This window comes from Mastigoproctus giganteus, chromosome 10 (genome assembly GCF_048544385.1).
Source record: "Mastigoproctus giganteus isolate SK-2022 chromosome 10, ASM4854438v1, whole genome shotgun sequence".
Lineage (NCBI taxonomy): Eukaryota > Metazoa > Arthropoda > Arachnida > Uropygi > Thelyphonidae > Mastigoproctus > Mastigoproctus giganteus.
Window position 1 is genome coordinate 196,643,868 of NC_143584.1, and position 116,408 is coordinate 196,760,275.

General features: G+C 39.7%; 1 protein-coding gene across 1 annotated transcript; it reads right to left on the minus strand.

Moving 5' to 3' along the window:
* Window positions 1-29,804: 29,804 nt before the first annotated feature.
* Window positions 29,805-95,896, minus strand: LOC150079731 (uncharacterized). Its single transcript, XM_090383199.1, has 5 exons — window positions 95,745-95,896; window positions 74,180-75,479; window positions 72,535-73,304; window positions 71,992-72,465; window positions 29,805-30,204 (listed from the first exon to the last, which is right to left on the minus strand). The coding sequence occupies exons 1-5, from the start codon at window positions 95,894-95,896 to the stop codon at window positions 29,805-29,807; spliced, it is 3,096 nt and encodes a 1,031-aa protein (XP_090239325.1).
* Between the last annotated feature and the right edge of the window lie 20,512 nt (window positions 95,897-116,408).

Here is a 116,408-nt window from a genome sequence, read left to right on the forward strand (position 1 = left end):
ATCCTAATTTTTCTTTTTAATTCGAAAGAAAAGTTTACGATTTGCTTGTCGCTTTAAAATTGACCTCTCAATTACGGACCAACCCTCAATAGAATGAAGAGGATGTTGAGTGATTTTCAAATAAATGAGTAACACGAGCAAGGCCGTGCAATAGGGGATGCTTCGCCTTCACTGAAGGTGAAATTTCCGAATAGGGGGTTATCCCGGGTTATGAATAACAAACAAAACTATCGGGTGGGAACCGGAATGTAATATTTCCTCACGATCTCCAGTTGATTTTGTGCGATTATGATCAAGAAGGAAACATTATAAGGGAAAGTGGAGGTTGTAATGAAATTATTATTTACTTTCTCTCTTCAAGTAGGACTATCGCAGGACAGGATGATGAAACGTTCACTGAATGAGACATAAACAAAAGTGAAAGCAGCAAACCAGAATTGTTAATGACGATTTGAAACTTAGCAACAAAAACAGTTTAAAATGTGAGAATGTCTTATGGAGCTGCCCAACAAAGAGTACGCCGTCAAAATTTCCACAGTGTCTGTATCGAAACATCTTGTGAAATGAGAAGTGATGTCACAAATAAAAAAAGAAATCTTTTGTTTTTGGGTAATATGAAATGGAAAGCAGATCTTAGCATTAGCATTAAAATTAATAATGAAATATGATGAAAAAATCAATCTAAAATACAGAACCAGGTAAAAAAAACAAAACATCAGGTGTCCCTTGTTCATTAGCATCTAAATTTTGTCCATTTATTGAAATTATTTAAGATATCAACTAGCAAAAGGACATTACATTTATTAAAACTACACTTAGAGGCCCCCTGAGCCGTAGCTCATCTGTCACTTACATCATAATTGTTATTCTTATTCAAACCTTACATTGGTCAATTTATCAACACAACAATTACATAGTCTAGTTTGACTTAAACAAAATCTAAAACTAGATAGTACAAACTGATGGATTAGGATGAGAATTAGGAATATTATTCTCTAGCTATGCAGAGAATTCAGCAGATCGAGAATTAGTTGGTAACTTTTCACTAGAGTTGTTGACCGATCTTCCAATAGCTCCATAAAATGGCATGACGAGTAGACCATTTGGCCAGATATCAGGATTTAGATAGTGTTGAAGGTCACAATCCTTTAGCTCAATTCTAAATGATGAATACGTGGGATGTTTCGTTCTTATTTTGAACGCTCTACCTGAAATTTCTAGTTCTAATAGTAGCTAATCCATCTTTCGCCTCAAAGGTGTTACTTGTGCCTATGTCCATTTTGATATTCTCTGTCAGAGACTTGGCAATTTGGATTCTCCTCTCTTTCATCTTCTCTGGCTTAAAATCTCTCTACCTCATTGTGTCAAATTCATCTGTTGACTCTACCGTTCTCCCAAATCCACTAATCACTTGGAGCTCTTTGATTTCCTTTCTTTGCAACTTGACTTTCTCCAGTCCAACTTTCCTAACAGTGAGGTAATTTTCCTTGGTGATTTTAATGTTAACAACTTCAGCTTGCTTCCGTTTTCTAGTCACATCGACCCAGCTGGTCGAGATGCTGGGGCTTTTGCAATTGCTAACGACGTTGCACAGGTTTTTCATTTACCTACAAGAATAACGGACAATCCTAATCATACAGCCAATAAACTTGATATTTTTCTCACAAACAACACTTCTAAGTACACGGTCGCAGTGAGAGGTCCTTTAGGCTCCTCAGATCATACTTGGTGATTGTCTCTTCTCCAATGGAACATTTATCTCATGGCATTTCACAACGTCGTGTTGTTTGGCCTTACAAAAATGCAAAATGGGATAACCTGCGAGACTTCTTTTCTTCTTTTCCTTGGTTGGATTATTATTTCAAAACTTTTGATGTCAACGTTTGCTCAGATCGTGTCAGTGAAATTATTCTTGCAGGAATGGAATCCTTTATCCCACATTCCACTTTAAAATCTCGTTCTTTATCTAAACCTTGGTTTTCCAATAAATGTGCTAAGGCTGTTCAAGAGAAGAATATTGAATTTCGTAATTGGCTTGTTTCTAATTCTCCACTTTCATTTTCTGCGTACACCAAAGCTCGCAACAATTGTAAAGCAGTTATTAATCAATCCAAACCAGAGTTTGAACAGGCTAAGAGTAGAAAACTTGCTTCTTGCCCTAATGGTAGCCGAGCATTCTGGTCTCTTGCCAAAGCTATTGGCCGCAACTTTTGCCCATCTCTGCTCCCACCTCTGTCCAAACCAGATGGTTCTGTTGTCACTTCAGCCGAGGATAAAACTGACATACTAGCATCCCATTTTTCTTCCAACTCATGTATTAATGATCTCGGTAAAACACCTCCCACCATTCCCAAAACGCTCCATTCAATGCCCCCTGTGGTCTTCCGTCAAAAGGATGTCAGAAGGATTTTTAGGAATCTCGATGTTAAGAAAGCTCCAGGTGCCGATGGTATTTCTCCACTAGTTCTCAAAACCTGTGCTCCAGAACTTACTCCTGTTCTTTGCCGCCTTTTTTCACTTTCTTATTCCAAAGGTGTTTTTCCCTCTGCTTGGAAATTTGCTCATATCAAGCCAGTTCCTAAAAAGGGAGGATGACAAACCCCTCCCATCCAATTATCGTCCCATTGCAATTACTTCTACTCTTTCTAAAGTAATGGAGAAATCAATAACCGCCTACTCAAAAACTACCTACAAACCTTCCGTCTGATCAACGATCGCCGGTGTGGATTCCGCCAGTGTCGATCCACTGGTGAAATTCTGGCTTATGTTACCCATTTATGGACTAATTCAATGGAAAGGTTCGGTGAAACACAAGCAGTTGCTCTTGACATCTCAAAGGCTTTCCATCGTGTTTGGCATAAATTTCTTCTAAACAAGCTTCCATCTTATGGTTTCTCAACTGTTTTTAGTAATTGGTTATCCAGTTTTCTCTCTGATGGCTCACTGAGAGTGGTGGTTGATGGCTCTCTGTCTTCTAACTTCACCATTAATGCTGGTCCGCCCCCACAAGCTTCAGTTCTTTTCGCCACTCTTTTCCTCTTGTATATTAATGACCTTCTCCCATTGACTGGAAATCCTATCCATAGTTTTGCCGATGAAAGCACATTGCATTCCACTTTCCATTTTGTAAAACCTTGCATTGCTCAATCAGCTTTAACTTCTAGAAAGTTTGCTACCAATTCCTTAAATGCCGATCTTCAGATAAAGGGGCAAAGACAACTTAGTTGATTTCAAACCTTCTAAAACTCAGTCTTGCCTTATATCTCTCAAAAAGAATCCTTCTGCTCCTATGCTTATCATTAGTGACACTCCGATTTCTAGACAAAAATGATACATCTCTTTTGGGAATTACCCTGACTTCTAATCACTGTTGGCACAAGCCCATTACAAACATTGCTTCCTCTGCATCTAAAAAACTTGGTTTTCTCTTTCGCTCTCGGCGTTACTTTTTTTTCCAAACAGCTGCTCACTCTGTATAAATCGCAAATCCGCCCACCCTAGATGTTCCCACATCTAGGGTGGTGCCTCCAAAACCTCTCTCAGGCTTCTTGATTCCATTCAGAAGAAGGCAGTTAGGTTAATTAATGATTCATCTTTAACAAAGTCCCTCCACTCGCTGTCTCATAGACGTACTGTTTCTGCTGCATGTCTCTTCTACAGATACTTCCATGGGCACTGTTCTTCTGAATTGGCTTCTATAATTCCCTCTCTCTCTCTTTGAAAACAGTGCGAACACGGGCCGCCACCAGCCAACATCAATTTACCGTCCAACTCCAAACTCACAGAACCAACTTTTCATCTTCCTCGTTTATTCATTCAACTGCCGTTTTCTGGAACAACCTTCCTTCATACGTATTTCCTGAAAATTACAGTCTACTGAAGTTCAAGTCCAATGTCAACAAATAACTTCTTTCGTCTTCCCAACCTCCAACCCAAGCACGGTACTGAGTACTATAGGTTCTAGTACCTGTCGTGTTTGGGGTTTACATAAAAAAAAAAAAAAAAAAAAACTCTAGAAGAAATCAGATTGGTCCACTTGATATCGATGGGTCAACTGTTGATGATCCTGCGCAGGTAGCTAACAAACTAAATGAATATTTTGCATCGACATTCACACATGAGTTGTTATCAGCGAGGGGAATGCCAGAGGTGTGTTCAACTCTGGCAGTAAGCTAGAGAATCTTGTAATAACTGAGAGTAAAGTGGAGGAGAAATTGTTGAAGTTAAACAGAAGAACGGCACCTGGGGTGAATGGGATCTATACAGTTAAATAAAAGGAGGCAGAAAAGGAAGTAAGCAAACCCTTAGCCATAACTATGAGAGCTTCCTTGGACTCAGGGGAGGTACCCACAGACTGGAGATGTGCAAATGTGACTCCAATTTACAAAAGAGGATCAAAGGCTGACAAAAGTAATTATAGACCTGTGAGTTTAACTTCTGTTCCAGGATAATTAATGGAGGCACTGGTTAAAGAAGCACTGCAGGATCATCTAGACAAAACTTCAGTTATAGCTCGGACACAGCATGGTTTTATTAAGGCGAAGTCTTGCCTGACCAATATGATTGGATACTATGATGCAGTCACAAAAGGAATGGATGCAAGGAATAACTTTGATATTATATACTTGGACTTTAAAAAGGCTTTTCATACTGTTGCACATGGAACACTGCTGCACAAATTGGAGCAGTGTGGCTTTGGAGGCAAATTGCTGCTATGGATAAACGGTTGGTTGAACGGCAGAAGGCAGAGAGTGGTAATCAATGGACACTGCTCATCGTGGACTAATATTATGAGTGGAGTCCCTCAGGGTTCAGTGTTGGGTCCATTATTGTTTTCTGTACTTATAAATGATATTGATGTCCAAGTTTCCAGACGATACAAAGGTTGGCTGGGTTCTCAAGGACACTGCTGACACTATTCTGCTGCAATAGGATCTGGAAAGGTTGAGCAGATGGGCTAAGAGGTGGCAAATGAAGTTTAACATTGACAAATGTAAAGTACTACGTATGGGAAACAGCAACCCCAGAGCAACGTATCAACTCTGAGGTACTACACTGATAGTGGTAGAGAATGGAAAGGACCCGGGGGTAATTGTGCAGGCAGATATGAAGTTCTCTGAGCAGTGTAGACGGGCAAAAATGTAGGTCATGGTGTCTTGTCAATGATATACAGTAATATTCTAGCAGGGATAAGAAGGTGGTTATTCCCTTGTATAAGGCAATGGTCAGGCCACACCTAGAGTACTGTATACAAGTCTGGATGCCTCATTTCAAGAAGGATGTAGAGCTGCTGGAACGAGTACAGAGAAGGGCAACAAGATTAGTGAATGGAACAAAGGGGTGCTCTTACGAAGAAAGGCTTAAATTTTGGAAATTACAGTGTCTGGAGACTAGGCACCGGCGAGGAGATCTGATAGAGGTGTATAAATCGTTGAATGGTTTGAGCATGCTCAATGCTGATAGGATTCTTCCTCTTGCTCAGAATAATCACCAGAGAGGGCATAAATTCAAACTGAGGAAAGACGGATGTAGGATAGACGTACGGAAATTTACCTTTAGCCAGCGGGTGGTTGGTTGGTGGAACAGACTTCCATCCTTGTCGTGGAAGTTGAGAGCCTAAATAGATTTTAAGGCTCAGCTGGACAGGTATTTCGAAAGAACACAGGGATGAAGTGTGTTTTTTTTTTTTTTTTTTTGGCTGATGCTCCATAAGCTTGCTTTCTTGCATCATATGCCTCTACTAATGCTAATATAAAGTGCTGAGGCGCTTGTAATCCTCTTTATCAGTAATATTATAGTCAATACTAAACTGGTCAAAGTCAGCAGGTATTCCAAGGACGTCTCCGATGTCTCAGGAAAGAATGTACCATTTCATATTTAATGGGCAACTTGCCACAGATAGTAAAGAGGGCTGCAGTAGAAATCGTCCGACAGGCCCTGGACGAAGCAAGTAAATAGATTCTTTGCGCTTGTTGAAAAAGTCTGCTAACAACACAATGACGAATGCAAGGAGCCGAAGCCCCAGCAGCGTAACATACTCTGGGGAGAAAAAGGCATTTATAATAAATTATAATAAATTAATAGAGTAGAAAATTTAATACTCCAATTTTTCCTTACAACTCTTTGGAGTTTACCTGTTAGCACTCTAATCTTGTCTCGGACCTATCTGGCGTGTTGAATGTGCAACGCTCTTCAATCTATTAAAGATCCAATGTTTTATGTCCACGGATGCGATGTGGAAAGGGTTGTTTGTGTTCTGTTAGGCACAGTATTTTAACTTATGATCAAATTTTGGAGAAAAGTAAACAGTAGATGTGACTTACAATGAGAATCTGTTGCCTTTGAACAATAATAAGTGATTTGGTTGAATTGTTCAGTTAACAATGGTTGTATATTTGACATAATACGTACGTCACTGCTCTAAATGTATATATACTGTGGGTGTAGGGCGTATCCTTGCATTGCTATCCGATATTCTGATTAGAATATCGAGGCTGCAAGTGATATCCAGTGGAGTGAAAGAGGTGACGCGAGAAACTTCAATGGGCTTTTTTCATACCGTGGCTGAGTTAGTCGGTCTCGGGGATAGATAGCAACGTTTTACCCCCACAGAAACTGGTGTTTTTCGTCCAGCGAAACAGAGAAATCGACCATAGAACACACTCATTTCACAGACATAAGACACAGAGCGCGGCGGACAAATTTAATTATTTCGGTTGGCCCAAAAATAAGTTTTTTTTTTTTTTTGGAGTTAAACAGGTGATGAAATTTGGTCGAATAATGTAAATCTGCTTGTTTTTCATACTACATCGGTGTACGAAACTTAAGGACCAACACTATTTCTAAAGGTTACAACCACAAAATCTTTACTTAAAATACTGTTTGCTGGTGAGGGTGCATTCAGTCTCAGCAGCGATTCTGAACGGCAGCTAATCTGGAGAGAGGTTGGCACACGGTATCACCCCGCAAACATCACTGAAAGGGATCGATATGGCGGTTCTTGTCTGGGGCGGCGTTATCTTGGATGGACGTACACACTCGCAGATACTGGAAGCCGGTACTGTAACCGGTGCACGCTATTGTACTGAGGTAAGCCTTCCCGACGTGCGTGTGTTCCGAGTTGCCACGGTAATCTGATCGGTCCTTAAGATTTGTGTATCGCTGTATTTGTAAGCGTACATTCAAAATTAGAAGTTTTATGAGTGGAATCACCTTCTAATCTTAGTACGTTTCATTTGATTTATTATAACAATATCATGGGGGAGGGTGGAGCAGAACTCCGTTGAGGAATTGGCCGACGAAACTCTGCAGTTTGGCTTCAGCTGTTCAATTTTGTCGACTGTGGTTGGGCGAGGTATATTGGAGTAGGAGGAGCGGCGAGGGTTTCTGCAGTGGTAATTAGTGGCGAGGAAGCGGTGGGCAGTTAATTTGCGTACATTTCAAATTTCACAACTCTTTCTTTGTCAGTCTTTCATCTGCAGGATATTTGTATAGGACGAAGATGTATTTGAATGTGTACAGTACTTGCGAATAAGCGGTTCTTCGAAATCACCTGTGCTGTGCACGTTTGCTAGCAACCATCGCGATTCTTGAATGGAGTGCTGGATTTCTCAGCACGATAGTAGTACAATCCCATTTCCGTTACACAGTCGAATGTCGTTAATACAAAGTTCAGGGATCTAAATTTTCGCGTTTTGTAATAACGAGGTTTGTAGTAAGGAGCTCTCCCAAAAGTGGAAAGACAAAAAAAAATGATTTTTATTATTTTTTTTTTATTTGTGGTACATACTGTATATCTAAGAATAACAAAATCGAAAATTAATTTAGATTAAAAACTAAAACGATGAAAATAAAATAAATAAAATTATGTACCAAGTAGAATAGTACACTGGTGTGCAAAATATTAGGACCAGTCACGTTTTCACCTGTAACTTCTCATAGCAATGATCTCGATATGGGAAAAGCATACCAAAGGAGCCTCGCGAGGTACGGAAACGATGAAGGAAACAAAGACGGAAACAAAACGTTACAGAGGGCCTTTGTTCAAAAATGGCAACATAGCACTGGCTGCCATGATAGAGATGAATCTCTGGCAAAGATGGAACAAACGGAAGCGGTGGTCCTCAGTAGGAGTTGTGGCCACCCCTAATGTCGATGCAAGCTTTGCACCGCCCGTTAATACTTAGAACAATGCTGTCGAGAAGTCCTTGCGACATCATCGTCCATTCCTCTGTCAGCGTTCGCGCACAGCAGGCTTGTCCAACCCGCGGCCCAGGACGGCTATGGATGCGGACCAACAAAAAATTGTAAACTTACAAACTTTGCGACTTTGTAGTATTATTAATAAACTTTGTAGTATTATTAATGGTATTTTTACCATTAATAATATTACAAATACAATTTTAACACGCTATTAATTTATGAGCGATGAATTTTTGAATTTAACACGGTCTTTAGCAATGAGAGATTCATATAATCATTCTGAAATAATTGTATTTATTCAAAATTTTATCTCTTTATAAAAATTTTATTTAAATAATATTCTGGATGCTTTGGCGATAGACGAAAGTATTGATGCTACTAATACAGCTCAATTGGAAATTTTTATTAGAGGTATTCATGACGAATATAACATCACTGAAGAAACGGCTTCTTTCGTGCCATTAAAAGACACAACTAAATACGAATACCTTAAAGCGATTTTCTTATCTGGTATAGTTACTGACGGTGCCCCGGCGAGCGATGATAGGTAAAAGAGATGGACTTGTAAAATTAATAGAAGACGATGCAATTGCCTCCCAAAATTTATGTATGATGAAATATCACTGCATTGTACACCAAGAAAATTTATGCGCAAAAGCTTTAAAGATGGATAACGGCTCATGCAGATTGTCATCATCAAAACTGTAAATTTTATAATGGCCAAGGGATTGAATCATCGCCAATTCCAGGAATTACTTAAATTTATGAATGCTGACCATGGGGACATCATTTACTTTTCAGAAGTAAGATGGTTAAGTCGAGGTAAGTTGGTTAAGTCGATGATGGAAAGATTTTACGATTTGCGAAATGAAATCAGGTCGTTTATGGAATCAAAAACAAAATTTGTTCCAGAACTGATCAGAGAGAAAACTGGATAGCCAATTACTAAAAACAGTAGACAAACCATAAGATGGAAGCTTGTTTAGAAGACCTTTATGTCAAACACGATCGAAAGCCTTTGAGATGTCAAGAGCAACTACTTGTGTTTCACCGAACCTTTCCCTTAGTCCCCAAATGGATAACATAAGCCAGGATATCACCAATGGATCGACACTGACGGAATCTATACTGGCGATCGTTGGTTAGACGGAAGGTTTCTAGGTAGTTTAAGAGTTGGCGGTTAATTGATTTCTCCATTACTTTAGAAAGAGTTGAAGTAATTGCAATGGGACGATAACTGGATGGGAGAGATTTGTCATCCTTTTTAGGAACTGGCTGGATATGAGCAAATTTCCCAGCAGAAGGAAAAACACCTTTGGAATATGAAAGTGAAAAAAGGCGGCAAAGAATAGGAGTAAGTTCCGGAGCACAGGTTTCGAGAACAAGTGGAGAAATACCATCGGAACCTGGAGCTTTCGAAACATCAAGATTCGTCAAAAGACTTTCGACATCCTTTTCACGGAAGACCACAGGAGACATTGAATGGAGTGTGTTTGGGAATGGTGGGGGGTGTTTTACCAAGATCATTAATACATGAGTTGGAGGAAAAATGGGATGCTAGCAGGTCAGCTTTATCCTTGGCTGAAGTGACAACAGAACCATTTGGTTTGGACAGAGGTGGGAGCAGAGATCGGCAAAAGTTGCGGCGAATAGCTATGGCAAAGGACCAGAATGCTCGGCTACCATTAGGGCAAGAAGCAAATTTTCTACTCTTTGCCTGTTCAAACTCCAGTTTTTTACTGATCAATAACTGCTTTATAATTGTTGCGAGCTTTGGTTTAGGCAGAAAATGAAACTGAAGAATTAGAAACAAGCCAATTACGATATGCAACATTTTTCTCCTGAACAGCCTTAGCGCATTTATTGGAAAACCAAGGTTTAGATAAAGGACGAGATTTTAAAGTGTAGTGTGGGATAAAGCAGTGTTTCTCAAAGGGTGTGCCGCGTCACATTAGTGTGCCGCAAAATTTTCCAAGTGTGCCGCGAAATTTAGAAATTTCTTCTTCTATGACTACGTAGGTGTGCCGCGAAATTTTTCTTCTTTGGAAAATGTGCCACGAGAGTAAAAAGATTGAGAAACACTGGGATAAAGGATTCTATTCCTGCAAGAAAAATTTCACTGACACGATCTGAGCAAAGGTTGACATCAGAAGTTTTGAAACAGTAATCCGACCAAGGAAAAGAAGAAAAGAAATCTCGCAGGTCATCCCATTTTTCATTCTTGTAATGCCAAACAACACGAGGTTGGGAATAGCCGTGAGATAAATGTTCCATTGGAGAAGAGACAATCACAAAGTTGTGATCTGAAGTGCCTAAAGGACCTTTCACTTCAACGGTGTACTTAGAAGGGTTGTTTGTGAGAAAAAGATCAAGCATATGGGCTGTATGATTAGAATTGTCCGGTATTCTTGTAGGTAAATGAACAATCTGGGCGAGGTCATTATTAATTGCAAAAGCCTCAGCATCTCGACCAGCTGGGTCGGTATGGTAAGATGGTTAAGTCGATGATGGAAAGATTTTATGATTTGCGAAATGAAATCAGGTCGTTTATGGAATCAAAAACAAAATTTGTGCCAGAATTTGACGTGAAAATTGGCTCACAGATTTGGCATTTTTGGTAGACTTGACCGCCGACTTAAACGAGTTAAACATTCCTCTTCAAAGTAGAAACCAACTAATCAATAGAATGTTTCAAACTATAACAGCGTTCGAAACGAAACCGAACTTATGGCAATCTCAATTAAGGCAAACAATTTTATGTATTTCGACACGTTGGCTAAACACGGTCCTGTGAACAACAAAAAATATGCAGCCTTGCTTTTCGATTTGATACAGGAATTTGCGAACAGGTTTCAAGATTTCCAGAAAAATCATCAATCTTTTGGTATATTTGCGACCCCCTAAACATATTACCTGCAATTTTAAATAGAATGCAGAGCTCTACAGTCTGACATTCAACCTAGAGAAAATTTTGATCATGACTCTTCACTGGACTTGTATAAAATATATCTTCCGAGAGAAAAATATCCCTCGCTTTACAATCATGCCTCATTCATGTCATCGCTATTTGGAAGCACCTACATTTGCGAGCAGCTATTTTCATGGATGAAGCGCACGAAGAATAAAACTAGATCCAAAAATATCTGATGAGCACTTTGAGAACTTGCTGAGAATTGCAACTCCTTATGTCGAAGCATTAGTGTCTCAAAAACAATGTCAAACATCTCACTAATTTCATGTTGCTTTCCTGTCTTTTACTTTTATAATAAAAAGTTCACGAAATAATGAAGTTAGATGTTCACTATATATTCCCAAAACAACTGGTCGTCTTCCAATGTGGCCCAGGGAAACTAAAAGGTTGGATGGATACCCCTACCGTAGATATTTAATAAATAAATAAATAAATAGTGGCAAATGGGCCTGGAGTACTGGGGTCCATAGTCCGCAAACCCATGTGGTGCGGTCAATTCACCAACTACGGGTCCGGCCACGCTCCAAGCCATCTCAATAGCACTGCCCGCACCCTGTTCTCCAGGGCCTGGAGCCATTCCAGCACCGACACAATTAGACGTAACGAGATCTCCCGTGTGAAGGCGGACCTAACCAGATGCGGTTATCCATCCCATGTACTAAACAGATGCTTGTTACAGGCACAAGAACTTACTTCCAACCCAAGACCTCCGAAGCAAGTCGGCATATCATCCGCCTACATTCCGTACTATCCAGGAGTGTCAGGACGTATCTCGAAGATCCTAAGAAGTTACAACATCAAATGTGTGCAGTTACCAGGTAGGAACCTACGTTCACTTGTCTCCAGTGTGAAGACCCCTGTCACACCTGTCTTACGCAGCAATGTAGTGTACCGTATCACCTGTAGGGCCTGTAACAGTTGCTACGTAGGTGAGACATCGAGACGTCTCCAGGATCGCCTCACGGAACACGACAGAGCAATCCGGCTTGCCGAAACTGACCAGTCCGCGCTTGCAGAACATTTTTGGGCTACCAACCACGATCTTGACCCCAAGCGCGACTTTGAGATAGTGGACCACGCGCGACACTTTCGCCACCGCCTATGGCTAGAGTCACTAAACATAATGAACAACCCTAAGGCATTAAATCGCCAGAAAGGCATGCGTATACATCCAATCCTGGAGACAACCGTTTTATTGATGGATGATCACTGGCGCAAGGCAGCACACGTCCGTGCTACAACAATGACGAATGAGTAACGTGCCACACTTTGCTTGTAGCGTATTTAAAATTTTATCAGTTGATAAAGGGACACGAGTTCCGAAAGCTACTGAACTGAAATATTTCATTTTATACTGGGTATACAATAAATATCTATTTGTTAAACTATGGACCCCAGTACTCCAGGCCCATTTGTCACTATTCGATCACTTTATGGCCATAATACCTACAACGATTGTGCACAGTTGCAAAAGTGCTTCCTCTCAATAGCTCGCTACAGGCAACATTTACGCTTCGCCCACAGATGCAAAAGCAATCGAATTATACCTAAAGGGTTTCGATACAAAGCCCCGTTCCACAACTCTCATATGGATCGTGCCTGCTTTAACTTCAGCCTACGCACATTAAATTTATGGATATCCCATCTCCACCGTGAAATCAGGAACGCTGACTACAACAAGTCCAGACTGTTACAACATCTACAAGGTAAGGTCTCGCCTATTGTATTTACAAACCTTATACATACCATCTGCCATCGGGCTAGTCAGACCTAGGATACCTACCGTTTACGCCAACAGCGCAAGTTCATAAACTTGAGCATAGAAACTAACTCCTTAAAGACGAACACTCGTTCAGACGACACGACTTCTTTCGTCTTGAATCTAAGTAACAAACAACTGTCCAACGAGCAGCTGAGTGTTTTATCAAACGGTATGAAATTCGCCGTTATACCATCGAAACCTCCCATCACACAGCTCGCTATGGGTATAGAAGCCAGTATTACCAACCTTCCCGAAGAAACTGCCAACGAGATCCGATTCAAGACTGCCGCAGTCCTCCGCAACACTCGAAAAACGTGCTCAAACCTCAACCACCGCCAACGTGCCGCCCTGTCATCTATAAGAAAAGACAACTCCATCGTTGTACTTCCTGCGGATAAAGGGCGCCGGACTGTTGTGCTGGACCGATCAGCCTACCGAGAGAAAGCCTTGGCCCTATTACTCGATCCTAACGTATATGAACCTCTACCTGATCCTCCCGTTAAAGTCTTGAAACGTCTGGAAGCAAATGTTAATAAACTTGTCCACGCATGGCTTAAAGATAAGAAGATCCCGACCGCGACTCACCATCTTCTGCGTGCTACTGGCTGCCAACTACCGCAATTCTACGGATTACCAAAGATCCATAAACCGGGTATTCCTCTCAGACCTATAGTGTCTTGCTGCAGTGCCCCAACGTATGAACTGTCCAAACACATCGCGAGCCTCCTCTCGCCTCTTATAGGTAATACATCTCACACCGTTAAAAACAGCAGTGAATTCATTAACACCATTAAGAACATTTCAATCCCTGATAACTCTATCATGGCATCATTTGACGTGGTTTCTTTATTCACCTCGATTCCCGTCCAACAGGCCGTGCACTGCGCCAGAAGGCTCCTTGAGAGCGACTTAAGCCTCCAATCCAGGACGTCACTATCCACTGATGACATCTGTACCGCCCTCAACCTATGCCTCTCTAGCAGCATCTTCACCTTTGAAGACTCACTCTACAAACAAGTACATGGCACTGCTATGGGTGCCCCTGTCAGTTCCGTAGTAGCTAACATCGCCATGGAAGATCTGGAGAAGCAGATACACCAGAACCCACCTACACCTATTACAACGTGGTGTAGATACGTCGACGATATTTTTACCATAATACCACGTGGTTCTGAAACGGTACTACTAGAATACCTCAACTCTCTATCCAATTTCATCAAGTTTACCGTAGAATCAGAGGTGGACGGTTCGCTCCCGTTTCTGGACGTGCTAGTGCATCGCGTAGGCCCACATCTAGAGACCTCAATATACCGCAAACCCATGTGGTGCGGTCAATTCACCAACTACGGGTCCGGCCACGCTCCAAGCCATCTCAATAGCACTGCCCGCACCCTGTTCTCCAGGGCCTGGAGCCATTCCAGCACCGACACAATTAGACGTAACGAGATCTCCTGTGTGAAGGCGGACCTAACCAGATGCGGTTATCCATCCCATGTACTAAACAGATGCTTGTTACAGGCACAAGAACTTACTTCCAACCCAAGACCTCCGAAGCAAGTCGGCATATCATCCGCCTACATTCCGTACTATCCAGGAGTGTCAGGACGTATCTCGAAGATCCTAAGAAGTTACAACATCAAATGTGTGCAATTACCAGGTAGGAACCTACGTTCACTTGTCTCCAGTGTGAAGACCCCTGTCACACCTGTCTTACGCAGCAATGTAGTGTACCGTATCACCTGTAGGGCCTGTAACAGTTGCTACGTAGGTGAGACATCGAGACGTCTCCAGGATCGCCTCACGGAACACGACAGAGCAATCCGGCTTGCCGAAACTGACCAGTCCGCGCTTGCAGAACATTTTTGGGCTACCAACCACGATCTTGACCCCAAGCGCGACTTTGAGATAGTGGACCACGCGCGACACTTCCGCCACCGCCTATGGCTAGAGTCACTAAACATAATAAACAACCCTAAGGCATTAAATCGCCAGAAAGGCATGCGTATACATCCAATCCTGGAGACAACCGTTTTATTGATGGATGATCACTGGCGCAAGGCAGCACACGTCCGTGCTACAACAATGACGAATGAGTAACGTGCCACACTTTGCTTGTAATGTATTCAAATTTGTCAGTTGATAAAGGGACACGAGTTCCGAAAGCTACTGAACTGAAATTGTACTTATATTTCATTTTATACTGGGTATACAATAAATATCTATTTGTTAAATAAATAAATATTCATTTATTGCAAATACAGCAAGCCCATCACTGCACATGGCTAGGGGCAGATAAGAATACAAAGGAAATGATATAAAGTATATGTACATAGCAAATTTTATATAGATATTAACAATGGCTAGGAATTTTAGTTATGAATTTAAAAAAATTGCAGAACAGGGCATTTAGCTTTCAGTTGCAATTACTGGGTTGGATTATTTTTCTTCATTTCATTGATCTGACTCCTGTAGGCTACAGAGTTGATTAACGTGTTGCAATCAATGTTGTGATGATTTATGAGATGAAGAGATGCATTGGGGTACATTCTGTCCATTTGTGTGAGCCTGGAGAGATTGGATTTGAATCGCTGGTTCCTTGCATCAATTCTCTGCCAGATCTGTCCATGCAAATTCGTCAAGTTGCACGCTGAGCTACTACACTTTGAAACAAAGAAGTGAAAAGAAATAATAATGGTGTGACCCGTAAACTTCACTGGTTAACCACTAAAGACCTCGCGCTTATTAAAGATGTTTGGTCTCCACCATCGCAATCAGACAAGTGGATTTTCAAACTGGTAAAACGTGATATTGACGAGTTACTTGTACAACTTTGTCTTCTGCAGTAGACGAAGAAAGATGGCTAATTCGTCTGCAATTAGTTTAATTCTCAAACAATCTAATATAATGAATAAATATGTTAACATGTTGATTACCAAGGACATAAATTTTTTCGCTTGCGGTAATTATTGTTTTTCTCAAAATGCAAAATATGCATAGCTGTTAGTTGGTATTTCACTTAAATTAATTAGGGTTGGGCGCGTACCCAAGAGATTTTAGTGAGGGGGGGGGTGCTGGGGATCACGGCCAGTGCTTTAACCTAGAAAAAAAAATTCTGACAATGCTACTCCGTTAATTGTATTTAGGATTTCAACCACGTTGCAATCAAAGGAAATGTGCACTACTGCATTCTCTAGTTTGTCAACTTCGGCCTACCCGTGGTTATTCAGTTTCCTAGTGCTGTCTGCTTCTTTTGAACGAAGCATGTGCAATGCGTAGGAGTAACCCGCATATGACGCTACAAACATTCGATCAGGGAAGATGTTATCAAATTTTCCCCTGAAATATGACAATTATTTGTAATTATCCGTTTATTTACTGATATAAATTTAATAAAACGGACTGAACGCAAAATATTTCGAGTATAGGAAGGATTCTGTCTGTAAATATGAGATTTACACTTCATATCCACAAACAAAACGAATTTGGCTTATTACAAATAAGAAGGTCAATATGTATTTGCATTTCAGTAAGAAACAGGTGATACGAACTTACATCTTCATATCGTGTCTCACTTATATTCGTAAATAACATCATTCAGGACGTATCCTGAACTTATATGAACCGAACTAGATTATAATCCTGCTTACTATTTAAGCGACACTTTTCATAAATTAACGACAACAGAATTATGGATATAAAACCTGCAATTAAAATTAATACAGACAGATATTATAGACAAATAACAGAAAACTGTAACTGCATTTCATTCTACTATTAACACGTACCTCTTTACCGCCGTCTTCCTTTCCACTTTATGGCAAGCAAAGTTCGTGCGAGGAAATTTCGAATTCTGTTCTTTCTTCAAAGACTTGCAAAAACACGCAACAGTTCACACGGCAACTTGATTTAGACGAAAACACTAACTGGGCCAGTTTCTCTAAGATTTAGTGAAATTAAGAAGTCTACACGCTTTTTTGTCTTAATTAAATTCACACAAACAAAGAAAATACACCGAAAGCATAAACACAGTTTTCTACGAAACACAAGAGACAACGCTAACATTACCGTGCACCTGTGAAGAGAAAAAAATTATAAGCAAGAGCCCACTAATGGAAGTAATCAGTAATTTCAAAGTTAAAAAAAGAAAACTGACAATGAAAATAAAAGCATCTATAGAACTACAAATTTGTAAATGTACAGTTCATTTCAAATTCGCAATTTCAAAATTTTGCATACGATCTTGAAAATCATACGTAAAGTTCAGCCGTTGAGTTTTCTACGTCCTCTGACCAATCTGTAGGGAAATATAATCGATATCTGGGCTAATGAGAAATCAGATTATGAGATTATTCGTAATCTTATTATGATTATGATAAATAAAAATAGGATTATGAGAAATCGCTGGCAGAGAGCAAAGAGGGTGGAGATAAGGAATTTTTCACATATATAAATACAAAGAAGAGAAGAACAAACCAGATAGGACTCTTATGTAATGGACGTGGGATAGTATTATAGATGCCTATAATACTACAAAAATCCTTTATGTCAATGAGAAATTATGGCAGTGAAGTTGAAAAATATGTAATTAATGATATTGAAATTTCGCATGATTATTTAATGAAAAAACCTTCGAGTCTACGACCGAGTAAGACTCCTAAGGTTTGCGCCATACACCCTATAACTTTAAGGGAGGCGGCAAGTGAGTGCATTGAACCATTGAGGCTAATTATGAGAGGATTCGGGAGTGATTCCGTTGAATTGTAAAAGTGCCAATGTATCTCCCATACATAAGGGTGGCTCTAAGAGTTAAGTGGGAAATTATCGACCTGTCAGTCTGACTTCAGTGGTAGGGTAAATCATGGAGGCAATGATCAAGGGTAGAATTCCGGATCATTTAGATAGAAATGGAATTCCGAAAGATACACAGCATGGTTCTGTAAAGGGAAAATCATGTGTAAAAAATCTGGTCAGCTATTTTGACAGGGTCACTCAAGTGTTGAACCAGGGGAATAATTTCGACATCCTTTATTTGGATTTCAGGAAAGCATTAGACTCAGTCCTACATGAGCGGTTACTTTATAAGCTGGAACAGGTTGGAATCAGAGGGAAAATCTTTAGATTTTTTTTATGTGAACCCCAAACACGAGAGGTATTAGAACCTATAGTACTTAGTACCGTGCTTGGATTGGAGGTTGAGAAGACGGAATAAGATATTTGTTGACATTGGACTTCAACTTCTGAAGACTGTAATTTTCAGGAAATACGTATGAAGGAAGGTTATTCCAGAAAACGGCAGTTGAATGAATAAACGAGGAAGATGAAAAGTTGGTTCTGTAAGTTTGAAGTTGTACAGAAAATGGATGTTGGCTGGTGGTGGCACGTGTTCGGACTTATAGAAACCAATTCAGAACAGTGCCCATGGAAGTATCTGTAGAAGAGACATGCAGCAGAAACAGTACGTCTATGAGACAACGAGTGGAGAGACTCTGTTAGAGATGAATCATTAATTAACCTAACTGCCCTCTTCTGAATGGAATCAAGAAGCCTGAGAGAAGTTTTGGGGGCACCACCCCAGATGTGGGAACAATATTCCATGGCAGGGCGGATTTGCGATTAATACAGAGTCAACAACTGTTTGGAAGAAAAGTAACTCCGAGAGCAAAAGAGAAAACCCAGTTTATTAGATGCAGAGGAAGCAATATTTTTAATGTGCTTTATGCCAAGAGAAATTAGAAGTCAGGGTAATCCCCAAAAGAGATATATCATTTTTCCTAGAACTCGGAGTGTCACTAAAGATAAGCTTTAGGAGCAGAAGAATCCTTTTTGCGAGATATAAGACAAGACTGAGTTTTAGAATGCTCGAAATCAACTAAGTTGTTTTTGCCCCACTGGAGAATTACCTGAAAATCGGCATTTAAGGAATTGGTATCAGAATTTCGAGAAGTTGGAGCTGATTGAGCAGGGCATGGTTTCTCAAAATGGAAAGTAGAATGCAACGTGCTATCATCGGCAAAACTATGGATAGGATTTCCAGTCAAAGGAAGAAGGTCATTAATATATAAGAGGAAAAGAGTGGGTGAAAGAACTGAACCTTGGGAGGACACCGGCATTAGTGGAGGAGTTAGAAGACAGAGAGCCATCTACCGTCACCCTCAGTGAGCGATCAGAGAGAAAACTGGATAACTAATTACTAAAAACAGTTGACAAACCATAAGATGGAAGCTTGTTTAGAAGACCTTTATGCCAAACACGATCGAAAGCCTTTGAGATGTCAAGAGCAACTGCTTGTGTTTCACCGAACTTTTCCAATGAATTAGTCCATAAATGGGTAACATAAGCCAGAATATCACCAGTGGATCGATACTGATCCATACTGCCGATCGTTGATGAGATGGGAGGTTTCTAGGTAGTTTAAGAGTTGGCAGTTAATTGATTCCTCCATTACTTTAGAAAGAGTAGAAGTAATTGCAATGGGACGATAATTGGATGGAAGTTTTGTCACCCTTCTTAGGAACTGGCTGGATATGAGCTAATTTTCAAGCAGAAGGAAAAACACCTTTGGAATAAGAAAGTGAAAAAAGGCGGCAAAGAACAGGAGTAAGTTCAGGAACACAGGTTTTGAGAACAAGTGGAAAAATACCATAGGGACCTGGAGCTTTCTTAGCATCAAGATTGGTCAAAATCATTCTGACATCCTTTTGACGGAAGACCACAGGAGGCATTGAATGGAGAGTGTTGGGAATGGTGGGAGGTGTTTTACCAAGATCATTAATACATCGATAGCTGGATGGCTTCAGGGCAGGAGACAGAGGGTTGTGATAAATGGTTATGCCTCAGATTGGGTTAATGTAAAAAGTGGGGTTCCCCATGTATCAGTACTGGGAACACTGTTGTTTTTGATTTTCTTATATGATATCGATGAAGGGATAGAGAGCATGATGTCTAAATTTGCAGATGATGTAAAGATCAGGAGCGTAGTTAATGATTACCGCAGAACACAGCTTCTTCTTAGTGACTAGATAGATTCCAGTGATGGTCAAAAAGTGGCAAGTATGCTTTAATCCAGCAAAGTGCATGGTCTTACATGGAGAAACAGTAACCCCCTGGGAAACAGTAACCCCCAAATAACTTATACACTTAATGGAGTTGAACTAAAGCCAGTAGTACAGGAAAGGGACTTGGGAGTTATGATACGGTCAGACATGAAGTTCTCCGACCATTGTAGACAGGTTGCAATGAAGGCCCATGGTGTCCTATCAATGATTTATCGAACATTTGCTAGTAGAGATAAGGACGTCACAATCCCATTATACAAGCCTATTGTTAGACCACACTTGGAATACCGTGTTCAAATATGGAGATCGCACCGAAAAGAAGACATCGAGCTTCTTGAAAGGGTCTAAAGACGGATAATTCGCCTGGTGATATCGGCAAAAAGGCGTCCTTATGAGGAAAGACAGAAAATATCTGAGTTGCACAGCTTGGAAACTAAGCACCTTAGAGGAGACTTGATTAAGGTGTTTAAGGTTCTGAGCGGCAAAAGTAAAATGAATGAGGACGATATTTTCTCATTAGAATGATTCTACAACTAGGGTCCTTAAATTGAAGTTACCGGGGAAGAAGTTTAGATTGGATTGCAGGAAGTTTTATTTTAGCCAGCGAGTTATAAATTACAGGAAAAATTATCTACATGGGTGGTTGAGACTGACAGTTTGGGAAATTCAAAGGTCAGCTGGACAGTTACCTAAGGGAGGAGAGAAATGCATAAGTTGTTTATTTCCTTTTCTTTTATTATTATTTATTTTATTTTTTTGGCTGATGCAACTGAGAGCTGATGCACAGCTTGCAGCTGTGCCGTGAATTTCTATCAACTAAACAATAGGAAGGAGTACTGAAAATTATGTTGTGGTTATCACAATCGTTTGACTTAAACCCAATAGAGCTTTTGTGGGATCATCTAGAATGTCCAGTCACTGAAGTCTGCCCGTCTTCACAAAATTTATGGGAAACCTTGCAGATCACTTGAAATAAGACACTATTATACGGCAGTCGTTGTTGTTGGGTATTAAGGGCATCGACAACCATGGCCATGTTGCTCAGCGTATATTGTGTGTGTTCTGTGGTCGATTTTCTGTTTTGCTGGCAAAACACCAGAGGTTTCTGGGAGAAAAAAACATTTTACCCTCGCCTGAGACCGGCTAACTCAGCCAATTTGTGAAAAAGACCCATAAAAATTCCTCCTATCATCGATGGAATTCTAACTCATGTCTTTTCCACCCGGTGTGGGGAGGACGGCGATCCTTCGAACTGTTCTACTCACGAAGGCATTAAGCGGCAGAAAGCCACGTCTGTGTAAGGCAGTGATAAAATCTTGTGGAAGATATTTGAACGATAAATCAGTATAGTTGTTAATATTAATCATTTCAATGTTTTTTGTTGTAAATTTTTCAATGCTTAATAAAAAATCTTAAAATACTTTGTAGTGTATTATTTTTTATATTAAGCCTTACATTGGCATAGTTCACTTCAAAAAAATTATAGAAAATATTATCATACGCTGTGATTCCAAACTTTTAAGCGGAAGTGTATAAACAGCGTTCACTACTAAAATGAAACTGCTGCTTCCCCATTTTATCCATTTAAACAAGTACATTGCGATTCTATAAAACGGTTATATAAATAAATATTCTGCTATTCGACTGATACAGGACTCTGGCAAACCACCAACTCTCTGACCAGGGCGACAATGATGGCTGCGTGAGGAGAAAAGGAATTTGGATATAGCCAACTTTGAATTTACAGCCGCATATGGCACTACTTTGAAATAACCCTTATTTCTCTGTGGGTTAATATTTCACACAGTTTGATGAAGCAACTTACTGCGTTACTGGTCGCCTCTATCAATCTCCGAAAGAGTGTTCCGCGAGTCACCCCTAATAAAGAATGTCGTTAGTTTAGATTTCTCAGAGATTTCCTGAGAAATTTCTATGCCGAAGGTTTACGAGGGAGTAACTGAATAGCAGAGACCGTAAGGGAGGAACACAGCACCAAATGATCAAGAGAATTACTTTTGCCGGTATCTAAGTGCTACAGGATAACAGCAGACAAAGTGACAGAATTCCACCCGGTTCTTGCGGCTCGAGAAAATTCATCATAATTAACATGAGAATGAACAACCCGATTATGCTAAGGGATTACCATGTGGTAGAGTAATTATTAACGCCGGTAGTACGCGCGTAACCTAAAACTCTCGGTTCATACTAAAATTTATATCACGAGTACATTTTACACGATTTAATAAATTTACTATTCATTCTTTGGATTGTATCGACTTTATCCTCATTCTTTAGAATAAAATTGCCATAAAACCACCCTAAAAGAATTTACTAGTCTACATCCTGTGATAAATTCTGGAAGGCTGGTAACCTCCTTCCTCACCTCAAAACTATAACAGCACGTTGGTCTTATTTGGACAGCCAGGGTAGTCTGACAAACTATAATTTACGACCTACCACAGGTCGCGCACCTGTCACCTCTCCTTATACATGTCACACAGGTTGGTTGGTTGTTGTAGCGTTTTAGGAGCCTTACAACTTAGACCATATTGCGCTTATATAATATATCTGTAAATCGCGTGTGTTCTCTGGTCGATTTGCTGTTTTTCTATAAATTTAATAATCAAATCTGGACCGCTGCTGCTGGGCGAAATCTAACTCCAACATGACGTGGCATTGCTCAACAAAGTGTTTAAGTCCATGCCACTTCATGGACTTTTGCATATAGCCAAAACCTCCATGGTCCTAATAAACTGGCCAGGCAGGATATTAAATCTACCTTAAATGGTAGATTTAATATCCTTCCATAAAGTAAAAGGGAAGACGAAGAAAGATGGAGTATTTATGAATGTCAGATTAGGTTGCGTCTTATAGCTGTAGGTCGATTTGTCTGTTTTAAGGCCGTGAGGAAAAGCAAGAGCATCTATGAGGAGGAAGGAAGACTGTAGGTTCGTGATTGAATCTGTATTTTGCTATTTAGAATATTTTTCTTTTGTAAGTACGCAAATAAATAGAAATAATCTAATAAAAAGCGGGAAACCTACGTCTGGGACAAACTAACTTAATATCGCTTGAAAAGACCTTGAAATTTTGATTAGAACACGCCTCGTGGTTAGTTAAGTGAACAGCTTCACTGTTTTCTGACATCGTGTGGATAAAGTCTCTGTGGAGTTAGTGTCGCAGGTCGAAGTTGAAGGTTATGCACTTCCCGTCAGGACAAGAGGAATTTCATTTGCACTGAGACCAAGTTAGTTAGTCTCAGTCGATGGCGGGATTGCTTTTTTTAAGGGACACTTCGCATTTTCATAACACAAAACAGGCAGCCCAACCATAGAATGTCGTAATTCACAAACACAATCTACAGACACGACAAACAATATAAATCCATTCGAATGAAGGTCGATGGAGAAGTTGTATAAACAATAGGGAACCAAAATTGTTCAAAAAAGGAGTAGCGAGGGTACTCTTTTCTTGTTTAGCCTTGGTGGCAAGTAATTGCAACTGAAATTTACTCTGTCAGAAATTAACTCTAAAAAAAAAAAGAAAATGTCAGTCCACTAATTGCTTTGTCCTCGCGAGTAGCACAGTGATTAGAGTTACCGTTCTCCCAAACCGGGTGGAAAAGATTCAGGTTTGAATCCTCTCCATGGCTGAATTAGGCAGCTTCCTGGAAACAGAGGTTTTCATCCAGCAAAACAGGAAAACCCGCCAAAGAATAGGAGCAATTTTTATTTAATCGACCTTTAATAAAAATGCTAACATTAGAGAACAGCCACGCAGTTATGTGCACCACCGAGTTCTTCAATTTTTACTTGTGGTTTCATGAAAAACTACTTGCTCCTTCCACTGGAAAGCTCCTTGGACAAGAACTATCACCGCCTTAATTTGTCAGCTGCTAAAACAGCAAAATAATTAGTTTCTTCGCATTGCTTTCTTCACGAAACAAGGTGTGAACATCTAAAAACAGGTCCCAAAAATGTAAAAATAAACATAACCATTTAATACAGTCGTGTTGTTTTAATTAAATTTCTTGAAAGGGGCAATTTATTGATATTAACCAGATCAACAGTCTGGATCACAATTAAGAAGGCTTTCACAATTACCTAATGATATATGCCCGCTAATGACATCTACACTAATGAGTCTAACCTCTGTTACCTCCAATATTTATGGTTATTGCTCCGAGTTAATTAGGTTGGACCAACGAGAATTTGTTATCTAAATAACAATAACGAAACGCTTGAATTAAGAGCAGTCTCATCTTATTAATTTACGTGCCTTAGATGAAGAAAATGTTTTACAGGGGCACCAGTCATTGTTTTCCTATGTAAATATATCCTTAAAGTAATGACTCTGCTACAACACCGATCAGAGATCTCGTGACTGAGAATAATGGAGCAGCTTTTGTTCCTGGTAGCACGTAAGAGTGCAAGAAGTGGATTTTCTTCGATCTTAAACGCCATATTGCAGGCATTTAATAACCAAATCTGTGACGGCTGCTTATATCAGTCTTCTGAAACAAGTCTTCGACCGGACCTTGAGAATTGCACTTTAACAACAAAGAATAAAGTTGAAGAACAAAGTTAATGAGCAATATCCTCATGGGTCATTAATGATTACACTGTGAAAGTCTCGCGATAATTGCTGACCCATCAAAGAGAAAGCAATCAGTTCTGCAGTCTGTGAAAACAAAGTGCCAAAATGTGCATTTTCTTTTGATACTTCAACTTCGGAATTGATTAATAACTTTCGCATTGTGACACTCAAACATTGACAAACATGTTAAGCCCTCGTTCTTCAGTGAAAAAAAAAATAGTTTCTCAACACATTTGAGTAGACAAAAGTAGTCCCAAGTACTAACACAGCAATCTGAGAGGATGCAGATTTTCTTTTTTCCTCCACTTTAATATTTTCTCTGCTTTCATCTTTGTTTTTTCAATATACTGCCTGAGCATGGATCCAAGTAGTTCGTGCGAAGATTAATAAAAAAACGTACTTCAGCTGACCTTATTTCGTAGGTTTTTGCGAAAGAACATTTTTTTTTTTTTTTCACATGTAAATCGATTCTGTAGCTATCCCCTAAATTCCCTAAAAAAAAAGGTGTACAGGACAATCAAAAACCAATTGAAATTGGTTTTTGATTGTCCTGTACACCTTTTTTCCCCCTTACGTTTTCATTTTTTCGCTAATCCAAAGCTCGTGCTTTTTAATTAGACGCCTAAGTGCGTTTAACATTTGTGTTTAACATTGAAGCCATTACTTCTCCACCCATCGTGAATATTTTTGCGCCAAATCCTGAAGACTGAAGTAAGATGACAACTGCCAACATGTCTACAGCGCTCTCTAACTCATTAGATGTGGAAAGAGGTTTATATATTTAATTTGGAAAGAATATATGTGTGGCCTTACTCTGGTGCATAGGGTACACTATGCATAGGGTTAATAGTAAGGCTTTGGTGTTAAATTGAATGTACATAAACTTTGGGCTACCCTTTGCATCATCATACTGGCCTTGTATTTGTCCTACGGAGGTGTCACATGGTTGTTAGCCACCCCTAAAAAAATAGTTATTTTATGCATATGTTTGTAAAGTTTCTGGCTGCTGTTTCAAGATATAAATATCATTTTTGCAAATTTTATTGCTGCCCTCCAATTATGTCCCATCTTCAATAAGTTGGCCACAGCCATAAAGTTTTACTTATATCTTGTATAGATTTCCAGATAGGTTTTGGGTATAATTATTTTAATAATTGTAACAAGTTGAAGATTTAATATTGAATAAAGAAACCTTTATTTTACCTTATATGCATCTTTGTAGTCTTTCGTGATAACACATACACAAACATCAATATGGATACCAAAGCAGCTATGTCTTTCAAGCAAGACGATAAAGAGATGATAATTTTTTTCTCAGATGATCATGAGACTGGGATGGACGACTTTCCCTCCATTGGTGCCTGCATGCCCAATCAAACTTTTTTGTCAATAAAAATGTATGTATGCATACAACAGTCTATATTCACGATCACTTGCACCAGATTCTTCCAAAGATCTCCTCTGGACGGCTACAGCTTAATGAATTTGTCATTTTGTAACTGGAATTCGTTCGGGTTCATCTACATTTTCCTCCTTCTCCTCATTGGAGAAATTATCTTTAACAGACCAAGCAATTTCTTCGTCTGTTAAAGCTGTAGTAACTTGTAGATCACCATCTATGTCCACCAAATCATTAAACTCCTGTTCACCGTTGTCTTCAGGCTTTTCAACGTGATCAGTATCGTGACTTAGTCGCCCATCATGAATAATTAATCCACAGTTATATCCGCAATATGATATAACTTCCTTTTGGCATCTCTCATATTTCACACCCTTTTGGCATCTCTCATATTGTGGATATAACTTCGCAACTGTGATGACTTGTTGTATTACGTGGGTACCCGCCCACCCACTGATGATGAAGCCGCATAGCTTCGAAAGACAGACCTATCAGTTGTATCCCAACGATGTACAAGATTATAACCAAGCAAAAATCGCATCACTTGGACAGCCAGAACATAATAGCCAAACGCACTGTTTAGTGTTAATTATATGGTGCCAAAGACCCTAAAACACTAGGTCTGCCAGAGAACATATACAAGGAATTCCAGAAAGTGGCAATCCTGAATACCTGTAATATAGCCAAAGTTCCTGGATGTACAGTAACATGACACATAACAGCCACCCTGTGCACTTGGTAGTAAAACCTGTCGCAGTGTGGATACACCGGCTTACAAACTGGGATACCGGTTATTTTTTTCCGGTATTGATACAAAAAATACCGGTTTTCCGGTACTAATTTAAAATTAATAATTGTTCTAATTTAATCACATAAAGGTTATAAAATCACCTTTATGTGATTATGACGTCATTATCTCTACTTGCAAATGTTCGATAAATTATCGATAGGACACCATGCAACATTGCAACCTGTCTATAATTCTCTGTCAACTTCATGTCTCACCGAATCGGAACTCCCAAGTCCCGTTTCTCCCTTACTGACTTTAGTTCAGCTCCACCAAGTGTATAAATTATTTTTTGATGATTTGATTTTGAAGATGATTTGAGAATTTCTCCTGGTCACATTGGGGTGGTTGAAAGACTTTTTTGTAGTATGAACTCTGATATATCTTATGAAATATCCTTTGCATAAGAAACTCTTGTCACAAGTTAAGCAGCTCAAAGGCTTCCACCCAAAATGAACTTTGAGATGAATTTTAAGCCTCCCATTCGTTGAGAATTTCTGAGCACTGTTTGAAGAGCTGATTGGTTTCCCTTATTGTGTTATATGAGTTGTGTTTCAAGATAATTTATGAAGTTGCAGGTGTTTCTGAAGTTTTTCATTCTTTAAACCTTTTACGGCAAATTTTACAGGAAACGTACTTGTCCTTATTATGAATTCCCAGATATCTTGAGGGGAAATCTTCAGTGCGTAGTAACTGATGTATAATGCTAATATTTAGAAAGACTGGGTATCTGTTTTGACTAGTGATATTTGGTAAAACTCCTTCAGCAGTGTTAATTCGCTTGATTATCTTGTACGCGAATAGAAAAAATAAATAAATTGTCAGAGATTGAAGATTTCGCTTTACGAATATGTATGGAAATTTCACCTTTGGAAAAATGTATAGTATTACTTTTTTTACCATTTGAACCATGAATCTGTGTGAATAAATTCAAATTAATGTCCAGTTCAGGAAACGTCGCGAAAAAGTTCTTGATATCGTTGTCGAGGTATATGTTTTCTAGACATGTTTTTTTTAAATTTCATCATAATTCAAGTTGAATTCCATCTGAATGGTTTATAAGTGTTCCTTCTATAAATAAAAAAATACACGTCTCCTTTATTTGAAGTTTATAAGTCATTATTGGAGTACAGGTGTTATGTTGCGTTTATTCCTACTACAGCTGCATTCACCTTTCGCCTTCCATTCATCTGTATTCCTCTGAGATGGTTGGCTTTGAAACATCAATGAGTTCCTTTGATTTCACGATTGTGGCTCTTGTAAAAAGTACTCCAATAATCACAGCTTTCTGAAAATCGAAAAGTTGAAATGTTTCCCAAGACCGGATCGATTAGGAAGCCATGGGAAAGCGAATAGAAGGTATATGACAGCAAGAAAGTTCATGTTACCACGTATCAATTTATATTTGCATACCTCGCATTTAATTATCTGTTTACATCAATTACAAAAGGTTTTTAAATTTCTAGCCACTGAGTGTATAACAAAGTCACCATGGACCTCATGGAAAAAGACTTAACAGAAAAGGAAGTTAACCCAAAAGAAGAACCTTTAAATAATGTCACTTTTAAATTAAAAAAAAAAAAAAAAAACTAAACGATCCGAAATAATAAACGTTCCTCTATCATCACCTAATTCATAAAATTGTTCAACTAATCATTTTGTCAATTTTACAAACAATACCGTATTTTGTAGCTGTTACAGGTGTTTGCCGCATGGCAGATTCAAACGCGTGTGCTGTTGTAGTTTATTTAACCACTTGGGTAATAAATATTTGTTTTTAAAAAAAAGTGCTATATTTTAATACAAAAAATCAATTGAATTTAGTATGATAGTCCTTCTTGGCCGGATATTTTGACAGAGTTTTTGAGCTAAAAGGCATACGATAAGCAAAGGGCGCTTATAATCTTGCAAATTGAATTCCTTCTAATTGTGAATATCTTTATGATGACCAGAGAGGTAGAAACAACACATCTTGCAAAATGCAAGCTCTTCGTAATTCAGAGAGAGTGAATAAATATGGAGCTGGAGTAGATAAATTAGAATACTGAAGAATGAAAAATGGCAGAGGAAGGAAGCGATTTTAGATTATTATTCAGGCAGACAATGAGGTTGTCAATCCGGTAGGTGGCAACTAGGACCGCTGGTATTCTGTCATAATTCCACTATGTGATTGTATGGGAATATATATTGTTCGTTGGGACATAGCCATAGTGAGGTTACGAAAATTCAAAGGCAACCATTATTTTCTTTTAAATTTGATTAAAAGCAACAATTTTAATTTAATTAATTATCCAAATGAATAAAGTATTAAAACAAAAATGTAATGGAAGTTTGGTTTAAAGAGAAAATCAACAGAAATACAGTGGGATTTAATTTAATCATTCTACAGTTTATATTTATTTAAAGTATTAAAAAAAATTCATATCTACAGATTACATAAAGCATATTTCTGATTTTATTCACTATCTTTCATTTTTCCAAATGAATTCACTATCATACCGCTGTTTCCTGTACATCAATTTGACCGTACGTTATGAAGTGCTTGAAAATTAATATTCCTTTATTCTAGGATCGAATGCTTCTGTGTTCTATGAGAATCTTTTCTTTCTGAGATCATCTTAGCAATTCTCTGAGAACGTATTCTCAGAGTGTGAAGAGCTGAACGGTTTTTTTAAGATTGAGATGGTTTCCAAAGTTTCCGCTCCTGAAGAATTCTCCCCACAAATTTCGCATTTGAAAGATTTTCCTCCAACATTAATTTTGGCATGCCGTCTGAGGCTCGCTGAGTATGAGAACTTCTTCTGACATGATGGACAGCTGAAAGGGTTTTCACCAGTATGAACTCTGAGATGACTTTGCAGGTGGTGTTTTGGTGAGAATTTCTTCTGACAGATTGGACAACTAAACGGTTTTTCTCCACTATGAATTCTGACATGGCATCTGAGACTGGTTGAGTGTGAGAACTTCTTCTGACATGTTGGACAGCTGAAAGGTTTTTCTCCACTATGCATTCTGAGATGATACTGCAGGCCTCATATCTGAGGGAAATTCTTCTCGCAGATTGGGCAATTGAAAGGTTTTTCTCCACTATGAATTCTGAGATGACATTGCAGACCTGTTTTACATGAAAACTGCTTTTCACAGCTTGGACAGTTGAAACGTTTTTCTCCCCTATGATTTCTGAGATGATATTGCAGGTTGCTTTTATTTCGGAACTTCTTCTGACATGTTAGACAGCTAAAAGGTTTTTCTGCAGTATGAATTCTGAGATGATACTGCAGGCCTGATTTATGTGAGAACTTCTTCTCAGAGCATAGACAACTGAAAGATTTTTCTCCACTATGAATTCTGACATGGTATCTGAGGTACTTGGACACTGAGAACTTCTTCTCACATGTTGGACAGCTTAAAGGTTTTCCTCCAGTATGAATTCTGAGATGATATTGCAGGGCGTTTTACTTGAGAACTTCTTCTGACGACTTGGAGAACTGAGACGGTTCTTCTCCAGTATTAATTCTGACATGGCGTATGAGGTTCGCTGAAACTGATAACTTCTTATGACATGTTGGACAGGTGAAAGGTTTTTCTCCAGTATTAATTCTGAGATAATATTGCAGGCCGTTTTCATGTGAAAACCTCTCACAGGTACGACTGCTGAAAGGTTTTTCTCGATTATGAATTTTGAGATGTCTCTGAGTTTTCCTCTTTTGAGAACTTCATTTCACAGGTTGGGCAGATGAATGGTTTCTCGTTAATTTCATCCTCAGGTGAATTTTTGGAATTTTTTTTTTGTGAAAACTTCTCATTGCTTTAAAATCCAAACTGTTTTTCTCCATTATGAACTGAAATTTGCTATGGTAAATTGTTTGCACGCGAATAATGTTTAACAGAATTTAGACATATGAAGCGTTTTTCTGCAAAGTAACCTTTGCGATAACTTTTAGACTTCCTTTTACTGACAATTACAAGCACTGGTTGGTCAGGTGAGAATCTCATGAAATGTCATCTGAACTCAAAACTTCTTCCACATAACCTCACAAAAGAAATGTCTCTCCTTTCGGTCTGCATTTGATGTGTAAATTCCTTTTTTCATCCACAATCATTATCAAGTGATTTAATTATAATCTGATGGTAGTATGACATAAATTTTTGTTTTTTTTTTTTTTGCAATGTTCCCGTTTGATACTACGGACAATATTTCATTTATTCATTCTGTAAAGTTCTGCATTTGTGCCACTGTGCACAAAAAATCTGCACAGAATCCTTGTTAGAATAGGTAAAGCAGGTGTTAAGCATGTAGGTTCGGGTCTCTCACTTTAAATTATATGGAGCTTTTCGACTATCAGAAATTCACTCTTTTTAAAATATTTTCTAACTGAATCCTTTAAAATTGATAATTCAGTAGTGATTTAATTTCTTATGATATTTAGTTCTTTTCATTACCAGTATTCACCTTAACTCCTCTTTTCTATTTATATGGTACATGTAACCTAAAATAAACGGTAAAAATTCATATAAATACCATGTTCCATAATCAAATATACACTCAATGTCCAAAAATTTTGAAACCTTTATTCAACACCTAGGTGGACTCAGCTTTTTCTCAAAATACTGCACGTAAACCTTTTGCCATATATTGCACTAAATGTTTGTGGACGTGTAGCTCAAGATTTGCCCTTTCTTCCATTAGGATATTTGTCAGCTGGATATTAGGATAGGATATTTTTATTTTTTCTTCCACTCTTTTTACGCTTTTTACATAACTCCTTGAAACACTCTAGTGATTTCCTTTTTCTCAAATTCGACTCCTGCTAATTTAATCCAAGACCAACAACTTAATGAAAATTGAAATCACCGGTTACCGTCACGATTGGATCGCGTAAGGGGCACGAGGAAAAAGCTTACAGAACTTACCAGATAATAAGGACCTTTTGGTCATACCATGTGGAAATTTATGTTCCCTTAACTTAAGTTAGATATCTGTTCACAGTAAATGCAAAAGGTTTCTAATATTTTGGTCAGTGAGTGAAAATTTTCTGCATTACTTTTAATATGGATAACACAATACATCAATTTTTGTAAATTTAAAAGAATTTTTGTTTAACTTTTGTTTCTACCATCTCATAATGTTCTCTGTATTCATGCAACCTCAATAGTAAACTGATAAACAAGAAATACACAGTTGTCTCTTACGTCATCGAGAAAAGTATATCCATACCTGTTGTGTGGATTCATAGTGCTGTCAAAACTTATTAATGTACAAAAGTGATCTTACCAATGACTTCAAACAGATTTACATTAATATCTGCTAAATGAATCGATGAACTTATAGTATTTTGTGGTCTGTCAGGGCATTATTGGAGTGGGCTACGTTTCGGTATCACGATAGTATAAAATGGAAAAACGAAGAACCTATTTTTATGTTTTCAACTTTGGAGTTAGGGCTTACTGTTCACAGAAGATGAACAAAATAATTAAAATATAAAGAAAAAGGCAAACACAACAAGGTTTCGATTTCATAAGAGAAATTCCACGATATCCTGTCGTATAATGCAATCTCTGAAAATAAATAAATAAATAAATAATAATAATTCTTGATGTTCTGGATTCACTAACAGAGAAGGCATTAAATATTAAACTGAAATTTTCTCTATGCAAGATGGAAGAGGGTTCCTCCTCCGATTAATATCACGGATTATTGATGGCATGCGGAGCTGCAAATTGGAAAAGTTAACGTTTAAATTAAGAACTTGCATTTAAACGAGATAAAGACCACTGATAAAAGAAAACATCTCCTGACTAACAGATATTTATTTAAAGTATACCCAGTAAAATAAAATAAAATAAAATATTTCCAGAAGCTTTCGGAACTCGTGTCCCTTTCTCAACTGACAGAATTTTTAAATACATTACAAGCAAACTGTGGCACGTTACTCATTCGTCATTGTTGTAGCACGGACGTGTGCTGCCTTGCGCCAGTGATCATCCATCAATAAAACGGTTGTCTCCAGGATTGGATGTATACGCATGCCTTTCTGGCGATTTAATGCCTTAGGGTTGTTCATTATGTTTAGTGACTCTAGCCATAGGCGGTGGCGAAAGTGTCGCGCGTGGTCCACTATCTCAAAGTCGCGCTTGGGGTCAAGATCGTGGTTGGTAGCCCAAAAATGTTCTGCAAGCGCGGACTGGTCAGTTTCGGCAAGCCGGATTGCTCTGTCGTGTTCCGTGAGGCGATCCTGGAGACGTCTCGATGTCTCACCTACGTAGCAACTGTTACAGGCCCTACAGGTGATACGGTACACTACATTGCTGCGTAAGACAGGTGTGACAGGGGTCTTCACACTGGAGACAAGTGAACGTAGGTTCCTACCTGGTAATTGTACACATTTTATGTTGTAACTTCTCAGGATCTTCGAGATACGTCCTGACACTCCTGGATAGTACGGAATGTAGGCGGATGATATGCCGACTTGCTTCGGAGGTCTTGGGTTGGAAGTAAGCTCTTGTGCCTGTAACAAGCATCTGTTTAGTACATGGGATGGATAACCGCATCTGGTTAAGTCCGCCTTCACACGGGAGATCTCGTTACGTCTAATTGTGTCGGTGCTGGAATGGCTCCAGGCCCTGGAGAACAGGGTGCGGGCAGTGCTATTGAGATGGCTTGGAGCGTGGCCGGACCCGTAGTTGGTGAATTGACCGCACCACATGGGTTTGCGGTATACTGAGGTCTCTAGATGTGGGCCTACGCGATGCACTAGCACGTCCAGAAACGGGAGCGAACCGTCCACCTCTGATTCTACGGTAAACTTGATGAAATTGGATAGAGAGTTGAGGTATTCTAGTAGTACCGTTTCAGAACCACGTGGTATTATGGTAAAAATATCGTCGACATATCTACACCACGTTGTAATAGGTGTAGGTGGGTTCTGGTGTATCTGCTTCTCCAGATCTTCCATGGCGATGTTAGCTACTACGGAACTGACAGGGGCACCCATAGCAGTGCCATGTACTTGTTTGTAGAGTGAGTCTTCAAAGGTGAAGATGCTGCTAGAGAGGCATAGGTTGAGGGCGGTACAGATGTCATCAGTGGATAGTGACGTCCTGGATTGGAGGCTTAAGTCGCTCTCAAGGAGCCTTCTGGCGCAGTGCACGGCCTGTTGGACGGGAATCGAGGTGAATAAAGAAACCACGTCAAATGATGCCATGACAGAGTTATCAGGGATTGAAATGTCCTTAATGGTGTTAATGAATTCACTGCTGTTTTTAACGGTGTGAGATGTATTACCTATAAGAGGCGAGAGGAGGCTCGCGATGTGTTTGGACAGTTCATACGTTGGGGCACTGCAGCAAGACACTATAGGTCTGAGAGGAATACCCGGTTTATGGATCTTTGGTAATCCGTAGAATTGTGGTAGTTGACAGCCAGTACCACGCAGAAGATGGTGAGTCGCGGTCGGGATCTTCTTATCTTTAAGCCATGCGTGGACAAGTTTATTAACATTTGCTTCCAGACGTTTCAAGACTTTAACGGGAGGATCAGGTAGAGGTTCATATACGTTAGGATCGAGTAATAGGGCCAAGGCTTTCTCTCGGTAGGCTGATCGGTCCAGCACAACAGTCCGGCGCCCTTTATCCGCAGGAAGTACAACGATGGAGTTGTCTTTTCTTATAGATGACAGGGCGGCACGTTGGCGGTGGTTGAGGTTTGAGCACGTTTTTCGAGTGTTGCGGAGGACTGCGGCAGTCTTGAATCGGATCTCGTTGGCAGTTTCTTCGGGAAGGTTGGTAATACTGGCTTCTATGCCCATAGCGAGCTGTGTGATGGGAGGTTTCGATGGTATAACGGCGAATTTCATACCGTTTGATAAAACACTCAGCTGCTCGTTGGACAGTTGTTTGTTACTTAGATTCAAGACGAAAGAAGTCGTGTCGTCTGAACGAGTGTTCGTCTTTAAGGAGTTAGTTTCTATGCTCAAGTTTATGAACTTGCGCTGTTGGCGTAAACGGTAGGTATCCGAGGTCTGACTAGCCCGATGGCAGATGGTATGTATAAGGTTTGTAAATACAATAGGCGAGACCTTACCTTGTATATGTTGTAACAGTCTGGACTTGTTGTAGTCAGCGTTCCTGATTTCATGGTGGAGATGGGATATCCATAAATTTAACGTGCGCAGGCTGAAGTTAAAGCAGGCACGATCCATATGAGAGTTGTGGAACGGGGCTTTGTATCGGAACCCTTTAGGTATAATTCGATTGCTTTTGCATCTGTGGGCGAAGCGTAAATGTTGCCTGTAGCGAGCTATTGAGAGGAAGCATTTTTGCAACTGTGCACAATCGTTGTAGGTATTATGGCCATAAAGTGATCGAATAGTGACAAATGGGCCTGGAGTACTGGGGTCCATAGTTTAACAGATATTTATTTAAAGTATACCCAGTAAAATAAAATAAAATAAAATATTTCCAGAAGCTTTCGGAACTCGTGTCCCTTTCTCAACTGACAGAATTTTTAAATACATTACAAGCAAACTGTGGCACGTTACTCATTCGTCATTGTTGTAGCACGGACGTGTGCTGCCTTGCGCCAGTGATCATCCATCAATAAAACGGTTGTCTCCAGGATTGGATGTATACGCATGCCTTTCTGGCGATTTAATGCCTTAGGGTTGTTCATTATGTTTAGTGACTCTAGCCATAGGCGGTGGCGAAAGTGTCGCGCGTGGTCCACTATCTCAAAGTCGCGCTTGGGGTCAAGATCGTGGTTGGTAGCCCAAAAATGTTCTGCAAGCGCGGACTGGTCAGTTTCGGCAAGCCGGATTGCTCTGTCGTGTTCCGTGAGGCGATCCTGGAGACGTCTCGATGTCTCACCTACGTAGCAACTGTTACAGGCCCTACAGGTGATACGGTACACTACATTGCTGCGTAAGACAGGTGTGACAGGGGTCTTCACACTGGAGACAAGTGAACGTAGGTTCCTACCTGGTAATTGTACACATTTTATGTTGTAACTTCTCAGGATCTTCGAGATACGTCCTGACACTCCTGGATAGTACGGAATGTAGGCGGATGATATGCCGACTTGCTTCGGAGGTCTTGGGTTGGAAGTAAGCTCTTGTGCCTGTAACAAGCATCTGTTTAGTACATGGGATGGATAACCGCATCTGGTTAAGTCCGCCTTCACACGGGAGATCTCGTTACGTCTAATTGTGTCGGTGCTGGAATGGCTCCAGGCCCTGGAGAACAGGGTGCGGGCAGTGCTATTGAGATGGCTTGGAGCGTGGCCGGACCCGTAGTTGGTGAATTGACCGCACCACATGGGTTTGCGGTATACTGAGGTCTCTAGATGTGGGCCTACGCGATGCACTAGCACGTCCAGAAACGGGAGCGAACCGTCCACCTCTGATTCTACGGTAAACTTGATGAAATTGGATAGAGAGTTGAGGTATTCTAGTAGTACCGTTTCAGAACCACGTGGTATTATGGTAAAAATATCGTCGACATATCTACACCACGTTGTAATAGGTGTAGGTGGGTTCTGGTGTATCTGCTTCTCCAGATCTTCCATGGCGATGTTAGCTACTACGGAACTGACAGGGGCACCCATAGCAGTGCCATGTACTTGTTTGTAGAGTGAGTCTTCAAAGGTGAAGATGCTGCTAGAGAGGCATAGGTTGAGGGCGGTACAGATGTCATCAGTGGATAGTGACGTCCTGGATTGGAGGCTTAAGTCGCTCTCAAGGAGCCTTCTGGCGCAGTGCACGGCCTGTTGGACGGGAATCGAGGTGAATAAAGAAACCACGTCAAATGATGCCATGACAGAGTTATCAGGGATTGAAATGTCCTTAATGGTGTTAATGAATTCACTGCTGTTTTTAACGGTGTGAGATGTATTACCTATAAGAGGCGAGAGGAGGCTCGCGATGTGTTTGGACAGTTCATACGTTGGGGCACTGCAGCAAGACACTATAGGTCTGAGAGGAATACCCGGTTTATGGATCTTTGGTAATCCGTAGAATTGTGGTAGTTGACAGCCAGTACCACGCAGAAGATGGTGAGTCGCGGTCGGGATCTTCTTATCTTTAAGCCATGCGTGGACAAGTTTATTAACATTTGCTTCCAGACGTTTCAAGACTTTAACGGGAGGATCAGGTAGAGGTTCATATACGTTAGGATCGAGTAATAGGGCCAAGGCTTTCTCTCGGTAGGCTGATCGGTCCAGCACAACAGTCCGGCGCCCTTTATCTGCAGGAAGTACAACGATGGAGTTGTCTTTTCTTATAGATGACAGGGCGGCACGTTGGCGGTGGTTGAGGTTTGAGCACGTTTTTCGAGTGTTGCGGAGGACTGCGGCAGTCTTGAATCGGATCTCGTTGGCAGTTTCTTCGGGAAGGTTGGTAATACTGGCTTCTATGCCCATAGCGAGCTGTGTGATGGGAGGTTTCGATGGTATAACGGCGAATTTCATACCGTTTGATAAAACACTCAGCTGCTCGTTGGACAGTTGTTTGTTACTTAGATTCAAGACGAAAGAAGTCGTGTCGTCTGAACGAGTGTTCGTCTTTAAGGAGTTAGTTTCTATGCTCAAGTTTATGAACTTGCGCTGTTGGCGTAAACGGTAGGTATCCGAGGTCTGACTAGCCCGATGGCAGATGGTATGTATAAGGTTTGTAAATACAATAGGCGAGACCTTACCTTGTATATGTTGTAACAGTCTGGACTTGTTGTAGTCAGCGTTCCTGATTTCATGGTGGAGATGGGATATCCATAAATTTAACGTGCGCAGGCTGAAGTTAAAGCAGGCACGATCCATATGAGAGTTGTGGAACGGGGCTTTGTATCGGAACCCTTTAGGTATAATTCGATTGCTTTTGCATCTGTGGGCGAAGCGTAAATGTTGCCTGTAGCGAGCTATTGAGAGGAAGCATTTTTGCAACTGTGCACAATCGTTGTAGGTATTATGGCCATAAAGTGATCGAATAGTGACAAATGGGCCTGGAGTACTGGGGTCCATAGTTTAACAGATATTTATTTAAAGTATACCCAGTAAAATAAAATAAAATAAAATATTTCCAGAAGCTTTCGGAACTCGTGTCCCTTTCTCAACTGACAGAATTTTTAAATACATTACAAGCAAACTGTGGCACGTTACTCATTCGTCATTGTTGTAGCACGGACGTGTGCTGCCTTGCGCCAGTGATCATCCATCAATAAAACGGTTGTCTCCAGGATTGGATGTATACGCATGCCTTTCTGGCGATTTAATGCCTTAGGGTTGTTCATTATGTTTAGTGACTCTAGCCATAGGCGGTGGCGAAAGTGTCGCGCGTGGTCCACTATCTCAAAGTCGCGCTTGGGGTCAAGATCGTGGTTGGTAGCCCAAAAATGTTCTGCAAGCGCGGACTGGTCAGTTTCGGCAAGCCGGATTGCTCTGTCGTGTTCCGTGAGGCGATCCTGGAGACGTCTCGATGTCTCACCTACGTAGCAACTGTTACAGGCCCTACAGGTGATACGGTACACTACATTGCTGCGTAAGACAGGTGTGACAGGGGTCTTCACACTGGAGACAAGTGAACGTAGGTTCCTACCTGGTAATTGTACACATTTTATGTTGTAACTTCTCAGGATCTTCGAGATACGTCCTGACACTCCTGGATAGTACGGAATGTAGGCGGATGATATGCCGACTTGCTTCGGAGGTCTTGGGTTGGAAGTAAGCTCTTGTGCCTGTAACAAGCATCTGTTTAGTACATGGGATGGATAACCGCATCTGGTTAAGTCCGCCTTCACACGGGAGATCTCGTTACGTCTAATTGTGTCGGTGCTGGAATGGCTCCAGGCCCTGGAGAACAGGGTGCGGGCAGTGCTATTGAGATGGCTTGGAGCGTGGCCGGACCCGTAGTTGGTGAATTGACCGCACCACATGGGTTTGCGGTATACTGAGGTCTCTAGATGTGGGCCTACGCGATGCACTAGCACGTCCAGAAACGGGAGCGAACCGTCCACCTCTGATTCTACGGTAAACTTGATGAAATTGGATAGAGAGTTGAGGTATTCTAGTAGTACCGTTTCAGAACCACGTGGTATTATGGTAAAAATATCGTCGACATATCTACACCACGTTGTAATAGGTGTAGGTGGGTTCTGGTGTATCTGCTTCTCCAGATCTTCCATGGCGATGTTAGCTACTACGGAACTGACAGGGGCACCCATAGCAGTGCCATGTACTTGTTTGTAGAGTGAGTCTTCAAAGGTGAAGATGCTGCTAGAGAGGCATAGGTTGAGGGCGGTACAGATGTCATCAGTGGATAGTGACGTCCTGGATTGGAGGCTTAAGTCGCTCTCAAGGAGCCTTCTGGCGCAGTGCACGGCCTGTTGGACGGGAATCGAGGTGAATAAAGAAACCACGTCAAATGATGCCATGACAGAGTTATCAGGGATTGAAATGTCCTTAATGGTGTTAATGAATTCACTGCTGTTTTTAACGGTGTGAGATGTATTACCTATAAGAGGCGAGAGGAGGCTCGCGATGTGTTTGGACAGTTCATACGTTGGGGCACTGCAGCAAGACACTATAGGTCTGAGAGGAATACCCGGTTTATGGATCTTTGGTAATCCGTAGAATTGTGGTAGTTGACAGCCAGTACCACGCAGAAGATGGTGAGTCGCGGTCGGGATCTTCTTATCTTTAAGCCATGCGTGGACAAGTTTATTAACATTTGCTTCCAGACGTTTCAAGACTTTAACGGGAGGATCAGGTAGAGGTTCATATACGTTAGGATCGAGTAATAGGGCCAAGGCTTTCTCTCGGTAGGCTGATCGGTCCAGCACAACAGTCCGGCGCCCTTTATCCGCAGGAAGTACAACGATGGAGTTGTCTTTTCTTATAGATGACAGGGCGGCACGTTGGCGGTGGTTGAGGTTTGAGCACGTTTTTCGAGTGTTGCGGAGGACTGCGGCAGTCTTGAATCGGATCTCGTTGGCAGTTTCTTCGGGAAGGTTGGTAATACTGGCTTCTATGCCCATAGCGAGCTGTGTGATGGGAGGTTTCGATGGTATAACGGCGAATTTCATACCGTTTGATAAAACACTCAGCTGCTCGTTGGACAGTTGTTTGTTACTTAGATTCAAGACGAAAGAAGTCGTGTCGTCTGAACGAGTGTTCGTCTTTAAGGAGTTAGTTTCTATGCTCAAGTTTATGAACTTGCGCTGTTGGCGTAAACGGTAGGTATCCGAGGTCTGACTAGCCCGATGGCAGATGGTATGTATAAGGTTTGTAAATACAATAGGCGAGACCTTACCTTGTATATGTTGTAACAGTCTGGACTTGTTGTAGTCAGCGTTCCTGATTTCATGGTGGAGATGGGATATCCATAAATTTAACGTGCGCAGGCTGAAGTTAAAGCAGGCACGATCCATATGAGAGTTGTGGAACGGGGCTTTGTATCGGAACCCTTTAGGTATAATTCGATTGCTTTTGCATCTGTGGGCGAAGCGTAAATGTTGCCTGTAGCGAGCTATTGAGAGGAAGCATTTTTGCAACTGTGCACAATCGTTGTAGGTATTATGGCCATAAAGTGATCGAATAGTGACAAATGGGCCTGGAGTACTGGGGTCCATAGTTTAACAGATATTTATTTAAAGTATACCCAGTAAAATAAAATAAAATAAAATATTTCCAGAAGCTTTCGGAACTCGTGTCCCTTTCTCAACTGACAGAATTTCCAGAATTTTCCAGCACCGACACAATTAGACGTAACGAGATCTCCCGTGTGAAGGCGGACTTAACCAGATGCGGTTATCCATCCCATGTACTAAACAGATGCTTGTTACAGGCACAAGAGCTTACTTCCAACCCAAGACCTCCGAAGCAAGTCGGCATATCATCCGCCTACATTCCGTACTATCCAGGAGTGTCAGGACGTATCTCGAAGATCCTGAGAAGTTACAACATAAAATGTGTACAATTACCAGGTAGGAACCTACGTTCACTTGTCTCCAGTGTGAAGACCCCTGTCACACCTGTCTTACGCAGCAATGTAGTGTACCGTATCACCTGTAGGGCCTGTAACAGTTGCTACGTAGGTGAGACATCGAGACGTCTCCAGGATCGCCTCACGGAACACGACAGAGCAATCCGGCTTGCCGAAACTGACCAGTCCGCGCTTGCAGAACATTTTTGGGCTACCAACCACGATCTTGACCCCAAGCGCGACTTTGAGATAGTGGACCACGCGCGACACTTTCGCCACCGCCTATGGCTAGAGTCACTAAACATAATGAACAACCCTAAGGCATTAAATCGCCAGAAAGGCATGCGTATACATCCAATCCTGGAGACAACCGTTTTATTGATGGATGATCACTGGCGCAAGGCAGCACACGTCCGTGCTACAACAATGACGAATGAGTAACGTGCCACAGTTTGCTTGTAATGTAACAGGCCGTGCACTGCGCCAGAAGGCTCCTTGAGAGCGACTTAAGCCTCCAATCCAGGACGTCACTATCCACTGATGACATCTGTACCGCCCTCAACCTATGCCTCTCTAGCAGCATCTTCACCTTTGAAGACTCACTCTACAAACAAGTACATGGCACTGCTATGGGTGCCCCTGTCAGTTCCGTAGTAGCTAACATCGCCATGGAAGATCTGGAGAAGCAGATACACCAGAACCCACCTACACCTATTACAACGTGGTGTAGATATGTCGACGATATTTTTACCATAATACCACGTGGTTCTGAAACGGTACTACTAGAATACCTCAACTCTCTATCCAATTTCATCAAGTTTACCGTAGAATCAGAGGTGGACGGTTCGCTCCCGTTTCTGGACGTGCTAGTGCATCGCGTAGGCCCACATCTAGAGACCTCAGTATACCGCAAACCCATGTGGTGCGGTCAATTCACCAACTACGGGTCCGGCCACGCTCCAAGCCATCTCAATAGCACTGCCCGCACCCTGTTCTCCAGGGCCTGGAGCCATTCCAGCACCGACACAATTAGACGTAACGAGATCTCCCGTGTGAAGGCGGACTTAACCAGATGCGGTTATCCATCCCATGTACTAAACAGATGCTTGTTACAGGCACAAGAGCTTACTTCCAACCCAAGACCTCCGAAGCAAGTCGGCATATCATCCGCCTACATTCCGTACTATCCAGGAGTGTCAGGACGTATCTCGAAGATCCTGAGAAGTTACAACATAAAATGTGTACAATTACCAGGTAGGAACCTACGTTCACTTGTCTCCAGTGTGAAGACCCCTGTCACACCTGTCTTACGCAGCAATGTAGTGTACCGTATCACCTGTAGGGCCTGTAACAGTTGCTACGTAGGTGAGACATCGAGACGTCTCCAGGATCGCCTCACGGAACACGACAGAGCAATCCGGCTTGCCGAAACTGACCAGTCCGCGCTTGCAGAACATTTTTGGGCTACCAACCACGATCTTGACCCCAAGCGCGACTTTGAGATAGTGGACCACGCGCGACACTTTCGCCACCGCCTATGGCTAGAGTCACTAAACATAATGAACAACCCTAAGGCATTAAATCGCCAGAAAGGCATGCATATACATCCAATCCTGGAGACAACCGTTTTATTGATGGATGATCACTGGCGCAAGGCAGCACACGTCCGTGCTACAACAATGACGAATGAGTAACGTGCCACAGTTTGCTTGTAATGTAACAGGCCGTGCACTGCGCCAGAAGGCTCCTTGAGAGCGACTTAAGCCTCCAATCCAGGACGTCACTATCCACTGATGACATCTGTACCGCCCTCAACCTATGCGTCTCTAGCAGCATCTTCACCTTTGAAGACTCACTCTACAAACAAGTACATGGCACTGCTATGGGTGCCCCTGTCAGTTCCGTAGTAGCTAACATCGCCATGGAAGATCTGGAGAAGCAGATACACCAGAACCCACCTACACCTATTACAACGTGGTGTAGATATGTCGACGATATTTTTACCATAATACCACGTGGTTCTGAAACGGTACTACTAGAATACCTCAACTCTCTATCCAATTTCATCAAGTTTACCGTAGAATCAGAGGTGGACGGTTCGCTCCCGTTTCTGGACGTGCTAGTGCATCGCGTAGGCCCACATCTAGAGACCTCAGTATACCGCAAACCCATGTGGTGCGGTCAATTCACCAACTACGGGTCCGGCCACGCTCCAAGCCATCTCAATAGCACTGCCCGCACCCTGTTCTCCAGGGCCTGGAGCCATTCCAGCACCGACACAATTAGACGTAACGAGATCTCCCGTGTGAAGGCGGACTTAACCAGATGCGGTTATCCATCCCATGTACTAAACAGATGCTTGTTACAGGCACAAGAGCTTACTTCCAACCCAAGACCTCCGAAGCAAGTCGGCATATCATCCGCCTACATTCCGTACTATCCAGGAGTGTCAGGACGTATCTCGAAGATCCTGAGAAGTTACAACATAAAATGTGTACAATTACCAGGTAGGAACCTACGTTCACTTGTCTCCAGTGTGAAGACCCCTGTCACACCTGTCTTACGCAGCAATGTAGTGTACCGTATCACCTGTAGGGCCTGTAACAGTTGCTACGTAGGTGAGACATCGAGACGTCTCCAGGATCGCCTCACGGAACACGACAGAGCAATCCGGCTTGCCGAAACTGACCAGTCCGCGCTTGCAGAACATTTTTGGGCTACCAACCACGATCTTGACCCCAAGCGCGACTTTGAGATAGTGGACCACGCGCGACACTTTCGCCACCGCCTATGGCTAGAGTCACTAAACATAATGAACAACCCTAAGGCATTAAATCGCCAGAAAGGCATGCGTATACATCCAATCCTGGAGACAACCGTTTTATTGATGGATGATCACTGGCGCAAGGCAGCACACGTCCGTGCTACAACAATGACGAATGAGTAACGTGCCACAGTTTGCTTGTAATGTAACAGGCCGTGCACTGCGCCAGAAGGCTCCTTGAGAGCGACTTAAGCCTCCAATCCAGGACGTCACTATCCACTGATGACATCTGTACCGCCCTCAACCTATGCCTCTCTAGCAGCATCTTCACCTTTGAAGACTCACTCTACAAACAAGTACATGGCACTGCTATGGGTGCCCCTGTCAGTTCCGTAGTAGCTAACATCGCCATGGAAGATCTGGAGAAGCAGATACACCAGAACCCACCTACACCTATTACAACGTGGTGTAGATATGTCGACGATATTTTTACCATAATACCACGTGGTTCTGAAACGGTACTACTAGAATACCTCAACTCTCTATCCAATTTCATCAAGTTTACCGTAGAATCAGAGGTGGACGGTTCGCTCCCGTTTCTGGACGTGCTAGTGCATCGCGTAGGCCCACATCTAGAGACCTCAGTATACCGCAAACCCATGTGGTGCGGTCAATTCACCAACTACGGGTCCGGCCACGCTCCAAGCCATCTCAATAGCACTGCCCGCACCCTGTTCTCCAGGGCCTGGAGCCATTCCAGCACCGACACAATTAGACGTAACGAGATCTCCCGTGTGAAGGCGGACTTAACCAGATGCGGTTATCCATCCCATGTACTAAACAGATGCTTGTTACAGGCACAAGAGCTTACTTCCAACCCAAGACCTCCGAAGCAAGTCGGCATATCATCCGCCTACATTCCGTACTATCCAGGAGTGTCAGGACGTATCTCGAAGATCCTGAGAAGTTACAACATAAAATGTGTACAATTACCAGGTAGGAACCTACGTTCACTTGTCTCCAGTGTGAAGACCCCTGTCACACCTGTCTTACGCAGCAATGTAGTGTACCGTATCACCTGTAGGGCCTGTAACAGTTGCTACGTAGGTGAGACATCGAGACGTCTCCAGGATCGCCTCACGGAACACGACAGAGCAATCCGGCTTGCCGAAACTGACCAGTCCGCGCTTGCAGAACATTTTTGGGCTACCAACCACGATCTTGACCCCAAGCGCGACTTTGAGATAGTGGACCACGCGCGACACTTTCGCCACCGCCTATGGCTAGAGTCACTAAACATAATGAACAACCCTAAGGCATTAAATCGCCAGAAAGGCATGCGTATACATCCAATCCTGGAGACAACCGTTTTATTGATGGATGATCACTGGCGCAAGGCAGCACACGTCCGTGCTACAACAATGACGAATGAGTAACGTGCCACAGTTTGCTTGTAATGTAACAGGCCGTGCACTGCGCCAGAAGGCTCCTTGAGAGCGACTTAAGCCTCCAATCCAGGACGTCACTATCCACTGATGACATCTGTACCGCCCTCAACCTATGCCTCTCTAGCAGCATCTTCACCTTTGAAGACTCACTCTACAAACAAGTACATGGCACTGCTATGGGTGCCCCTGTCAGTTCCGTAGTAGCTAACATCGCCATGGAAGATCTGGAGAAGCAGATACACCAGAACCCACCTACACCTATTACAACGTGGTGTAGATATGTCGACGATATTTTTACCATAATACCACGTGGTTCTGAAACGGTACTACTAGAATACCTCAACTCTCTATCCAATTTCATCAAGTTTACCGTAGAATCAGAGGTGGACGGTTCGCTCCCGTTTCTGGACGTGCTAGTGCATCGCGTAGGCCCACATCTAGAGACCTCAGTATACCGCAAACCCATGTGGTGCGGTCAATTCACCAACTACGGGTCCGGCCACGCTCCAAGCCATCTCAATAGCACTGCCCGCACCCTGTTCTCCAGGGCCTGGAGCCATTCCAGCACCGACACAATTAGACGTAACGAGATCTCCCGTGTGAAGGCGGACTTAACCAGATGCGGTTATCCATCCCATGTACTAAACAGATGCTTGTTACAGGCACAAGAGCTTACTTCCAACCCAAGACCTCCGAAGCAAGTCGGCATATCATCCGCCTACATTCCGTACTATCCAGGAGTGTCAGGACGTATCTCGAAGATCCTGAGAAGTTACAACATAAAATGTGTACAATTACCAGGTAGGAACCTACGTTCACTTGTCTCCAGTGTGAAGACCCCTGTCACACCTGTCTTACGCAGCAATGTAGTGTACCGTATCACCTGTAGGGCCTGTAACAGTTGCTACGTAGGTGAGACATCGAGACGTCTCCAGGATCGCCTCACGGAACACGACAGAGCAATCCGGCTTGCCGAAACTGACCAGTCCGCGCTTGCAGAACATTTTTGGGCTACCAACCACGATCTTGACCCCAAGCGCGACTTTGAGATAGTGGACCACGCGCGACACTTTCGCCACCGCCTATGGCTAGAGTCACTAAACATAATGAACAACCCTAAGGCATTAAATCGCCAGAAAGGCATGCGTATACATCCAATCCTGGAGACAACCGTTTTATTGATGGATGATCACTGGCGCAAGGCAGCACACGTCCGTGCTACAACAATGACGAATGAGTAATGTGCCACAGTTTGCTTGTAATGTATTTAAAAATTCTGTCAGTTGAGAAAGGGACACGAGTTCCGAAAGCTTCTGGAAATATTTTATTTTATTTTATTTTACTGGGTATACTTTAAATAAATATCTGTTAAACTATGGACCCCAGTACTCCAGGCCCATTTGTCACTATTCGATCACTTTATGGCCATAATACCTACAACGATTGTGCACAGTTGCAAAAATGCTTCCTCTCAATAGCTCGCTACAGGCAACATTTACGCTTCGCCCACAGATGCAAAAGCAATCGAATTATACCTAAAGGGTTCCGATACAAAGCCCCGTTCCACAACTCTCATATGGATCGTGCCTGCTTTAACTTCAGCCTGCGCACGTTAAATTTATGGATATCCCATCTCCACCATGAAATCAGGAACGCTGACTACAACAAGTCCAGACTGTTACAACATATACAAGGTAAGGTCTCGCCTATTGTATTTACAAACCTTATACATACCATCTGCCATCGGGCTAGTCAGACCTCGGATACCTACCGTTTACGCCAACAGCGCAAGTTCATAAACTTGAGCATAGAAACTAACTCCTTAAAGACGAACACTCGTTCAGACGACACGACTTCTTTCGTCTTGAATCTAAGTAACAAACAACTGTCCAACGAGCAGCTGAGTGTTTTATCAAACGGTATGAAATTCGCCGTTATACCATCGAAACCTCCCATCACACAGCTCGCTATGGGCATAGAAGCCAGTATTACCAACCTTCCCGAAGAAACTGCCAACGAGATCCGATTCAAGACTGCCGCAGTCCTCCGCAACACTCGAAAAACGTGCTCAAACCTCAACCACCGCCAACGTGCCGCCCTGTCATCTATAAGAAAAGACAACTCCATCGTTGTACTTCCTGCGGATAAAGGGCGCCGGACTGTTGTGCTGGACCGATCAGCCTACCGAGAGAAAGCCTTGGCCCTATTACTCGATCCTAACGTATATGAACCTCTACCTGATCCTCCCGTTAAAGTCTTGAAACGTCTGGAAGCAAATGTTAATAAACTTGTCCACGCATGGCTTAAAGATAAGAAGATCCCGACCGCGACTCACCATCTTCTGCGTGGTACTGGCTGTCAACTACCACAATTCTACGGATTACCAAAGATCCATAAACCGGGTATTCCTCTCAGACCTATAGTGTCTTGCTGCAGTGCCCCAACGTATGAACTGTCCAAACACATCGCGAGCCTCCTCTCGCCTCTTATAGGTAATACATCTCACACCGTTAAAAACAGCAGTGAATTCATTAACACCATTAAGGACATTTCAATCCCTGATAACTCTGTCATGGCATCATTTGACGTGGTTTCTTTATTCACCTCGATTCCCGTCCAACAGGCCGTGCACTGCGCCAGAAGGCTCCTTGAGAGCGACTTAAGCCTCCAATCCAGGACGTCACTATCCACTGATGACATCTGTACCGCCCTCAACCTATGCCTCTCTAGCAGCATCTTCACCTTTGAAGACTCACTCTACAAACAAGTACATGGCACTGCTATGGGTGCCCCTGTCAGTTCCGTAGTAGCTAACATCGCCATGGAAGATCTGGAGAAGCAGATACACCAGAACCCACCTACACCTATTACAACGTGGTGTAGATATGTCGACGATATTTTTACCATAATACCACGTGGTTCTGAAACGGTACTACTAGAATACCTCAACTCTCTATCCAATTTCATCAAGTTTACCGTAGAATCAGAGGTGGACGGTTCGCTCCCGTTTCTGGACGTGCTAGTGCATCGCGTAGGCCCACATCTAGAGACCTCAGTATACCGCAAACCCATGTGGTGCGGTCAATTCACCAACTACGGGTCCGGCCACGCTCCAAGCCATCTCAATAGCACTGCCCGCACCCTGTTCTCCAGGGCCTGGAGCCATTCCAGCACCGACACAATTAGACGTAACGAGATCTCCCGTGTGAAGGCGGACTTAACCAGATGCGGTTATCCATCCCATGTACTAAACAGATGCTTGTTACAGGCACAAGAGCTTACTTCCAACCCAAGACCTCCGAAGCAAGTCGGCATATCATCCGCCTACATTCCGTACTATCCAGGAGTGTCAGGACGTATCTCGAAGATCCTGAGAAGTTACAACATAAAATGTGTACAATTACCAGGTAGGAACCTACGTTCACTTGTCTCCAGTGTGAAGACCCCTGTCACACCTGTCTTACGCAGCAATGTAGTGTACCGTATCACCTGTAGGGCCTGTAACAGTTGCTACGTAGGTGAGACATCGAGACGTCTCCAGGATCGCCTCACGGAACACGACAGAGCAATCCGGCTTGCCGAAACTGACCAGTCCGCGCTTGCAGAACATTTTTGGGCTACCAACCACGATCTTGACCCCAAGCGCGACTTTGAGATAGTGGACCACGCGCGACACTTTCGCCACCGCCTATGGCTAGAGTCACTAAACATAATGAACAACCCTAAGGCATTAAATCGCCAGAAAGGCATGCGTATACATCCAATCCTGGAGACAACCGTTTTATTGATGGATGATCACTGGCGCAAGGCAGCACACGTCCGTGCTACAACAATGACGAATGAGTAACGTGCCACAGTTTGCTTGTAATGTATTTAAAAATTCTGTCAGTTGAGAAAGGGACACGAGTTCCGAAAGCTTCTGGAAATATTTTATTTTATTTTATTTTACTGGGTATACTTTAAATAAATATCTGTTAAACTATGGACCCCAGTACTCCAGGCCCATTTGTCACTATCTCCTGACTCTTTCTGCGATATTCATATTTTTGGAAAACCAAAAGAGGTTTTGGCAGGATTCATCTTAGACAATGGTGAGATGAAAGCAGTCAAGCAATGGTGCGAACAGAAATAAGTTTTGCAAGGATAAATAATCACAGATCAGATAAGCAACGAAAACCAATGATTTTTTTTGGAAAATAAAATACCACTTACACTTATTGAAGTAAACAAATCTAGTACTTGCTTGACTCACGATGGTATAAAGATTTAATGATTATTATACAAATCTTCACCTTCACATAAATACAAATAACCAATAGATTAACATAGCTAGTTTTATGAAATCTGCATTGAAAACGTCATGACCGCCTTCATAATAATAGTAATATCTTCTTCTTGCCACCGGTAACCACCACACGAACTAAGACCGCTGAAAGTTCCACAAGGTACGCTGCATCACGTCTCCAGATTTGGGTCCTGCATGTCTGTGACAGCTCATTGCAGTGGATTCAATTTCAGAATCTGCCACTAAACGTAATCGAGTGGATATTCAGTGGGATTCATACCCTGCGGCGACCGTAGATCCTGGAAGTCGCTTTCGTGCTCGAAAAACAACACTCGAACAATATAGGCAACGTGTCACGGCGTATTATTCTGGTGGAAAGCATTTCTCTGCGCGGTAGAACAGTGGTATCGTCACCGGGTGGAAAAGGCCCCGTACGAATCCCGTCGATGAGGAGAGGAAATTTAGTGGGCTTATTTCACTCTGTGGCTGAGTTAGTCGGTCTTAGGCGTAGAGAGCAAAACCCCTCTCCCAGCCCCCCAGAAAAAGGTTTTTTTTTTTTCGTCCGGAAAATCGACCAGAAAACACACGCATGTTACAGACAAAAAAGTATGTGTAGACGTAATCATTTACAGTGGACCGTAGTATCATAATTTGGTTGGTGGAATGTATCTGATCCATGTGAGCAGAGAGATGGCCCAAATAAGCGGTGTACCTGATAACTCACAACAGACGTTAGATTTTAGCATTTAAAATGAAGTCTAACGGTATGTGTATTCAAAGGAATTTCGAGGAAAGGCAATCCCTTAATATTTTGCTAAATATTACAGCTAGTTACTTGTTTATGTCTGTTTCACCAGAAAATACAATGAAAGGACAAAATTCATTGGATGAAATCCTTGTTCCTGATCACCACGCCGCTGTGGACCGTCTCACTACTATACGAACGCACTGACTGTAGGTATATTGGTTCACTTCATTCACGAAAACGGAAATTCGCTGTGATAACGGATAATCGTAGTGAGTTAACCGATTTCGAAAGAGGGACGTTAGAGGATGACTGGAGCATGGGTCACTCTGAAAGTGTATCGAAACAAGAGTTTTTCGGAAATACGCCATTTCCGGAATAACACCTTATTGTGGACAGCGCTTTGGACGGAGAAAGGTGTGGTTGGATGAACGTTTCCGTCGACGTCTGTCTCGCAAAATTTTTGATAAATCCTTCTCTCAGCTCTCACCTAACAGTGCTTCCGGCATCATCCTCTGCACGCACACTCCGTCTTGTCTGAAAGATCAACTGTCAGAAATCTCCTTGAGACCCTTCTCCGGATGCAGAAAGCTCTCAACAATAAGAAATAGCTCGATATTATCTTTCTAGACATAACAGCAGCTTTTGACAATATCTCGATAACTGTGTTCTGAAACAAATTTTATGGTTTACTTTTAAATTGAAAATCAAGCCGATCTCCTGCAGATTTTTGTAAGATTCTGAAGGAAAGACGCCTCATAATCTGCATTGACGATTTTATGGCCCATTACTCCTTTTCGCATGGTGTGCCACAGGGAAGCGTTCTCTCCTCACTGTTATTTGCTGCAGTTCTGGAACCATATTTTGCATCCCATAAAGACAACTTTAAAGCACATACTGATGCCCCGAAATTCTTCGTCAAATCTAAAGATCTACGTCAAGTTAAGCAAACAAATCAACAAGAGAATAACACAATAAAAGAACTGGAGTATTACCTCGACTGTATTGGCCTACGTTCAAACACAAGCAAATCTGCCCAGATGACAATTACAAATTAAAAGATCAGGAACAATATCTTTATGATAGAAAGCGGTTAAATCGCATGTAGACCGTGGCCTAAAATGAGATGAGGGACTAACATTCTTCGAGCACTTTGATTACGTCAAAGCAAAAACATATGCAGCGTTCAAGACTGCCAAACAGGATTTAATTGGCATTAGAAACCCAGATCTTGTTAAAATATATATCTTGAAATGCATACTTCCCATCCTACTGCATGCTTCACAGATTTGGTCCTCTGCACCACCGAGCAACCTGAAAGCTCTCCTGAGTATTGAATACTGACTCTTGAGATGGCTGAACAGAATCTCGAATCACACATTTATTATCTGTAGAGCCATCCCACTTGCCAATTTCAGTATTCCTCCCTGGAAGGAGACATTTAACACAAGAAACATTGCCACATTAATCCAACTGCTAACAGGTAGATTAGATGCTCCCAGTATTGACGACTTGTTTCACTCTCGTCGAGAAGCCACCAGGTTTGTTGAAACAAGACATCCTCTTCAAATCAACTTAAAGAACCTGGCCAGTATAAGTCCCTTTTTTTCAGCAAACACAATAGAACTCTTCAGTCAACTAAGTATTGAACAGGAAAAGCTCTGAACGAAAAAGACTACGGATTGAGAGTCCTTGCCGACTCCTATTGTCTTGTCCAACTGCAGTGTCCAGTAAATCGAATTAAAAACTGCATTTAATTTTGTTCCCTTTTAACTATATATTCTCAGTATTCTAGATGTCAACTTAAGATGTCCAAAATTCTGCATTCAGCATTTCAGGGTGAATTTCCATGGATTTTGTAACCTTTTTCTGGTGGGTCCGCTTCACACCTTATAACGTAACTTTCACCCTTCTAGCCAATGGCTATCCCAGAGGTATCTCCTCAACAGAGAAATAAAATGATACCAATAATAATAACAATAATAATAAAATAATAGTGGGCACTGTTGGTACAAAAACACTCTGTCGTACTATTATTATATTAGGGTTACCCGTAAATGATTACATTAATCCGTATTTGCGTCTGTAAATTGCGTGTTCTCTGGTCGAGTTGCCTGTTTTGCTGGACGAAAAAAAAACCCAATTTCTGAGGGGAAAACCTTGCTGTCTACGCCTGAGATCGACCAACTCAGCCACGGAGTGAAAAAAAGCCCACTAAAGTTCCTCGCGTCATCGACGGGATTTGAACCCGGGCCTTTTCTACTCGGTGTGGGGAGGACAGTGACAATACCACTGTGCTACCCACGCAGGCGATCTGTCGTACCCTGCAAAGTGGTCTTGAAGGCGTCTCGAGGTCTACCGTATGTAGCATCTGTACAATCTTTGCAGGTTATGCGATATACTACACGGCTGCGCAAGAGTGGAGCGACTGGAGACCACACTGGAAACCAGAGAACACAAGTTTGTACCAGGTAGTTGTACGAATTATTTTATGTGGTATTCTCGAAGGATTTTTGAAATCTGGCCCAACATGCCCTGATAGTAGGCAATATAGACGATAGGTACATTTTCATGAGTTAATTGCGGTCTCGGGTGGATCGTGAGCTCCTGCGCTTGCAATAAGCACTTGACCAACATGTGGGTTGGATAGCCACAAATGACCAGGTCTGTCCTCACTCTGGAAATCTCGTTGCGCCTAGATTTATCTGTGCTGGAGTGGCTCCAAGCACTGGAGTATAGAATGCAGGCGGTGCTGATGAGATGGCTTGGAGCGTGGCCAGATCTGTAGTTGGTGAACTGACCGCACCACATTGGATTGGGGTATACTGATGTTTCCAGGTGTGGGCCCACGCGTTTTACCAGGACATTCAAGAATGGAAGGGATCCAACCACTTCTAACTCTAAAGTGAACTGGTCAGTGTTCAACCAGTTCACCTTAGAGTTAGAAGTGGTTGGATCCCTTCCATTATTGGATGTCCTGGTAAAACCATATCTTGGAAGCAACTGGAGGCATCATCTAGGGGTTGAATGGTCAAACTCTTCCCCAGGCACGCCTCATTGGGCGCAGAACGCTATCCATTAAAATTTAGTCTCTAACGTCACCATTCTGTTAGAATTTGCTGACGAAGCAGGCCCGTTGAGGTTTGAAGCTGCAAACCATTTGTAAACAAATGTTTATTAAAATATTTACTAGATATATATATTTATGTCGATTTTATTTTTAATATATTTTGAAAAATCATTCGTAATGCATGATAGCATGGACTGTCAGTTCATCAAAGCTTTAAAAATTTCCAAATGGACAATTTACAATCTAATCATATCAAACAATATGAAATTATAAACTTCAATCTATCAAATGAAAAAGTATAATTAACTCGTTCGACCTCGTCATAAGATTTTACGTGAACAACCCACTGCAGTTCACTAATTTATGCCATTCAATTATAAATTTCTTACCTTTTATATCGATTAATAGCAATGGCATCACTATCATAGGCAAATCGCGAAATTGTTCGACAAAAGTTCACTGAGCACTCTCAATAGACGCTATCATAAAGGCAGCAAAAGTGAAAACATCAGTTGTGAACTGCTTTTGTTCTTTCTTTGAAAACAAAACTGCTTTGCCAATGATACCCGTCTCCCCCACTGTGCTCTTTACACCCACTTACCATTTATTGATGTCATGGGACTATTTATGGCCTGAAGGCAATCTGCATACTGAAGGGTGGTGCTGTGATGGTAATTAGGATTGGACAATCATTTCAGAGAGCGCTCCAAGGAAATTTGTAGGTTCAGAGGATTAAGTGACAGTCACAGATTTCGCATACAGTTTTGTCCTGGTCAAGTGGTAGATCAGAACGTTATATACTCAACAAATACGAACCTTTTTATAAGGAGAGAAAAACAATTACAGTATAGACAGAAAAACCTCCAAATAAATGGGAATAGCAAATAGATGCAAAGGAAGCTGTGACGGGTGGTGATGGTGTGTAGCCTTTTTGAATATCAGGACTATATCATATTGGTGTAAATACACCATTGTTTACCTGTAATTTTACATAAGTAGTGTAAATTCATCATTTGATTTTATCTCATATTGTGGCTAGCTAGAAAACGAGACACCAGGTAAGGCAAACACGTCGAATAAATACCGTTTCTCTAATAGAGGAGACTGCTCGTATTTATTCTCAGTGGGCGCCACCACCACCCAGACTGCAGTTTCGGAGCCTGTTGTCTCACTAATCATTGGGCTGGCAGCTACTCTGGTAATGCAAATATGCCACCACGGTTCTGAAGTCAATTCCACAATATGAGAGACGCCAGATGGTGTGCAGCCGTAGGTTCTAATTTCTTCACTGTGTCGATCAGCTGATATTTGATGAGGCGAACTGAATTTAAGGAGCCTGTTGAAATCGGGTTGTTTGAGAATTCCATTGGTGTACTGGAGTCTTGTATAGAAGCGAATCGAGTTATAAGGTAGTCAACTGCCGAGACTGAGCGATTCAATGGCGTCATCTGATTGGTTCCCCTTATTAATGGTAGATTCTAGGCGGAGTTTAATCGCTGTGTCTAAAAACTGATCTAGCTCGGGAGAGGCAGATCGCCAGTATTGCCACCGTTAAGTGTGGACGCACGTTTTCCGCGCTCATGAATTTTGTTCATGAATTTGTGGTTACAATGCCTACTAGTTTTTGAAAAGTGTACTCTTTAGTAGAACTGCTACAGTGGATCTCAGGGTGAGAAACTTTTGTTTATTTACTGGGAACTTTGCAGGTTATTTACGTTTTTTATCTATATCCCTTGTTGCCAGACCGTACTGGTCACCATGCGGCTGACAGCAAGGCTATAGAGAGGCAATTATACTGTGGTTGCCATGCAATTACCCTGCACTTGACTTGGGAGGCTTGTGTGACAACGGAATGTGTAGTAACCCCCCCCCCCCCCGGTGTAGGGATTAGTGAGTTGACATCTACCGCTTCTGCTGTGACCTTGACATTTCACTATTTTCCATCTGAAGGCACTATACAGAGTTATTTGGGGTTCCGCCCTCCCCGCCAGTGGGCAAGAGACCAAAACTTCGCCCATTGATTAAAATAAAAAAAAAAAAAAAAAAGAAAGGCCTCCGTACCGAGGGTCATGAGCGGGAGTGCAGTGGCACACGCTCTTTGAGTAGACCGGGATTCAAGCCCCTGCCTGCTAAATAAGGTCGATCTCAACCCACACTGGATCAGTGTGGTAGATTATGGCCCATTTTCCCCCAGCATGAATTTTTGAGGAGGGTTCCATCCTGCAGTGGGTTTGTAATGGCTGCAGTTTTTACTGGGTTCAGGGGGCTAATTATATGATACTTGTGAGTCTGGAATAGGTGGTATGTACACTGTCGATGGCCAACGCGCTGAATTTAACCAGGTTTTCAGCATTAATGCACGAGAGAAGACTCATCTTCACCGTAAGAATGATTTCCGGGAGAGCCTCAGCAACCAAAGTTTGGGACACCGTGTGCTGGCGAATTCCCCAACCAGGTCTCCGCTCCACTCCCAAGCTTCTTGCTCTTCCTTCGAGACTACATTTGAAAGATCGGTTCCTCCCTTATCAGAAGCTCCATCGGGTTCAATCCCTGGATGCTGACTTATTTAAAATCATAGATGATAAAAAGTATAGACGGTTCATCCTAGATCTGCACGTGGTCTCCAGAACTACCAACTGATCTCAGATCGTTATGGCGGGGCAAGAAACTCTGAGAAAACTGTACTCGACGAAAATCTTTTGTTATCACAATTTGTATTATTTTTGTTATTTTGTATTAGTTTTCCTTCCAAGTCAATGTTATCTGCTATGAGTACTCTTTTTTTTTTTTTTTTTTTTTAAATATAATCTGCCTATAATTAATCTTTATAATCCCGGCGAAGCTATCTCTGCCGCTTGTTAACCCTGGCATGGTGCCGTGAAGGGTATTGTATTGTCGTGGCACCTGGGTGTACCGGTGAACTGTACAATAAAGATCTTATTTATTTATTTATTTATTGTCGAATATAATAATTATTCTCGTTGCTGTTTTTAGATTTTAGTGTAACTACACTGGTGTGCAACACTTAAGGACTAACACTATTTTTAAGGTTACAACCACAAAATCTTTACTTAAGGTACTCTTTACTGATGAGTGTAGATTCAGTTTGAGCAGCGATTCTGGACGTCAGTTAATCTGGAGAGAGAGTGACACACGATATTACCACTCCGAACATCACTGAATGGGATCGATATGGCGGTCGAGGTGTTATCGTCTGAGGAAACGTTATCCTTGATGGACATACACGATTTCAGATACTAGACGGCGATACTCTAACCAGTGTACGCTGCTGTACTAACTTAATCTTTCCCCATGTGCCTCTGTTTCGAAGTGCATTGGCCCCGACTTCGTGTTTATGGTTGATAACGCCACACCGCATCGCAATACAGCTGTTGATATGCTTTTGGAAAGTGAGGGCATTGTTCTTATGGATTGACCTGCCCGTTCCGGCGATCTAAATCCCATCAAACATATATGGTAGGCTCTGGGGAGATGCCTAGTGGCACGTCCACATCCAAGAGAAAATTTTTACCAGCTGAAGATGGCACTGACAGAGGAATGGATGTAATTACAACAGGAACTTATTAACAACATTGTTCTAAGTATGGACAGACGGTGCAAAGCCTGCATCGACATTGGGGTGGCCATATCTCTACTGAGGAACACCTCTTCCCTTTGTTCCATCTTTGGCAGTGATGCATCTGTATCGTGGCAGCAGTGCCATGATACAGATGTCGTGGCACTCTGCCACGCCCTGTATCGCCCAGTATGTCGCCCTTTTTGAATAAAGTCCCTCTGCACCGTTTTGTTTCCTGTGTTGTATCAGTGATGTTTCCTTCATCTTTTGTGTACCTCACTTGGTTCCTTTGGTATGCATTTCCCATATCCAGGTCACTCGTCTACGAAGCTACAGGTGAAAATCTGACTAGACCTTAATTTTTGTACCTGAAAACCTGACTGGACCTAACATGCTCAATTTAAATCCTCGGCAGTATTTATGTTGAGCACGTTAAACATGATTTAGCTCTCTCAGGGCGATGTCTAATTATAGTGAGGTCTTCTTATAGTACCTATTGCACAGGGGCTCACATCTGGTGAGTATCAGTTTGGGTCCTGAGCTGGAAATCATTATTCTTATCTTTTTTGTGATTCCCTCCTACTTCTCTCTCTCTCTCTCTCTCTCTCAGGGCTCAGGGTACTCAATTTTTTTTTTTTTTTTTGGCTGGTGCAGCATAAGCCTCGGGCTTCCTTGCACCATATGGCTAGTAGTAATAATAAATAATAATTGTCTCTTATCGATTAAGAGATTTGATCGAAGTTGAAAGTTATAGTAGTTTGTACTGTTTATATGCTTGTTTGATTTCTTTCTGCCACTGTCCTGCAGATATGGAAAAGAATTCAATTTATAAGTAGAAGAAATTTTTAAATTAAAAAATATCAATCATGTGTTATGTAATATATAATATTCTCTACCTTTTATTCAGTATTTGGACAATCCGGAATCTGTGTTTAGAATAAATTCAAATTAATCCCCAGTGCATATAACGTAGTGAAAAAGTTATTGATATTATTGCAGAGATAGGTTTACCAGACATATTTCTTCAAATTTCAAGTTGACTGCCTTCTTCATGATTAAAGTTGACTGCCTTCTTCATGATTAAAGTTGACTGCCTTCTGAATGGTCCATAAGAGTTCCTCCTAAAATTAAAGTTCATATATCCTATATTCGATGTGTAGAAGTCGCTCTTCGAGTACCGATATTCTCTCGCAATTCTTCCTACTACAGAGCAGTAGAAACTTGAAGATGTAATGGGCATTCATCTGCAATAAGTTCAACTGCATGAGAACCAAGCCTGGGACAGTATTTCTTAGTAGGTATGAAAAGTCTAGTAGCTTGCACAATTACAGTGGTACCTCGGTATACGTCCTTAATCCGTTCCAGATCCTTTGACTTATACCAAACAGGACGTATACCAAACGAATTTTTCCCACAAGAAATAAAGGGAAAATGATTAATCCGTTCCATGAAAAAAAAAATCCTATTGTTATTGGCCTATTATACAATGTCCCTGATCTTTGGTAATCGATTTCACCCCCTTCGCAACGTCAGCAGATTTAATAACGTCTTTGTTTTTCACAATCGTAGGTACCGTCGTTCTCGGCATACGGTATGCAGCAGTCAAGTCCCGGATACGCATGCCACCTTCATACTTTTCAACAATCTCTTTTTTCACCTCCGTGGTGATCCTGCCCCATTTTCTTCATTGCTTGGCTCTTCTCATTAACTTTTTTAGAACTTATGGTTAATGAATTTACAAAATATTTAAGCGAAAAAACAAAAAATCACGTGAAAATTCAATTCACAGAGTTATAGCGCGGACTGTTCACTGAATGCTGGAAACTGTCGTACTGACGCTCGTGTGCAATCGTAGCAGAGATGCCAGATCTTACCCCCTCTCCAAAAACCGAATTCAGTCGATCCAGGACGTAAGCGCGCGCGCACACACGTCCTCGGTCGGTTTTATTCGGAAAGACAAGTGAGGACGGGCGCGCGTACTTTGCTAGCGTCCGTCCTTGGGCGGCTTTTATTCGGTTTTTGGAGAGGGGGGTAAGATCTGGCATCTGAGTCGTGGCTTTGTCTTGAGAGAGGTAAACAAGGGTAGCGCGCGGTATCGTGACTCATTTTGACGCACGCGAGTCTATTCCAAACAAAGGTCGTATACCAAACAAAATTTTTCGCGTCCAAGCAGGACGTATACCAAGTTGGACTTACTCCAAAGCGGATTTATATCGAGGTACCACTGAACTTCTCTGAATGCTTCCCGATTAGAATATTCTGTTGGCAATATCATCAGTTGGTCTCACTGAATAAAATTTAAAAACTCAATGAGAACCTTGTAGTGACTTAAGGAAGCAAACGCTCTTCCCTCTATCAGCACAGTGTTCTCACTGCCACCTAGTGGATCATTTACCTTAAGATTTTTAATGCATGAAAGAGCACTGCTCAGAATCAGATCAATAGAGTTACTTTCTGTTTGCGCCTCTACCATGCTGCTGTAGAAAACAGACAGCCAGTAAATCCACAAAAGTCTTGTTAGTGTGCAGTGTCCACTCCACAAGTTCCTTTCAATATCTGGAAAGTTAAATTCCCCCATTATGACACATCTGATTTTCTTGTCCTCTCTATTCCTCTGTATAGTTGTTTGTAATCCTGCTCGCAGTCAATAGGCCTATAACCCACTCCTACTGTCCTTTTTATCCGATTGCATATGTTTACTTTAAGCTGACTCCACAAACATTGCACTGGCCAAACACGATCACTGGACGCGCTGCCACAGTTGTATTGATTATCTATACATTAAATAAGTTTCCACTTAGTGATATTTATTCCAGCCAATTGGAGAAGTGGGCAGGAAATTTGTCACTTATTCGAGCCAATGGAAGAAACACCTTCCGCCATTCCCAACACGTTCCATTTAATGCCCCCTGTGGTCTTCCGTCGAAAGGATGTCAGAAGGATTTTGACGAATCTTGATGCTAAGAAAGCTCCACGTCCCGATGGTATTTCTCCACTTGTTCTCAAAACCTGTGCCCCTGAACTTAATCCTATTCTTTGCCGCCTTTTTTTCACTTTCTTATTCCAAAGGTGTGTTTCCTTCTGCTTGGAAATTTGCTCATATCCAGCCAGTTCATAAAAAGGGTGACAAATCCCTCTCATCCAATTATCGTCCCATTGCAATTACTTCTACTCTTTCTAAAGTAATGGAGAAATCAATTAACCGCCAACTCTTAAACTACCTAGAAACCTTCCGTCTGATCAACAATCGAATGTACGGATTCCGTCAGTATCGATCCGCTGGTGATATTCTGGCTTATGTTACCCATTTATGGACTAATTCGATGGAAAGGTTCGGTGAAACACAAGTAGTTGCTCTTGACACCTTGACATCTCAAAACCTTTCGATCGAGTTTGGCATAAAGGTCTTCTAAACAAGCTTCCATCTTATGGTTTGACAACAGCTTTTAGTAATTGGTTATCCAGTTTTCTCTCTGATCGCTCACTGCGGGTGATGGTAGATGGCTCTCCGTCTTCTAACTTCTCCACTAATGCTGGTGTCCCCCAAGGTTCAGTTCTTTCCCCCACTCTTTTCCTTTTGTATATTAATGACCTTCTTCCATTGACTGGAAATCCTATCCGTAGTTTTGTCGATGATAGCACATTGCATTCCACTTTCCATTTTGAGAAACCTTGTCCTGCTCAATCAGCTTCAACTTCTCGAATATCTGGTACCAATTCCTTAAATGCCGATCTTCAGGTAATTCTCCAGTGGGGCAAAGATAACTTAGTTGATTTCAACCCTTCAAAAACTCAGTCTTGTCTTATATCTCGCAAAAAGGATTCTTCTGCTCATATGCTTATCTTTAGTGACACTCCGATTTCTAGGCAAAATGATATCTCTCTTTTGGGGATTACCCTGACTTCTAATCTCTCTTGGCACATGCACATTACAAATATTGCTTCCTCTTCATTTAAAAAATTTGGTTTTCTCTTTCGCTCTCGGCGTTACTTTTCTTCCAAACAGCTGCTCACTCTGTATTAATCGCAAATCCGCCCTGCCATGGAATATTGTTCCCACATCTGTGGTGGTGCCCCCAAAACTTCTCTCAGGCATCTTGATTCCTTTCTGAAGAGGGCAGTTAGGTTAATTAATGATTCATCTCTAACAGAGTCTCTCCACTCGCTTTCTCATAGACGCACTGTTTCTGCTGCATGCCTCTTCTACAGATACTTCCATGGGCACTGTTCTTCTGAATTGGCTTCTATAATTCCCGCTCTCTCTTTCAAAACAGTCCGAACACGTGCCGCCACCAGCCAACATCCATTTACTGTCCAACTCCAAACTCACAGAACCAACTTTTCATCTTCCTCGTTTATTCATTCAACTGCCGTTTTCTGGAACAACCTTCCTTCGTACATATATTTTCTGAAAATTACAGTCTACAGAAGTTCAAGTCCAATGTCAACAAATATCTTCTTTCGTCTTCTCAAACTCCAACCCTAGCACGGTACTAAGTACTATAGGTTCTAGTACCTGTCGTGTTTGGTGTTTACATAAAAAAAAAAAAAAAAAAAATTGGCCGCGCAAATTACGTCACTACAAATGCTTTTATAAATAATTGCATAGTCCATTTCCTGATTAGATTTCAATCAGTGAGTTATACTGTTCTCCTCATGCACGTGATTCACTGTATAATAAATGAGCATACTCGGTATGATTTGATGTTTCATTATAACGTTGTCGTATATTAATAACACCTGATGAAGGGACCTTTCCTCCTGATACATTTTGTATAATTGTATATATTTTAGTTCTCTGGTCTTTCCGTCCCCATGTAGTGTGGAATCCGAGCCAAAGGGCCTTTTCCTGAATGACCTATGTAAACTCAGCTAAATAATTACATGGTAGTATTCATTCGTGGCTTGGTAAACAAGGGAATAAAGAGGTACGCGAGTCACGTGCTAGAAGTGGGCGAGGTAATTGCATCACTACAAATGCACAGGTAAATAATTACATACGTCATATCATTATTAGATATCGATCAGTGCGTTTCGACAGGTGTGTCTCTTACATAAAAAAGCGTTTGCGGAGGTTGGCGAATAAAAACGAGCAAGGGGTGAAGCTCCGTAGTGTAGATCATAATTTATTTACTTTTAGAGGTTTCGTTCTTCGCGATAATAATCACCTTAAACAATTCCTTCTCTAACAGTAATCTCATCAGTTTATCTGATATCCATTTAGGTTTAAACTTAGAACTGTATCTCTAAGTTGGCGAAAATAGCCTACTAGCTTGAATAGTTATGCCACTGAATTCCGATTTCAAGTTATTTGATGTTGTTATTTGTTTTTTTAGGAGCATTAGCAACTAAGCCCATATTGCTCTGGAATATGCGGTGGTCATTCCCTGACCTTTCCGCATCCTCCGTATTTGGTATTTCAAGTTAGTAGTTGGTAACGTCGTCATCAATGGTTGGCCCAACTGTGAAAAAACAAAAACGAAAAGTGACATCGATGTTACTCTACCAACTAGCAATATCTCTTCTCTACTTGCTGAATGGGATGCACATACAGATTGCAGTTTCCAGTCATCGACTTACATCGGAAGGACAGAATTCATGAGATACTTGGTTCCAGGACAACGCAATGCTGTCAACCCACTCGCTAGTGTACAAACCCAATGCTTGGCAGGTATACAGTATAAGGTAGACTGCATTTACAGAGATGGTAATTCGATATCAATAAGGATAAACGTCGTGAGTTAACCGATTTTGAAAGAGAGATGATACAGGGTGCCCGATCCATGCGTCACTTTAATGCGGATGGGGTACAGAAATTGCAATATCCCCATTCGACAGTATCAATAGTATATCAGGAACACACCTTTTCTGGAATAATATCTCACCGTGGACAGCGCTGAGGGTGGCGATAGGTAGTGGATGAATGTGGCGTTCGACGTGTCTCGCATTATTTCAGCCAACCGACCAGGGACAGTAGCACAAATCACTGCCGACTTCAACGAAGGAAATACCAGAAACGTCTTAACGAAGACCATCAGTCAATTATTAGATGCAAAAAGTTATGGGAGCCACCGACCCACCAGAGTCCCATTGTTAACACCACGACACAGGACGAAAGAACTTTGACACTGGACCTAAGGTGATTGGAGACGGATCTCCTGGTCCAATAAGTTCTGTTTCAAGTTTCGAGCAGACGGCAGGGTGTGTATTTGGAGGAAACCACACGAAGATTTGCACCCGTCATATCAACGAGGAACTGATCAGGCAGGTGGACAGTCAGTAACGGTGTGTGGCATATTCGACTGGCACACGTTGGGACCTCTGATAATAGACGCATCTCTAAGAAGTCCAGATTACGTGACCATCCTAGCATATGTTCGGGAATCTGTACTAAGTTCCATTCAGGCATTAAATCATCCACCCAGGAATTAGACGTAATTATGGCCAGCAGTGCAGCAAGCAAGGATGAAAATACTTGTGGAATGGTTTTGTGAACTAGTGAACTGAATGCCTAGAAGTGTAACTGCTCTTATCTGGGCGAAACATGGTCCTACCCGTTACTAGTTAGGTATCCCATGATTTCTGTCCACTCAGTGTAAATAAACGATGAACACACTCGAGTTGGTCATGTCCTAAATCCCCCCCCCCCCCGTGTTTCTTTGCACTCCTAGAGAACCCCACCGGTTGAACTGTACGTCCCACTTTGGGAACCACTGCCATAGAAGGTGCAGAACTTGAAGATATTAGTATTTGGAGACATAAAAATATACACACTATGTGCACTATACCGTACTGTTAACTACCAATTAACGACATTTGCAATTTTTTTTAAATTTTTTGACCAGTAAATATAACAAACAGTTACGATGGAAAACAAACTGCGCATAAAAGGAATTGGTCGAAAATGATACACAGCCCAAAACAACAGTTGCAAAACTCAGGTGTCACTGTTATATTGCGAAAACAATTAAAGCATGCTTTCTTTTCTTTTTTTTTTTTTTTAAATAAGAGTGACAGAAAATGTTTTGGAGACTGATTGAAACACTAGTTTGTTCAGCATACAAAAAGCCTCAAAGAATTCATTTTACCTACACCACACGAAATTATATGCAAATAGCACTTATGTCCAGCGACAGAAATAATACATTCAGAAAGATTTTGGATAGCCTCTTGAGATGATCAGAGCAGTAGAAATGCAAAATGTAATACCCTTGATCTGGTTATCAGCAGTAATCATTCGTGTATTAAAAATTTGCAGATAAAGGAACCAATACTTGGTGGCAGTGATCACAGTGTACTGATGTGGGATTTACTTAAAGATTTAATTACCATCAGGGGTAGAGGAAAGGGTTTTTGCTTCCTTAAAGGTGAGTACAGTGGGATCAACTGACGATGTTACCAACAGTAAATTCTAAGTGGGAAGCATTCAAGGAATTAATCGTGGATGCTACTAAAAGTTTCGTACCTATTAAGAAATATTGTTCAAGGTTTAGGCCTAAATGGTTATCAAATGAACTAATGAGACTCGTAACAGGAAAGAAGAATGCATGGAATGCATATAAATTATCAAGCGACTCAGAAGCCTATGGCAGATATAAGCTAGTCTGTAATCAGGTCACAAAGGAGGTTAGGCAGGCGAAGGCAGATTATGAGAAATCCTTGGCTAAAGATGCTAAGAAAAACAGCAAAGATTTCTTTACTTATATAAACTCTAAAAGGAAGGGGATGAATCTGATTGGTCCATTTGACATCGATGGTTCGACTGTTGATGATCCTGCTCAGATAGCAAACAAACTGAATGAGTATTTTGCATCTACATTCACACGTGAGGAATTATTAAGGTTTGAAAATGGCAGAAGGTTATCAAATTGTAGCAGGGTGCTTAATGATTTTGTAATAACTAAGAGCAAAGTGGAGGAGAAAGTGTTAAAAATAAAAATGAGAAGGCACCTGGGGTGGATGGGATCTATCCAGTTATATTAAAGGAGGCGGCAAAGCAAGTAAGCAAACCCTTAGCCATAATTATGAGAGCATCCTTAGACTCAGGGGAGGTCCCCATAGACTGGAGATGTGCAAATGTTACCCCAATTCACAAAGGGGGATCGAAGGGTGACACGAGTAATTACAGACCAGTTAGTTTAACTTCTGTTCCGAGTAAAATAATGCAGTCACTGGTTAAAGATGCATTGCAGGATCATCTAGACAAGACTGCAGCAATAATTCAGACACAGCATGGGTTTGTTAAGGGAAAGTCTTGTCTGACAAATTTGATAGGATATTACGATGTGGTTACAAAGGAACTGGATGCAAAAAATAATTTTGATATCACATATTTGGATTTCAGGAAAGTTTTTGACCCTGTTGCGCATGGAAGACTATTGTACAAATTGGAGCAGAATGGTTTTAAGGGTAAGTTGTTACAATGGATAAAAGGATGGTTAAGTGGGAGAAGACAGAAGGTGGCAATCAATGGGTGGGAGAAGACAGAAGGTGGCAATCAATGGGTGCTTCTCTTCGTGGACTAATGTTATTAGTGGAATCTCGCACGGTTCGTTGTTGGGTCCTCTGTTTTGTATATTTATCAATTATATTGATGAAGGTATATCAGGCTTAATGTCGAAGTTTGCAGATCATACAAAGGTTGGCAGGGTTGGTAATGACAGTAATGGCGGTGTGCTACTGCTACATGATCTAGATAATTTCGGCAGATGGGCTAAGAAATGGCAACTGAGGTTTAACCTCGACAAATGCAAAGTACTGCACATGGGCAGAAGTAACCCCAGAGAAACGTACCAACTGTGTGGTACAACACTTAAGGTGGTAGAAAATGAAAAAGATCTGGGAGTAATTGTGTAGTCAGATATGTAGTTTTCTGAGCAATGCAGCCAGGGTAGGTCATGGGGTTTTTTCAATGATATATAGGAATATTGCTAGCAGGGAAAAGGAGTTGATTGACCCTCTGTATTAGGCAATGGTTAGGCCACGCCTTCAATACTGCATGCAAGTCTGGAGGCCTCATTTTAGGAAGGATGTAGATTTCCTTGAGCGTGTACAGAAAAGGGCAACAAGATGGTGTGGAGAATGAAGGGATCCTCTTACCAAGAGAGGCTTAAGTTCTGCAAATTGCAGTGGCTGGAGACTAGGCACCTACATGGAGACTATCATCTGATTGAGGTGTATAAGGCTTTGAATGGGTTGAGCACGCTGAATTCTGATGGGATCCTCCCTCTTCTTCAGATTACGAACCTAAGGGGGCATAAATTCAAATTAAGAAAAGACAGATGTAGAATAGATGTGCGGAAATTTGCCTTTAGCCAGCGGGTGGTTAATTGCTGGAACAAACTTGCATCTGTCGTTGTGGAAGTTGATTGGTTGAATAAATTTAAGGAGGAACTGGATAGGCATTTGGAGGGAATGGTGTGGTTTTTTTTTTTTTTTTTTTGGCTGATGCTGCATAAGCTCATACATTTGCTTTCTTGCATCACATAGCACTGCCACTACTACTACTATTTTCTTGTTGAAGTTGATAGCCTAAATAAATTTAAGGCTGAGCTGGACAGGTACTTGGAACGAACGGAGGAGTGAAAAGGGATTGTGTTTTTTTTTTTTTTTTTTTTGGCAGATGCCGCATAAGCTTGCTTTCTTGCATCATATGCCTCTACCAGTGCTAATGCTAATTTTTTTTTTGACTGGTCCAGCCAAAGCCTCAGGCTTCCTTACAACATATGGATAATAATAAAATACCGTATACACTTAGAGTAGAGTAGACAAGATAGAATACTGATGAATTAAAAATGGAAGTGGAAGAAAGTTGTTTTGAAACAAGCAAACAGTTCACTTTTCAATGTGTTAATAGAGAGGATGCTGTTGATATACGGGAGAGTTATAATTCAAATATAATTGCTAACAAGAGAAATTCTGTTTTTTTGAAAGAGAATCAATTTGATTCCCTTTCCAAAGAAGTCTATTTGATTGAAAAAAAATAATTAATTAAATTATCCAAATGAAGAACTTATTAATATTTATGTGTAAAGGAATTGTATTTGTAAAGCGAAATTCACCACAACTATGGTGAGATTTTAGTTCATTGCAGTTTAGAGTGGCGGACAACAAAAATTGCATCACATTAAAAAAAGTAAAATTTGTAGATAAACGTATATGATATTGTTTGATTAGACATTTTGTTTGTGGCAAAGGTATTGCGTCAGATAACATTCCTATTTCATCAGTCGTTTCTATATATACGGAGTTTCAAGGCTATACACGCTCATTAGTATCATGTTTTGTGGAGGTGTAAACATGGCTCCATTGTTCAGTTGACACCAAGGAAAAAATGTGTAGCTGTTACTCGGTCCCAGGAAGGGGTTTCTATGCGTGATATCGCTGATAAGGCTGCCACCAGTCATCAGCATTCCGGGTGCTGAAATTGAAAAGTGAATCCGTGGTTTGTGAAGAGAAGACCTGGATCAGGCAGCAAGAGAGTGACTACGCCTTCCCAATATCGATATTAGAAACTTTGAAATCGCCATGATAGTGCTTCTGATCAAAAACTGGAATTTGAGATGGTCTCTGGTTTTGAAACAAGTGCACAAACTATCGAAACACAGCTTCCGGAACGTGATGTGTATGTCAATCGGCCTAAGAATAAGTTGACCAAACAAATGAGGAAACAGCGACTTTCTTTGGCAAAAACGCATGTTTCATGGACAAAAAAGCAATGGGACACCATCTTTACTGAAGAATCGAAATTCAACCTGCATGGCTCGGATGGAAAGCGATATATCAGAAGACGAAAATCGGAAGCACACCATGTTGACTGCATAACGCCGACTGTAAAGTTACCTCTCTGTCAGATGGTCTGCAGATGCATAACAATCAAAGGGGTGTGGCGAATTAAGTTTATTAACGGAACGGTAACTGGAGAAACCTACACTGCTACCTTGGAAGAAAGAATGAAATCCTTTGTTAGGGATCACCACAAACGTCCAAATCTGCATTTTTCAACAGGACCCATCACCTCGCCACACAGCAAAATCAGTAAGATTTATGCAATTTAGATTTAATCACGAGTTTGTCTTCTTATCTCACAAGGCTAAAAACATACTTACACCAATGTTTTTCCTCGTTTTTCTCCCTTAAGGTGTCAAACCTGAGAAATGCTCGCATTACAATGTTGGACTGGGCTGGCAAAAGTCCACATTTGAACAATTTTGAAAATTACTGGTACTTATTGTGAAATAAAATTGCTCAGAAGAAGCCACCAAGTAAGATTCAGCTGCAGGAGAGCATTGTAAGGGTGTGGGACCACGAAATTGGGTAACCGTATATCCACAAATTCATTAACTCTAAACCAGATCGTTGCAAGGCTGTAATTGCAGCTCGTGGAGGAACAACAACAGAATAATGAGGTCTTATGTTGCTAATTTACAGTACAAAGTACTATTACATTAACTTGTCATTTCAGTTTGTACACGTAAATGCAATAAAATGTATGTTTGGTTGTGATGATTGCCATTTGCATGATTTCTCATATTTCCATTAATTGCGCGTTTTACACTTTGGGAAGATATTTGTGGAAATTAGGTATATCAGGTGGAGACTTTTTATTGGATTTTGTTCACAGAGATATACACCGAGTGATCACCGAATTATTACCACTCCTATGAAAACTGAATATGACCCTTTGACCACGTCAGACACGAGAGTACAGAGTTAGTCCCTCTACATGGCATAGTTAAGGTGCCACTGGTTCCGTAGGTAGTAAAATTCCGAGAGTAAAAGGAAAGATTTATCGGACTTTGCTAAAGGACAGATTGTGGGTGCTTGACGAGCTGGTTCCTCGATTTCCCAAAAATCTGAACTGGTGGGATATTCGAGAGCCGCCGTATTTAAAGGACTGGCGTAAAAATGGTCAAACAACGACCCGAAGGCAAATCTGAAGCTAAAGGTTGATGTTAGAGGTGAGCGCCGGTTCCGACGACTCGTACAGGTGAACAAGTGCAGCATTGTTCAAAAGTTGCCTGTCCAATAGGACACGGGCCAAATCAGAACAATGTCTGACATTACCATGCACTGCCCGCTCACCCGTATGGGCTATACCAGCAGACCCCTACGGAATCCTCTCCTAACCAAAGTTCATCGGCGTAAAAGACTCTCCTGGTGCAAAGAATATGCAAGTTGGACGTCGGAAGACTAAAGAAGGTGTGCTGGTCGGGTGAGTCATGTTATTTACTTCACACCATTGATGGTCATATGCAGATTTGACGTCAACAAAATGAGGCTCTTCATCCATCATCTATGGTATCAAAAGTGCAGGCCGGTGAAGGTGCTTGTTTGTTTCACTGGTAGGAACTCGTACCCCTGGTGCATGTGGAACAACCAGGTACACCCAGCTATGATACTTTTTCTCGAATGGCGATGGTGTCTTTCAGGATGAGAGTGCGACAAGCCATCGGGCACTTCTGCAGGAATGGTTTGACAAACACAGTGCTGACTAATTTCAGCATATCTATCTACTGGTGTGGACGAATACCCAGAATCATCTGTCCAGGTGGCTGATGCTTCTGGGTAGCCAAGAGGCTAGAACAGAACAACAGAACACACATAATACACACAAACCTACGTCATACACATCTGGCCCGTTTGTAGTAATACTGTTCTTCACAGAGATACGAGGCGGAGATGAACTCACGTTCTAGGAGCCGCCCTTTACAAAAACACATGTCCACATGTTCACATATCTACTGACCTCCGAATTCCATCGATATGAATCCCACAGAGCACTTGTGGAACACTATGGACATTCATATCAGACGTTTGGATGCACCAGTCACCTCCATACGTGCATTACTAACCGCATTACACACAGCCTGGTTGGCCTTACCTCACCAACGCTTCCGACATCTTGAATCAGTGCCACGTCTGATAGCTGCTGTAATGAGAGCAAAAGGAACACATACGAAGTATTGAGTAGGTGGTCATAATTCAGTGATCACTCAGTGTATATGCCACCTGACAAATGCATTTCGAACATTTCTGAAATCCACAATGCAGCTGAGAATAGATTATTTCCAAAATTCACAGGTATGTATTTTTTTTTTTTTTTTTTGTCCGCAATATATATTTATAGAAAACAGTAACTCAACCTCAATACAATACATAGAACACTTCCATATGATACTCTCCAGGAATTTAAACGAAAAGAGTTAAAAAATCTAAAATCTTACGTTACCATAAGAAATAATTAAAAATTAAATGGACACATTTAAAAATTAAGGAAAAAATTGGAAAACAATATTCCTTTCTGAAGCTGACTATGTTCGCAACGTACGGTCCAAAAACGTTGTCAGCTTCAGAAAGGAAAATCGTTTTGCAATTACCTCCTTAAATTAATTTTTTTTTAAATTCTTAATTGCGTTAAATTGATTTTTAATGACTTCTTACTGTTAGGTAATATTTTCGATTTTTTAATTTTTGTCGTTTTTATTTCTGGAGAGTATCATACGGAACTGTTCTTTGTATCATATTGAGGCAAACTTCTTATTATTTTATAAAGATTGATATCAATGTAGAACGTATTGAGCATCACAGCTCTGGTTCATACATTCATTTTCCCAAAGGATTTCATTGTCGTTCAGATGTTACCCGCATAACAATTTCAACTGATAGAAAATCTAAAGAGTTCGTTTTTTCTAAGGAATTCTTACCTGTTCCAACAGCTAAAAGGTTTCTCCTTCGAACGCATGATGTGCTGTTTTCAAGAGTGTCCTTTCTGTTCTTCCTTGCAATGAATACCAAGTGAACGATTTCTCTCTTGTATACACACTGCTATCGTTCGAGATATATTTCTCGGCAGTCTCCACTGGACGTAACGATGAATGGAATTCTCCAGTATAAACTGAAAGATCTCTTAGGAGAGGTCTATTTCTTGAAAACATTTTAAGAAAAATTGGACAGGTGAAAGGGTTTTTCTCATTATGAATCCACACATGGGTTGTTAGTTCTATTTATAATGCAATTTCTTCACTTGGTTCAGAACTGCAGGATCCGATAATTAAGAATTGCTACAGAAATTGGTTCTTTTAATGAACACTTCACATTTGAAATTTTATTATCGATATGTACAATGACGTGACCTTCATTTCTTTGTTTAATCGTGTTAACATGTATGACTCAAAAACAAATAGGTACAAGGCTATTTATTGGTTTTGAGTTTTCTCAAACACTTATGGTTTTTGAGTTTTCCTCAATCTGAAATCATCTTCTTGTAGATTGTATAGCTGAAAAGGTTTGCTTAGAATGTACTTGGAAATGTCTTATCAAACTTTCTTTTTGAGGACACGTGCCACGTCCGGTTAAATATCTAAGATATTTCTCATAATTAAGTATTCTCAGATTATTTTTGAAGTGCCTTCCTTTGAGAACTTTTTTACGCAGATTAGACAAATGAAAGGCTTTTTTTTTTTCCATTATGACCCATAAAAATGTATTTGAGGATTTTAATCAATGAGTAGTTTCTGAATTGTGAGACAGCGGAAACATTTTTCTTCAATAGGAATTCTGAGTAGATCTTTGAGGTTTTGTGTCCATGAGGCACTATTGCAGGTTTCACAGCTGAACGGGTTTTTTTGCGGTATAAATTGGGAAATGGTTTTGGAGTAGACATATTCTGGAAAAACGTTTTCCAACAGGTTGTTCAGCTGAAAGAATTTTACAATATGAATTGTGAGATGGATTTTAAGGTATTGTGTTAGTGAGAAATCAAAAGTTGATGCAGCTGAAAGGTTGTTCACCAGCATCTGAGTTGGTCTTTGCGTTACTGTCTGTGAGACATTCTAAGAGGTTGGACAGCAGAAATAAGTTTATTCAAGGATCATTAGGTGTCTTTTCAGGGTTCCTGTCCTTGTGAACTTCTCACAGATAGGAGAGAAGAATGGGTTACTCAACTATGAGCAGAATGGTTTACTCCACTATCAGCAAAATGGTTTATTCCACTATAGCTGTGTTGTAAGGTGTACTCAATGTCAGAAATTTTCATATGCTGGACAGCTGAAAGAGTTTTCTGAAGTCTTATCTCTGAAATGGTTTCGGAGGCATTCTCTCTCTCTCTCTCTCTCTCTCTCTCTCTCTCTCTCTCTCTCTCTCTCTCTCTCTCTCTCTCTCTCTCTCTCTATCTCTCTCTCTCTCTCTCTCTCTCAGAATTTCTTCTCATAGGAGAAAGTCTTAACTCCACTATGAAATCTGAGGTGTGTTGTGAGGATTCCTCTCTTTGAGAAATTCTTACAGGTTGGACAACTGAAAGCATTTCCTCCAGTATGAATTCTGAAATGGTTTTGTAGTTCTGCTGTCCACCCGAAAGCTTACAGGTCGTGGAGCTGAAAGATATTATCTACAATGAATATTGAGGTGTGCTGCAAGACTCTTCTCTGTGAGAATTTCTTCTCACTTGTTGGAACGTTCTTTTCCACTATGAATTCTGAGATGCGTTGCAAGGTTTGCACTCTGTGAGAACTTCTTCTTGCAGGTTGGGCAACTAAACGGTTTTCCCCAGTATGAACTCTGAGATGGGTTTCGAGGTGTACCTTCACTGAGAACTTTTTCTCAAAGGTTGGACAACTGAAAGGTTTTTCTCCTGTATGAATTCTAAGGTGGTATTCGAGGCGACTTTTCAGCGAAAACTTCTTCCGACAGGTTGGGCAGCTGAAAGGTTTTTCTCCATTACGAACTGTGAGATGGTCTTGGAGGTGCTGTTTCCTTGAGAACTTCCTCTCACAGGTTGGGCAACAAAAAGGTTTTTCTCCAGTATGAATTCCCAAATGGGTTTGGAAGCGATCTCTCCTTCTCACAGGTTGGGCAACAAAAAGGTTTTTCTCCAGTATGAATTCTCAGATGGGATTGGAGGCCTACTCTCGTATACAACTTTTTTCACAGACATTACAGCTGAAAGCTTTTTCTGTGACATGAATTCTGAGGTGTGTCTTTAGGGTTGATCTGTATGGGAACCTCATCCCACAAGTTGGAGAGTTGAAAGGTTTTTCTCCAGTATGAACCCTGCGATGGGTTTTCAGTTCTTGTTTCCTTGAGAACTTCTCACAGTTTGGACATTTGAAAGGTTTTTCTTCACTATGAATTGCGAGATGACCTTGCAGGCTTCTTTTATCTGAGTACTTCATCTGACATGTTGGACAGCTGAAAGGGTTTTCTCCAGTATGAACTCTGAGATGGGTTTTGAGGTGTTCTCTCCTTGAGAATTTCTTCTCACAGATTGTACAGCCGAAACGCTTTTCTCCAGTATGAATTCTGACATGGGCTCTGAGGCCCGCTGACTGGGAGAACGTCTTTTCACATGTTGCACACGTGAAAGGTTTTTCTCCGGTATGAATTCTTAGGTGACATTGCAAGTTGAATTTATATGAGAACTTTTTTTCACAGATTGGACAGCTGAAAGGTTTTTGTCCAGTATGAATTCTGAGATGATATTGCAGGTCGGCTTTACGTGAGAACTTCTTTTCACAGTTTGGACAGCTGAAAGGTTTTTGTCCAGTATGAGTTCTGCGGTGTTTTGCGAGGTCTCCGCTATCTATGAACTTCTTCTCACAGGTCGGACAGCTGAACGGTTTTTCTCCAGTATGAATTCTGAGGTGTATTGTAAGGTTTCCTCTGTTTGAGAACTTGTTCTCACAAGTTGGACATTCATTAATCAAGCTAAATCAATTGGCCACCTGAGCCGTAGCTCATCTGCCACTTACAATCATAACTGTTTTATTTGTTAACAACCTTGGTCAATCAAATTAACAAAAACATCAAACAATTACAAAAGTCTAACTTGACTAATGACAAAAATCAAAGATAGCACAACCTTTAGCCTCGTGGTGGAGTCGGCATCTCCGCCCCCACCACGAGTTTCCGTCCCCACCACGAGGAGGTAGGTTGCCCTATCTAGTGAAACACAGTCTGGTATCTGTCAGACTAAATAATAATAACAATTGATCTTACAATTTCATTATAACAATTGATCTTTCAATTTCATTTTAACAATTAATCATACATTACTCACACCGGTCCAGTCCCCATGAACACCAACACTGACATTACTGTGACCGACGACCCCCAGCCACCAACCGGGAGAAGTCTTCCTACAATTACTGGAAAAGGGGTACCCCGACATGATACCAACTAATCTTGTTCAGTTCTTCTCTTTAAAGTATCTACCGCCTTTAAATATTCTGGACAAGTTCGATCATTAGCACCATGTGCAGAAGGCACCTTCCTCCTCCAGCAATTTACACATTTTGGAGCATCCGCTCTTTGCGTACAAGACTTAAAGGTATGACCACTCCCGGCACAGTGACTGCAGAACTCGCCCGCATCACAGTACCGGGCAACATGGCCATACGCCATACATTTGTAACATTGTGTCGGTGTCCACAACTCCCGAAGACGGTGTGAGCTCCAATTCAAAAACACTCTTGAATATTTTAAAAGGTATCTCCTTACACGTGGGGAAACCTCCACCACAACATTATACCCAGGAGAATTCCTTGCCTTGGACACAAGTTGGACAGCTGAAAGGTTTATCTCCTGTATGAACTCTGAGATGGGTTTTGAGGTGTTCTCTCCTTGAGAATTTCTTCTCACAGATTGTACAGCCGAAACGCTTTTCTCCAGTATGAATTTTGAGATGGTTTTGGAGGTAACAACTCCTTGAGAATTTCTTCTCACAGTTTGGACATTTGAAAGGTTTTTCTCCACTATGAATTGCGAGATGACCTTGCAGGCTTCTTTTATCTGAGTACTTCATCTGACATGTTTGACAGCTGAAAGGTTTTTCTCCAGTATGAACTCTGAGATGGGTTTTGAGGTGTTCTCTCCTTGAGAATTTCTTCTCACAGATTGTACAGCCGAAACGCTTTTCTCCAGTATGAATTTTGAGATGGTTTTGGAGATAACAACTCCTTGAGAATTTCTTCTCACAGTTTGGACATTTGAAAGGTTTTTCTCCACTATGAATTGCGAGATGACCTTGCAGGCTGCATTTATCTGAGAACTTCATCTGACATGTTGGACAGGTGAAAGGTTTTTCTCCAGTATGGTTTCTCAGATGATATTGCAGGGTGGATTTTCTTGAGAACTTCTTGTCACAGTTTGGACAGCTGAAAGGCTTTTCTCCAGTATGAATTCTGACATGGGCTCTGAGGCCCGCTGACTGGGAGAACGTCTTCTCACATGTTGCACACGTGAAAGGTTTTTCTCCGGTATGAATTCTTAGGTGACATTGCAAGTTGGTTTTATATGAGAACTTTTTTTCACAGATTGGACAGCTGAAAGGTTTTTGTCCAGTATGAATTCTGAGATGATATTGCAGGTCGGCTTTACGTGAGAACTTCTTTTCACAGTTTGGACAGCTGAAAGGCTTTTCTCCAGTATGAATTCCCACATGGGCTCTGAGGCTCGCAGACTGGGAGAACTTCTTCTGACATGTTGGACACGTGAAAGGTTTTTCTCCGGTATGAATTCTGAGATGATATTGCAGGTCGGCTTTACGTGAGAACTTCTTTTCACAGTTTGGACAGCTGAAAGGCTTTTCTCCAGTATGAATTCCCACATGGGCTCTGAGGCTCGCAGACTGGGAGAACTTCTTCTGACATGTTGGACACGTGAAAGGTTTTTCTCCGGTATGAATTCTGAGATGATATTGCAGGCTGGCTTTACGTGAGAACTTCTTTTCACAGTTTGGACAGCTGAAAGACTTTTTTCCAGTATGAATTCTGATATGGCGTCTGAGATTCCCTGACTGTGAGAACTTCATCTGACATTTTGGACAGCTGAAAGGTTTTTCTCCATCATGAATCCTGAAATGTTTTCTGAGTTTCCCTGTCTTTTGCAAACTTCTCTTCCAGGTTGGGCAGATAACGCTTTGTCCTTAAATTCATCATCAGGTGATTTTTCCGGCATTTTTCTTTGTGAAAACTTATTAGTTGAAGAGCCAAACTGTTTTTTCCCACTATGAACTCGGAGATATGCTATGGTATCTTGTTTACACGTGAGTAATGTTTAATGGGATTTGGACACCTGAAGTGTTTTTCTGCAAAGTGACGTTTAAGATAACTTTTAAGGCTTCCTCTTACTGAGAATTACTAAGCACTGGTTGGTCAGGTGAAAATCTCATGAATGTATTATCTGAACTATGAGATTTTCTTCCACATGAGCTCACAAATGAAACATCTTTCCTTACGGTCTGTATATGATGTGTTAAGGCCTTTTTTTCCGATCACAATCATTATGATGTAATTTAATGATAATCTAATGGTAGTATGACTTATAAAGTTTTTTTTTATTTCTTTTGTGCAATATTCCTGTTGGATTCTACACACAACATTTCATTTATTTTTCCTGTTAAGTCATGCTGTTGTGCCAATGTGCAGAAAAAATCTTCATACAAACCTTGTTAGAGTTAGGAAAGCAGATTCTCAGCATGTAGTTTCCGGTTTGCCATTTCATATTATATCGAGTTTTCGATTAGCAGAAATTTTCAATCTGTTTTAAATTTTTTCCAACTGAATCCTTTAAAACTGATAATTGAGTTGTGATTCAAATTCTTTTGATATTTAGTTCTTTCTATTAAGAGTGCTCACCTTTACTCTGTTTTCTATTCATATGTCACATGTTCCCTAAAATAAACGGTAAAGTCATAAATACCATGATCAGTAATCAAATATATACTCAGTGTCCAAAAATTTTGAAACCTTTATACAATACCTAGTTACAGTCACCTTTTTCTCGAAATACTGTCCGTAAACCTTGTGCCAAATATTGCCCTAAACGTTTTTGACGTGTAGCAGCAGATTTGCCCATTCTTCCATTAGGACACTTGTCAGCTGCTGTACTGTGATTGACACAATACTGCGAAGTTGACATGCCCATTCCCACAATTCCAGACATCCTCAACTGGATTCAGATCTGAAAAATTAAGCAGCCAGGGTAGATATTTAAAATACCGGTAATGTCCCTGGGACTATTCAGTTATAATATTTGCAATGTGCATAGCTGTGCAATTGCACTAAAACAATTCACTGCAATAATGTTAAAAGTCAAGCAATACAGGATGAAGTTCGTCAGATTCGACAAAAAAAAAAAAAAAAAAAAAAAGATATTGTTATTATTTTTATTACTTGTGGCAGTTCGTAGCAACAGAAAATAACGAATATTATAATCTATCTACATTCTTTGAGTGGTGGACAATTAAGTCTGGATGCTCGGATATACGAGGCACACGCCATTGTTTCACACTAAGATTGTTTAAAAAAAAAATTACATTTTCCCTCGTTATACCACACTATCTTTTTTTTTTTTTTTTTTTTTTGACAATTGGACGGTTCAGTCTTTGCGTTGGTGGCACTGCTCAAGTAAAATATTTGTTTCAATTTTTAAATATAGCATGTGCTTTTCTGTGAACACAAAACTAAAAAATCCAAAATTTCTCAAAACCCTGTGCATAGTTCATTGGAAATCGGCATTTCTTTGCCCAAATTGAATTTCTCGGTAATTCGTAACCAACTGGACTCTATTGTGATGCACAATTGGTATTAAACTTCTGTGACCGCATCCTTAAAGTATCAACTTTCCGCTGTATTCGTTCATTTTAGAGCTGCATTTTCCTTTTTTCTTCCAATCTTTGCACACTTTTGACATAACTTATTCTAACACGTTAGTGATTTACTTTTTCGCAATTTCCCCTCCTGCTAATCACGCTTCAAGGACAACTTTCTGAAAATTGAAAGAACCTGTCTTGCTGATGACTGTATTGAGTAAGAAACTCCAGGAAACTTACAGTATTTTCCAGATAATAAAAAACTTTTGGTCATATCATGTGTAAATGTATAATCTCCTAACTTAAATTCGACATGTATTGAGAGCAAATGCAAAAGGTTTCTAATATTTTGGCCACTGAGTGAAAATTCTTTGCGTTACTTTTAAAAAGGATAACACAGTACATTATTTTTATATATTTAAAAGAATTTTCGTTTAAATTTGTTTCAACGTTCTCATAACGTAGTCTGTACTCATTCAACCACATAAAAACTGATAAAAAAGAAATACACAGTTCTCTCTTACCTTATCCAGAAATTTTAATCTAGACCTGTCATTGTGCTGTCAACACTTATTAATGTGCAGAAGTGATCTTACCAATGACTTCAGGCAGAGTTACAATAAAATCTCTTAAATGAATTGATTAACTCAAAGTATTTTGTGGGCTGTCGGGGCATTATTGGTGTGGGCTATGTTTTGATATCACGATAGCATAAGATGGAAAAATGAAGAATCTATATTTTTTTGTTTTCAGCTTAGGAGTCAGGGATTACTGTTCACAGAATAAGGACGAAATAAATAAAATATAAAGAAAAAGGCAAACACAACACGATTTCGATTTCATACGAGAAATTCGAAGATATTCTGTCATAATTATGCAGTCTGTGCATAAGAAAAAAATAATAATAACAATTCTTGATATTCTGGATTCACTAACAGACAAGACATTAAATATTAAACTGAAAATTTCTTTCTCCATGGAAGATGAAAGAGGGTACCCTTCCGCAATCTATATCACGGATTATCGATGGCCGAGAATTGAAATTCTGAATTTGCCAATAAAGTTAATCCCGGGAATGTTCAATGGGATTCATCTTAAGGCTTACTTTAAAAAAACAAAAAAATAAAAAATAAAAAAATAAAATAATAAAAAAAGCACTCGGGGAACGATCGCTTATACACGCAGTAAGAATAGTTGTTAGTTACTATGGAAATTCACGAGCCAGTCCATGATACGCGAAATTACGGTGAACATTTCAACTTAACAGAGGGGGGGCTCAGTCAATTTCAGATATGCCGGGAAACATAGCGGGTATATAAAGACGAGTTTCAATATCCTATGGTAAAGTAATATCGTGATAGAAGTCGGGAAGTTATACAGGTGGTGTTACAGGAGGAGGAGGAGGAGGAGGAGGAGGAGGAGGAAGAAGAAGAAGAAGAAGAAGAAGAAGAAGAAGAAGAGAAAAAAAAAAAAGTAATTCTGGATGGTAGTCTTGTCTTAGTAAGCATGGTCCTGGAATTATTGGAGATAAAAGTTCGTCGGGAAGCGGCGAGATTTTGCTGGATTTCGGAAAGGAAAATTTGCCAGCTAAAGAAAAGGGGTTATTCGGAGTTAAAAGCAGCCAAGAGTAGTCGAATTGGGTCGAAGGGAATTTCGGAATTAAAAGCCGGATATTAGATGTGGAAGTAGTCACAGAAAGTGCGGGAAGGTCAAGGAGCTGATCCTAAAACACTGAGAAGTAAAACTTATTGTAAGTATTGTTTTGTGTTATTGTTACTAGTCATCCTAAATGGAAAGGAGAAGCATTCTGAAATCCTAAGTACGATTAATTTGTCTAGCTTAAGAAATAGCTGGAATAACAAGTTGAAGGTTGTAATGGAACTCTTAGTTCGTTTTGAAAAGACGAATACTCTGTAGAATTATTGTAATTGTTTTTCCCAGAGAGAACTTCCCTAATATGAAAAGATTTTGTTGATAAATCTTTGTATGTATCTAAGTCAAGTTTCTATAATTAAACATGTTAAATTTATCCTGTGTTTTGTTCATTGGCTCACTCAGATTCTAGCTAAGAATAATAGTAATCCTTAAATTTTCTGAAACAGTCATTGGCCCAAAAGGATAACAAGATTTACCTGTTAAAATAGGCATTCTCCCAAAAATTAACGTAAGAAGGGAACTAAATAAGAAAACCGGTCGCATAAAATTGGTGAGCCGAAACAAGGGAGAAGAGCGCCTCTTAAAATTAAAGTGGGTGCTTACAACTGGCGAGAAAGCTACTACAATATCTAGCAGCAACTACAATATCTAGCATCTGGCAGTCACTTTCGTGCTGGGAAAAAAATCAGATCTCGAACAGTATTGCAACGGGGCACGACGCATTATTCTGCTGGAACGCATCTGTGCAATTTGGATAGAGGTGTACCTGAGAAAACAGAAAAGACGTTCGATTTTAGCATTGAAAGTTTAGTCTGAGAATATGCATATTCGAGTGGATTACTAGGAAAATATTCTCTCAATATTTTGCAAAATATTGCCGCTAGTTACTTGTTTGATACTACGCATCTGTTTCACCAAAATACCCTACAAGGACGGAATATCTCGTTCCTGGCTAACACAACGCTGTCACCTCTCTCACTAGTGGATGAACACGCTGCTTGGCAAGTATATAGGTACACTTCATTCACGTAGACGGTAATCCGATGTCAATATGGATTAACCTAGTGGGTTAATCCACTTCGAAAGAGGGATGAGAGCGGCTGACTGACGTATTAATCGCGAAGGTGGCACAGAAATTGCATTATTACCCCAGTTCGAAATCAACGCCAGCTTCAATGAGGTCGGTGCCAGAAACGTCTCCACCAAGACATTCAGATGATCATTAGCTGCTGCCCAATCAGAATCCCATTGCTAATGCCAAAACACAGGACTCTACACCTTAACTGGATGAAAGAACATCGGCACTGCACCTTGGAGGTGGGTCTCCTGGTCCGACGAGTCCTGTTCCCAGTTATTTCGAGCGAACGAGAGGATGCGTATCTGGAGGAAACCGCACGAAGCTCTGCACCAGTCATGTGAACAATGAAATGTTCAGGCAGGTGGATGGTCGGTAGTGTGGGATGTGTTCAACTGCCACACGTTAGGACCTCTGATACGTCTGCACGAATCTCTAAATGGTCCAGAATTCCTGGGTGTTTTTTTTATCATTCTTAAAGATTCATATGATCCTTGTATTTTATCAATGTTAACCTGTTATAAATTGTATATAGGCCTACAATAGAGCAAACAGTGTACCATTTTCTGGGACTCTTCACCGTTAACTAAACCTTGAATTTAATAAAAACAACAATAAACGTTTCCATTGAACTCCGAAATTAATTAAAACGATGCGAATAAAACAATAATACGTTATTGAGAGATTTCGTTGAACTGAATAACGTAGTGTAGAAGAAAATACTATTCTCATCAAATAGTGGCCTTACTTTTCAAAAATATACATAAATTCCCACACCATAGGTCAGACCTCCTGCTCGCATTTCTCGCCAAAAATCTATGTATCTGGAAGGAAAAACACGATCTCAGCAATATCGTTGCATATCTCTAAATAGCAGTAGTGTACTTTAAATTGCGTGCGTTCGTTTAACTGTTTTTATTAAAATCAAGAAAATCGTCTCCAAACCTTCATATTCTGGGAGTTAGAAATGTAAATTTAAACCATATTCGATACACCAGTTTACGTGTGAGGGAGGAATACAGATGAAATCAGCTGTTTTTCGACTAAGGGAATCGAAAAACAGCTGGTGGTTCTTTAGATTAATTAGCAATTAACTGACTGGGTGTCGAATATTTGTTTTTTAACAGTTTTTATTAAAATCAAGAATCTCATCTTAAATAAATAAAAACCAGTTATCAAAAACAAAAAAAAAAAAAAAAAACGAGCGTTCAAGTTTCCATCGGTATCACCTAATTGTTGAACTCAGATATTCTCTTTGGATTGCTGCTGTAATTTTGATTGTATTCACTAGACATTTCAAACCAGTTTGTTCTGCACTGATCAGTAAAAGAAAGGTTTAATATGCAGCTATTGTAACACTAGTATATCGCTATTCCAACAAGGTACTTAATACTTTCACTCCCTTCAAAGTTTTTCAAGTACTCGAGGCTCTGTCCGAATTCGCCCACTTTTTCAGCACGATGCAATCTTAAAATCACTTGTTTCGTTGTTAAACTCTGTTTCCTACCCAACCAGGCGTGTTTTTGGAGGTATTAAAGGATTTCGGAGGTATTAAAGCTGAACACATGGGTTTGGCTGTATCCTCTCCTTGAGAACTTCTCACAGGTTGGACAGCTGAAAGATTTTTCTCCAGTATGAACTCTGCGATGGGTTTGAGGTCTTCAGTTCTTGAACTTCTTCTCACGGGTATGAAAATTGAAAGGTTTTTCTCCACTACCAATAATGAGAATAATGAGATGTGTTGCAAGTTGTCCTCTCCGTGAGAACGTCTTCTGGCAAGTTCCAGAACTGAAAGTTTTGGTTTGTAAGCATTTCTTTCTCTCTCTGAGGCCTTATCACAGCTCGGATGACCGAAATGTTTTTCCCCTGGTGTGAACTGAGATGTTTTTGAAATTTATCTTTCGTGAGAAATGCGACCAGCAGTTAGACAAGTTTCTCAATTAAGCAAACTTGGAGATTATTGTTATGTCTTCCAATGCTGAGAATTTTATTTTATCAGATTTGAACAGCTGAAAGATTTCTCCTGATAACATTCTCTCAGATGTGTTGCAAGAAAACTTCCAACAAGTTTTACAAATGAAATGTCTCTCCCTAAACGGTTTTTTGAAGAGGCGAATGCAATTCTTGCAATGCAATTCTCCCTGTTTTGAAGAGGCGAATGCAATTCTTGTTCCTTTGAACTTCTTACCACAAGCATTACAGCAAGTATATTTCAGAATATTGTGAATTACCAGCTGTCCTGAATGAGAATTGACCAATTTGCATGAGCTTCTAGCTTCCTCTTGCAAAGGCTTTAATCACCGTTTTATTCTACTGATGATAGGTAAAACCCCTTGGCCGATGAGAATTCCCTTGACTACATTGTTAAAGCTTCCACTGTTTTAAGAAAATTTCTGAGGAAGTTTTACTTCTGGAAAAAGTGTATTCTATTTTGGCCGAAGCTTTGTTTAGATTAAATTCAAATTAATCCTCATAGCAGGTAATATAGTAAATAAGTTTTTGACATTATTCTCTAGACATGTGTTGTACACATGTTCCTTCAGCATATTTCGTATTTTAGTTGAATACCTTCTGAATAGTTCATAAAAGTTTCTTCTATTTAAGAAAATATGTATAAAGGTCTTTTAATGTCCACATTCTTTAAGAAATTTTTTTTATCGCAAGATGGTAGTTTGACTCAAAGCTTTGTTACTTTTGTGTGATATATTCTTGAACGGTGCTACTTGTATTGCATCATTCATGTTCGGTTCTGCTGGCTGTACGAATGTCCACAGAAACTTATTATAATAGTTCGAAACTGAAACTAAGTTTCGAATCTCTCATACAGGGTTTTACCATTATTAGAAATCTTAAAGCAATAGGTGCAACACTGAGGGACTGCAGCGAGAAGCTTGTTCGAAACGAGGAAAAAACCCTATATTTAAGTTTATATCGCTTGCTAACAATTTGACTAGACCTAGTTCTTAGCAAGAGAAACTATCAGAATATCATACTGCCACCTCGATCTGGCTGTATGATGTTTGAGCCATTCCTTCACACTACTATTGGTGCTAAAGCAAAAAGTGTAAATCGACACTCAGCAGACATGTTTTACTGCACCTCATCTCTCCAGTGATAGCAATGAGAACAAGTTAAATCGCTCGATCTTTGCAAGAAAGAAGTCGCTTTCATATATGCGCATACCAATCAAATCTCCCATCCTTAATTTCACACGGCAAGTTTCGATTGGAAATGGGTCATTTTATTCGATTAATTTTTTTTATTTTTCAGACAGTTTCTGCACTGGGCCTTCAATTGACACATTTCGCTTAAAATTTCTGTGGTCTCTCTCTTAGACTACAGAATTTGTGTCCCATGTATTCCAATTAAAGTTGCTTTTCTTTTCCACTCACTGTATGCATTTGAGATAATTGATTCCAACGCATTAGTAACTTGTTTTCTGAATTGTGACTCCTGCTAAACGGGATCCAAGAAAAACAGCTTTTTACAATTCGGAATGATCACCTGACTTGCCATGCTTGGATCGTCTATGCGGACCCTGGAAAGTGTAAAAGTATAGCATGTATCAGATATATACTTTTGTTCATGCCATGTGGCAACTTTCATTCTCAACTTATGATTATATATCTATTAATACCAATTGCAGAAGGTTTCTGATTTTTTGGCAACTTAGTGGAAATTTTCCTTAGTTTTTTTTTTTTTTTAAGGTAACCCCAAACACGAGAGGTATTAGAACCTATAGTACTTAGTACCGTGCTTGGGTTGGAGGTTGAGAAGATGAAAGAAGATTTTGGTTGACATTGGGCTTCAATTTCTCTAGATTAATTTTCAGGAAATACGTATGAAGGAAGGTTGTTCCAGAAAACAGCCGTTGAATGAATAAACGAGAAAGTTGAAAAGTTGGTTCTGTGAAGTTGGACAGTAAATGGCCGGTGGTGGCACGTGTTCGGACTATTTTGAAAGAGCGGTAATTATAGAAGCCAACTCAGAAGAACAGTGCCCATGGAAGTATCTGTAGAAAAGGCATGCAGCAGAAACAGTACGTCTATGACAGTGGTCTCAAACTGGCGGGCCGCATCCCGCCTCCGAAGCAATTTTACACGGCCCGCGAATACATTTCAATTATGCATCTGTTGTAAATACAGTGCTTATAGTTTTAGAGACAAAGATATGGACTGAGCTTATGTGCGCGCGAATGCTATTGAAGGAAAAAGAGAGAATGAATAGGTTGGGGCTTTGTCTTTGTTACTGTATGCTTGTATGCCAGGCCACGTGACTGGGGTAAAGTGGGAGAACTTCCCACGTGGGTACAATCAGTAAATTTAGCTCGCCAGCAGACAGTTGGTGGCGCTTGAGTATTCTGGTGCTTCCGATTTTTTCTATTGAGTTGGTACTTCTGATATATATTTTCCTTGAGTCAGTCACTAGTTGGTTAGCTGGATGCACAGCTGCGCAGTTCATATTGCTGTATAGAGGGAGACAAACTAACGTACGGCTTATAAAACCTGTTTATTTGTGCTTGTACTTAGATCTACAATGTAGATTAAACGATAGGTATTGATATGATGTAATGTAGATTCTACATTATATCAATACTTATTGTTTAGAATTGTGCATAACTTTTGAGTGTTGTTTTCATTCGAAAATTCATCTTGTTAAATTCAAGTTGTAAATAAAATTATAATACTTATTTTAATTAAGAGTGATTTGTGGTGTTTTATTGCGCACAACACCACAGATTGTGTGGTGTTGTGCGCAATAAAATTGTATGTTTCATTTGTAATAAGGAAATATCAGTTCCAAAAGAATACAATTTACGTCGCCCTTACGAAATGAATCAAAGAAAAATTTGAAATGTTGGAAGGCAAATTGAGGGAAGAAAATTTACAGCTTCTGAACTCTGGCTTACAACGACAATTATTATTATTTTTTTTTTTTTACTGAAGCAAATAAATCCAGTGAAGCAACAATTCACGCAAGTTTTGCTCTCGCGCACATCATTGCAAAACCATTTACTGATGGCGAATTCCTTAAAGATTGTTTGATTAAGTCTGAACTTTGCCCTGACAAACAACAATTATTTAAAAACATTAGTTTGTCAGCCAACACGGTAGCGGAACGTACTCACGAACTAGTGATCTACGACGTCAGTTAAAAGAAAAAAAGTATAGATTTTGCAGCATTCTCAATAACAGTTGATGAGAGTACTGATATCACAGATATAGAACAACTTGGCGTTTTCGTACGAGGTGTTACTGATGAATTTGAAGTAATTGAGGAATTATTTGAAATAATTCCAATGAAAGGAAAAACTGGTGCACACGATATTTTTTTTCTAAAAGAAAAACTGTAATAGATAAATATAAATTAACTTGGGAAAAAATGGTTGGATTTGCAAGTGATAGTGCAGCTGCTATGGTTCGTAAAAAAAAAAAAAAAAAAAAAAAAAAATGGAGTAGCGGTAAAATTAAGAATATAGTGAAAGAAAAAAATTTCAGAATAATTTTTGCACCATACATTTCATTATTTATCAAGAAGCACTTTTTGCCAAAAGTTTGCAGATGGATAATATTATGAAAACAGTAAACTTTATCCGTGGACGAGCTCTGAATCATCGAGAATTTGTTGAATTGCTTGAAGAAATTGAAAATGAGTACGGAGAAATTATTTATTATAACTAGGTGAGGTGGTTAATTCGAGGAGCTCTATTAAAATGTTTTTTAATTTAAAAAATGAAATCAATTTTCATGACACAAAAAAACAAAACCATCGACGGGCTACATAATGATTCAGGGATAAGAGGTTTAGCATTTCTTGTTGACTTCACCTGCCATTTAAATATTCTCAATAAAGAGCTGAAAGGAAAGAATAAACTTATCCTGACATGTATGCTTGTATTAAGCTTTTATAATTAAAGATTTTAAAGTTAAATTTCAATTATGGGAAACACAAATGTAATCAATTTCGTTCGTTTCCTACATCTTAAATCCTGCCCTATTATTTCAAATGAAAAATCTCAATAATATGCAAGAAAAATAGCATTATTACGACAAGAATTTGAAGAATGATTTGGAGTCCGGTGTTACATTATTTTCATGACCATTAAAAAAGAACGTGAATAACGCACCAGAAAATCTACAAATGGAGCTAATTAATTTACAGTGAGATATAAATCTTATTTGAAGATACAGATTTGATTAAGTTTTATTCGTATAGTCAGTCCTCATATAACACGTGTTTGCATTACACGAATTCGATCATACACGATTTATAAATAGGGGAACGATATCTTATATAAAACGAATTCGCTTATACACGATTCGCCTTTGTGTTTACAAGAAATGGCAGTCGAACGCAGAATCACCCCAACTGAACGCAACACGATAGGAATGAAGGAGAGTCTGAAAATGTATTTATGTGTTTTATATCAGTGAAGGGGAAACACATTTCACCATAATAACGTAAAAACCAACACAATTCCAGCTATCGATATAATCGCAAATGCAATTAGATCGAGTTTACTACCAGTTTATAACAGATTCCACTAGTAGAAACGCAACTGGAAAATGTTTTTATTGTTTTATGGTAGTAACCCCTAGAAATGTGCTTTAGTAAAATGTGAGGTGTTAATAGTGTATCTCGGGCTTTACAGTGTTGTTTATTCAGTTGCTACACGCGCGCAGCTTTGTTTATGTGTATCAAGCGTGCCTCCTCGTTTTGTAATTGTGATTTATTCCCTAAAAATTAGTAAAATACTTAAAAGGTGTGAAAAGGAAGCGTCCTGGCGAAGACACTGCAGATTCAGAGAGAGAAAAAAAAGCAATATGGATAAACAGAGGCGGACTGGCTCAAAAATTCTTACCCGGGGAAATTTATAGTGGCCTCATACTACGGTTTATGGCCAAAATCACACCGGCCTCCGGCCCACCGTGGTTTCCCCCGTAAGGCTTATGGCCATTCCGCTTCTGTCGATAGAGAAAAAATATGAAATTGTGAAACTCTTTGAGCGAAATGAAAGACCATGTGATATTGCACGTGCTACAGACCTAAATGAGGCAACGCCGAGAATTACAAAGAATGCAGATAAAATAAAAACAACTTTCATAGTGGGAACAACTCAGTGTAATTAAAATCCATTAGATTAAGACAAAGAATTGGAAGAGATGGAACGGCTGTCATCTCTTTGGATAGAAAATCAAACAAAAAGCAAGTTTGCTTACGATAGAAGCAAAAGCATTAGCAATATTTTATTACGACTTACGTATTACGTATTATAAAATACGTAAGTATTTTATTACGACTATTTTATTTAATATAATAATTTTTTTACGAATAAAATACGTATTTTATTCGTATAAAATACTTTTTTATTATTAAAAAATACTAAAAATACTTTATTATAATATATTATTTTTATTACGTATTTTAATCGTTATAAAATACGTAAGTATTTTATAACGATTAAAATTACCCGATTATTTATTGTGTTTGGTAATGTTTTGGTTCCAAATGTGTGTTCAAACTTGGGTGGTCGGCACCTAACCCCACTTTTCCCATAGGGCCTGTTGTTTATATTGCACGATTTTGCATTGCACGAGGGTTTCTAGGAACGCAACTATCGTGCTATACGAGGACTGACTGTACTTGTCAAGAGATATATATAGTCTCAGTTACGAATTTCGCTTTGTTTGGGAATACATTTATATGTGAACAGTTTTTTTTTCCCCGTTGAAAATTAATAAGTCTAAGAAAAGAATCCGATTGACCGATGAGCATCAACAACCCGTGATTAAGATGGTTTTTAGCAATTTTACTCCAAGACTACAAACTTTATCAGAATCGAAACGCCGTCAAGTAGTAAGAAATAAAGACGATTATAATTATTTACAAACGTGTATTTTTTCTGTATGTGTCGAAGAAAAATTTAATAAATAAAAACAGAATAGGTTGTCATTATTTATTCTCAAGTTTTGTCCCACTTGGAAAGTTTTCATAATTTGTTTATTTTTAGTATAAGTTATTCAGTGGTTAATTCAACATATTAGAATTATTTAAAATAAATGTCAAGTCTCAAAATTTAATATTTAGCTGTCAATACGTTTGAATTACAAAGTGTAACCAACAGAAATTTCTTGCGGGTAACAATCTTTAGATTTCAAATAGAAAATATATATAAATTTGAATTTTTTTCCTTTGCGTTATTATTCTTTACGTATGTTTTGATAAATATTTAAGTTATTGGGCCTCTAAAGAAAATAGAAAAAAAATTTAACCGAAAGAAAGTCTCATAATTTTAGCCAGGGAGAGAAGGAGAAAAATATAAGTTTGAGAAATAAAAAGTAAGTATAGAGAAAAACATCGTAGAAAACACAATTGAACATTATTGAAATTAATTTTCAATGAAACCATGTTCGAGGAAAATTAAATTTTAAAAGTAAAATTTCCAAACTTATTATAAACTTACTCACGCGTAACACCAGGTGATAATGGGGTGGTATCCATACATTAGGGGTAAGTACGGTGCAATATATTCACTTTCATTTTATTAAAAAAAATTCCGGCCCGAAGCTGCTTTCAGATGGTGCATTCGGCACGCATGCAGTTTGAGACCACTAGTGTATGAGACAGTGGAGGGACTCAGAGATGAGTCATTAATTAACTTAACTACCCGCTTCTGAACGGAACCTCGAAGTCTCCGAGGTTTTCGGGGCACCGCCACAGATGTGGGAACAATATCCCATGCCTTGGAGGATTTCCGATTTATAGAGTGAGCAGCAGTTTGGAAGAAAAGTAACGCCGAGAGCGAAAGAGAAAACTAAGTTTTTTAGATACAGAGGAAGCAATATTTGTAATGTGCTTGTGCCAAGAGATTAGCAATCAGGGTAATCCCCAAAAGAGATCATTTTGCCTAGAAATCGGACTGTCACCAAAGTTAAGTATAGCAGCAGAAGAATCCTTTTTGCGCGATATAAGAAAAGACTGAGTTTTAGAAGTGTGGAAATCGACTAAGTTTTCTTTGCCTCGCTGGAAAATTACCTGAAGATTGGAATTTAAGGATTCGGTAGCAAATTTTCAAGAATTTGAAGCTGATTGAGCAGGGCAAGGTTTCTCAAAATGGAAAGTGGAATGCAATGTACTATCATCGGCAAAACTATGGATAGGATTTCCGGTCAGTGGAAGAAGCGCATTAATATACCAGACGAAAAGAGTGGGGTAAAGAACTGAACCTTGGGGACACAGGCCTTAGTGGAGAAGTTAGATGACAGAGCCATCACCCTCAGTGAGCGATCAGAGAAAAAACTGGATAACCAATTACAAAAAACAGTTGGCATCCCATAAGATGGCAGCTGGTTTAGAAGACCTTTACGCCGAACACGATCGAAAGACTTTGAGATGACAAGAGCAAATACTTCTATTTCACCGAACCTTTCCATTGAATTAGTCCATAAATGGGTAACATAAGCCAGAATATCACCAGTGGATCGACACTGAAGGAATCCACACTGGCGATCGTTGATCAGATGAAAGGTTTCTAAGTAGTTTAAAAGTTGGTGGTTAATTGATTTCTCTCCATTACTTTAGAAAGAGTAGAAGTAATTGCAATGGGACGATAATTGGATCGGAGGGATTCGTCACCCTTTTTAGGAAATCGATGAATATGAGCAAATTTCCAAGCAGAAGGAAAAACACCTATGGAATAAGAAAGTGGAAAAGAACAGGAGTAAGTTCTGAAGAACAAGTGGAGAAATACCATCGGGACCTAAACCTATTTTAGCATCAAGATTCGTCAAAATTCCTTTGACGAAAGTCCACAGGAGGCATTGAATAGAGCGTGTTGGGAGTGATGGGAGGTGGTTTACCGAGGTCATTAATACAGGAGTTGGAAGAAAAATGGGATGTTAGCAGGTCAGGTTTATCCTTGGTTGAAATGACAACAGAACCATCTTGTTTGGACAGGGGTTGGAGCAGAGATGCGGAAAGATGGCCGCCAATAGCTTAGGCAAGAGACCACAATGCTAGATTAATATTAAAGCAAGAAACAAGTTTCCTACTCTTAGCCTGTTTGAACTCCAGTTTTGACTGATTAATAACTGCTTTACAATATTTGCAAGCTTTGGTGTAGGCAGAAAATGAAACTGAAGAATTAGAAACAAACCAATTATGATAGACAACATTCTTCTCGTGAACAGCCTTAGCACATTTATTGGAAAACCAAGGTTTATATAAAGGACGAGATTTTAAAGTGGACTGTGGGATAAAGGATTCCATTCCTTCAAGAATAATTTCACTGACACGATCTGAGCAGACGTTGACATCAGAAGTTTTGAAACAGTAATCGGAGCAAGGAAAAGAAGAAAAGAAATATCGCAGGTCATCCCATTTTGCATTCTTGTAATGCCAAACAACACGAGGTTAAAATAGCAATGAGATAATGGCTCCATTGGTGAAGAGACAGATCGCCGATTTGTGATCTGAAGTGCTTAAAGGACCTTTCACTCGGACCGTATACTTAGAAGGATTGTTTGTGAGAAAAAGATCAAGCGTGTTGGCTGTATGGTTAGGATTGTCCGGTTTTCTTGTAGGTAAATGAACAATCTGTGCAAGGTCATTAGTAATTGCAAAAGCCGCAACATCTTGACCAGCTGGGTCGCTGTGACTCGAAAATGGAAGCCAGTTGGAGTTGTGAACATTAAAATCACCAAGGAAAATTACCTCACTGATAGGGAAGTTCGACTGGAGAAAGTCTTTGCAAACAGAGGAAGCCAAAGAGCCCCAAGTGATTAGTGGAGTTCGGAGAACGGTACAGACAACATGTGGATTTGACACAATGAGGTAGAGAGATTTTAAGCAAGAAAAGATCAAAGAGAGGAGATTCCAAATTTCCAAGTCTCTAACAGAGAATACCAGAACGGATATGCAGAAGTACCAACTTTAAGGCGAAAGGAATCAGAGCGAATAATTTGGGCATCTGAGATGAGCAGTAGTTGAAACAACCGATAACTGAGATTCTCTCAGAGAAATTACATGGGGTTTGGCAGACTGCAAGTGGAAATGGACATCATTGAGATTAGAATTGAGACCACGTATATTTGTAAAATGAATTAGGAAGTGTTTGTGAGGTTTAGATCTTTTCGCAGATAAGCTTGCTCTATTAGTTTGACAATTCATGGTGTATTCAATAGTAAGAAAAAAGTGAGTGGGACATGCTGTAGGAAGTAATGAAATTTTTGGATAGGGCGTACACATGGTAAGAATATACCCAGATCCTTGAAAATGCTCGTGGCATCGGCAATGCTCCGCACATACACACTACTCGGACTCCCTCCAGTCACACTATCTGGCAGAGTAGAGGTAGCAAGATTATACACTAGCTGATCCGGAAGCAGCCTTGAGAGTTAACAATAGTTTCGGTCCAGGGTACTAACTAGAGGCCGGCATGCGAACACCGTTTTAGAGCTGTACCTTCGAAATATAAGGAACATTGTGTCTCGCCACGATGTTCATCATAATCTCAAAAGTCGTAAACCATACTGTGTGATGGAAGAGATGGGGAAGGGTTGACCGGAACTTAGCTCAAGAGACTAAACATGAGTTCCACCACTTCAAGCCTCCAATAAGCAAAGTGGTGAAATTGCATCGGTTGATGAGTCATCTACCACCTAGTACTGCCTGGTAACATAGAGGGATGGCATTCTTTCATGTTGTGCGGGTGCCACACCTCGACCCCTGCTTATGTTGGTTCACACCTGGGTGGTCACCGACCATGTACTTGTGCATTCGTAAAGGTGCAAACCTGAGGATTTGGATGTCACAGACTGTCCAGACCTCGCAGAAATTGGGTCCACTTGACTTGAGTGTCACCCGAATATCAGTTCCCTCAGCGTTTTAAACTCCACGTAGCAAGTACAGCTTGTCTGGGATATCTGAGAGAATGTCTGACAGCCTCATGGACCAAGTTTTTTTATCGTAATTTACTTTGTATATATACTTTATTTAGATACAAAATTTAGTTTTCTTGACTTTTTGGGATAGTCTTCATATGATAAGATCTCGAAATTGATGGAATTTTCCCGATTGCAAGATTCCTCTGAAGATGTGAAGAAGTTGATCCATGTATGTGTTGCATATTTTAATTAAAAATGTAAATAAAAAAATATATTCCCCAAACATCTTTTTTTCAGAAGTTACACAATTTTCTTAGGTTTGCATTTTTACGTGGTACAATTTTTATCATTTCTTTATATATTGTTCAATTGAGAGCAGTACAGGAAATGAACATTGAACTGTTGGTACAAAAACAAATATAATCTCTTACATCTACAGCATTGGCCTTCAGAAATTTGTTTCCCTATTTAATTTTTCAAATCTTTCTACTAAAACTTTATGATTGCTATAGTTACAACATTGCACAGATACAAAAAAATGTAAAGCAAAAACTGTCAGTTAACCTTGATAATATGGTACACCTTTCGGGCAATGGTTGGAGAAGCATGGCATGATTGCAAGGACGCACAGGCTTAGCTCCGCCCAAATGTTACTTTGATATCCAGCTAATTAAAAGGGGAAATAAACTTTTAGGGTTGTCATGAATAGACCATTTCTGAACAGTACGAGAGATCCTTGAAAAGAGCCAATCGAAAGGAAACGAAACCTTTCATTTTCATAGACCTTGAAGAGGCATATTACAGTGTTCCAAGAAAACTATGGGAAGCACTGAAAGAGCAGATATTGATGGACAACTGATTAACATTACTAAGACAATTTACAGGAACATAGATGCAGAATTAAAGTGGGATCAACATTGTAACCTGAATTCCACACTTCAAAATGCTTATTACAAGGCTATTGCATGTCACCAACATTTTACAATATTTATATCGATATCTGATTGAGATCCTGGTCAATAAAATTCGATTGCCGATTAATAAGAACACCCATATTCAAAATTTCCTTTTTCATCCGATCAGGTCGTTAATATATAAGACTTAGAAGATGCACGCTATGAATGTCGTCATTTGTTTGAGGAATACAAACGATGGGGTCTAAAAATCAATTTTAGCAAGACGGAAATACTGTCTTCCGGATCAGGACACATTCTTAATATTGCAGGTTTTAAAATCAAACAAGTCGTTAAACTCAAATGTTTGAAATCAACCTTACAAAACGATCAATCATCCCAAACAAAGATCAATAAGAGAATTGCAGACGGGAGGAAGGTTTTTGTCATGTTAAATTCTGTTCTAGGGAGTAGAAAATATTCAAAATAAAACAAAGAAACGATTGTACAAAGTCTTCTATTGTATGGAGCGGAAACCTGGATGTTGAATATGCGAGGGGAAATCGACTTGCCCTCCACAGAAATGGATTTTTGGAGACGCTCAGCAAGAACATCTACAAGAGATAGAAAACGGAATGAAGACATTAGAGAGAAAATGGAAGTGAAAAAGAAAATTATTTACACTATCAAAGAAAAGCGTTTAACATGGTATGGAAATGTAAAATGGAAGCAAGAAACCAGATATCCGAAGGCTATCCTGGATTGGACACCTCCTTGAAGATCAGAAGAAGAGGAAGACTTAGGAGGACTTGGATGGATGGAGTACGGGAGTGCATGACAGCCCGAGACTGACCCGCCCAAGACACATTGACCCACACTTTATGGAGCGAAAAAATTCCTACCAAAAATAACCTGTAGGCTGAGGAAACCCATTGTAAATGGAAACACTCCTCTTGAAGAAGAAGAAAATAAACTTTTATTCCAAATCTATAGAAAATTGCGAATAAAAACGCTAACGAACTGAAACGAGTAGCGTATACTGAAGAGGTCGGAACTTCCAATCACTGCAAAGAAAGCAACGTGTAGAAGGGGAAAAAGGTCTATCAATCACTGCTCCTCGTAATTTTCCAGGGGATGGCTTATCATATTCAAAAAGCCAAACCAAACTTTCAAAAATTACGATACCTCTTACTACGCTACTCGTTATAAATATATTCTGATCTCTTACTGAAAAATTATGTTATTTTTGAAATTCACTATGATAAATGGCCATGTAGCACTCTGCTTATAGCACAACCGCGTTATAAGTAGGAAACTACATAATCGTTTCTCTATATATAAATCGTCCAACGTGAACGCGTTATAGTAGGATCACTGGAGGTCCCACTTTCTTGTTCTGCAGATCTGATCAATTTATTTTTCTTTGTTTACGAAATGGTTATTAGATTTTTTCAGTTCGTGTTTGGCGTACATTAAATATTTTTTTGTGTGAAAGGCTAAAATAATGGAGTAATCCCAGGAAGATGCATATATACCTTCAACAAAAATCCGTTAATAGAAAATTAATATTAATTTCAAGGCTGTACAGTATTGTTTAGATATTTTAGCTTTACAGAACTGATTCCATTGGATTCAGTTGCACTGTTGCGTCATCCATTTACTGCTGATTGGAGTTAAAACAGATTAAATTGTTCATTATAGGCAAAAATATTGTGTAGTGCGGCTTTGATTTGATGAAAAGAGTTGACATATCCTGCAGTGGCTTGGGAGAAAGTCGCTATAAGGGCGTTAGATCTTCCTTTTGAGAAGATATTTCTTATCCATTCTTCGTTAAAATTGGAAGAGTTAGATATTTACCGTTTAGTGGTAAATATACCCAATCTTTTTTCCAGATAAGTCGATTGCTAGTACCTTTGTGATAGGGGGCCAACGGTATGCATGAGAATTTTTTTGTCTATTCCTCTAATTTGTCAAACTTTTATCTTATGCCTTTTATATTGAATTAGGTTGTTGATGGATGGAACCTAGAGTACAGGTTCAAAGCTTAACTGTTTTCTTTATCGGCATTGGTAAAAGCTACTTCGCACCAATTTTAAAGGTTTATTTTGTTTTTATGACGCGGTCTGAGATATTGCTTTGGAACTTCAGCAAGTATTTGCTCCGTAATGTCTTTGCTATCATAATCAGTTGGCATTCAGCATGCTTATCAAAACAAATGCATGCTGAATACTCTTCGCAATCTGCTTTCTATATAATTTCAATTTTACCCGATGATCAGGAGCCCAGGTTTCTAGCGTTTGGATTCTGCATACAATTTGAAAGTACTGTAATCGGTATTGTGCGGATCATTTAAAACTACTTTCTGCTCTCGGATCCGTACATCTCGCTTTTATAATAGTCATTCCAAAGTAACTTCATATAATCCAGTTAGAGTGAAAATGGGGTAACAGATAGTTAAATCAAATGCTGAATATACCCTGCTAGACAAAATTAACAGAACAAAATAGTTTTCATGAAATTTCATTGTGAACAGCGTCTCTGACGACAAAATCGCCAAAGTCACTGTTCAAAATAAAATTTATCATTTCTTTGGAAGAGTTCAGTGTATGTGATGTGGCTTTGGTTGACAATCCGCTTATGGAGGATATTTTAAATAATAGGCTTGAATTTTTAATAAGTCTCCGATCTGGAGTCGTTTTACAAATATTGGGGTACCTGCAGCATTTTCGAGGCTTCACTGGATGAAGAAAAAAATCATAACAATTTGCTTTCCAGCAGTGTTTTAGGAGGCAACAGAGGCCACATTTCTTTGTGAATATTCTCTATAAATTGCGTTTGTTCAAAGATAGATTTCCCTGGTAAAAAATCTCGAATATCCGGGAGAAAATAAACTCTACCCTCGCTCGAATAACTGTCAAGTTCTGCAAATGCCCATTAAATTCATGACGTCATGGACAGTAATCGAACTCGGCACCTAGTGTGGGCACGAATTCGATCCTACTAACTCTGCTACTCACAAGGACAATGCATTATCAGTAACGTTGTTGGTTCTGGTTTGTTCGAAGTAGTTCTCATCCTTTTCGGAAAACAGGTTATGTTTCATTTTGCGTGTCATATCCGTGTATTCGGATTCTGTTGGCTCTAGTCGTGGATATTCATAGCAATCCATGGTTTCTTCGTTTAGCCCTGAGAGGACTATTCTCCCAAGTTATCTGTCCCAGCCACGTGGAGACAGAGTGGTGCCAATCAGTGAACAAGCGATAAGAAGAGAGCAGTATGTTGCGAGCTGGGGTAGCAGTAATGATGCTAGTGAGAGTAGTAGTAACGTAGCAAGCAAGAGTACTTGTAACGTTGCAAGCGATCAACAGTAAAGTTTCGAGTGCAGGAAGACTTAACTACATGAACCTGTGTGTTATAATAAATGGTTTTATTAACACAAAACATGTTTAGTCTCTAATGGCAGGTCAAGTGTGGGCAACGTTTTCGAGTGATGATTTTATAAGATGGAAAATCGAACAATTTCTTATTATTTGGCATCATTAAAAAGGTCTTATTACTAAGAAACAAATTGGCAAAATAGAAATCATAAAGATGAAGGAAAATGGTTAACATATTAAGATCTCGATTTTATAACAGACATTCCAAGGTAACTTCATATAATCCAGTTCGAGTGAGAACATTAAACTGTTGATTTTATGGATTATGAAAAACAGAGGAAACGGAAATTCCAACAGAATTTCTCGTTGTAATAATATTTGAACTGTGTCGTTTTATTAAATTTACAAATTCTTTTATTGCTCCTGTCATCAAGAGAGTACCGTCGGTACATATGCCCACACAAGATCTTCATAATATACCACACATTTGCAAATTCATTACTTCGAAAATATCTCGGTTCTATACAACAACAAAAGATTAATGATTGTGTCGTTTTCGATAAACTTGACAAATGCTATTATTTGGTCTTTAACGCTGATGTATGGAATTATTTACTTGCAATGCGAACAGCAGCCCAAGATTATTAATATTTCGAACAAATTATCCTTCAGTATCATTTTTTATGCCTGCTAATTGTGTGTTCGAAAGTGGTACTGCCATTATTATTTATTTTTTTTTTTTCCAGCTTCCTCTTCCCAAAATACATTTCACGATTCCTCATAATGCTGGTAAAACCACTTTCTGCAGTCAGGTGGGATTTCTTTTTTTGCCACCAGTTCGGCTGCTAAATAGCTCGCTTCTTGCGCTTAATCAGGTTTTAGCCATATTATAAAATTCTGGACCTTGTTTTTTTAATAAAGTATTTTAAAATATTCCATAGTTTGGACGATAAATTTATACGAAAATCCTATCGCCAAATAATCATCATCATATTTACGACAACATATTTTCTTCTTTTTGATGTTGATGATTGTTCATTTTTGTTTTTTTAATTTTCTCAAAGCTCTTTTGATTTCTCCTCTTCCGATTTTCTGTCGTTAAAAATTTATCCATCGCTAATAATTTCTAAAAAAAATTAAAGTTACTTCTAGAATGGACTATTACTGTTCACTTAAAACAACTGTTCTATGCGAATTAACTGGATATTACGTTTTAGAGATATACAAAGGAAAGTTCTTATACTACTTATAAAACTGCAGGGTGCCTGGGAGAGTTTCTCAAATGATAAGGATGGCTGAATAAAGGTGAACAGATCTACTACTAGGAATGAAAAGGTGAATAAAGGATTAAAGGTGAAGGTGAACAGATCTAGTACTACGAATCAAAACTTGACATCACATTGGCCGCAGGAAGGGGCTGGGATTGGTGCAACGTAAATAAATGATTTTTTTTAAATTAATTTTTATTATGAAACTTGGATTCACTATTATTTTATTTTAGTTTAATAAACTGTAACTTCTTTCTCTACCTTGTGTTTGACCTGAAGATGTATTTAAATATATTTCTGCCATTCTACTGGCCATCTGGCTAGTTTTTCACTTAAGATGATTCTTCTTGTATTTTATCAGTGTTAACCTGTTAGTATTTGTATTAGGCTTACAAATATTGTTGATTGTTTTGTAGATAATTCTGTGTAGTTACATAGTTACTCTGCTATCTCCACATGATGTTAAACTGCGGCTAACAGGGCAAACCCTGGGGTCTGCCAATCAACAAATGAAAATGAATGTAGCTTTGTTCCGTTTCTCCTCTTCCATTGAACTCTTCTTTCCTCCGTTCAAGTCTTCTCACCTCGATTCCACTTTTGCTCTCTCTCCGCTCTTCAAAGGGCCCGCCTTTTATTTATGACTCCTTTACTCAAATTTTAGACAGCCTTGGCATTCTGTTTGGTCCTCAGGATAGGATGACTCAGGTCTCTATTACTTGTATAACAAGTAATGGTCAGAGGGTATAGTGCTGGTCACATAATCTCCTCTTCGTCATTCTGTACCTTCTCCCCCCCTTGCGACAGAATTCAGAGCTGGAGCAGATCGAATTTGACCTCACACGTCGCTTCCTGGGGCCAAAAGAGGTGCAACGCGATACCTATAGGGGTGGCAACCCTTACATAGCAAATCGTCTACTGCTAGGTGATTTAGTTATGTACCTCTTACTAGATCTAATTTCTGTAAACATCTTCATATTTCGCCTTAAGTATTTCCGCTGCTTCGTTGGACGGATTAAATTCCACTGCCCCCTCCCTTTTGGCTCTTGAGTTATTATTTTAAGAAATAGTTCTGAAGAAGGCTTCTTCTGGGTTTTAATGTTGGGTTACAAATTGGAATTAATTTTTCCAAACGTACGCTCCTTTAATCAGTATAGAAATAATGTCTGAAACACCTGGTTTTTTCCCTAATTAAACTACAAGAATACAAGTCTATATGTTCTACTATACACCAATGATAAGACAAAACACGGGCTAACTTACAGTAGAAAGATTTAAGAAAAACAAGAGCGTGAATAAGAAAGATTAATTCATTGTAACTGTAGAACAAAATCTAGAACGACTACTCTTGTTGATCTCCGTCAGGGATCGCCTGTGCTTCCTGAGGGAGAAAAAAAAATAATAAATAAAAAACAAAACAGGCAGCATTAGTGAAGGAGTAGCTGAAAGATGGGGGTAAAAAAGGAAGACAGAGAAAAAAGGCGTCAACTGAGAACACTATTTTCTTCGCTTTAAACGTTTGCGTTAATTCAATGCTTATGCTGCACTAGCCAAAATAAACATTTCTGAATTACCCTGAGAGAGAGAAGGAAATCACCAATAAAGCAAAAAAGAAAAGAATTGATATCCAGCTCAGGACCCTGGGTTTGCCAAGCCCAGACTCACCAGATGTGAGCCCTGGAGTCTTATTTGGCTTCAACTAAACTTGTGTGTCATAAGTGTTTTGTAAAAGAAATGAAAGTGAGATGAAAAAGTAAAAAAAGCGAGATAAAGTGTTCGGTGACTAAACCTTTGGGAAACGTTGCCGTAATCAGTTCCATAAGCTCTGGATCAACTGAAATATTTTGAAGAGATTGACATAATACCTTTCTTGGAGAGCCTTTTTTAAATTGATGAAGGCAAAGAAGGTATCGTTATTCTTTTCTCCGCTAGCCTAGGGAAAAACAGCATTGCGTTAATTGAAACGTTTAAAGCGAAGAAAATATTGTTCGCAGTTGACGCCTTTTTACTCACATATTTCAGCTATCTTCCTCAAAGCTTTTTTTTTTTCTTTTCTTTTTTTGTTCTCAGTCAGCAAGCTCAAGCAATCCCTGACAGAGAACTGTGGACAGACTGGGTCACCTCCCAGTGGGGATGGCGGACAACGTCTACTAGGGGCTCTGCGGCCAAGAAGCCAGATCAGAACCTGACACAAAACTACATATACAACACTTTTCTGGCTTTTACAGAAGTTCTGTATTAATCACTGATGGTACTGATGGCCCAGATGTTGGAGACCACAGGTCGTGCCTGACCCAAACACTATGCCACAACGCACAGAACTATGCTGAATTGGCTCAGCATATCCCTTTGAACTTAAATTTAATCGACCTGCATACCCATTAAATTTAAGTACAAATTTAAGTATAAGTAATTAAGTCTTTTTTTTTTCCCTCAGAAGGATCATGACCAAAAAGCAAGTGTCGTCCACGAGACCTTACGATTGAAAGGAGTGTCTTTCGTTAATTGGTAACCTTGCAATGTGCGATAGGTACAAATCACAAAATATAGTAATATTATCATTTTGAGGCAAAACGAAACATTACCTGAAAATAATAATTAACAATAATTACTTATTTCCTTTATAGTTTTATAGCTGTCTACTTTCATTTTAAAATTGAATTCTTTTATGTAGTCAAATTGTTTTTTTATTCTTTCTGAAAACAAAAAAAAAATAAAATACTGCGCGTACGTAGTACATTGCCAGTGTCGCGTATGCTCAGTGAAGTTGGAACTTCTTAGAATATATGGACCGGCAGATACACAAAGAGTCGCGCATGCTCTTTGACAATTCCCACCACATAGACTGGCAGACGCAACAGCAATCAAGAGATAGTGTGTTGCGCATGCTCAGTGAAGTCGGAACTGTCCGTCAGAATACGATTCAAGACAGTTCCCAGCTGCGGTGACTGGACGGCTGACAGTGACTCACGACACTATAAAGTGCAGGTTTAGCCAAAAAATATGAAAGAGTGGCCGCCAAAATTACAACGAAAATAATTCCCCTGTTTTCAAGACGTGATATATTTAGCAGCTGCTTGGAAATTTTTTGAATATGCATTTTTAAGTGGTACTTTTTATCCATTTTTTTGGATGTTCCTCAATTTGATCACCATAGGGAATAATCTTTTACACTGTTGGAAATAAAACTACATTTGAAATCTTGGAATACTGTACTGCGTTTATATCTTAAGCCTTATATGATTATTCACATTAAAACAAAATCTGTTTTCTGTAGCTTTATAGTTTTAAATATATTTTTTTTAAATTTAAAAAAATCAAACTATTAACTTTCTTTATTTCCTGTTAGCCTACATTGCAGAATGTTTATCCTGGTGCGTATTCTGCAGTTGGTCATTATTACAACCCGAAATTCACTGGAAAGAAATAATTTTAATAAATTTGTCCCAAAAGGGATGATAAATGTTAATTTAAAATTTACCTGAGAAAAATATTTCACCGTTTAATAATTTATTCTATGGTAATCTATATCAAAATATTACTATTAATCGATAATAAGAAACTGCAGTTAATACCTTAAATAATATTAATTAATCTTCGGGACTATATTTTTTCCATTAAGGAACATGAGAAAATAACAAATAAAACTAACAGAAAAATGAAAATGATGGATGTGAAAAATAAAAGGAGTCTAGAAACAGTCAGTCAATGAAAAACCACACTGCAATGAACGTATTAACCTCTAAATATATAAACCATATACAAAAATGAATTGGAACGCGTATAGAACGTGGTGATATGGACTTCAATTCCACTAAGTTTTAAAATTTAGAAAATGACAATTACCTATCAACAAAAATAAGTGGCAAATCTGTCAGAAAATAATCATAAAAAATTAGGTTGAATTTCACTATAAAACTTCACATGAACACCTCTGCAATTCACTCTTTTATTCCATAAATTATAAATTTCTTACCGTTTATATCCACTGACTGAAATCTGGCAAATCGCAATACTGTTCCAGAAAAATGCACTGATTAAATTAAGAAATTCCAGCAGCAGAAGTGAATAACACCACTTCCCAACCGCATTCTTTCTTCAGAAACTGAACCACTTTGTCTACGGCTCCGCTCTTCCATTGGGGCATAGCATTGGTGGATGACATGCGCCTATTTGTTTATTGAAGACATCCTGAAGGCAATCTCCCTTGCTTTACAAATGGAAGGGTAATGTCCAGCAGTGAAATCAGGGAGTGGCAAAGAGGCAATTTGAAGGGTCATTTAGACAGTAGCGTAGCCAGGGTTGGGTCAGCAGGTACATGACATAGAAATCTTGCATTGTGGCCCTTTTTTTCAGAAAATAATACCGCGCGATATACATTTTACAACATACTTAAATATTTATTCAATGTTTTTAAAATTACCTTTTATGTCTTTAATTCATTATTCTTTAAGATTAAATTTCGATCAGCATACATTGTCGATCATTAGCATGCTTGCGCCACTGCTATGGAGGCTACATGATAAATTCTGGACAATTTGCAATGTGGGGCAAACGACTGAAATCCGGGACTGTCCGGCATAATCTGGGACGTGTAGTCACGTTACTGTAGAGGCTAAGGTTATGATGGAGCAAAAGTAATGTCAGGCGACTGAATAATCCACATAAAGTTGCATCCAAGCAAACAAAAAAAAAAAAAAAAAAAAATTGGCACAGTCAAGGCCATTTATACTTTTATAAACAGCAGCTTTTTTTGTATGTTTTTTTTTTTTTTTTTTTTTTTTTGTGTCTCATACTCTGAGATCATAAGTGTCCTATCTACTGGAACTGGCCCACCTTCCCGTGGTGTGGACGAATACCCAGAATCATCTGTCCAGGTGACTGATGCTTGTGGGTAGCCAAGTGGCCAGAACACGCACATAATGCACACAAACCTCCGTCACACACATAACTGGCCCATTTGTAAGTGATACTGTTCTTCACAGAGATACGAGGCGGAGTTGAACTGACGTTCTAGGAGCCGCCCCTTACATAAACACATGTCCACACTTGTCCACAAACAACAGCTTGCCTCGTTTGAAAATACTGAAGGAGGAACAAGAGCTTTGCAATAGCGTGCCTCATTATTCAACACTGAAAAGCCTTTCAGAATCGCTGTGGTCTAGCAGGATATCTAGCTTGATCCCAGTAAAAGAAAACTTACAGGCAATTTACAACACGTTGAGTAAATGGAGAAACTGACTTACCAGTAAAAGCAATGGCTTTGGGGCGGGGAATACTATTACACATGAATACATTTGAATTTTTCGAATTCAAATGTATTCATGGTTTGGTTTGCGCGTGCGCGCCTGCATACAGGTGTCTTAATGTTGAGCTCTTCAAAAGTGTGCTTTTAACAAGTATCTAATTTAAGGAGTTTCCATTTCTTGGAGTTAAAGTGTTTCACCTATTCGCTGTGACTACTCTGGGCAACTTACAGGGATTCTCTTGGACGATTTCAGGTAATTTTATTCATTTTTCGAATTTCAGTAATACAGACAAAGAGCTTTCTTCTGCATTCAACTGGCTGGTCAAGGTCAGCAGTTAGCGTCTTCCGGCCTACATAGGGAATAGGTGAAGACGTCTTCCGTCTTCACCTATTCGCTGTGACTACTCTGGGCAACTTACAGGGATTCTCTTGGACGATTTCAGGTAATTTTATTCATTTTTCGAATTTCAGTAATACAGACAAAGAGCTTTCTTCTGCATTCAACTGGCTGGTCAAGGTCAGCAGTTAGCGTCTTCCGGCCTACATACACTGTGTTATGCTTTCAAACGTTTCAAGCCCTAGAGCTATGTTGGACAAGCTAAAGGTCACGGCTAATTACTGACTGTCACTACGAATCGCATCGGAAGGGCTGCTTGGCATATTCTGTTCTTCTGTTTTCTTTTCCACAAGACTATGGAGAAATTGTTAATCTGTACAAGTTGTAGCATCCAAGTGGACTATGCACTTCAATGTACATCCTGTCATGCCCATTATTGCGGATCCTGTTCTCCCTACGCGAATCTGAAAAAACTCGCTAAAAAAGTAAAAAAATTCTGGAAATGTGAGTTATGTAAGGGTGGCGATCAGTCTAAGGACTCAATAAATGATGACTCATTAGATGATGCCGAGTTAACATGCCCTCCGTCGTTAACATGGAATGGCCCGCGGAGCGCGAGCAGTGACGAAGGATTAACACAGATTTCTACAGCTGTGAAACAACTCTCAAACGAGTTCCGCAACTTCCAGAAAGATCATTTAAATAGAGCCGATCTTATGGCTAATAAACTAATTGAACTTATGGAGTTGACAAAACAGGGTTCTCATGATGGGAAATCACTGACAAACAACCTCGATGATAGCACTCAGTTCCTGCAATCTGAGAAAAAAATACTTGAAACTGAAAGAAAGTGCAATGATGAAGTTTATTCAGATTTTGTTACTAATCCTGAGCAAGGAAACGTTCTTATTAAAGCTCAATTACAAGAGCTGAAAGACTATATCACGGTACTGCACAGGGAAAATAAGGAGATCAAACTTATCCTCCTAGATATATTTAACAAAATCGAACTAAGGAATCTTGATGACCCAGCTAAACTGACGAACTTACTTAATTCAACTGAGCTTATCCGATTCTATAAAAACTATGCCCAATCCAGCTTAATTACAATCTGCCCTCATTGCGCACGCAATCATGCTGACAGCCACTCCACACTGGCTTCAGGAGATTTTTGCGATGTAGAAAAACGGAATCAGCCAGCTAAGCAATCAACTGATCATAGACCGCAGTCCTCCTCAAACAAGATCGATAGATCTGATGAAAAAGTTAGTACCCTCAGGAAAGGGAAGAAAATATCTGATGTTCAGGCTAAAGCAGGAAAACAGAGGAAACCACAACAAACTGGCTCTGCAGGCGAAGCCAACATCAGTCATCTCATACCTATTGGTAACAAGAGATCAGAGTCTGAGGTGTCTAAAGTTCCAAAGGATAAGGCACTGCAGGTGGATTTCGACGTAGGCAGATTAGAGGACAGAAACATCGAAACCGGTAGAAGTACTAACGAGAATAATAACAAAAAATCCAGTAGAAGAACTCACGGAAATGATAACAAAAAATCCAGTAGAAGAACTCACGGGAATGATAACAAAAAAACTGGTGGAAGAACTTACGAGAATGATAAGGAACCAATTGATAGCAACACCTCTTCAGCTCATTATCGTGCAGCCAATTATCTCTCTTCGGCACACGCACCTTCTCAATGTGAGGATCGCATATTCAAAGGCAAATACAATCTCACTGTAGTACCATGCAAATCCAAGTTATTTATTTCCCGGCTCAGTCCACACACAAAAGTAGAAGTTTTACATGAATTCATCAGAAACGAAATCGGAATGGTAGCTGAAGTTCGTGCACTTAAAACTAAACATCCATCCTACGCTTCTTTACTGGTGACCTGCAATGCATTGGATGAAAGAAAACTACTGGATTCCCTGTATTGGCCTCCCGGATTAATAATCAGGCCATTCAAAATCTACAACAAGAGTACAAATAATGTGGAGAAGAATGATAGTTAGCAATCACGGTGCACAAACAATTCTTGTTCTTTTCTTTTCCAGGCCTCTACTGATCCTGTATATATAGGGAGAGCTGATGTTGCCTGTCAGCAATCTCTTCACATATATTATTGCTTAGAACTGTAGGAGCTTAGTGAATAAAATTGACAAATTTAGAATCTCGCTCTGCTCTCTGGAATTTGATATATATATCTTCACAGAAACGTGGCTACACGATGGGATTCTGGATTCGGAAGTGGCAGCAGTGGGCTATACTGTCCTCAGAAGAGACAGGGGATCTAGGGGAGGTGGTGTCGCGATTATTATCTCAAACCAATTTGCAGTTACAATGCACAGGACTATCCAAAACATTGAAGGAATCTTTTGTCAGCTGAAGGTTCATAATAAAACTGTTCTCATTGCGGCTATCTACCTTCCGCCTCCGGTCGATCTTCTTCTTATGGAGAGGCTGTCGCAAGCACTCTGTGAGTTTGAAACGTTTTTTCACCAGTCGGATGAGGTGTACTTGTTTGGAGACTTCAATAATACTCAACACTCTCCACTAGGCATCGAGAAGTCAACCGCTACAACTAAGCTGCTATATGACATCACGTCAGAACTGGGCCTCAAGCAGTATAACAATACTTGTACTAGAGGCAAGGCGATGCTGGATCTCATTTTTGCATCCAAGCAGATCCGTATTTTAGAAGCAGTTTCATTTCTGCCGTCTGATCACAAGGCTTTAAGATGTCAAATAAACATATCACAGAAGAATAGATGCACAACTCCTGTTCCAGCTAAGCTGAACTTTAGGAGAGCAGACTGGCAACTATTAGGGCGTGAACTCGATTGCATTGATTGGTTCTCCTTCCCACGGATTAATGATCTTGACGCAGTCACCGATCATCTTATTAGCACAATCTCCTCTATCATTCAAGAGTTCATACCTCTTAGTAAAAATTACAGGAATAGATTCCCTCATTGGATCACGACAGACATAATTGCGATTATACGAGCCAAAGAACAGTGCAGAAAACTCTTTAGGACGACACATGATGAATCATATATGGCACTGTTCAAGGAACACAGAAGTAACGTTAAAAAGATGATCAGAAATCAGTACGCTCGTTATATGCAATCAATTCAACACAGTTTCACAGTAAATGGAGACCTAAAGCCGTTCTGGAACATGCTAAAGAATTCTAATAACTGCTCAACAGGAACAAGGATCATTGATTCCGATGGCAAGCCTATAACCTGTGACAAAACTAAAGCAGATCTTTTTGCGACCTTTTTCTCCTCCTTTTCAGAGAAAACGGCAGCTACTGCTGCTTCAGCTTATCAATTTCAAGTCATTAAGGAAGATACACTGAATAATCTCTCGGTGGACACGGACGATATCATTCAAGCGCTTCGGAAACTAACAAAAGATTTTTCTGCAGGCCCAGATAAGATTCCACTTATCTTGTGGAAGAAATGCTTTCCACAACTTAAATATATAATATTGCATATATTCAATCTTTCCGTTAAGTCTGGTATCTACCCCACTCACTTCAAAACTGTTAATGTTATTCCTATCCCAAAGAGAAGTTCAAACCACTCACTAGAGAATTACCGTCCCATCTGCCTTATGAACTCGTTGGCAAAAATTCTGGACACTGTCATTCACCACCGATTAATGGAATATTTTAATCACTTCATCAGCGACTGCCAACATGGCTTCACCAGGGGCCGATCAACTACCACTAATCTTCTCACCATCTGGCAACAGGTTCTAGACACCGTCGATCGCGGGGGACAGGTTGATGTGATCTACACGGACCTTACTAAGATTTTCGACAGTGTCCCGCATAATCAACTTGCTCAAAAACTAAGCCACTATGGAATACTTGACCCTTTATTATCCTGGTTGATGAGTTATATCTCATATCGAAAACATACAGTGATCATCGGACAGGAAGTCTCAAGGGAATTTTTTCCATCGAGAGGAGTACCACAGGAATCATCTCTTGGGCCTCTTTTATTCACCATCTTTATCAACGATCTACCGCAATTTGTTGAGAGAGGTGGTATCAAGATACTAATGTTTGCCGATGATGTGAAACTATATTCACCTATCTGCAGTCAAGATGATGCAGTTAACCTTCAGACTGCTCTCAACTCTTTTGCTGATTGGGTTGCTTTGAATGGTTTGGAGGTTAATACTATGAAGTGCAGCTCTATTTCCTTTGCCGCTACGAGGAAAACTAAGACTTTAGTTAATGAATATACATCAAGGAGATGCTGATTTCCAGAGTTGACGAAGTTAAAGATCTGGGAGTTACTTTTACCGCTACATGTGGGTTTGAAAAACACGTTAGGAATATATTAAACCAAGCGAAAAAACAAATTGGCTTCATTAAACGGCAGACGTACAGATTTCAAGATCCTCAGTTCTCTGTGCTCCTATTTAAGACAACTATACTCCCTATAGTGGAGTTTGCGTCTCCTATATGGAACCCACACTATGCATACTTGATACAGCAAATAGAATCGCTCCAGATGAAATTTATCCACTATCTTTCCAGACGTAACCCCATGTTTTACCACAGAATCTTCTACCGGAATCTCTGTTCCTACTTCAAGCTTCAATCTCTGGAAACTCTGGTCTTGGTTTAAAACTGTTGTACCACATCTTCGCTGGATCAACTTACCTGCCAGATCTTCTATGCCATATTGACCTTCACGCTCCAGTGGTGGCTACCAGACAGAAGACTACTTTCCACATCGGTAACTCCAGATTAGAGATATCCAGGAACTCCTTCTTCAAAAGAACATTGGCACTCATGAACAAGTTTGACTTGGATATGGCTGTGAACAAGAAACAATTTCACAGAACTATTTGGAGTAGGTTGACCGATTGACGGATGAGTTCTGGGCTAAAGATGTCCTCATTAATTCGTGTGTGTGTGTGTGTGTGTGTGTGATGATGTCTCCTGCAGCAAACTGCTTTCTGCGAGTTTACATAGCGCTGGACTTGACGTCATGACTATCTTTTTATTTTTGTGAATTGAACTTTTCCTGTTTCCATTGTACAAAGTATATTAGTCTACCATTTATTTTTATGTTTGTACAACCTTTACTCTGTTATACACTTTAACTGGGCGAATGCCTGTTGTGTATATTATATGTTAAAAAAAAAAAAAAAAATTATTATCGATGTGGATATCAGTTTTAAACACAACCAAAGCTGTTTCAAAAAGTTTTAGTCTCCATTAATAAATTTAAAAGTTTCTGACGCTCTTATATCTTCCTTCCGAAAATCAATGAACAATCAATCAATAAAACGAAAAATTCAGAAATAATTTGGAGGAATCAAAACAACTTGGAGCTTTATGCAATTATTACTCCTGAATTTCGGAAATTTAGAGTAAGAACAAAAAAAAAAAAAAAAAGAGGGTTTTTGCTGATAAAACTAAAGAAGAGTCAAAAAGGGATGCCATTGAAAAAGTTAACACTGAAACATATAATGCCATTCTGGACATAGTAATACAAATTTCTACCGATAGAATCGAAGATTTCAGGTCATCTACAAAAATGTTTAAGAGTTTTAAATCACAACGTTTTCTGATAAAAGACGTGTTTCGCATAATAAAATAAATTGTCTATCTGTGCTTTCAGATTTTTATAGAAACGACGTAATAAATTCCGCCGAATTCAAATCTTCGAAGTCATTTATTTTAGAAAATCCCTAAAGGGAAGAAATGAAATTAGATATAATTGCATTTAAAAGACAAATAATTCGGATGTAGTGTGTAATAATTTATTAATGTTATATAAATTTTTCTAGCAATCCCTGTTACCAGCTCTTCAGCTCATAAAAATTTCAGCAGATCGAAACGGATTAAAAATTATCTTCGAAGCACAATTGGTGAAGAGAGATTAACTTCGAACCAAAAAAGGGTTAAGACAGTTTACCTTTCTAAGCTCTGGGCGTTATTTATCATTAGAGTTAAATTCCGATGAAGTTCTGAAGTATGCAAAAGAGACGTAACAATTTTAAGCATTTTTTTTTTTTAAATTAAAAGTTTCTGCCTTTTGCAAAAACTTTTGATGTCGCCGAATACAAATTTATCGTAATCCAAAAATAGCATGTACATTTGGGGTGGAGTAGATGTGCAGAATACATTTTGAAGAACCAAAAATGGCAGAAGAAGAAAGCCGTTATGAAATTAGGATAAAGACATACAGTGGAGTTTTTTATGATTTTATCGTTTTATGTTTTTATCGTTTTATGGTCGTGACCTCCAGAAATGTGCTTTAGAATAATATCATAAAGCGGTTAAAATTGATTCTTATAACAGAACATATGGTGACTATGAAAGGGTAATGCGTTTAAATAATATGAATTGGTAACTAATACAATTTACAAATCACACTCATGACCTTTTATGTGGCCTTAAGGTCATGTTGTGTCCTTAAAAATGACATTTTAGAGAGATAAATAGTTTAGTTATATAGCGAAAATTCCGATATGCAAGATCTTGAAACGAATTACAAAAAAAACACGATGTGTTATTGGGTTCACATTACGATATTAATATCGTAAAGTGGGGTGCATTGTATTATATCGCTACGCACGTGGTTTGAAATGCGGTATTTGTGAATGTTTAACATTGATTTTTTGCAATTAATGTTCATATTTTCGATTCTGTTGATACTTTATACTTGGGGAAAAAAAACTGGTAAACCAGAGAACTCGTAAAGCGAGAACTGCCTGTATCTGGTTCGTTGAGACAGCCAGAATTTACTTAGGAAAATTCAAGACCGCCACGAAATTCTGTATTTTAATTAGATTAAAAATAATAATAAATTGGTCAAATGAAAAAAGTACTAAAATATATGTGTAACGGAATGTTATTTTAAACCACAAATTCATCAAAATATGGAGATATTTTAGCTCATTACAGTGCGTTTATCTTTAAATTAAACAGCAACAAAAAATTCAAAAATTCATATGGCTTATTTTTGTTTTTATTTGCCACACAGCTGTTATCGATATACGAATTTTGATCATACTATTTGAACTGGTATTAAACCTAGAACTGTTTGTTTTTCTTACCAGTGACTACGGATAAAAGGTTTATCTTTGGAACGAATGCTGTCCTGTTTTTATGAGAATATTTTCATTCTAGGAGCTTTTCAGCAATGAAAACCTGCTGAAAGATTTCTCTCTTGCATGCACATTGAGATGGTTTGAGATATACTTCTCAGCACTCACCGCTGGCTGTCGGCGATTAATGGTTTTCTCCAGTATGAACTCAAAGACCTCTTATGAGAGGTCTATTTCTTGAAATGTTTCGTGATAAATTGTACAGCTGAAAGAGTTTCTCATTACCAACCAAGACATCAGTTTTGAGTTCTATTTATCAATCACTTCTTTCGTAGGTTTCAAAACTGCAAGATCTGATACCTAAGAATTGCTGCAGAAATTGTCTCATTTAAACGACTTCACAGTTTTGATATTTACAAGATTATTCGTTAGTGTGTGCTCTTACATGTGATTGTTGAATTTTCCGAAGGAACTGTTTCTTATAGTATGAAGAGATGAAAATTGTTTCTTCATTGTGAATCCATAAATAAATTTAAGCACAAAACGTCCTCTCACAGGTAGGTCAAAAGAACAATTTTCTCTAGTGTGAACTCAGATAGTTTTTGAACTTTGTCTTTCTGAAATTTTTTCACTGAGTGGACAGCTCAAAAGTTTTACCCCAGCATGAACCCAGAAATGACTCATGAAACTTTCTTTACACGAAAACGTGTTACTATATGTAAAACATCACATGGTTTCTCCTAGGCATGTACTATCAGATGATTCTTGAGCCGTTCTTTCTCTGAAAACTTTTTCACGCAGATTGGACAACAGGAAAGCTTGTCTCCAGAATGAAACCCGAGATGGAATTTGAGATTTGCAATCAATGAGAACTTCTTATCGCAGGTTGAACAGCTGAAAGATTTTTTCTCCAGAAATGAGAAATGGTCATATCTTCATATATGACCATTGCCATATACGAAGGAATAATAATTACCTCATTATCCCTGTTAGCAAAATTCCTGTATATCATATACAAGACTGCCAGAGCTATTCTGGCAAAATGCCTGCACTGCCCTGAAAACTTTATACATGACTTAACAAAAATCTCCAGGTGTTTTTCATTCTCCACTGTCCCAAGTGTAATACCGCACAGTTAGCACCTTTCTCTGGGGTTACTGCTACACATATTTACTACTTCGCATTTTTCAAAGTTACCCTTCAGTTGCCCCTTCTCAGCACATTTGCTCAACTTTTCCTGAACCTATTGCAGTGGTCTACTGTCATTAACAACCCTTACAAACTTTGTATCTTCTGTAAACGTGGACATTAGTCCTGGTATATCAATATCAGTGATAAATAAAAGAAACAACAATGTGGTCATCGCCGAAGCTTGGGGGATTTGTCTGCCATGAGTCTCATTAGTTTTTCTAACCTCCATTTAGACCTAAACCTAGAAGAGAATTACTTAGTTGATATGAAAAGACTAGTACAGTTTCCAAGATTAATCAAGATATTTCCTGGAAGACTTCACATTTCGAATTTACTGTTGGTAAAATCATCAGTTGGACCCACTGTATAGCAATAAAAAATTGTCTGAGACCACCACAGTCACCTTTTTGAAAGCATAAACTTTTTCCTTGATGGATTAATTTTTTATGTAAACCCCAAGCATCAGACGTATTAGAACCGTGCTTGGGTTGAAGGTTGAGAAGACGAAAGCAGATATTTGTTGACATTGGACTTGAACTTCTGTAGACTGTAATTTTTTAGGAAATACGGAAGAAGGTAGGTTGTTCCAGAAAACGGCAGTTGAATGAATAAACGAGGAAGATGAAAAGTTGGTTCTGTGAGTTTGAAGTTGAACAGGAAATGGATGTTAGTTGGTGGCGGCACGTGTTCAGACTGTTTTGAAAGAGAGAGTGGGAATTGTAGAAGCCAATTCAGAAGAACAGTGCCCATGGAAGTATCTGTAGAAGAGGAAGAACCAGTACGTCTATGGAACAGGGAGTGGAGAGACTCTGTTAGAGATGAATCATTAATTAATCTAACTGAAAACTATTCTGAATGGAATCAAGAAGCCTGAGAGAGGTTTTGGGAGCACCACCCAAGATGTGAGAACAAGATTCCATGGTAGGGCGGATTTGCAATTTGTACAGGTTTAACAGCAGTTTCAAAGAAAAGTAACGCCGAGAGCATATAAGAAAATAGGAATCAATATTTGTAATTTGCTTGTGCCAAGAGAGATTAAAAGCAAAGGTAATCCCGAAAAGAGATATGATTTTGCCTAGAAATCAGAGTGTCACCAAAGATAAGCATAGGAGCAGAACAATCTTTTTTGCGAGATATAAGACCACACTGAATTTTAGAAGCATTGAAATTAACTAAGTTGTCTTTGCCCAACTGGAGAATTACCTGAAGAACGGCATTTAAGGAATTGGTAGCAGATTTTCGAGAAGTTGAAGCTGATTGAACAGGGCAACTTTTCTCAAAATGGAAAGTGCAATGCAATGTGCTATCGTCGGCAAAACTATGGATAGGATTTCCGGTCAATGAAAGGTCATTAATATACAAGAGGAAAAGAGTGGGAGAAAGAACTGAATCTTGGAGGGACACCGGTTATAAGACAGAGAGCCATCTACCCTCATCCTCAGTGAATGAACAGAGAGAAAACTGGATAACCAATTACAGAAAACAGTTGAAAAACCATAAGATGGAAGCCTATTTAGAAGATCTTTATGCCAAACACGATCGAAGCACTTTGAGATGTCTAGAGCAACTGCTTGTGTTTCACTGAATTTTTCATTGAATTAGTCCATAAATGGGTAATATAAGCCACAGTATCACCATTGGATCGACACTGACGAAATCCATTCTGGCGATCGTTGATCAGACGGAAGGTTTCTAGGTAGTTTAAGAGTTGGCGGTTAATTGATTTCTCCATTACTTTAGAAAGATTAGAAGTAATTGCGATGGGACGATAATTGTTTGGGAGGGATTTGTCACCATTTTTAGGAACTGGCTGGATATGAGCAAATTTCCAAGCAGAAGGAAAAACACCTTTGGAATAAGAAAGTGAAAAAATGCGGCAAAGAATATTAATAAGATCAGGTACACAGGTTTTGAGAACATGTGGAGAAATACCATCAGGATCTGGAGCTTTCTTAGCATCAAGATTCGTCAAAGTCCTTCTGACATCCTTTTGATGGAAGACCATAGGAGGCATTCAGTGGATCGTGTTGGGAATGGTGGGAGTTGTTTTACCAAGATCATTAATATATGAGTTGGAAGAAAAATGGGGTGCTAGCAGGTAAGCTTTATCCTTGGCTGAAGTGACAACAGAACCACCTGGTTTTGACAAAGGTTGAGCAGAGATGGGCAAAAGTTGCGGCCAATAGCTTTGGCAACAGACCAGAATATTCGGCTACCTTTAGGACAAGAAGCAAGTTTTCTACTTTTAGCCTGTTCAAACTCTGTTTGGACTGATTAATAATTGCCTTACAATTGTTGCGAGCTTTGGTGTAGGCATCAGTGGCGGATTTGCGCACAGGCGGACGAGGCGCGCGCCTGGGGCCTCTTAAATCGAGGGGGGCCTCAAATTTCAGGTCTTAAAAAAAATCATTTCACCTTAAATTTTTACACTCATCTTTATTACCGTTACTGAATAAAACTATAATTTAAGATGAGAAGTTAGTAAACTCTTATGCGAATATCCCTACATATTATATGAAATATCTATGCGAACTAAATGAATCTGAATTAGAACACATATTATCATTAATGCTTAAATTAAACACTCAGTTTTTTCCTAGTGGAGGTAATTCCGCGAGTGAAGAACCCTGTGACGATATTGCTCAAGAAACGATATTAGATTTGTTCGCGGAGGCAGTTCAAAACTATTCGCAACTAATTGGGAACAAATAAGCAAGCGCAGTAGTCTTTTAAAGCCTCTGAAATCACTACTGCGCTGTCTCACATGTAACGAAGCATCGTCTGTTTTAATAGCTTTCAGAAATAACATTTTATTCACGAATCTGTTAGAAATTACTAGAGTGCGGTTGGTGTTTTAATGTACAGTAGGAGTATTTTCGTTTCGTTATCAAGTTAGTATCTTTAATATCTTATCTATTGTTTATGTATTTATCAAAACTGAATTGTTTGACGAGGCGTGACATTTATAGCGAGTCATAATTGGGAATTAATTTTTAATTCCCAATTAATAAAATATGTATGAAAGAATTGCTCAACCATAATGATTAAAACCGCAACACCAAATCTAGAGCGCGAGCTATAGTAAAAACGTGCGCGTAGAATGCACACTGTAGTGGTACCGAAAATATTTAGGGGGGGGGGGGCCTCAAAACTGAATTTCGCCTGGGGCCACTCAAGTGCTAAATCCGCTACTGCCACCATTAATATTTATAGAAAACAGTAAATCAACCTAAAAGCAATACGTAGAAAACTGCCATATGTTACTCTATGGGAATATAAACGAAAAGAGAGTTAAAAAATCGAAAATGTTATGTTACCGTAAGAAATAATTAAAAATCAAATAAAAACAATTAAAAATTAAGGAAAAAATTGCAAAACGATATTCCTTTCTGAAGCTGACAAGGGTTTTCAACCGTGTGTAGTGATCACATTAATGAAAATTGCCAAACAGGGGTGGGGAGCATGGAACATAAATAGGGATTATTTGTGGATCTTTAAGAATAGAGCAAACATTAAGTTCGTACTTCTCGTTCAGCACTATCAGAATTAGCCTTTCACGCCATTAACGAAAAACATTTGTTTTTTAATGAGGCTAAAATACTTACTCTTCAAAGTAAACACGCGACTATTAATTGCAGAAAGCGTAGAAATTAAATTACACGAAAATTCTGTTAATGTTCTCCAGCCAAATCTCATCTTCGATTCGTAGTCTTTTACGCGCATGCCCGAAGACAAATCAATCCTATTTAAGTTCCATGCTGTCCCCTATTCGTTAATTTTCATTCCTGTGATCACAACATACGGTCGAAAAACGTCAGCTTCAGGAAGGAAAATCGTTTTACAATTTTCTCCTTAATTTTATTTTTTTTCTTAATTCATAATTGCGTTAAATTGATTTTTAATGATTTCTTACTGTAAGGTATGATTTTCGAATTTTAATTGTTTTCGTTTTAATTTCTGGAGAGTATCATACTGAAGTGTTCTACGTATCATATTGAGGTGAACTTCTCTTATAAAGATTGATATCAACGTAGAACGTATTGAGCATCACAGCTCTGGTTCATGCATTCATTTTCACACTGGATTTTATTGTAATTGAGATGTTACACACATAACAATTTTAATCATACAATTTCAACTGGTAGAAAATCCAAAGTGTTCGTTTATTCTAAGGAAATCTTACCTGTTTTTATGAGTGTCCTTTCTGTTCTTAACAATGAGTATCAAGTGAAGGATTTCTCTCTTGAATGCCCACTACTATCGTTTGACATATATTTCTCAGCAGTCTCCACTGGACATAACGATGAATGGTATTCTCCAGTATAAACTGAAAGATCTCTTAGGAGAGTTCCATTTCTTGAAAAAAATTTATGAAAAATTGGACAGGTGAAAGGGTTTTTCTCATTAGGAATCCACACATGGGTTGTTAGTTCTATTTATCATGCAATTTTTTCACAAGGTTCAGAACTGCAGGATCCGATAATTAAGAATTGCTACAGAAATTGGTTCTTTTAATGAACGCTTCATATTTGAAATTTTATTATCGATATGTACAATGATGTCACCATTTCTTTGTTGAAACGTGTTAACACGTGTGACTCGAAAACCAATAGCTAAAAGGCTATTGTTTTTGAGTTTTCACAAACACCGATGGTATCTTCTCATAGATTGGAAGGTTTTGCTCAGAATGAACTTGGAAATGACTTATCAGACTCTCTTTTTGAGGAAACATACTAGGATAGGTTAAATATCTAAGATATTTCTCATAATTAAGTATTCTCAGATTATTTTCGAAGTGCCTTTCTTTGAGAACTTTTTTACGCAGATTAGACAAATGAAACGCTTTTTTTTTTCCCCCATTATGGCCCCTCAAAATGTATTTGAGGATATTAATCAATGAGTAGTTCTCGCTTGTTAGAGAGCAGAAACATCTTTCTTCAATAGGAATTCTGAGTAGGTCTTTGAGGTTTTGTGTCCATGATGACGTATTACAGGTTTGTCAGCTGAACGGGTTTTTAGAACGTATAAATGATGAGATGGTTTTGGAGTAGACCTATTCTGGAAAAACGTTTTCCAACAGGTTGTGCAGCTGAAAGAATTTTACAATATGAATTGTGAGATGGATTTTAATATATCGTGTCAGTGAGAATTCAAAGTTTATGCAACTGAAAGTTTGT

Coding starts and splice junctions, on each gene's coding strand:
- LOC150079731 (XM_090383199.1), bottom strand. CDS start 95,896: ATGGATTGCTATGAATATCCACGACTAGAGCCAACAGAATCCGAATAC. Junction 75,480..95,744: donor ACTGATAATGCATTGTCCTT/GTGAGTAGCAGA, acceptor AAAACATTTCAG/GATTCATGATGGAGAAAAAC. Junction 73,305..74,179: donor CTTTCAGCTGTCCAACTTGT/GTCCAAGGCAAG, acceptor CCAACTTGTGAG/AACAAGTTCTCAAACAGAGG.